This window comes from Phalacrocorax aristotelis, chromosome 3 (assembly GCF_949628215.1).
Source record: "Phalacrocorax aristotelis chromosome 3, bGulAri2.1, whole genome shotgun sequence".
NCBI lineage: Eukaryota > Metazoa > Chordata > Aves > Suliformes > Phalacrocoracidae > Phalacrocorax > Phalacrocorax aristotelis.
In genome coordinates this window covers 45,737,464-45,859,809 of record NC_134278.1, presented here as the reverse complement: position 1 = coordinate 45,859,809, position 122,346 = coordinate 45,737,464, and the positions used below count along the sequence as shown (strand labels likewise).

Below are 122,346 nucleotides of genomic sequence, written 5' to 3'. Positions count from 1 at the left end.
ATATTATTGGACAAATGTATAAATAAAACATCCAACCATTTGGAAAACTATATTGTTTAAATATAAGCTGTATGTTGTACAGTGGAGTTCACAAAGCTTCCGCTTTTTTCCCAGCTAAAGAGAGAATATTTTTTCCTTTCATCTTGTGTCACAACTTCGCTGCACTTGCAAGAGCTACCCAGAGATGGGTCCGTATCCTTGAACACTTGAACTGCACCACTTACTTCCTCCCACCTTACCATCTGCAGCAGCGGTCATTGATTAAGAGACAGCTTGTTCCCATTTTAAGAACCAAGTTCTGCAATTCTGTGATAAGATTACGACCAAGAACGGGTCCCCCTCACGTCCCCAGTTTTCACTAGTAGCTTAAAGCTTGCCCATCGAGAAGGGCCACTCCAGGGTTCCAGCTGTGTGTCAGCCGATGCTGGACAGGATGAAAACTTCCAGAACACTTCTGCCCATGGAAAGCATTCTCGGTCCAGCTTTCCTTGTGACCAAAGAGGGAAAAGACTAGAACACTTCAATTAACAGTAATATGTAGAGTAAGTGGCACCAACAAATCTTACAATGGAATCATTACATGAAGCACAGCACAGGTTTCTTGGAGCTTTTGATTTCCTATAATTCATCCAAGTTAATTGATTCTGTTACTCCACATGGGTATTAACGTTACTTTATCCAGTGATCAAAGAGACTGTGGATGCTTTAGGCATTTACATCAGATGACACTGAAGGAAGGGGAGGCAGTGATCACAGCGGTGAGTAATGTGCTAATGAAAACCTCCGTTCCACAGAGAGCAGGGCAACCCCTAAGCCCTTGCCTACAGAATCAGCCCCAATGCCGATACAAGAAGAGCTATTTACCAAGGATCATTCTGGTTTATCTTCATGCATTAAAATGCAATGATTATTTCACAGTAAATCTCATGGTAAGGTAAAAGTTAATTCGGATATTCTGAATAAACTAAAAGAATCGTCCTGCTCCACAAATGCGCCAGATATGCACAGACTGACCTGACTTGCTCGGAACGCTGACGCCCTGCAGCTGTGCATCGTGGAAGTTACTTACATTCTTCAACGCAGTATCAGCGCCCAGTTACATCCACTTAATGAAGCAACTCTACGTCCTCCTTCATCCTCCTTCACGCAGACCCCACCCTCGCCCGCGAAGCGCGGATCACACGCTCCAACCGGACCGGCAGTTACCCGTGGGGGCCACGGAGCTGACGGGCTTCCCAGGGGTCTCCTCACACTAAGGCGGGAAGGTGAATCCCGGTTCCTTCCCACCGCTCCCAGCCGCGGGAGGCGCCAGGGCGGCCTGGCTGAGGCGGTGATGGGGAACGAGGGAGGGCCCCCCCACGGCGGCCGGCGGAGTGGGGCGGTGCCTCCAGCGAGGTCTCTTGTTTCTCTGCCCGCACAGGCGGAGGCTGGCGGGAGCGCGGCTCCGCCTCCCTCCCCCCCCGGCTGCCGCCATGGAGAGCGGCGGGCGACAGGAACTTGTGTGGCTGCCCACAGTAAAGATGGCGGCGACGGGGCGTTACCCGCGGCAGACCGCTTTACGGCGAGGGAGGGAGGCACGTCCCGCCTGCCCGCCCTTAGCAAAGATGGCGGCGAGAGGCGTTCGCGTGTGGCAGGCAAGGGTCAACACCGTGACGCGTTTTACTTCCGGGTGAGCGCCAGTAGGCGCCATATTGTCTTGTTCGTGAAGACGAGGAGCGAAAGAGGGGAGAAAGCGGCCGCCGAGCGGTAGCAGTGGCAGCTCCTGCGGCGGGAGGCGGGGGAGAGTGTAAGTAGCGGGGCAGGATGCGCTCGCCAGTGCTCCCGGGGGCTGGCGGCTGTCGGCTGTCAAGCTGACCCGATCTTCCCCCTGCTCCTCCTCCTCCTCCTCCCTCAGCTGAACCGAGCCCAGCCGAGCCGGGAGGCGTTGGGGGTGCACCTCGCCGGGCGTGAGGAGCCGGCGGCGCTGCCCCACCCTGAACGGAGCCCGGCAGCCTGGACGAGAAGGGAAGACTCGAGCTGTGCACCCTCCCCCGCCGCCCGGGTGTCCCGCCGCGCATGCGCGGGAGGGGGGGCGCGCACACGAGAGGGGCGGCCGGCGGCGGGGAGCCCTCGGGACCCCGTCCCGCCCAGCGCGCATGCGCCGCCGCCCGGCCGGGGGTCGCCGGTGGCTGGCGGGGGACGCGCCCCAGTAGCCGGCAGTGCGCATGCCCCAGGGCCCGGGACCGAGCCGGGGGCGCGGGGCCGAAGCTGAAGCCGCCGTGGGGGCTGCCGGCCCTGCGGGGCGAGCGGGAGCGGCCGGTGCTGGGCGCATGTAAGCGGGCCGGCGGGGGAGGATGGGGAGGGCGCGCAGCCGGCCCGGCTCGGCTCGGCCGAAGGAAAGCTACTCGTAAATAACGCCCCTCGACGCGCAGGGGAAAGTGTGGGCTTGTTTAGCTGGTAACGTAGTTAGGAAGGTGCAACACGTGCAGCAGGGTTTGGTAGTTGACCGTGTCAACAGCCTGGCTCCTCCAGATAAAACGTCTTTGGAGTATTTGTGCTGTTTCATGGGTTTCGTGGCTATTCTCCTGAGTTCGTTCCACTGGAGGGCTCCAGAGAACTAAAATTAACAATATCATCACACGCAGTAATGTTTGTAAGATACCTGAACCCGGTGCAGTAGTTTGGCAAATGCTGTATGTTTCTAAATCGATCCTTAAACAGACCACAAGGTTGCAAGCGTTTTTGCATTAAGCGCTTATCCACACAGACTCTCAGTACTTTATTGGACAATCCCACAAAGTTCAGTGTTGAACTAAACTTGGACAAGATGTGCTAGGCTTTACGGTTAAGGATGGGGCCACAAAAATGGTCAGAGGGCTGGAACACCGCTCTTCTGAAGAAAGGCTGGGAGACTTGGGGTGGTTCAGCCTGGAGAAGAAAAGGCTGTGGGGAGACCTTATTGTGGCCTTTCAGTATATAAAGGGGGTTTATTAGAAAGATGGAGAAAGACCTGTTACCGGGGTCTGTAGTAACAGGACAAGGGGCAACAGTTTTAAACTGAAAGATGGTAGCCTTAGGCTGGACATAAGGAAGAAATGTTTTACAATGAGGGTGGTGAGACACTGGGACAGGTTTCCCAGAGAAGTTGTGGATGCCCCACTGTTGGAAGCATTCAGGAGGAGGTTGGATGGGGCTTTGAGCAACCTGATTTAAAGAAAGATGTCCCTGCCCATGGCAGGGTTGGACTAGATGGTCTTTGAAGGTTGTTTCCAGCACAAACCATTGGATGATTCTGTGATGTGCTTCCCCAGCTGAAATTTACTAAGCTTCTGAAGCAAATGATTATACAGAGTATTCACCCACCTTGGCGGTCCTTTGTTCCTTCTCTTGCAGTCATACCTGTCAATGTTTGTATGCTGACAATCTTCATTGAAAGGTGTGAGATACAAGAAGCAAGGATTTGTTTTAAGGCACAAGGTCAGCCACCTTTTAAAGATGAAGAATGGTAGTCTTCAAAGCATAAGGCATCTCTACCATCAGATGATACTCAAACATAATTTTACAAAGACAGGGTTACAAATAACGCTGTGGTCCAGCTGAATAGCTGTATTGTGTGTAGGAGTAAGAAATCCCTTTTGAATTCTGAAGTTGGACTGTGTTGAGAGACGGTGCCTCTCACAGAGGTGAGGGATACAGCGGCTCCCCCAGTTGTAGAACATGGGAGGAACTGGGAGCCTTGGCTTTGTTGAGGGACACATCGATAGCATGACTGACAATTCATTGACAAATCAGAGGACAAGCTACTGAATTTTAATTTGCCTGAGGCAGCAGCAAACCTTGTGCCATCTATGCTATTACGCCATTACAAGATTTCCTGTATTGTCTTTGTCACATGTGACGTGCAAACTCCTGCTCTGAAAGAGTGGTTTCTCCACTTTTGGACTCAGAGGTATTGCAGGGCTTAAGAGATGACAAATTTAGTCCAATTCCTCAAGTTTTTAGTGGACAACTCACCATATAACCTGTAGTGGTAGAGAGGAGTCTTAACCATGTTTGATTTTTTCAGTTGGGTACAGGATTATGTAAAGATACTATGGAGACAGGAGCGTCCAGTCTCCCTTCTTTTCATGACTAAGATACATGATAATCATAAGTCTGCCTTTGGCAATAAATAATACTGTGGGTAGGTTTTAGTAAACATTCTTACTTTCATCACTAGGTGATCTCTCTTCCTTAAGTGATAACTGTGTTTATCATTGAGGTTAATATCTGCTCACAAGCAGTAAGCAATAGTTGTTTTTTTAGCTATTGGTACTGTTTATTTTTTGTACAGAGCATGTTCATCAGGGAGGAAGTTGCAGATGGACAGTTAGAAAAAAAATAAGTTACACGGCTAATTAAAAATCCAGCATCAGGTCTTCTAATGGAACAATATATGCAAAAAATAATCAGATCATACTCTTTTTTTTCCCCCAAACGCAACAGAGTTTTGACTCAAACTACTTAAGTTACTATAATGTTTCTGTGACAGTGAATGTTTTAGCAGTGGTTTTGATGTTTTACGATAATCAAAGCATGTGTTTGTCATTATGTCTCCAAAATACAAAAAATAAGTAAATGATACCCGAGTTGCCAATATCTGGTCCTTTTCATTTAAAAGGATTGGCTTCAGCTCAGTAGATAGGTGGATTTAAGTTTAAAATAACAGACCTTGGAAGCTACACTGCTTGAATGACTCACGGAAGAAGTTTTCATAGTACTTTTTTTTTTTTTTTTTTTTTTTTTTAATTTGGCCTTTGTTCAGCCTACTTCATCTTGGTAGCACTGTAAATATTAGCCAGACATGCTGACGTGTGAACCAGGTTCTGGAAAATTTTGTACATACTGAACAAGCTGTTCTTTTTCTGGTTCTGAATTTTGGATCTTGGTTATGCAGTTGGAAAACCTCTATTCTTCAATCTGAGAAAGAATAGTTCTGATGTTAAAACAAATGCAGTGGAGTATCTGAAGTTGACTTCCAGCATTCTAGTGATACACAGCTGTAAATAGGCTGGAGGAATTTTACACATTTTTTGGCTGGACATCTTGCTAACAGATCTCAGCAGGCACCTTGCTGTAGCTTCTGGTCCTCAGGAAGAGGAAAAGGTGCACAGTATCTGGGCATTAAATACCTACAACAACTTAGGGTGATGCCCTAGGTGATGTAGAGAAGTCTTTGGCCAACTAAAAGTGGGATGGGTGAAACAGAGTAGCAGTCAAGATAGTTATTTTAACTTTTTTTTCTGATTTATTACAAACTTAACTCATCCCATAAATGTTTCATTCTCTAATCAGCAGCTGAGCATAATATAGTAATAAATATTTGTTTTCCCAAATAAAATGGAAGCTGTTATGTTTTTGTCTGAGTGATGGTATGCATTAGTTCTGACGCTGAGTGAATGTGTGTCTGCAGCAACTCCTGGAGTTCATTCCTACATGGGTGCGTAGGGTGCAGTGCTTTTCCATACTCCCAGATCTTTTCAGCTGCAGAGGGGTTCTGACTTACCTGGGTCTCCCACATCAAGACCATCAGATGGTGATTCTTGTGGTGCCCTTTCTGCATTAAGGTTTTTCTTCTTGGTAGAGGGGCTCCTCCAGATGTGCAAGGCCATTTTACTTTTGTATCTCTCTTTTCAGTCACACCTGTTGTGTACAGATTCTTACAGTAAAACATTCTTTATTCCAGTGTCACAGCCATGGAAGAAGTGCTCAGTTTATGTTTCCTTCTAATGTGTTTGGAGCACAATGACATAGATATTCTTGGAGTTTATAGAGTCTGTGTCCGTTACTGAGTTTGGACTCTGGCTTGGATGGATGTTGATAATACCATGGATGCACTGCTCTTTGTAATTCATTGGGAGAAACACGTGAACTGTTGGGGTTGTATCCCTAGAGTATTTATCCACTAGTCCTTCCAGCCTCATTGGTGATGTCTGTGCTATCATGACCCTGATGAAGCAATAGCGTAGCTGGAAGAAGGCGCGGGGAGGGTGGGAAACTGGCTGTCAAGCAACACTGTTCAGCTTGAACTCTTGGTGGCATTGTTCTGATTACTGTCTTTCTACTAACTGCTTTGTTCCAGGGGTTGTGAATGTATGGTTAGATTTATCCTGTTTGCAATTGAACAGTTCCACAAAATTAATCATGGAAATTCACCGTAAACTTTCAGTCACTGTGCTAAAACTTCACAGCGTCAATATCAACTACCTTGAATGAAAGGAAAATACCTTACATTAGAACAAGGCACTCTTCAAAAGATGAAGAGATCAGACTGTTGATTTCAAAGACCTCTGCTTCTGAGACCTCTCCATTTTCCTTTAGGTCCATCTCCAGAGCCTAGGCCTATACGGAGCAGAGAAGCTCTGCTCACAGAGTATGTGGTATTTTTGAGATCCTTCTCAAGGTGTGACGTAGATGACTCCCTGCAGCCCAGGGATTCCACAAAGAGCATCAGAGACTGATGTACCTTTGCTGCTTGTGTAGTCTTGCCCTCGTGCCAAAAGATTGCCTAGCTAATGACAGTGATTATTTAATATTAATTTGTTTCAAAAACAGTACTTGCAGTTTATTGCAAACAGGACTCCTACCTCTTGCGGTCCTTCCCTTCAGCTACTCTGGTAACCAATGATGGGACCCAAGGGAATGGCAGGGAGATGTGCTAGGGGAGGTTTAGGTTGGGTATTAGGAAAAGGTTCTTCATGCAAGGGGTGGTGGAGCACTGGGACAGGCTCCCCAGGGAGGCAGCCATGGCACCAAGCCTGACTGTATTCAAGAAGCAGTTGGACATCACTGTCAGAGATATGGTGTAAATTTGGGGTTGTCCAGTGCAGGGACAGGAGTTGGACTCGATGATCCTCCCAGGTCCCTTCCAGCTCAGGATATTCTATGATTCTGTGATACTCGACCTAAAGATAGGCAAAAACTCATGGCTACTATGGCAGGTTATGTTAGAGGAGATGGAACATCTGGTTTTTTACCTGGATTATCTGACCTGTGAATGGAATATCAAGAAGAGCGTGTTGTCTTTAAACCCTGGGGTCCAAATACTAGGGATTCTCAAAGTAGACGTGACGGCCTGCTGTTTCAGCTTCTTTGTTTATTTAGTTAATGGGTACTTCTTTTCTGAAATGCAATGTCTGTTTGGAAGGCCTGCAAGACAAGATCTTTAGTCACCAGAAAAACTTCTGCAGCTATGTATAAGAGCTCAGATTGCAAGTAAAACTTGTCAGGCCATCTCACGCCACATGTGGACCTGTTGTCCAGGGATGATGAGTAACATTATCGGAAAGGTGATGCAACAGAGCTTCTCTTCTGTATTGGGAAGCGCTTTATTATTGGCTGTGGTTCTGTAGGCTCCAGAATCATCTGTCATTTGTCTACCTGTCTACAGGGTTGAATAAAGCAGACTGCCAGATTGCGTCCTGGAGATCTGGTCAAATGATGTTGATGTCTGATGTAGGAGTTCCTAACCTTGATCTCTTCGGCTCATGACACAGCAGAAGGTGCCTGCTACTTTCCTCCTAGGGACAGCCTGAGTCCTAGGCTATCTCCTGATTTCTTGGAGTTGAGGTAATCTTGCTTCTAACAAATATCCTATTTAATTTCATCTTCCAAAGAATAGTTGTTTTTCATTGCCAAGCTATTTTACTTCCATGAATTTCCTGGGACAAGCCGTTCAGAATCTCCAGGTCCCTTCTTCTGCAGAAGCTGTTGATGTGTAAGGTGTTCTGCATAGTGTTGTTGGGGAGAAGCATGTTGTCACAATGATGGGAGGTTCTTAGAAGGGGCAAAAAGGAGTCTGCTAGATGTACTCATCTGGCCGGTGAGGTATGGTTAGTTACCTTCCTCATGCTCTTCTGGAGCTGAGCTAACTTTGTAAGTCCCTGTGCTTCTTGTCTTGGACTACCTGCATGAACTGGAGCAATTCAGATTATCCATTAGCTCTACTGAATTTTATTTAGGGGCAGGTCTTGCTTATCTTTCCAGGGGAAATTTCTTGATAATTTTCAGTTCTGCTGCAGCCAACGTCATAAGGCATGTAAGGAAGGTGGCGTCTCCAGGATGACAAAATGTCTTTTGACATTCATGAGACTGAGCCTCACTCCCAAAGACTGCTCCTCTCCATTGTTGAGAGGTCCCAGCGTAGGTACCCCTGCACAAGCGCTGTTGAACAGGACAACAGATTTTATGAGTTTACGCTGTGAAACTGTCAAGATAGAGTTGTTTGAGGAATCTGAGCGAGTCTGTTAGAGCGCAAGTTCTGTTGGTGGCATTGTCTAAAAAATGGGCCTATCTTTGACATCAGTGGGCAGCCAACTATGGGGGCCTTCACCAAGCACTGTGCTGTTGGGAAACCATCAGGAAACCATTCTCTACTTGACAGGGTGGTGTTCCCATCAGTGTAAGAGTCTAATTTGCTTCAAGGTAACTGTTTTGTGGGGGGAGCCTCCCAGAGTTAAAGGTGCGCGTATGAATTATCACTCAAAACTCTGGTTAATGGTAAGTAGCTTCTAACTGTATGCTTTTCAGTGTGTGTGGTGTGTCTAGACACATCATACAACTGTATCAGAAAATATTGTATTTTGCGGACAAATAGGCAGGTTGAAGGAGATGCCTTTTTTACTAAAAGAACAGGTTAACACTGAGGTGTAATTTATAGCTGAGATGCGCATCACAGTCGAGGAGAGGGCTGGAAAGGTACCTTTTAAAATATCTTGTATTTTTCTATCTTAACCTAGCTTTTTGTTGGGTAAAATACTGAAGTATAATAGAGTTTGACATAAACTTTATAAATTTTGCCGGTTGCTGTTGGCTCTCGGGGGTTGCGGTTTCCTGGGGATGAAGGTAGGTCCTGTCTTTGCCACTATGTCAGCTTTTATTGCCAGCCGGGGAGTGTTCACCAGAGGTAGCATGTTTTAGTACCAGGAATTTGCTATAATAAAACTTCAGCAGATCCTGCCTTTGAATAAAGTTCCAGTAGGTCCAGCCTTTGAATAGGAAACTTCTTTTAAATGTACAACAGAACATATTTCAGAATGTGTTTGCTCTTAAAAACTCTATGAAAAGTTAATGTGATATCTCAAAATTTTGCTAATCTGTTAAGTACATGTAACAAATTAAATGTGAATTGATGGTGTGTTCTTGTCATGTGATTGTGTTCTGTATAAAACAAAAAGAATCCTGAATTGGCTTCTGTTTCTTCATTGGTAAACAGATTTTTAATAGATTCAGGTTCCTGTTCTGTGATCCGGCATCAGGGAATAGCTCTTGAAGCACCAATAAATGTTCTTTTGTTTATTGGTGTTCGCCAGGGAGTGAGAAAGCAGAAGGGCTGTATCCAGTTGAATTGGAGAGTAGAGCAGCTAAGTTAAAAGAACCTTATCCCATCATCATGAGGGAGGGTAGTATCTGCATTTTCTTTTGCAAGTAGGTACCTGTAAAATCAATCTATTCTTTAAACCTGTTTGCTTTTCAAAACCTGTTGTATGCACTGGTGACATCAGAACCAGAGTGTCTTAATGACTTGTCAGTTGAGGTACCCCTCTGTTAGTGAGTGTCTTGCTAATGTTTGAATTCAGTAGATTTTAGACAGTATTGATATCCCCCCCCTGCCCCCGCCCCCCCCCCCCCCCCTTTCAGTGGAAGATGGAGCTTGTTTCACTGCGATTTGGATGCCCTGTTGGGTGTTTGGCCTTGTGTCACTAGTGGGAAGTAGGCTTAGACCTTCTGTTTTGTGAGGTGAAACCTTTCTTTCAGGTGATGCTGATTTGGGAATTTTGTAAGAAATTAAAACACATAATTTGTGTGGCAGCATCCTAAGCTAGTTTTGGCAATGGAGATTTTAATTAGGTGGGAGAGGACTTTGATTCTCTTTTCTCCATTCTTACTACTTGATGTGTCTCAGGAAAATAATGTTTGCTTATTGTCACATACATTAGTACAAGAGGTTTGAGCTGTTTCAAGCCTTTATATTACTGATTTGGTGGGGGAGAGGCATTGTTTGTTGGGTTTGGGCTTGGGGTAGGGTTTTTTTTCCGCCCTCAGTATTGGGGGGGAATCCCTTGCAGTAAATTCAAAATTACTGAGAACAGGCTACATTTTCTTCGCTGTGTTTTGTGAGTTCTTTTAGAAGTAGTTTGTGCCCTCTCCAGTTTATGGCACTGAGGTTCGAAAGTGTTATTTTGCTAACTCACATCTGGCTTGTTCAACATAGTAAGACTTGCCTCAGTTTGTTTTTATTTTTGATGTCTTTAAAATAGTATTGCTAGAAAGGAAAATGTCAGTGATGTCTGATGGGACAATATTGAGATTCTGTTGAAAAGTTATACTCCTCTTGGTAAAGTTTCACAAGCAGTATATCAAGTTACGTTACTTTTATATAAAAGAATAACAACAAATAGCCTACATGCATGTAATTTAATAGATGTGTGCATGTGAGATTTATTTAGCTATCTTTTAGAATATAATGTAAAAGGAAGAGCTAAAGCCAGTTTGCCTCTGAAACTTAAAAGCAGATGTTACCATTAGACACTGCAGTGCTCAGCAAAACAGTTTGTGAAGACAACAAGCCACCTTTAAATGCTTGCAGCCTCCCTGTAGTAAGTCAGAAGACTTTTCATCAAGTACGTTTTTCTTGTTTACCAGGTACTGGTTCGTGAAAACTTGGAAAAAGTACACAAAACCAAGCAGGGAGCAAAAAAGCAGGGAAATCTTGTTTCTCAGGAAGTGATGGTGTCCTGCTGTTTCAGGTCACCATAGAGAAGGAGGCCTTAGAACAAACCTCTTCTGTTCACTAACTTTGAATACTGCATATTAAAATACATAATTTACTTTTCAATACTAAAAGAATTTGAGTACATGTGGTCTTCTCTTTTAGCCAGTATATCTTAAGGTTAGTTTTATAAACATTCTAAAATGCTAGTTTTGTTCCTTCCTTATCCAATTCCTGTTTCTGTCCAAAAAATAGCACGACAACGAGGTGAGTTGAAATAAATAGAAAACTTGAAATAGTTTTGGCCAGTTTTCACATTATATTTGAAAAAGGGCTTTTGTGTGTACATATACAGATGCATAAAGTGATGTAATTGCTTAGGTATTTGTGTAGTACATATTTCTGATTGGTAAAGAAAGATTTTACACTAAATTTGGTAACAAATCAATGTACTTGAAAGCCAGCATGTTTTATAGTTGCCAACCTGTGAAAAACAGCATTTCCTCAGGAAAACGTTGAAAGTACAAATGCAATACAGAATTAAAAGCTTTCAAATACAGTTCACAAACTAAAATTAGCAGTTTCAAATGACAATGATTTTAAATCAGTCTGCTCTGCTCTGTATGGCATAAATTGATTTAACCAAATGTTGAAGTTCTTCAAAGTTTTACAGTTGTTGCTGTCTTGTCATACTGTCATGCATCGAAATAGAAATCAACTCTGTCTTGACCTCTTGCTTTGCACTTCCCCACCTGATTTCTCTTCCCAAAATAGCATAATAAGGTGAAATAATCTGTCTGGGGAAAGTTGAAGACTCTAGGCCATATTATATTGCAGGGTGGTAGAGAAGCAGCTAGGTATGCTAACAACTAAAACCCGGCTGTTTTCTTCTCTGGCCCTGGAGCCAGCTGGCACTGAAGAAAAGTCTCTGACCTTCCAAACCAGAACGGACACGTCCCAGCTGCCTGCTGGGTCCCAGGTCTGTGCTGACACCTCAGACATGCTTGGAGGAGTGCTAGGTAGCCTGGGTCAGTGCTGCTCTCTAATGGGGAGATGGTGGAGTCCTTCGGTGCCGCTTCCCTTGGGAGCGTGGACTTGGCCTCAGCAGCCCAGGGCATGGTAACCTGCTGAAGGGAAGCCAGAAGGGGATTGAGTGCTACTGCTGCCTGAAGTCCCTGTCTGTCTTCTGTATCTCTTGGTCACCTTTTCAGATGCCAGTTGATATAGCTGCAGAATAGTTTACCTCCCCCCCCCCCCCCCCCCCCAAAAAAAAAAAAAAAAAAAAGATTGAATTAATTGCTTTGAACACCTTGTAAAATAATAAGATAGTTGCTATCTTGGGGGCAGGTTATACAGAGATTTGGAGGAATATGTTACCTTTGACCTTCTTAATGCTCCAAACTAGTGCTTCAGTTTGTCCATTGTGCAAGAATAAAGATAAAAAAGACTAGAATACTAAACATCCTGTTCAGTGCAGAACCCTTGAGAAAGAGATAACTGATAAGTGTTTTAACAGGTACAAAAGTTTATTACAAGCTAATTGTGTTAGCTGGAGCATGTAAAAAAGACTCCTGAATGTTCAAGATTTTTAGGACAGAGGTATAGATGATCCAATAAAACTAAATTTCATCTGATCCAATCAAGTAAAAAATGTGCATAGGAGGTTCCAATTCAGTTGAATTTGTAGAGGTACTCTTAATATTGCTTCACTTCCATAAGAAAAATAGACAATTTCTTTAACTGTTTGAAAAATGATTATTTTTTTGGCATTCAATTATATGCAAACTTGCCTTTTACATTATTGGTGGAAAATTTTAATCTTCTAAATCTTTTGCTAAGTTTATTTTAGTGACATTTCCAAAACTTTTTCCAAAGTGTTATGTATTTAGGTAAAAAAGTTGTACCAGAATTACTGAAATACATTTTTATCATTGCTAGTGTGATTTAACAGCTGGAAAAAAAGGGAGTAGCACTGTGAGGCTGTGCGGTGTTTTGAAGGGTAGTGGTTATCTTGAACCACAATTATTACAACTTTGTTTTAAGGGTCAAAACAAGTTTATTTTGACAGTTGAAAGAATTTGGATTCTGGATGGAAAGATGAATTGAGGAGATGAAGAAAGTTACTTTTTTCTTACTTTAGGGTGAAAATAGTATGAGAAATTACTTTTTCATACTTTGTCTATGAAATATGTATATATGAGTACTCAGAGAGCTAGGAGTGGCAGGGCCAGCTTAAGTGTCTGGTTAATTGTGTTAGCTACTTTTTTTACACGCAACTGGTGTAAGAAAGTTGACTTCCAAGGTACAGATCAAAATGTTTAAAAAAACCGAAACAAAACACAAAAAAAAGGACACTGTCTTCACCTACTAAAAGTTTGAATATCATAAAGATATAATGGAAAAGGAAAAAAAACGAAATAATTTGGCAAGAAAAGATTGTGAAAGTAGAAAAGCAAGTTTTGCCCAATACTCCCCCTTGTTCCCAAAGTTGATCTGGTCTTCTTTAAAGCTCTCAAAAATGCATTTGCAACTGAATTTTTCTGAGCCATACAAGTGTAGTTTTTGTACTTGCTTGAATGTAAGCGCTCTCAAAGGTGATCTTATGGTTTTTCAGATTAAAAAAAAAATTTGACAGAAATACGTAAAATATGAGTTTGCATTCACCTTTGCATGACCAAACACCCCCCAATGTTATGTACAGCTTCTTGTTGTGCATTTTTGTAGTGCGATGCTGTCTTCCTTGCAGTCACGCAATTATTTATTATTATTATGTCTAAGCACTAGGCACGAGATTTCCTTTGCAAGCAGGATCCACTCTAATTGCTCTTCTTGCGTCTGCCAAAAGCCGTCTCTGTCTGTGGGGCTGTGTGCGTCCTGCTCAGTAAGAATGGTTGGGGTTATGTTCCTGGCTGCCCACCCGAGTGGCACCAGCTGCTCTGAGCTAGCTTCCTCTGAAGCGGACAGGCTGTGTTCGTCTATGCTGTAGTGTACTTGGCTGCGAGCATTGGCTAGGTCTCGTGTGCTACTCCTGTGACCTCAGGGTATGAATTTTTCTCTGTTTCTTTTTAACTTTGGAGTCTCTGAAACAGCCTACATGGGTGATGCTTTTATAGCATGAAATCAGGGATTGTGTGTTGAATGGCATGAGGACATATTCACTGAGGGTGGAAAGCCTGTTGAAGTTGTTAACAGACTGGAAAGGGCAGAGGGAGTTGCACTTGGTGCAGTCTTACCCATACTGGCATTGGGAATGGTTCCTGGAGTGAAGCGGTCCCCAAACTGTGCCCAGGCTTTGTTTTTGGAAAAGCTGTTTGGAGCAGCGTGGGTGGCCGCTCTCTAGTCCTGTGTGTGTAGCAGGTTACATGTACGCAGGAGGTACAAGTGACTGGAAGGAATGTATGCCATTGTAGACGTACCTACCTGGTAGGCTGCTGTGCCTCACTGAATTCTTGCAAAGCTGACCCTGGAGCTTCGCTTAAAGCAGGCTGTGGAGCTCCCACACCATCAGGTCCTAGAGCTGCTGCTGCCTGCACAGTGAGGATATCCAGCATGGCACCAAAAAATGTTTGTCATCATTTTAAGGGACCATGTGGTAAATGTGCAGTTATGCAGTGACACTTTTTTGTTTCTCAGATTTAAAGGCATATACTATTTAGAGATTATAATGAGCCTGTACAATGCCTAAAATGCATGTGGACACTATCTTGTACTTGTGCAGTTCTCCAGTGCAATCGTTAACGATGTGTCTTACCATTCAGTGACTTTCCTTTGTCTTGCTTAACAGACTTGCATGACACTTGTATAGGAAAAATACACATCTTTTCCCTAAGAAACAGGCAAGGATATAATTTAAGTAATGCCTTTTATATTTTAACTTAATTTAAATTGCATTTATTGTCAGATGAGTTCTTGTCTTACAGAGTTGTCATATTTCTCCTTGAATGTCATTTTGTAGTTAATTTTTTTTTTGTGAAAATACAGAGAAAGCATACTAGGCTTCTGAAATCTTATGGTAATATTTTCAGATATTACTCTAAAGGATGAACCATTTCCTCCAGCTTAAAATATTAAGCCAGCATTGCTTCAGCTTGCTTTGCAAGGCTTAACTATATCTGCAGTTATGTAAGTTTCAGTTATGTGATATTTCATGGGCGTCTATTTAAACATACAACTATTATTTTTAGTTGAAATATAGACTATATAAAGACTTAAAAGATGTGGGATCAAGGTGGACAACCTTGGCAGCAATGGCCTTTGAACCAACAGCAGTGGATGCAGTCATTTCAGCACCAGCAAGATCCAAGTAAGTATATAGAAAGCTTTGTGGATTAATTTATTTTTAATCTATTGTCATTTGAGTTTTTGAATCTTTGTTACACAGCGTGACTGATAGTTATTTTTTTGTAGCTGTTCTCCAGTTGATACATTTATGATGCTTTTCTGAACAACTAGAAAAAATAGAAAACATACATAGATTCAAAATGTTTTGACATAGTTAATATTTAGCATGCAGAATACAGGCAAGCAACCTGAGTTATCCGGGACAAACTATCAACATTTTATCAGTCATACAGATCAACATTTAGACCCTCGTGTACTTTTGCAGAATCTCTATCCCTGTCAGTTCTTCAGCCAAACTATATCACTTATTTGAGAAAATCTGCTTTTTATTCAGTGCCTGTGTGGCAGAAGTACTAATGCAGATATATATACAGAAAAACTCTCACTGGAAGATTAGTGTGATATTTGTTTTAGGTTACAGCAGTGATGATCATGATCTCTGGTATAGATTTCTTTCCCCACCAAAAAAAAACCCAAAACATTTTAAACAATAGAACATAATATACCTTAAATTGAGAGTGAGGTGACAACAATTCAAAGTATTAAGAGAAACACAGAAATGGATAAAGAGTGGAGATGTGTAATACTCTGTCAGAGTGATCAGGCACACTGGTTTTACATTGCTTTCTGTCGCTTCAATTTCTTTAACTTCCCTAGCGAGATTTCCTGACCTGATAATGAGCAGAAGACATACTAGTGTCCTCATCTGAGAGTGCAATTTATTTACTTACCTGTAGGAATGGTAGTAAAGGAGAAAAAGGGGAGAGAGAGAACTGTAACATAAAATAGCATTCCAGAAATCAGGGGCTATACAAACAGTATACATTGCAAAATGCATTTTTTAACCATGTATCCTTCTTACACTTGAATATTCATGAATTTAGAATTGAAGGCTATACAGATTTTCTGATATCAAAATTAGTTCACTTATGAAAAAGTGTATTACTACCACCCATTCAGTGCTAATGTGAACCTAAAATAATCTGCCTCGTGGCATTTTGTACATATGCAGAGAAACTCTACTTCAGCAAGTGTGTACACTTTGACAATTGCTTTGTTTGTTTTACGGTACACTGTGAATAAAGTTTTGATGGTGCTCATGGTACTTGCTGAAGGTAAATGTTGCCTGCTTCTCTTGAGCAATGAGACACATAACTGAGAAACAGTGTTAAACTTCGGACATGTGAATACTAACCTTTTAAATTTCCTCTGTTTATTTTAGGCCAGATTGACTGGGCTGCATTAGCTCAAGCATGGATTGCTCAGCGAGAAGCCTCAGGGCAACAGAGTGTAGTGGAACAGCAAGGAATGATGCCAAATGGACAGGATATTTCAGGAATAGAGTCTGGTCCAAACAACCATAATAATTTTCAGGGGGATCCCAACTTCAACAGAATGTGGCAGCCAGGTGTGTTTCCCTTCCCATTCATTCTTTTTCTTCCCCTCCCCCCTGTGTAATGAAACTTTACTTTTGCCAGACATTTTTGAGTGTGAATATGCCCTGTCCCTCAGGTTTCAAGATGCATAACTACCAGTAGCATCAACTAAATAACTGAGTATCACAGCTGCTACTTTCCAGTCAGGTGTTCTACAAAATGGGTAACAGTACAGATGCAAAGGTCTGATAACACAGCTCAGTAATCTAGATAAAATAAATTGGTGTTATAATATATACATATGGAAGAGATTTGTTCTGTCCCTGAATGTTGTAGAGAGGTGGTAAAGTGTGAACTGCAGTTATATATTTATTTCCATGGATCTTATATGTGTTTTGTTGCTTATCCCACTGCACTAGGAACAGCAGCACTGAAAGCATCAGGATGCTTCAGGATTAAAGAGCATCCTTCGCCCTCTACTGTAGTGTCATACCTGCTTCTGGCATGATCTTGACATGTAGAATAAGTTCACAATATAGCTGGCAGGTGCTGGCTTTAGGTGTCTTAAAATCTTGATGAGCGAAATTCTATATGTAAAACATTTTTATTACGTTTCTTGTACTTAGTATTTGCCCTTTTTGACTTATGCAGGTGACAATCAGATACCTAAGTTGCTGTAAGTTTAAAGTTGGTCAAATGGTTCTGTTAGTATTGATTATTTTCAGTTCTTTATAACTTCCTCAAAACTTCTTTTTGGCCAAAAATTAATTTTCTTTTTAAAACTTCATAAAATAGCACTGGCAGTAAACATGGGGTAGAGGTTGGGTATTTTCTGCTAAGATTTTTTTCTGTAGTTGTTTTCTGAAAGGTTTGTTTTGTCACCACACTATAATGCGATTTGAAATGTGGGAGCAAGGTAGTTAGTAAGCCTGCGTGCATGCCTTCTGTTGTCTTGGTGAAAACTGCACTTCATGCTTGATTCTGTTAATGACTGAAAAAATAACGCCTCCAATTTTCACTGTGACTATTCAAATTTAAGTGCAGTGTTTAATAAAAGTAAGCTTAAAGGGTCATTGGCAGTTCTACGTGTGCATAACAAATGGGGAGGTAGCCATCAGGTTTCACTTAAATTTCCCCTAGCTGCCCTGGACTATAAGTTATTGTACCCGCATGTAAGAATTTTAACTTTACTATGTCCCAGTACATAGAGTGTGCTATAGGTGTTTTTCTGTACCGTAAGTAGAGGTTTTCGCAGAGATACTATGTCATTATTGGACAACTTTGTTTTTCGTATGATCCTGTCGTTGCGAGTTCTTCCTCCTATGCTTTTTTTGTCTGCGAGGTGAAAGAGCATAATACCTTAAGTGGTAGTTTTTGCGAATAGAATGGTAAAAGTGAGGAAGACATTTCACTGATAATTATAATTGTTAGGTGCCCAAGCTCACCCAGAAAAAGGAGAACAAGAAAACGTCTTAGATCTAGGAGTGAGAATAACATAACACCCCTTTCCTGTAACACAGGAAACAACGCGCCAATGCATTTTGTTATCACTGGGTATATCATTGAAAGAATATGTTGTTTTCCTGGGTTTTGGGGACACCGATGAAGACCATCCTGATGCAGATATGGCCCAGCTTCCCTTAATTTAGGCAATGTTATTCTTAATATGTAGAAATAGTCACAGCAGACAAACTGAATTGTAGCATGCCTGGCTAGCCAAAGTTCCCTTCACATACTTATTATCTTTCTACAAAGCTTCATCTTTTTCCATATCTTTCTAAGTTTCTGTTTGGATCCAAAAGTCCTTTACGCGCTACTAATAAAGAAGCAAAATGGCAATCTGAAAACCAACTGCATAGCTAGCAGACAATTCATTTTGAAGGGATTCATGTTCCACAAGTTAAGACAGCATCTGTTGTATGCATCTTGCAAGCTTTCAAGTCAGTTGACTTGAAGTAAACTGGGCATTTAAGTAGTGTCAAACGTTAACGCATACATTTATGAACAGTAACTCTTGTAAGCTGTACTTAAAGGATAAAAGGATTCTGTCCCTTAGAATACTTTAGGAGTATTGACTCTGGAAAAAGATTTCATTAATCAGCTGAATGTGACCTGCCGGGATGACAGAGTGAAAGGGGTGATACAATCTTTGAACATATTAAAAAAAAGGAACAACCGAGTAGAAAACCTGTGTTAACCCTTTCTGGTTGCTACAGTAATGGATCCAGTTATGATGCAGTTGGGTAGGACAGTAAAAATTATAAAAATTGAAAGAATTACTAAAGGACGGGATGGAAGGTAGGAGTTAACCTAAGAGGCTAGGTATTAATTCTGTTACTGGTGAAAGGTACAAGGTAGTTCTGTCACAGTCTATAAATATCTGTAGAGTGGACATAATTTTTAGACTGATTTCCTAAGAAGACAAAGCTTATGGTCTCACAAACTATTAATTCGTTCCTTTAACCCTTTTCACTCTGTTAGCCAGTTGTAACTTATATTTGAGGACTTACGACTGTACCTTATGCTGGGACCTCTGCTAGATATTGGAGAATTCAGGGAATCATCCATTGTCAAGACAAAAGACTTTGGAAATCAGTTTTCAGTGGTTCTGCTGCTCACAAAACCATTTGCTTCCCATAATAGGTCTTTTAAGTCTGTTATGCAAAGCAATAAAATAGCTTATTACTTTGAAAGGGAAAACAACATAGAAATAGAAAAGTAGGAGCAGGTCTTCAACAGTTTATACGATTTGTAAGTGCTATGGTGGACTCAATATCACTGGAAATTTATAAAAACAAATATACAGTGTCTGTGTCCTTCCAGTTCTGCCTCTCCCCCATGCTTTAGTTCAGCTACAGCTATTTGTATTTCCTTCATTCAGTTGATGAAATTATTGAGACAGTCTAATACAGTCTGTAGATTAATGAGTCATCATAACTTCATCATCCGTGTTGCTTTGAGGAACCTTGTGATAAATACAAGAACATTGAGTGGTGATTCATATAAATTGTGCTAACTTGGTATTGAACTGTATTCTAAATCCTAAACAGAATGGGGAATGCCTCACCAACCCCCTCACCCACCTCCAGATCAGCAGTGGATGGCTCCAACCCCAGGTCAAATGGAAATTGTTCCTCCATCTGAAGACAGCAACAGTCAGGACAGTGGGGAATTTGCTCCTGACAACAGGCATATATTTAACCAGAACAATCACAACTTTGGGGGACCTCCCGATAACTTTGCAATGGGGCCAGTGAACCAGTTTGACTATCAGGTGAAACATATTTGTTGCTTTAATATTGTAGACGCGCAGAGTCCCTTCCGTGGATGTGTTCCTCTATTATCATCTAGCGGCGACTTTCATTCTTCAGTTCTACAAACATCTACAGAATCTGTTATCTGCTAAGATACATTTTTACTAAATACTTTACAGAAGAGACTTTAGAGTTTCAGTTCTGTTCTGAGGCCAAAGGTTTTTTTTTTTCTTTACTAGTAATGAGAAATGGCTGTTTTCTGCAATATTAAAATGAATCACTGTGTTCCAGTATATAAACTAACATTATGTAGTTTTGTGTTTAAAAAAACCCCCAAACAACAACAAAAACAAAAACCAAAATGAAGAAGAGGAAGGGGGGGAAAAAGTTCAGAAGTATATACTTAAATAATGTACTGTAGGGAACGGTCCTGTATTTGCAGGGAGATAGACTGGATGATCCATTGATCTTTTCCATATCTATCTACTGTGATTCTTTGAATAAACAATGGTATTTCTAAAAAATCCACATCCAATTTTTTCTTCATTCTGACATAAGTTGCAGAGCATAATAAATCTGTAGGTGGTTTTAGCGCTAATAATAGCAGAGGCCATTGCACAAATCTTTGAACACAAGTTTTGAATCTTGCCCCTATTTTTCAGTGTTTTTCTCATGATATAAATGACAAACTGAACCTGTTAAAACCCCTACCTCCTGTTTATAAACAAACCCGAGGGAAGATGGGCAAAAATGTGTTTCTGTCTTCTGGCCTACTTTTCTCTATTACTAAATTCTCTTGTTCAGCAATATTGTTAGGAAGTGAACCAATATTTTCAAGTACGCTAGTTTACTGTAATTTCCTTCCTTTATTATTGTGGGACCAACTCTTAAAATTAATTTCTCAAAGTACTACAGAAGACTTGTTTTGCAGTGAATAACAGAGGAATGCTTGCCCTGAAATTGTGGTGTAAGAGTGCTTCTACCACTAGTGACTTAAATAGATAGTCAATAGGATATAATAAAAAAAAAATTGATGCTACAGCTTTCTTCCTAAACACTTTCTTCTTAAATAGTTTAATTAGACATTTCTGGGCAGCAAATACTAAAACAAAAAAACCCTGATATGTGCCTCAAGTCTTGTGACTTTTGGATTGTATACAGCTTGCTCAGAACCCAGGGTCTGTATTAAACTTGCATATTTATGCATTTAATATTTTCATCAGCCATACTAGTAACATCCGCAAATGACTACTGGGAAGTGCACAGTGCAAAATTCTTTTGTAACAAAATGAACTTTTCATTTTTGTCCTCATGTTGTAGTAACAAGGAAAGACTGCTATAACATAGCTAGACTTGTAAACCTTAATTTTGTATACTCTTAGTTTAACTGCATGCTGTGATGATAAGCTGGCAAGGAACTGCTGGAGATAGACGGTGATTATAGGGCTTACTGTTTAGCACAATATGAAAGGAGATTGGTTGAAGCCCTCCTTTCAGCTTCGTTAGTATCTCTGCTTAAATCGAAGTTTACTCATTAAATATTTAAGGAAAACTTGTTTCTTGGGGACCACAGAAAAAGAGATTGAGAGATCTCAGTAGCCTAGAAATCATGGATTCCTACTTGCATGGATTTCTGTAAACCGACTTGCGCACATGCTGTATTTAGTGTTGCATGTGAAGAAAAATAAACTGCATTACTCTTTCAGCATGGGGCTGCTTTTGGTCCACCTCAAGGTGGATTTCATCCACCTTATTGGCAGCCAGGACCACCAGGGCCGCCAGGTCCACCAGCACCTCCTGCACCTCCTCAAAATCGAAGGGAAAGACCCTCATTCAGAGACCGACAGCGTTCACCTATTGCGATGCCTGTGAAGCAGGAGCCTCCGCAGATTGGTACATGTTAACCACTCCTTAATGAAAAAACATAAAAGCTGTGTTTTGAAAAGAATTGCAGAATTTGAAGACTTTTTAAAATGAAGTAAATAAGAAGGGAAAGAAAAAGCTATTGTAAATGTTTTTTTCTCCCCATAACCAGATGTGTGGCTTGTTTGGATTGGGGTGGAGGGTTTGTTTCTTTTGTTCTTGGTTTTGGTTTGTTGTTTTTGTTGATTTTTTTTTTTTTCTTTTGCGGGGGAAGGTTTTTTCATCTTACAGAACTGTAAACCTTGCTTATATAGATGCTGTGAAGCGGAGAACTCTGCCTGCCTGGATTCGTGAGGGCCTGGAAAAGATGGAACGAGAAAAACAGAAAAAAATAGAAAAAGAGAGGATGGAGCAGCAACGTTCACAGATGTCTAAAAAAGAAAAAAAGGAAAGCGAGGAGGCTGAAGAAGGGGATGGCCCACGGTTACCTCAGAAAAGTAAATTTGTAAGTAGAAAGGTTTGCTTTTTGGTCAGGTTTGTATTTTCTGAAAGGTATCAACTTGTTGGTCTCTTTAAAAGAGAGACTGTATTCCTGGTTAACTCTTTATTTCTGTTGCTTAACGTAAAGTTAAACTGCTGCTTTGTTGATATTTACTTGGTGTTTTGAAGTTGTTAATGTCTGAGAGGTAAAAGTATATTGTTTGATCTGGAGTAGCAAAGAAACGTTGAAATTGGGCTTTTTTTAATCTTCTGTATTTTGGGAGCATACATAGTCTTTGCAGGTTTGAATTCTAAATCAGTAGCTGAACAAATTCAGATACCTGTGTTTGTTAAACTGAGCCCATTTAGGAAGCCTTGTGTTGCCTTCACTTTAGCAGTTCTCATTTGTTTGCATTTCGGAGTCCCTGTCTGCATTAAACTGACAACTATGTGTTTACTTAATCTCCTGTGGATAGAGAGGTACCTGCATGTTTATTAGGAGGGGAGAAAAGAAATAAGAGTTTTATGATAACTGTAATACGGATTTCAGTACAGAGTAAATCAAGTTGACTATCATAAATAGAAACTAATGAGATTTATATCTAAGTTCTTTCTGAAATGTATGATGCTGTTCTTGTAGGACAGTGATGAGGAAGATGAAGATGCTGAAAACACAGAAGCTGTAAGCGTTGGGAAAATCAGCAGGAGTCCATCCCCGGCACCTCAAGAGGAGCAAAGTGAACCAGAAATGACAGAAGAAGAAAAGGAGTATCAAATGGTATTAATAATATAGTTCTCACTAAGTATTTCTGTCTGTTTGCTCATAGTTTTCCAGCATAGCAAAGTAGAATGATTTTTCTCTGCCTGGTACTGTCACTAGAGGCATAGTACATACCATACAGTAAAGCAGGGTTATATTTGCATTTATCTTTATAGTGCTATCTTTCTCCCATAGACAAGGATATAAGTTATGTAACTCACATTTAGCACGATAGCGAAGGAATGTAATGACTGTAATCTTTACATTGATCATTATTAATTCTATGGTGTGGCTTATCTTGCCAAATTACTGAAAACTTCTAATGATTAAATGCATCCATCTGAAATCTATACTTCAACGTCAGTTCCTGTGAAAGGGAACTGAAGAAATGTATTCTTGCAAGGAAGTGCTACAAACCTAAGTCCTAGATCAGCAACAGTTTCACTGTGTCTGCAGAAACCTTGTACTTTTAAACCATAGTTGTATGCTAATTGTACAACTGAAACCTTGTTAATGAAGGCCCTGAATTCTAGACAGTTTCATGAATGTATTTTTGTAAAGCACACGGCCAGACTGAGCAGCTTGGAGAACTAGCTACCAACGTTGCAATTTTTGTAGTAAATATGTAATAATAAAATCCCTATTTAAGTAACCTCTGATGATTTTTGCAGTATTGGGGTCAGTGAGGCAGCATACCAGACAGAAACGTGGTCTTTATTTTTTAAAAGAATAAATGGGATCAGTCTAAGTACATTTCTGATACACATATTAATTTGTTGTATCATCTTTGACATTAGGAATCAGTGCCCTGGATATCTGCGTGTAATACATGTGGAAACAGTTCACAGTCAAAATACAACCGTTCTGAAAGTTTTGAAATCAGGTCAAATTTAAACAACTTCAGACTTAATGTTTTCAAGTCATGTCTGTTGAAAGAAATCATTAAATAAAATGTGCAGGAGAGTACTTTCATAGCCATCAAAAGAAGTGAAGCTCTATGCATATAATTTGAATGTAGCATTTGTTCAAGAGGTTTTGGCCTTTAATTGTATATACAATGTTCTTCAGATGATGCTGACAAAAATGCTGCTGACAGAGATTCTCTTAGATGTCACAAATGAAGAAATTTATTACGTGGCCAAAGATGTTCACCGTAAAGCAACTAAAGGTACGCCAGTTCTTTTTTTTTGTTTATTTTTTTTAAGTTTCTTCTGTGAATATTTTATATTTGCATGTCTCTAGAACATTTAACCTCCATAGTTATCCCCCAAGAACAATTCCAGTATAATGCATCCAACTCGGTAGAGTTCAAATCCAGTAATCATGTACTGTTGTCCTGTGCAGTGTATTGTGAATTACTTCAGTTACTCCATTTCTTTCATACAGTTCATTTATTTAGTTAAAATGGTACCTGTGTGTCAGTGGTTCTTGAGTTGTAGCTGTTTCTTAATGCTATCATCTTTATCTCAAGTTCTTAGCTGTTCAGAAGTGAAAAGAGACGAACTTTGAGACCTCAGTTAGTAATTCATTTGCTTTCACTATTAACATGTATTGTACTTACGTAACAGATTTTTTTAGACATAACTGAGTTAATCTAAATATATAACTACTGAAACTTGACAATTATGTGCAAATGCTGTAACTTGGAAAGTGGTTTATGAGTATATATTTGTTTTTTTCTGTTCACTGTTAATTTGCAGTTAAATTCTAAATCTTCGTGGTCAGAAAATCTAGAATTGGTTTTAAATGGATGATGCGTTTTTAATGTTTCTTCTCTCCCTCCAAAGAACAGCAATAGTAGTAGATTTAACAATACCATAGACTCATGACTATGAAATCGTGGCTATTTGTGTTAACATGTTGTTCCTGTTGTTGATGTGATACAAAGCTCCTGCAAAACAGCTGGCACAGTCCAGTGCACTGGCTTCCCTCACTGGACTCGGTAAGTATGTTCCTTATTTTTGAGAGGGCTTAAAGGGGAGTTTCACTCTTGCCTTGCATTTCTAGAAATTGCATTTTGAAACTAGATTTTAATTGCCCAGGAGTATGGGTCACTTTCTGATAACTTTATCATTATCAGCACCTTTGTTTGTTCCACAGGTGATCCTACTGATATAAGTGGGATGGTTTTTGGAGTAAAGGACTAGTCAGTGTGAGTTAGTGTATGAGAATCTTGCCCTAATTTTGAAAATACATAAAAACTGTAGATAAAGATACTTTTCAAAGTATGATTGTTCCAGAAGCACACTGCAGTCTTCAGAGAATACTGTTTTACGTTTTTCTCCTATTTTGATGCATCCAAACAAGAAAGGAAAATTGGTAGAAGACTAATGTGGAAGTCTGTAAATAAAAATATGATAATCTTTGGAATTATATTTTATTGAAAAGCTACATAAGCACAGAGGCTCCCATATCATGTATTACCAGAAACTACACAGGAGAAAGAGATTGAAATTCCAGCTTGAGACACAACAGCAAAAGATCTTTCCCAATGTGCTTTTTATCATCTAAAACATACTACAGCAGTGTCAGTGATCAGTTATGTGTTCGTTACATGGAATTCCGATGAATTAGATTGAACGTTATCATCACAAGTATTAACACGTTTTAAAGCTAACTCAATAAAGGTCGTAAGAACCTCAGACTGAAAGAAAGTAAAATATCTCCATGTCAGATGTTCAAATTGACTTTATCTTTATCAGTCCAGTAGTTATAATATCTCTAGGGGAGAAGAAGGTCCATTTCTGTTCCAACTCCGTACCTGTTCAAGTGCAGTGTTTTCTAAATCAATATAGAAAAATTGATATGGCATTCAGAATTTCTGTAGCCTTGGACTATGGAGGCGGCTGAAGTCATTTCAGAGATGTCTTCTGGGAAAGGTCCCAGGTGTTTTCTGTCCAGTTGCTGATACAGAGGCAGGCACTGTTACGATCTCCACAGGGAGCTTTTTTGCCCTTCCATACAATGGAAAAAGTACCATGATCACAGTGGTTGCTTGCCGAAAATAGACGAGCTGTTCCAGAAGGAGTAGAACCAGACAGTGAGCATCAATGCAGATATGGGGGCCTTGATCACACCAGTCAAACAACATTGGCCAAACTTACCAGAATAAAAGTGACTTCTTCAGAGAAGAGGAAGTGAAGGAGGGGCAATGTTACTCTCCTCTTTGCCCCACAGAAATATTAAGAACAAAGCTTAATCTTTCCTCGTGATAGACTGGACTTTATGCACGCAGGTGGACTGGGTGGTTATGGATCAGGAGACAGTGAAGATGAGAGGAGTGACAGAGGCTCTGAATCATCTGATACTGATGATGAGGAATTACGACACAGAATCAGGCAAAAACAGGAAGCATTTTGGAGAAAAGAGAGAGAACAGCAACTACTACTAGAAAAACAGCTAGAAGGTAAATCATATGATGTCTTCTTACTGTGCTCCTGTATATGGAGTTTACTACTTAGTGTATGTAAATTGGTGGGAGAGAAAACCCATTTTAAGCCAAAAAATATGAAGCCAAATTTAGAAATAATGTTCTTCAGTTAAAACGTTTTAACAAAAGGTGTTTGAACTACTTGATCAAAATGGGGCTTGCTTCTTTTCTTTCTAGTAAGAAAATATCCATGTAGTGTTTTCTATAAACTATTCTACTTCAGTGTTAAAAGAGCAGACAAGATGCATATATAGCTATATGCTATAGATATTGTACTATATAAGTGATAGTATTGCTTCATAAAAATGCATGTGTGTGAATAATGTATTTTTAAAAAACTATTAGTATCTCAGTTGTGACTAGGGGATAAATTTCACCTTTCTGCACCAGACTGCAGTTTATATAAACTTGATTCCCTAAAGTTCTATACTGTATCAAGCACATTTCATGTCATCTGAAAAACTTGCTTTTCTGTTACATAATCTTGAGCAGTGCGCTGTTCAGAACATACAGTGGGAGACTGCAGCTTCTTTGAACCTGCTGTTCTCAGTTGTAGCTGAGGTTTGTTTCTGTATGCTGCATCATCATAACTGGATTTTTATACCTAATACTGGGGAAAGATTATTGAACCCGGTCAGTTCACACTTAGCCTCTGATAAGGTGGCAGTCTTGATTTAAAAACAAACAAACAAAACAAACCACACAACCAAAGAAACCAACCAACCAAAAAAAAACCCCTCCAAACCCCCTGTGACTTACTTCTGCTTCTCCATACAAGGTAAGGTTTGTCCTTTTGTACCCACAATGTAGGACAAAAGGGTATCACAGTCACCTTGCCCTGCTGAAGAGCAGTCTAGATCAACAGATGAATACACTGGTGTAAGAAGTCGTGATCCAAGTTCATAAGCTGGAGGAGAAAGAAAGTGCTATTACAATAGCATACTTCTTTCTTATTTTAAGATGGATGATTTCCTCCTTTTGATTTTAAAGGCCTACAGATAAGACATGTGGATCCCTTAATAAAAGGCTGAACTAGCTAAACTCTTGGTTTCCTTAATATTCCTGCCTCTCTCTGAGTGTTTTAAGATTTATGTATAAAAGGATAGCCGTATGGAGAGCGACTGAGTGGTGGCCTATGACCTCTGTCTTCCTAGTGCAGGAAGCCAGATGTCAGCCTGGGGACATCTCCGTGGGGAGCTATTTACAGAAATATAGAGTAAAGAAGCTAATTCTATACATCCAAAATACCAAAGAATACGAAATACAGAGTCTCATTTGTAGTGGCGTTTAGGAAGGGCAGAGGATTTCTAATATGCAGTACAGCATCTTTTAGCATACACTGGCTTCTGCCTAGATTACCTAATAACTCGGGCACCAGATGGAATTGTTTTCTGGGTTAGATTTGACCATCAGTTGCCATTTGGATCACTCGGGGTTTCCAGATGCAGCTTTATTCCCTAAGTTAATTCAGGAATTGATGGCCCACATCAAAAGGAAATTTTTTGGCTAAAAATGTATGTCAGTTACTTATTCTGGGTTCAGTTTAAAATGGGAAGGGGAGATAAATTTGGGCAGTGATGCAGAGGATCCTAGGTTGAACAGAAATAAGTAATACCTTTTTAAAGTTGGAAACCTCTGGAAAATGCTCTGAGGGTCTGAATTTCTTTATTTTGCTGTATGAAAATGTTGTCCTGGTACTCATTATGTTACCTTCAGAAATGTATTTTTAATTTTTAAGTTGTCTTCTTACCATGTTTATAGTATTTGACTACCAAGCTTACGTATAATCTCAACTGACTAACCTTTTGTTTTGTAAGAGCTTCACCATCTGTCTGTACTGAATGCTGTGGTCTTAACTTTTGAGCTGAGTCTTAAGAAAGAATTGTCTACAAGTCTCCTTTTTATGCTATTCCTCCCTTCATTGGAATTCATTGGCTCTAAAACCTGTTAAAAACAAGGAAAAATGTAAATTGCTTGTACTAGTTAGCATTCAGGACTAATGTAAGTTATCCTTGGAAAACACCGTAAACCCGGTATTTTCTTGCAAAAAAACCCAAACACGTGTCACCTTAGCAGAAGCTACTCCTCCAAGACTTCTTTGGGTAATGAGGCTTACAAAACATACCGGTAGAGGCAACGTTGTTCTGAGGCTGAGAGGCCACCCATGCGCTGTGTGGGAAATACAACTTCTTCAGAGCAGCCAGTGGTTACTCAAACCCTGATGAACAGGGCTGGAAGGAAGGCAGGAGGTATAGGTACCGCTAGAGGAGTGTTGTAGGAAGGAGAAGGGGAGAATCAGGTGTGTCAAAGGGTTGGAGGTGGAAAAAGTGAGTGTGTCTGTGTGTGTCTGTGTGTGTCTGTGTGTGTCTGTGTGTGTCTGTGTGTGTGTGTGCACGCGCCAGGTTTTTCGTTTGACAACTTCGCCTTATACCACTGAAACATGAAAAAACATCAGGGACTTCTAAAAGTGTCTGGGTTGTACACTTTTCCTAAACCAGGAGGACACCTTTTCTAGAATTATAAAAAAAGAAAATAACAAACTGTTTGGTGGGTAGTTGGTATGATGGCAGACAGTGTATTAATTACAAGTATTAAGAAAGGCACTTGGAAACTTGGTTTTGCCAAAAGTAACAGTATGGAAATTATTGACATGTTACTCCAAATTAATTACGTTTTTCTTTTGTATACTTTTCCCCCCCCCCCAGAAGAAAAGCTACAAAATGAAAAAGTTTCGAAAGATGTGAATGAATTTATCAACAAAGAACAAAACAGTAACTCGGCATCACAGGAGGCAAAAGAACTTGAAGCCGATATGGTTCATGAAAAGAAAAGATCTCCAAATGCAATCGCACCCGATACAGAACTCAAAAAAGAGGGTAAAGAGAGGACAGAAAGGAGTGGGTCAGGAAGCTCTAGCAGTGGTAGCACTAGCAGCAATAGCAGAAGCAGCAGCAGTAGCAGCACTGTATCTAGTTCATCCTATAGCACTAGCTCAGGTAGTAGTCGCAGCTCTTCGCGTTCTTCCTCTCCTAAAAGGAAGAAGAGACACAGCCGCAGTAGGACCCCTTCACATAAAGTTAGGCGCAGCAGAAGCAGGAGTTACTCCCACAGAAATAGGAGAGAGAGGAGCAGGAGCCGGGAGAAAATAAGGGAACGGAGAAGATCTAGTAGAAATCGCAGTGCTGAAAGAGGGGAGAGGCGAAGAAATCAGAGTCCTTCGAGAGAGAGAAGCTGGGATAGACGTAGAAGTAGTAGCCGTTCAAGAGACAGGCGAGCTAACCGTGCGAGCCGCAGCAGAAGCAGGGATAGACGTAAAACTGAAGACCAGCGTAGAAGCCCTACTGGAAATAGGCACAAACATAAAAGTGAGGGTAAAGATCAAGAAAGGAAGAAGGAGCAGGGCGGAGGTGTAGATAAAGACAGAAAAAAGAACAGAGAAAGGGAGAGAGATCAGGAAAAAAGAAAAGATAAGCCCAAAAAAGAGGAAAAAGAAAGTAAGGCTGGCAATCACGACGACAGTAGATTAAAGAGAAAAAGAGACAGTGAAAGAACTTTCTCTCGCAGTGATTCAATATGTGTGAAAATAATAAGACAGGATTCCAGACAAGAAAGCAAAAAAATTTCTACCAAAGATAGCAAAAAACGGTCAGGCTCCGAATCTAGTGCGAGGAGTAGTTCTGAGTCACCAGGAAGCAGTAAAGAAAAGAAGGCTAAGAAATCGAAGCATATTCGGTCATGCTCCATGGAGAAATCTCAAAGGTCTGGTAAGAAGGCAAGCCGCAAACACAAGTCTAAGTCACGATCAAGGTAGTACACTTTTTAAGTATTTTGTCTGACTTTTTATTTTTTGATATTCGTCTTCATGTGTACGGCATATGAACTTTTTTTTAATAAAGTATGGTATTTATTAAATTTTTTGTCTTAGGCAAAAGTAACTTTGGAAGATCTTGTAAAACTATTAATTACTAAGCCTGAAGTGTGTGTGGGTTTGGGGGTCTTTTATTTTTTCCAACTAACTTTTTCCTCATTTTTCCTTTATTTTTCAGATCAGCAACTCCTCTTCGTCGTAAACGCTGAGGAATTCATGGCACCAGTGCTATGATGTTTAAAAATTCCATGAGTTATAAAAGGCTTGTCTCATTATAGAGGCACATTGTGGCTATGTAGGTGAAACCAGAATCCTTTTTTTATCTGTAAATAGGTGTATTTTTTCCAAATGCTGCTCAGAATTAAATACCTAATAGGATTTCTTTGTATTACATTTTTTCAAGAACGGTAGTGCTTATTAAGAATATAAAACAGGCCATTCTCTTTCAGCTGTAATGTTCTTAAAATTACTATTGAATGTACTGTGATGTCAATAAAGCTCTTTAGTTCATTTTTTGTTTAAAATTCTTGCACCTGAATTTTGTGTTAAATTGTAGAAAGTACTTTTTAAAAAAAGAAAAAGGCAGCTTTTTTCGGTATAACAAATTTTTGAAGTACTTGAAAAAGATTTTAACGTAAGACACTTGTCAAAATATGTAGTCCACGGACATGATGAGATTAATCTATTGGGGGGGTGTGGAAGAACAAAGACAAGACATCTTATTTTTTCTTTAGATATGTGTAACGGATTTTTAATAACCTTTTTATTTGGACAAGCAAGTAATATATGCTGTGTGTGTAAAATATGGGTCTTTGTAATACAAGCTATACGTAAACAGACTGAAGCCCACTAGGAATGTGTGCGACTAACGGATCTTGTGTGACAGTGTTAAGCTCTGGAACTATATTCCTCACCCAGTTTTCAGAGAGAACTTTCTGGATGTTCAGGGATATTACAGGAACAAGACTCAGTATTTTAGGTGTTTTATGGAATATATTTATAAATGGCACTCAGTGCACATTAGAAAACTGACAATAGCTTAACTTTACGTTTTGGCACATGCATTAGATGTGTAGTAAACATTAAAGCTGGTTATTTTTGTTAGTGTTACGAGAATTGTGATTCCTGTAAAGCTAATGCATTGATTAGAGAGCAATGTAACTAAATTTTTGGTTTTAATATTACCATAAAGTGAAAGAGGTCACTGACTACCTCCTCCTTCAGGAGCTGAACGATTGCTGTTAGTAGCAAGAGTGTGAAATAATACTAGTTAAAAACCAAAACCACCAACAATACGCAACCTTAGGCCGGCGACTGTTACAGAACAACATTAATTCAGGAAAAGACAGGAGGTCTGTCCCCAGAAGGTCTGGTACGATATGGATTGTGAAAAAGATAAAAGGCTTAACATCAAAGCAAGATCTCTTTGATGGCTGTATCTTCTCAGAAAAAAAAAAACCCACACTAGTACAGGCAACTTGCAAAGCATGTCTTCGTGAACAGATTAATCCATGTAACTAAAATTAGAATTCAGCTATGCAGCACTTTCGCCAGTGTAATTTTTTTCATAAATTAGATGCAGAAGTGAACTGCTTGAGCGCAAAGAAACACATTTTAACTGTACATTTATTAAGCAAGCTAATGGCTGAGGAATACATGCATGTTTATCAAACCACTGTTACAGATAAGTAATGAGTTAAACAGTTACAAATAACATACCCCCCCTCCTTTTACATAGAGTAAGCAGTCATACCTGTTAGCAAAATAAGGCATAATTTGCAACGCGCTGATTTTACTTGCATTGGTACGGATATAAATAACGATGTATTGATCCAATCTCAGTACGCTACTGGCTCTTGGAAAAAGCGAGGGTTTTTTGAAAAGTAGGTAGCATTAACAGTTCAGATGTCTTAGAAGGATGACTTTTGAGAGAAGGAAACTAGAATTAAGTTTAAGAAAAGCTCTTGAGGAATACAGTTTCCATGATGCATTGAATTTGATTTTTCAGTTCAGATTTTATATTCTCTGTCTAATAATAAAAAAGATTGTGTATGAAAAGCTTTATATACTCTGCCAACAACTGGAATTCTGTCACTTCCTGTAAATATGAAAATTATTTTTTTGACACAAATGCACTTATATGGGTAGTGACTGTATGCCAATAAAAAGAGCATACGATCTCTGTATTTAACTGTTTCAGGAATCTTACTGAACAGCATACTCAGCACACCAGTAATGAAAAATACATCGGTACTATGTCAGCTTCACATACGTTAGACTTTGTGTTTTAGTAACTCCCTTATGAGTATTTTTCAATGGTAAAGGCTAACCTAACACCCAGTCTTTAATTCCATACATCTGACGTCATCTTAGAAGGTGCAAATACATAAAAAAAGTGGGAATGTATAATTTTTGAAAAGTCTAAATTGGGTTGTTGCTCTATTCTTTTACATTTGAAAACCAACACTGCAGAAATATTTCAGTGCACTGCTGGAGAGCAAGACGTAGAGTTTTGAATGTCACGCAGCAACATGATGTTCGGAGGCAGTTCCTGTGAACAATTTTTTTAATTAATAAGGGGTGGTGTGGAATCAAGTGAAAAATTATTTCCATGCAAATTGTTTTGAAGATGGATACAGCACAACCAGTGTGAATACGTACCCCAAGGTACCTGTTAGGCCATCTAAGAACAGGAACCGGCTGTGGCCAGGGATCGGCCAAAAAAGCGTAGCTGGGTGAAATACTCCATAAAGGCTGAGCAACTAAACACTTTTTCAAGTACGGTGTAACAACTGGTTTGGGGGAAAAAAAAAATCTGTTGTTATTTGTGTCTTTGAGGCCCTGTCTTGTGGGGGAGGTCAAGAGGCCAGGCTGCTCCTGAAGTCTCTCTTTAATAATAGAAAAATGGAATAGCTACGTCTAGTTTAAACCAGCTTATCCTGTTAAGTACTTGCCAGTGTGCATGCATTTAATGGCTTGTTACTCAGTTTTTAAAAATCACAAATATAAAAGCAATGGCAACATAAGGATTGGCTCGCTCTCTCCAGATCTTGTTTTTGCTTTGCAAAAGAAATGAAAAGTAATGCATTAATTTGCATAATAAGCAGAAGCACACTTCGAAGGAAGACTTAGTTATGTGTCTTAGCATAAAGGATTTCTTTGAGCTCTATTGTTTCAGTAGCTCTGAGGTGTTATTGATGACCCGTAAGCCATGAGCTATGCGGAATGGAAGGTAGGTGAACAGAGAAGTGGTGCACGTACACACCAAGCAGGTTTGCCATATATTTAATTGCTGCTGAGATAAGCTTCGAGACATTTCAGTAGTCCTTATTTAGCTTTATTTTTTTAAAATAATCTAAGTTTTAACTACTAGATGAGTTATACTGTATTTACAGGAGATGTGTAAATGGGCAGATTTCAAGCAGCGAGGGTTGTAGCACCCAGCAAGGTCAGTTAATAAAACAGACTGGCAATAGACAGGAGGGAAGAGTGAGTCCAACCATGGCTGGTTATACTACTTCTGACCTCCTGCTGCCTGGAGGGTGCTCCTGCCCTGGCTTTGTGCAGGCCGTGCCTCCCGCCTGTGGGTGCCAGCGTCTGCACGGGCGGACAGGGAACCCAGCCGCTGCCATCATCTTCCCGGAAAGTAAGGAAGCGCTGCCAGCTTCTGCCTCCATGGCTTATGCCTGCCATGCTCTGCACCGCTCCCTTCCAGCCAGCTTTGGTTTTCGTGGGACTTTCTCATGAGACGTGTGATTCAAAAAAGTGTCAGGAAACAATTCCTTTTAAAAACTGGCTTAGTTTGTTACCATTTAAGCGTGTTAAACTAGCACCCTGTGAGGATCTGAAAATGCCAAAGCCTGCCAAGGGGGAAGGGAGGGGAAGAAGAGCTTCCTGTGTCTGTCAGCTCTGAACCACCAGAGCTGCTCCTCACACTGGCGTGTGGATTCAGACCCCCAGCTGCACCTCAGTTCAGGTCCCGGAGCAGCAGTGCCCGGCCAAGGGAGGGGGGAAGGCAGCCTTGTGTCTCCTGGGCCGCAGCACGGACTTTTCCTGCAAGCTGTGGTGTGGCAATCTGCAGGAGGCAGCAAACCAGCCTGGATGGCTCCCGAGAGCCAGTGCTCAGGAGTTTGCCTCGATCCCGGCCATCCTGGGGGCCCAAGAGCTCTGCTCCATGCCATGGATGTGCAGTGCAGGCTGTTGGGTATTGCTCCTCCCCCAGAGGTCTTGTAATTTGGGCTCTCCCCCGCACATCCATTGTGTAATTTGGTAATAAAAGATGCGTAAAGCTTACAGCTAATCCCTGTGCCATCCGACTAAGCCTCTGCTAAAGGAGTGTCCCCTTGTTCCAAGACACACAAGGATCAGGCCCACACACAAGAGTAAGGGGGCATAAACTTGAATAAAATCACTGTGTTGGGTTTCAGCAGAGCTTCCAGGTGCAGCCACGGTGACAGGCGCCACGATGTGCCCACGGGACAGTCAGGCTGGCACCTTGCGGGAGGGAAAGGCACCAGGCCTGCAGTGTCTGCAGTGCCGTGAAGGGAAAGGTAAATAAAGTGGGGTTTCTTGCTTCTTGTACCACCCAAGCTGCAATTTAAAAAAAAAAAAAAGCTTGAGAAGAGCTTGCAGTGGTCTGCCCAGCGTTTTGTTTTGCTTCCCCTGCATTTTAGAAAACAAATATTCATAAAATTTTAATAATAAATATCGATAAATAGATTTTATAAAATATCCGAAGCGGGTGGGCGGCCAGGGGAGGGAGGGTTGCTGCCGGCTGCCGCCGCGGTGAAGCCCCGCAGCCGCCCGGGAGGACTGCGGGAGACCCGGGCCGGTACCGCGGCCGCCAGCGAGCACGGCCGGGCTGCGAGGCCGCCGCCGGCGGGCCCTGAGGGCCGGGCCGGGCCCCGGCGCCGGGCGGAACCAACCTTCCCCGGCGCCCGCCCCGAGAGGCGGCCGGCACCGTGTGGCCGCCGCACGCCCGGCGCCGGGAGCGGGGCGGAGCGGGGCCAGCGCGGCGGCGGCCGGGACGATGTGGGGCGGCGGTGGCGGGGCGGCGGCCCGGGCTCTCACCCGCGCCCTGGGGCGCCGGCGGGCGGCGGCCGCGCTGCTGGGGGCGGCGGGCGGTGAGCTCCGACCCGGCGGTTCTTTCTGGCGGCGTGTGTGTGTGCGTGTGTGTGCGCGTGTGTCCCCGCCCCGGCCGGCCTGAGCACGGCGTCCCGGCTGCGGCCTGCCCTCCGCCGCCCCCGGACCGGCGGGCGCCCGGCGGGAGCGACGGAGCCGCTCTTCTGCCGCAGCGGAGCGGGGCCCTTCCCACCCGGCTGCACCGCGGTCCTGCTGCTAAAACTGCTCCGTGAGCCGGCCTAACGCTGAGCCAGCCTAAGGGCGAGCCCGCCTCACCCCAGCCCGTCAGGCCCCGTGCGACAGGCCGTGGCGGGCTCCGCACGCCCGACAGAGCTCTGCCCCGGGAGCCGTCTTTCCCCCAGGCACCCTCTTCGGCGCCCGCGCAGCCCTGCAGGGTGCTGGTATCCCCAGAGGTGCCTGCAGATCCCTCCGTGTCTCACCGCGGCCTAAAATCACCTTCAGGGGCCGCTACTCCGGGGGCAATCGCTGTGCTTCGGGGGCTCTTGGCGACCCGGCAGCGGCTGGGCCGGGAGCGAGGGTGCTGGGCCTGCGCTGGCCCAGCAGGCGGGGGCACGGGCGTGAAGGTGGTGCCCTTGGCCTGCCGCCGCACCCTCTGCGAGGCTGTGCTTGTGTCTGCTTACCGACTCCTCTGATACGGAACGAGTGTGCAGACGGCTGTTTCTGATCCCAGTATGTAATGAAACGGGAATGGGAGCCCTGCGTTGGTAACTGTAATGATGTCAGTGTGTATGCACAGCTTGTGGTCAGAGCAAACGTTTTGGTGAAATTCCCGCTAACTGAAACATTTCAGCCGCATCAAAAGTTCATTCAGGCTCTGAACAGTGTCATTGTACATCTTTTGAGGAGCACTGGGATGGTGAGCTAGTGTACGCTCTTTTGTTTAATCCCCATGCGCTCCCTAAGTACAATAGTGAGCAAATGGGTAAAGATTCGCCCAGTTAGTATTGTCGTTCTAGAGCTGTATTGCTAAACTAGGGCTTTTTTTGCCTGTGAGCTCTCATAAAGCGGATGTTTTCCATTCGGTTGCCTTTCTTTTATTTATGCAGATGACCATGCTGATCTGTCGTTTCAGTCAGGCCTGAGAGGTGCCCTTCAGAGCTACAGCTGGGAAATACAGCTGAAATCCAGTAGTGCTCTGCCTGTCTCTCTGAGGGAAATAAAAAGCAGCATGTAAGTACTGTATCTAAAATAATCCTGTGTGACAAGGACTATCATTTTCTATAACAACTTAATTTTACTTAGTGACAGCGTCACACGCTCACAAATGTTTAAATGTTTGATGTGTCCTATTTTTGTTTTACTAATTAATAACTTAAAAATTACGGATGTGCAGTCATCTGTTTTGGAAGGTACGTTATGCAGTGCATACAAACAGCTGTTTGTTTTTAATCAAGTGTAACTAGAATCTCTAACAGAACATGAGTTGTGTTTGGTTTTTTTTTTTCATTTTCTGATGCAGAATTTGTTCTTCCCATATTTCAGCTGGCGTGAAATATTGGTATTAGTTTCGTGACATTCAGCTTTCATTATTTAGGCTCACCATGAAGAGACTTTCAAGCACTTCACACTCATCAGTGGATTCAAACGAAATGAAAAAATTCCAGCTCCTCGCGCATAAGTGGTGGGATGAAGAAGGAGAATATTCAGCCCTTCATTCTATGAATGATATTAGAGTGCCATTTATTAGGTATGATTTTTGAAGAGATTTTTAAAAACATATGTACTATTTCTGCACAAAACAATAATCAGTACCGCAGATAACTGCATATTGCATCTATTAAACCACCTTGCATGTTTGCCCTTAATCACGTCCCTTTTCTTTCAGAGATACTCTCTTGAACATGAGTAGTAATTATCATCTGGGAAACCCACTTTCTGGAGTAAAGATTCTCGATGTTGGCTGTGGCGGTGGACTGCTAAGTGAGGTAAGAAACATGGTGCTCCGGTTTCTCTTGTTAGAAAGCGTGCAAAGTTCTTGAAATGTTTTACTGTTACACGGTTTGATTTATCATTCTCTGAGGAGGAGCTTTTCTCTTGTATGATATATTAGTTTACAGAAAGGGAGGGAATTGGTAATGAGAAATTCTAAAATTTTGGGGTTCATCAGAAAAATAAGATTTCAAACACTGTAAAGAAAAGGAGAGGGGAAGAATGATGTAAAAGTCTTCTAGCTTTCTTCTGGGCCCTCCTGGTGTGACAACTTTTTTTCTCTTCCCCTCCCTGACCCTGCTCTGCCTTTTTTTTTTTTTTAATTTGGATCCTAGGCAAGAATACTTTAATCGTGAAAATCCTTGTTACCAAAGAAGTATTTTCATTTACTAAACCTGTTAATTAAACATTCATTTCTCTGAGCTGCTTATCTTCAGTTTTTTATATAGGGGTGGGGATTCTCGCCTTTGCTTTGATCTCATGGGAGAACGATGGAATAATGTCAAACACCAGAGACATGCCTCCTCTCTGTCAGGAGACATTCTCCTGGTGTGGGGCCTGATGTTACAGCTGCTTCCCGAGGAGTCTACACAAACCTGGGACTGAGAAGTAGCTATTTGTGGTGGAACCATGTGGCCGCACTGGCTCTGAACAATGCTGTATCCCATCAGTAGACAAGGGGTGGCTTGCAAATTTAGGATTACAGGTCTGCCTGAGTTGCTCTGGGAACTTCATCTTTTCTTCTTTTATTCTGAGCCAAATTCTGTAGTTTTGCAAGAGCCTGCTCTCCAGCAAGGCTGGCAAAACTGGTGTGCTGCCTCACCTTCTCAGGCTGAACAACCGGTGAATTTCAGGTTGGAATAACATACCTGTGGTCATGTTCTGTAGTCTGTTTCAGTTTCAAAAGAGGTGATGGCTGAGGTGCTAACCCATGAGTAAGGAGACACTGGAGAAACTTGAGTGACAGCGAAGCCTGATGCTATCCTAGTAAACATTAGTGTTTAGTTCTCAGCAGCGAGAAACTCCCAGAGATAATTGTATATTAAGTAACCATTAAAAAGATATGAGGATTTACCATTACAGGTGGACGTTGAAGAAAGTAATGACAGTAATTAAATATGCGTTGTCTCCCCCCTTTAAGTACTGTGTTGATTTTCCCCCTATGTTTTTCTTCTGTTGGAGGGTAGTAGTGGAGGAAATCTTTATTTGGTGTAACAAAATGGATTCAGAACAATTTATGCTAAAAGACAATTTAAATGTCTATATTCCAGTATAGAATTTTCTTTGCTTTAATAAACATTTCAAATAAAACTGCTGGACTAAAGCTCATAATTTACTGTTGTTTGTCGTCTTCTCTGATAGAGGTTTTCTGCATTGTGTAGGTACGCTGCAAAGTTGCAGGCACCTTTAAGTAAATTGTTTTCATGCAGAGAATAAATTATACTCTGTATTATTAGCCTCTAGGTAGACTGGGAGCTTCGGTTACTGGAATTGATCCTCTGGAGGACAACATTAGAACAGCAGATCAGCATAAGTCATTTGATCCGGTCCTGGCCAAGAGAATACAGTACAGGTCCAGTTCACTGGAGGAGATTGTGGAAGAGTGTATGGAAACCTTTGATGTAATCGTAGCTTCTGAAGTAGTGGAGCACGTGGCTGACCTTGAAACGTTTATCAAGTGTTGCTCTCAGGTGTTAAAGGTAAAAGAGTTTTTGCATTCATTTCTCCACCTTGAAGCCTGAACCATGCTCCATAGATGCCTTCCGTTCCCCTCTGTGATACAAGTACTTCTTCCCAGTTTCAGTAACTAAAGTTAGAGGAAGTTTATTTCCCCGGCGCTGCCTTAAAGAAGTGTTAATGGCATTACCTAGCATTGCAGTGTTGCTTTGCATCAAGACCTTAAGAAATCTGGTTGCATCTGATTTCACCTAGGTGAGAGAAAACGTGGCAGTGCTGCTGTTGACGGATGGCGATGGCTCACCCAGCACTGACACTGACTGTAATGATGTTTCTGACTCACAAGGTTCTATTCCAGCTCTAGCATCACATCAGATGTGCTCCTGGATTGCTTTTAAAGGGTCATAGTGACGCCTGGAGATAATCAGGTGTTGTTTTATTCCTCTCAATATTTTTTCATTCGGAAAGAAGGATGGTAGGCCCAGTACACAAGCAGCAGCTTTCCTTTAATCTTTTGATTTATCTTTCTGGTCATCAGAAGGAATATAGGCTATTTGAATGGAACACTTAACTAATTTTCAGCCTGCTGGGGACATAGAAATTATCCTTTATTTCTACCAAACAGTCTCTTAAGTACTTAAAATTCATTTCTGGCTTTTTTTTTTGACCCTGTAATCATCAGAAGCAGCATGGCATTCAGCAGTCTCAAAAATTAGGCAGTATTGCACAGTTCACTTTGGTTTGAATTTTAAAAAGTGTTTCTTTTTACAAGAGGTATTGTATATACCTTTTTACTTATCCATTTCCTGGGCAATGTTACATGATAAGTGACTTTGTTAGATGTTTTTTGGGCAAGGAAATGGTTATCAGACCATCCAAGACTTTGATTATGTTGACTGTTACGAATACGTTACGAGGAGCACGTAGACCTGTAGATAGCAAATTATGTACTTTAATGTGATTAAATTTACAATTTTTAAAAAATTAAATATTATTCTAATTGAACGTTGTAATCTTTTAATCAGCCTGAAGGTTCTTTATTCATTACTACAATCAATAAAACGCAGTTGTCCTATGTCCTGGGAATTGTGGTTGCGGAAAAAATCCTAGGCATTGTACCGGAAGGAACCCATGAGTGGGAGAAGTTTGTTCCCCCTGAAGAGCTGCAGCGCCTCCTGGAATCAAGTAAGTTCCAGGCCAGATGATGGGAATGCAGAGAGAGATTCAGATGCTCCCTGTAGAAATGGCAAGGGGATAAGACCGGTAGGGTGAGTGTTAACGACAACACACAGCCTTTCCTATTTGAGTTACCAGTCATATATTATGAGTATCATTTCTGGTTTAAAGACACTACTGCTTACTGGATTTTGTATAAAGTAAATAAACTAAGTGGAGTCCTAAGAATGCAGAAATTACGCAAACAAAATCCCCATTTCAGGCACCCCACTGTTCAATAGCCTAAGTGAAAATGCCAAGGTTTTCCATCCCTTTCTGGTGGCAGAATGTATGCCCTGAGTTGGTTCACATCCTCGAGGTCAGGTTTGAGAGAATAACTGCATTGGCACTCCAGAGCTTAGCTGCTGCCACTGCGTTGTTTGTGATCATCTCCTCGGGAGAAGGCGTTTTTATTTTTGGTTGCTGCTCCGTGTTCTTTATGTTCTTTATGTTCTTTATGTTCTTCATGTTATGTTACTAAAATATTTCTTCAAAACGGTGAAGATGAAACCTACTACAAATGCATTTGTCAGTATGGTACTGATTTGAAGAAATAATTAAATTGCCCTGGTTTGATTGCTTTTAAAATAGTCAAAGTGCTGAGCTGGGAAGAGTCCTGCCCATTGCCCTCCTTCCCTGCAGATGTTTTAAAACCCTTTCACGGAATATTTCACTTTGCTTTCATTCACGGTAAAGAAGCCGAAGTACGAGCGGAGCTATTCTCTTGGTGAGGTCTTCTCCTGGCACTTCGCAGTGATGCAGTAAGGCACATGACTAATACCCATTCACGTGCTGGTGGTTCTTCCCACTCCCTTCCAAAGCAGAAGCAAGTGCAGTGGAGTGATATGTTTTGATGAGGTGTTTGTTTTCTGCCTTCCCTCCTGTATCCTGCTGGGACACGGCAGAGCCATGCAGTGAACTGAGAGCTGCTCAGTAGGGAGTGCTAAATCACTCTTCGCTTGCGCTGAGTCCTTGATGGCGTTCTTCTGCCTCTTTCTTGTATTTCCCATTCCTAAGGGGAATCTGCAGAATCCTTCCAAAGACGTGCTTAGATTTTCATTTTGAAGTGTGCGATGTCAGTCTGAAGCATGTCTCCACCTACAGAAAACGTTACCAGTCACCCAGACGTGGTGCTGTGAAGTTTGAGGTTTCTAGCATACCGCTCGCAGTGGCTCACTGTACAGTGTGCTAATGGTACGTGGCCTGGCGCAGAGCTATCACTGCTGGTGCCAGTTGCGGGACCTGCTGCCGCCAGTGGCGTCTGTTGCCACTGCTTGTGGTGGTGTCTGACAAAGGCCAGCTTATGAATCACTGCTCCCGAGCTCGGAGGAAGAAGCGCGTTTCATCCTTGCTGTTCTAAAGGGTTTGATGTTGCAGTGACTTACAATATGTAAGAACATCTGTTGGTTTATGCCTTCTTTCTTTTCTAGACGGCTTTTCAGTCAAGACTGTGAATGGGATGTTGTATAATCCCCTCTCGGGGTCGTGGAGCTGGATGGAAAGCACAAGCGTTAACTATGCAATGCACGCTGTGAAATCCGTGGCTCAGGGACAGTCAAGCCCAACAGGCGCCCTGTCAGAGATGGAAAGGGAGCAGTCCTTGGCCACAGCTGGTGCTGCCATGTGACTGTTGGAGACGTGTGGTGATGGACTGCCACCAGGAACAGAAAAGAAGGTTTTACCCAGATGGACATAATAAAACCTTTTGTAACAACAAGCTTGCTGTTTGCATTAATAATGCTTATGCTATTTTTGGCCAAATATTTTAGGGCAGTCTCAGAAAATAAACAAGTGCCATTATCTCGGGAACCATTTCAGACTGAAATGAGCAAAGCTTTTAAAGAGTAAGTATTTTTATAAGAAAGTAGTTCCAAACTGTTGGACAGGAAAATGCAAATTATTCTGTCAGGAGCTTGGAGGAAGCTCTTTTATGTGATGGCTTTTTCAGTCCTACCAGGAAAACTCAGATCTCCACAGAATAATAGCTTAAATATAGAATTAGTTTATAAACACAGCAACGTATGATAAATAAAATGCCTTAGATATTTAAGTTACTCAACTGTGTCAGTTAAATACACAAAACACTTAAAACCCACAAACACTTGTTTTTATATTATGCCTCTCCCTGAGAGGAGAAAAAAAAACCAAAGTAGCAAACCTTTCCGTCGGGTCATGCTATTTCTACAGTTGATGTGAGCTAACTGCAGTGGAAGCAGAGTCTCCTAGACCAGAGTGCCTCAGCTGTCAGAAGTCTCTTCACCACAAAGGTACCTGTAGCTGTACCTGTTGCCTCAACTTTCTCCCTCTACCCAAATAAAGGGAAGTCAAATTACAGGTAAAATTTTACTAAGCAACCAGAGCTTTATGCTAGAAAAATGACACATTAGCTGTCAGTCCTAAAATTGAAGTGCCGTACCTGCTCGGTCTTAAAGTCCTAGTGCCAGGTTAAGGAAAAGTGTTGATCCACAATGAAACAGGAGTTTCTAAATAAAATGCCTTGTGTGTGTCCATGGCTGCCTCTTTTTCCTCCTCTCGTCTCATCCTCTAAGCTTATATAGAGGTAGAGAGGTGGGCTGGGTCTGATTTTCTAAGTTTGAAAATGAAACTTCTGGGTTTTATTGGTTTTTTTAATTGTGCATTTCTGCTGTAGAGGTTTGGTGGGCTTATATTACTGTATTGCACATTTGCATTCTTGCTGCTTTGCTACATCTGCACGTTGCTTTGGGATCCAGGTTTCAGGCTGAATCTGATGATGCACAGAAGAATATTGTTCATTTGTAATGGAAATAATAGTAATTCATAGGCATTAAGACTGAAAAGGGTTATCTAGCGTGATCACTTCCATGACAGTAAATTCTGCTTTATAATATCTCTTTGGGCTGTAGCTTGGCTTTGGGAAGAAGAGTCATCCTCATGTAAAGCGTTGTAAGTAAATTGTTCAAAAGTTCATCAGCTGAAGTGGCCTAACCTCAGATCCCAGCCAGTGATGCCTTAACATCTTCATTTTTTAGGTTGACCTCCCTGTTATCAGCGGCCTGTCTTGTAAATGTGTAGTTTTGAATCAAGTCACCCCTTCATTTTCTTTTAGATAAGTGCACTGAGATTATCGCTACAGCTGTTACCACTACAGCGCAAGTTTCTGAGTTCATACAAAATTTTGTGGTAAACATCATGTTTGAAGCATGACAGTGGAAATGGATGCAGTGTTTCAGTAACGGCATCACTGACGCTGTCTGCAGGAAGAACGCTGTCATTCTGCTTCTGCCTGCTGTTCTTTTGCACAGGAGTCTCTGCTCCGTTGGTCAGGCATGCAAAGTGGCGCGTAGCGTTCAGGAGAGGAGTGACGCTGGGGAAAAATGTGGAGCCAGAGCAGATTACCAGCGGTCTTTGTTCCTAACACGTGGGTGAGCTCCCCATGCCAACTGTATGACTGTTTGGTTTCAAATTTTACCAACAGTTAATTGAAAGAAACAGTATACGAAAAGCACCGAGGCCCGGACAGATTCCTGGAGTAGCCCACTAGAAACATCTACCAAGGGGGACAGTTCCCCCTTCACCTATTTGTTTGGAGACCTGTCAGGTGAAAACACAGGTTGATAAAACTGGGATAGAACAGCTGATTTTTATTTGCTTTAAAAGTCCTAAATCCAGATGTTTGTGTAACTAGCTGTTCTCTTGGCTTTCTCAACTTTTCCTTTCTTCCCACTTGCTTGTATTTTTTCATTAAACTGTGAGCCACCTGGGGAGGGAACTGGTTCTTTCACTCCTATTTCTATTGCACATAGCACAGACAGCCTTTGATGATGCTTGGGTTCTCCACCCAGGCTCACTAAAAGGCTCACATACCTCACCAGCAATGGCTGGCACTTAGGCAACAAGCACATGGACCTGGTTGTCCGTGGATACCCCTGTTTTTGACAAAAACTTTCTCTCAAGCACCTGACCTTTTGCTCCTGAGTGTGTACAGGAGACCTGTCAACCTAGGAGAGTTCAGTGAGCGGGGTGGGCAGAGGCGTGGGGACTGCTTGAACACGTCCCTGTACTCATGGCATGTCTCCAGATGTCCCAACGTGTTCCATCCTCAGTTTTCCTCTCCTGGTGGAGCATCCTAGCTATTCTGGCTGTATTTCATCCCTCTGGTTAAAACAAAAGCTAAAAAATAAATGATTGAATTAGAGATCATTTTAGTGAGTTATCAAATATTGCAATAATATCCTACACTTTGCTTTTTAGCTGATTTTTTAAAAAATCCTTGCCTTATTCATAAATGTGCATCTGACAAAGTCTAATCAAATTCAGTATTGTGCATTGAATGCGTACTACGTATTCATGCTGCAGAAACTTTTTTCTTAAAATGTGTGCATAGGAAACCAATAGAGACATCACGCTTCTCTTAGCTCGGTTAGCTGTGGAAATTTAATAGGTGCTATTGAAATGGACAGAATTTAAGTCAAATAAATTTGCAAATCTTTGGCTTTCCTGTTGCAAGTTGTTTGTGAGTATGGAGCCATAGCTTTGATGCTTACAGGAACAGTGGTGGTAGGAGTGAAAAAAAGTAATGTTATAGCACCAGGCACGCACCTGGGACTAGGGTTGAGGCAGGAGCTGATTCTTGCCTTAAGATCGGGAAAAAGTCATAACTGGGACTTATCTTCAGCCTCTGTGTTTATTTGTGGTTGTAGACTCTTGAATCAGCTGTTCCCAGACATTTGTTTCTGCAACACAACAAACTGGAGCAAGGAGCTGATCTGGCCAAAAAATCCAACAGGGCAAACGACATCGTTCTGGGTGGTCTCAGCTGTTCAGCTCTGATGTGGCTCATCATGTTGTCTTATCTCCCCCATCGGTCCACACGGCCCCAGTCCCACCCCCTTTGCTGAGACTGCTGCTTGTCTGAGTTGTAAATCTTTTTTTTTCCGCTTCCTCCCTTCTTTTTTCTTTCTTTCCCACTTTTTTTTTTTTTTCCCCTTGGGGTGCTGGTGGTGGTTGTGCTGTTCAGGGAGCTGAATTTTCCCCACTGTCAAGGACTAGTGCCAGCCAGGAGGTGAGCAGTGGGAGCACATGGCCAGGGAGAGGGTAGGGGCCAAACAGGTTGGCTCACCCTGTCTTGTGGAATGGCACTTTCAGATAATAATTGAAACACTAATTGCACTCAAGCCCAATTTGAGTAGTAGGAGTGTCTCAGAGCAGATTTGCATTTAATTTCCTTTTTAAATAAAAACAGAACTTGAAGTTCCCATGATGTCTCTTTACAGCATCTCACCGCCCATTCTTCCCTGGTGGTCTAGTCACATTGCATGGCCATTTTTACAGAACTTTACAATTTCTTTACATACGTTTACATGGTCACCCTGTGTCGGGTTTCTAGGGAATGGAAAAGAGGAGGGAGGAAGTAGTAGGAACAGAAATGTGTAGTGGCTGTGAGTGGAGATAAGAATAAAGGCTATCATGTGGAAAGTTTTTCTGAAAACGGCTTCTCAACTTCTTTCACTGTGTTGAAATCTCAGCTTTAAAAAAACCCAAACTTATTTGCCACACGCTTCTAAAAATGTTTGAAGGGAATAATTGCATGCAGTCTAGAGGTTCAGAAGGCAAAAGGCTCAGTTTCTGTAATTAGCCAGCCTGATGAAGCAGGTTGGAGCAGTAGTGAGACAGAACATGAGTCATCACATCAGTGTTGTTACTGTAGTTGCAGGGATTTGAGAGGCACCCAGGAGTACCTGGAATGGGGGACAGCATTGAAAAGCCAGAAGTTGTAGAAGGAAGAAGACCAATGCCTGGAAGATAAATGTGCTTCCAATGGAGATGAGAAATGTGAAATAACGGTATACAGAGCAGTCAGGTTCAAGCGTGCCTTCAGAGAGGAACTACTGATGGTTGGAAGAGCGGCTCTGTGTCACATGGAAGCAAAAGTTCAGGTATTTGCAGCCTCCCACTTGTTTTTGCATGTTCACCTCCAGTGCCTCATTCCAAATGCCTACACCCTCGCCGACGTCCTGCAAAGGAAAGGTGGGCTCCCCTCATGTCAGACTGAACATTGATGACTTAGTACTCATGGGTAGCTGCCAGCTCCCTCATTCGTGGTGCTCCTCACATTTGTGTAGAGGATCTCTCACCCTACTGCTTGCAGATGTATTCCCATTGTACTTCTTTGCATTTAACAACCTTTTATCAATCAGGAGCATAAGCTATAGCAAACTTCTTCACTATCTGTCCCAAGACGCCCACAGGTAGGAACAACTTGTATCCTAAAACTGCAACCCTGTTGACTGGACTCAGCATTGATTTAATAAAATTACTAACATTAATTTGTTAAAGAGGAAAAATGCGGAAGCCCAACTGCATAATTTCTCTTCCCCACCCTTTGAAGTTCTCAAAATGCTCCACAGCACCGCTTCTCCCTTACTGCCTCTGCTGGGCTTTGCTGAGCCTATGAGGGAGCAGTAACACTTGGTGTACAATCATCCTTCAGGACCTCTAATGCAGACTTTGTGGTTTATTCGGTTCTGTGCTGTTTCAGAATAATCCTGTTTTTCTGATCAGGGTGAATTTTGTTGCTTTGTCTCCTCCTTCATGGTAAGTGACTGAAGAATAGTTCTTTTTAGGTAATGCACTGTCTTGCCATCATAACTGCATATTTTTTTGCAGCCCCTTCTCAAATGGAAAGTAGAACACTGCTTTTATAGCCCTTTTAAAATCAATTGATTCTGCTTAGATTGAACAGTACTATAAATTTGAATAAAAAGAACATTATTTTCAGACGATGCTTTTGTGATAAAAATCAGCCTGTATTTCCCCTGGTTATGTGGGGAAACACAGCTTCCAGGTTATAAGATAAAGTTCTAGTCATTTAACGTTTGTGCTAACAGTAGACTTTATTTGTATTGGCAATGTGTCCCATTCTCCTGAAGCAATATAAAATGGTGTCATGTTTTATTGTAGCCAAAAGGACTGTGATTTCACCTAGGATGTAAAAATTACCTGACCTGTCTTGACTTACACATGCATTAATTGCACAGCCACCTCTCAGTCCATTACGAATTCAGGATGTATACTTTGTTCTGCATTTTACTGTGCTTTTATTCTTACATGGAGTCACTCCAGAGGTACAATCAATATTAATTTTTTTTCTAGAAAATAGAATTGTTTTCTGCTTAAAAGGATTGTGAAGACCATTAGTGTTCCATTAATAACCCTGAAACCATTGTTGTGTTCTCATGAGATGTGTTAACTTAAAAAAAACCAAAACAGCAAACAAACAAAAAACCCACCCTGAAACAACTTGGAGATTAAACTGCTAATAATGCCTTGTACAGTAGTTGTATTGTAAAGACTTGCAATAATAGAAGCTACAGAAAAAGATCTGGTGTTTATTTTCCTGAATTAGAATAAACACGCACAACCTGGAGACATATAAAAACTGAGGTAAACAAAACATACAGTAAAAAGGAGGCCTCAGAAGAATGTATCCAGCTCACATAAATAACCTTAAGTTAGCAGATTCACCCTGAATGCCCTCTGATGAAGCTTAGCCCCAGCACTGACACTCGGGCTTCAATTCCCAGCTTTGCCTTCCCGCTGTTGGAGAAGCAGCAGCTCGGCGCCTCACCTCCCTTGATCCACCTTGAAATTAATGCTTTACAAAGCTAATGGGACCTGGCTACCCCAGAGCCCTTGGGGAACTGCCCTTAAGGGTGCTCCCTGCCCCGTGTCCCGGCCGTAACTGAGGAGGTCCTGACTCCACAGCCACTGAGTGCCTGCCACTGCCACAGGAACGCTGAGTGTTGTGCCTCTGCCCGCACCCAGGGATGTTAAAAACCAGTAAAACCCAATGTTGCTCTTTCTAAACAAAGCGCTACCAGTTTTCCTTTCAGTGTCAAAGATGGGTGCCCCTGTGTTCATTACCCTGCTCCTCACCGCTCCCAATCCTGATAGCAAGACCATCTAACTCCTTGAGAGTGCAAAGCTTTTGAACATGGGCCGGTTCCCTGAACACGGGTTTGCCCAGAGGCCTCTGCTCTGCAGCCAGGAAAAACGACTCTCTGAATTTTGAATCACCAGAACAGCATTTCTCAGTACACCATAGTAAGAGAAGTCCTGCCAAAGCTACCAACAAAAGGTCTCTGATGAGATCTGGCTCACGCTGCTATGGCTGCTGACAAAGTACTCTGGAGACACCTAGTTTTTTCCTTCTCCAGAGGAAGCATGAGACTCCCCAGATGACCCTAGATGCCAAAGTTTCTGAAGCTGTAGTCAGGTGAGAAGATGTCCCAGGGAAGGATGAGAAAGGGAGGAAGCTACATGGGCTGCAGGACTTCATGGCGTGTAATGGAAGAAACTTCAAATGGCCTGTCTAGGCAGGACAGCATTCCCATGAGGGTTGTGCAGCATCTCCCCCTTACCGAATCCTACCTGTAGATAAGAAAAAAGCTTCTGCCTGCAGCACCACTTCACTAGCACCTTCTTCCAGAACCAAATTCACAATAAACCAAAATCCTGCTATCTACTATGGTGCTCATCAGTTCGCCTTCTCAGAGGCTGCATATAGCAGGCCATCGGCTCTGCCACTGTCTCTCCCATCCCTCTTCATTTCCAGAGATCTCACACGATGAAAGCATGGCCTTGGCCTCAGGGGCACGTCCTTTGGAAGGGGCTCTCCTCCTCCCTGCATTCCTTCTCCTTCTCCTCCCACTGCCTTCAGCTGGGAGGGGATTTGCAGACAAATGTGTTGCACTGGAATGATCTCCTCTTCACATTTTGTGGTCCTATTGCCCTGGATCGACAGGGTGCGTGCTTGCTAATGGTACATCACCCCGTTTTACAGGGTCTGCAGCAGCTAGTGCTTTTATCTCTTTCTACCACCTTAGGCTAGCTGCGAGCTAATCTAAGGCAGATGCATTAAACAACTTGTTTTCCCAGAAAAGACACCTCTTACTTAACAGTGCTATATCTGAAGACTGCATGCATCTTTTGAAAAGAGTAAATACGGTAAGGAAAGGAAATCTGTTTAAGGAAATCTGCAAAAGCTTCATGTATCTCTATTATAAATCAAATATGAACACCAACCAAGTCACTGCAAATCTTAATTCTTCTGATCAGAGGATGCTGTAAATGGGAGAGGGAGAGCATTTACAAACAGGCAAAGACTGGGATCCACTGCATTGGGCTATGGCAAGCAATCTGTGGCTGGTTCCCAACACTGTTCTATCAAGCAAATTTTACATGAAAGATCTCACTATAAAAGCATGTAACTGTCCCCATGACATTATGAGGGTTGTCAGTCATCCAAAAAGCTTGTAATAAAATAAAAAGAATTAAAGCATCGTGAGGCTGTAGGTCTGTCAGCTGAGTATCTTTTTCCATTTATCTGGTCACATTTATGGATGTGACCAACTTAGCAGCAAGCTGCCAGCCTGAGTATTTCCACCTGCAGAAAGCAGGAGGCTTCAAGCAAAGCCATTTTTTCCGGTAAAAACAAGGAACGCTGAGTTATTTACATCATTTGAGGCAGTCTCGGGGTATGTGTCACCTTAGAAAGTGGCTTTGTTTACCAGAAAGTGCAAGGTAAACTCTGGGGAGCTGCTGGAATTGCACTTAGTGTGGATTTAGATATAGGTACTTCTGTATAGCACAAAAGGAGTAGTTTGGATGTTTTGCATTTCCTATGTATTTGTACCCTTGTATGTCATTAAAGTTATCACTAACCCCTTTTCTAAATCCAAACTGAAATGCAGCATGACCATTTTGCAGCTTTACATTGGCTATTTTTATCTGAATAATTAAGAAGACATGTATACAAAACTCAAGCTGCCCAGAGTGATCATTAATATTACAACAAAACCAGTCCTGGCAGCAGTCAGTGATTATTGCAGAAGGATCTTGGAGAGCCTTCTGGCGATGAGAATGCCTTTTTCCACCCTCTCATAAACTCAGCCCTCACCACAAAACCCTATTAAATTACGTCTTCCGCAGGCAAGGGCTCAGTAAGTTTGGGCTATTTCAGAGGAGGAAAGTTTTTCTGTACCTCCAGAGGATGCCCTGCCAGCACACGAAGCGAGTGCCCTACCTGAGCAGGGTAGGGCTGGGGACTTTGGCTGGGGCCAGCCAGTAACCGTGCATGGGCGTGGTGAGGCGCTTTTGTTACAGGCAGAGCAACACATAAAAACAACCTGTACCATTTAACAGAGCTGTTAAAAGCTTTGTGCTGCCCAGAGTCTGGCCACATGGAAGAAGGAGGGCAGCGAGTAGGAGCCACAGGTGATACCGGCACGGGAGATGAGCAGGAAATGGGTAGCCCTATTTCTTGAAGTCCCAGGGGAGATTTCAAACTGATCAAACCCAGTTAGCAGCAGTACAGGAAAGCAGAACTTGGGGTGACACATTTGGCAAGAGCCCTGATTTTTAAAATGTTTAATTAGTTCTCAGCCAAAATACAGACGGGACAGCTTCTGCAGTGAGACTCCGCAAAGACCCATTGCAACCGCCGGGCTCGGACAGCAGTTTCGACACCCACCACCAGCTCTGTGGGCAGCACGGCATGCAAACTGCAGGCTTTTTTAAAGAGATGCAAAGACTTCACAGGAAAAAAAAAAAAGATTAATGTAATGAGGAACAAGAGTTTTTATGCCAACATACAGAATCTAGTAACACTAATGAGTTTATTAGTACCTCCCTGCCCCCAAATCAAACTGCAGACTTCGGAAGAAAAATTTAGATTTGTTAACTGGACAAATCTACTTATTTTATTCTGTTATTCTCTCTTCCTTTCGGCAGCTGCACTAGAACAGTTTACAGATAAAAGTGTACTTTAACATATTAGATCTTGTTTTGCTCTGCGCAATGTATCTGAAGGATGACTGTTCCAGACTGTGCCGTGCTCGGTGTGTGTTTGCAGCCAGACAGGCGTGTAGGTGTATCACTGTTAGCTCTTATTATTTTCCCCACTCCAAAAAATGAAAAGTGGTAATTTAGCAAAGATGCAGAGCTGGATTCCCACCCTCCCTGAGCGAGGGAGTGAGGTGGCTGTCAGTCGGGCGGGCACCACCTGTGAGCCTCTTTGAGGCGAAGGTGGGAAAAGCGAGGAACCAGTCCAAGACTGCAGCACCTGTGATGCACAGAAGCAGAAAGCAATACTCACCGCCGGACAAAGTGCGTGGCTTGGGTTCCTGGGCACTTCTGCTGTCTAATAAGCCTGTCTAATAGAAGTCACTGGTTACAGGCAACAGTGCTGCCTTGTGAGGCTGTGCACCTTCCCTGGAGGCATGGACACTGCCTTCTTCCACACCCATGGAAAAGGCAGGCTGAGGACACGCCCTGCTGTTTTGCCCACAGGTAAGCTTGGCTACCAAACTGCCAAGCCAAATGGATTCAGTACCCACTGCCAGGAGATTTTGGAAACGAGAGGAAAAGAGGCTGGCAGCGCACCGCTAGCTAGTCAAGTGTCTGGGACAGGCACGAGCATACAGAACTTGTGTTTTATCCATGTTCTTTGTTTGCTGGTGTTAAACTCTGGCTACCATTCTGACCTGCACCTTTTAAACGCTCGAGTCTAGTCAGTGCCATGCAGGTCATAACCAACCTCTTAAAATCTGTTTTATGAGCAGGATGGCAAGGCTGCTGGGGTGTCTGCAGAGATCTGTATCCGACACACCACGAGGCACAAGGGCTTTTCTGCTGAGGCTTCCCATGCTGTGTCCTGGGAGGCATCGCTGTGAGCTGGACCCTTGCAGCCTCTGGGCAACACCACACCCAGAACGGGAGTAACACAGCATAAGGTCCTTCTCCAAAAGGAGGGTGGCAGAATTCTTGTCAAACAAACGCTAAACATCTGACCAGAGTACTGCTCTAATAATCCTGGGGCAATCAGTTTGCCTTATAGTCTCCCTTGCTTCTGTACAGCATCTTAATGCCAGCAAAGGCACAAGCTGGGACTACCAAAACACAGGATTGACTTTCGGAGCATAAAATGCAGTAATGCTTCCTTCAAAACACCAGGTTTGCCCACCTGGTCTGGGGCAGCACTGGAAGGTGAATGATTTACTCCCTCCTTCCATCTGTCCCCCCTCTCACAGGTCTTCCCCACTTACGCTGGCCACTGATTCAAAATGCAGGTTTTAGGATAGCTCGTTTGCCTCTGAAAGTCAACCTGTGACAGCACCTGGGATGTGGATACCCAGGACCTTCCTTTCTCTGCCCTTGCAGAAGTTTAGATCGCATCTGTAACTGGATCCCTCTTATCTGTAGCACAGCAAGCAAATCCCGTGGAGTAGCAAAAGCAGAGACCAGCTACCAGGCTGTGACTGTCCAGATTTATTAGGCTGCCTGCCACTTGAAACAAATCTTCAGCCTGAGATTTGCAGGTGCTGTAGCAGAGAAAAAGGGCTTTTCTTTGTCTTCACTGCCCTGTCACAAGAATTTAACAAAACCTCATGCTGCAAATAATCAGCTGTGGCATGAAGTGGCTGCTGCTCTCGCTCTCCACTTTTACTTCATTACCTGTGCATTATCTGTAGCATGGAGTGGCCCAAATCTGTGAAGAAGGTGCTCAGCCATCACCTTGCTAAGGATGAGGGCAAAGGAGCGCAGCAGGCTTTGGAGAGAGCAACCTGTTTGTGGAACAAGATTTACTGGGTCCCTGGGATCTCTCTGATCCCATTAATTCCTGCAAGCAGGGTATCAGCACAGCATCAAACACATGCTATGTATCAAACACAGGGCTCTTGTGCTGTAGCCTGTGCTTACTGAATACCCATAAACAAGTTAAAAGTGGGGAATAAAACAAGATGCTGCAAGGAGCTACTGTGGGGAAGTGTCAGAGCACAGCAGCCTGCCTGGTAAGTGCTGGCAGGAGGCAGAGACCATTGCTGTCACTGATGCTGCACGCCCGTGCAGCTGGCCACTGCTGGCACTTGGAGAAGTCAACTTCACTCAGGGCTCTCCGATTCCTCATCTTCCTCCTTTGTCTAATCTGTGCCAATCCATGAGGTAAAACATCTACAAAGCCCTGGTCATAGACCCAATTTATCTCCTACTGGACAAAGAAGGTTGCTCCATTTGCAGGAACAACTGTGTCACTTCTATTGCCCCTGATGGCATAATAAAACATTTAACCTGCGGGAGCTTTTTGGCGCAGCTGTGTACACACCACAGCATTTAATGAAGGACTGAGTGCTTGGGCAGTGGTATTCATCAGAAAACAAAGGGCGCTGTTAGCGTTTTAGGGTCGGTGTGACGTGCAGAGCTGTGGATATTTGGCAGAATATAACGTGCAGTCCCGCTCACACCGTCGTGGGGCACCGAGGGCTCCTGCTGCGGGAGGGAGGCCGCAGGCAAGGGAGTATGGGGACCCTCAGCACCAGGTACATCTTGAGAGATTTGCTTTAGGGTCACACTGCTCCCCTTCCTCTGCACCTTTCCGCCTGTAAAGGTGCTCTCCTCAGTCACCTCATCGAGCATCACAGAAAATACAGAGAAAATCGCCACCGACGGGCGGTCGGCTGTTCAGGGATGCGTGTGGTAACGCTGCGCTGCGGCCAGGCACTGGGCCGTGATGGCGGCTTGGCATCTTTTGTCCCAAATACGGGGTAAAACACGAGGCCTCAGTCGCCCCGTCAAAAACGGCGCAGCGATGCTCGCAGCAGCAGAGCACGGGCATTTTGACAGGACTGGCTTACACGCAAACCCCGAGGCGTGGAGCGCGGTGGGCAGCATGCCTATCCAGCCCCAATTTTGGAGGACGCTTGCCGAGCCGCGCCGCGGGGCCCCTCCGCGCACCCCTCCCGCCCCGGGCCCGGCGGGGGGGACGCGGGGGCCCCTCCGCAAGGGCAGGCCCGGCCCCTCCGATCCCCTCCCCGCCGCCTTGCGCAGCCGCGCGGCGCCGGCTGAGGGAGCCGCCGGAGCCGCCCGGCGCGGCGCGGCGCGGCCCTCCCTGCCGCCGCGGCTGGGCAGGGCCGGGCAGGGCGGGCCGGGGCGGAGGGGACGGGCGGCGGGCTCGGTGGCGCTGCGGGGGATGCGGGGCCCGGGCGCAGCATGCTGTGGGGGGTGGGCCTGGCGGCGCCCCGCTCCTGCGTGGCGGACCTGAGCCGCAACCGCAGCCTCTCGCTGGGGTGGTGCGCGGGGCCCGAGGAGCCGCCGCCCGCCCTCTATGGGGGCGAGATCGTCGCCTTCCCGCTGGCGGGCGGGGGCGCGGGCGGCACCATGGCGGCGCTGGGCTCCGACTCATGGTGGAAGAAGACGCTGTACCTGACGGGCGGCGCCCTGCTGGCCGCCGCCGCCTACCTGCTCCACGAGCTGCTGGCCATACGGTGAGGCTGCGGCGGTGAGGGGAGCGGCGGCCGGGCCGGGCGCTGGCCGCTGAGGGGCCCCGCTGGTAGCGCACGGCGCTCTCGCCGCGGGGCTGAGGCGGCGCTTGGAGGCGCTTTACCTGGGGAGAGGGCGCTGAGGCCTGGGGGTTCGTTTCCCTGCTTCAGCGCGTTTCTGCCGTTTCCCCTTCTTTTTCTACCCTTTCCCCCCACCCCATTTCCCCGTTGCAGCGTTGCGGGAGGTGGCCCCGGAGGGGTGCCCTGCGCTGGCCTCCACAGGTGGCCCAGGGCGGCCGCGGGGGTGGCAGCCCCGGCGCTGGCTGTGGCCGTGCCAGCAGCCCTCGGCTGTCCCTGGTGCAGGGGGAGGCCAGCCTGCAGCCTGTCGCCCGCCACGGCCGCCCGAGTGCCTCCCGCTGGCTCCGGATCCGATGAATCAAAAACCTGCAGTGGTCCATTAAGGGAGGATGCGTGCGTTGCCTCGGCCCGGATTTCTCCTTTGTCCGTTTAATGTACTGATGTATCACGTGCCTGTTCGGCTTTTTGGTTTTTTTTTTTTTTTAATTCTGTTTTGTTTTTGACAGGAAAGAGCAAGAGCTTGACTCAAAGGATGCTATCATACTGCATCAGTTTTCAAGGCCTAGTAATGGTGTTCCAAGTTTATCTCCGTTCTGTCTGAAAATGGAAACTTACTTGAGGATGGCTGATTTACCCTACCAGGTACATTGTGTGGCTTTCCTTTATGTTGCCACTTGCTGTAATTTCATGAAATGCCAAACAGGCACACTCTCTCCCCGCCCCCTCAGTCTGTCTCGTCCAGGGAGATGTAAACATACGCCTACAACTAGGTGGGTACACCGGCACTTATGCCTCCAGTTAAATTTGGTGTATAACCTTTAAAGATAACACTTAAATAACATTGGTCTAGAACAGCTCTAGATTTAACTGGCAAAGCTAAATGAATCTTAGAAGCTAACTTGGCTGGAAATGGTGAAGTGGGAGAGTAGTCTGGAGTTTATATAATGCTAAATAACACCCCAAAACTAAAGCGTAACATTATCTGGTCTTTGAATTTCCCCATGCTAAAGAAATCAAGATTAGGCAGCTGCAGCTCCTTATTTTCTTGGAGGGTTTCTCTCTGGAGCCCTCCTGGGAAGAGGTGCTTGCCTTCTGCTTCACCTCCCATATCCAGTGTTTCCCCTCTAGTAAAGGGAGACAAGATTGCTTTTAGAAGTCATGAATACTGCTTCTTAATTGTGGCTGGGTGCATCCTGTGCCCTCTTCCCGCACGGGATGGAGCTCAAGCTACTCCGGTGAATGAAAGCTGGGAGAGCAGAAATCTGAATCTAGCAGTCTTGCCTGTTAGCATCAAGGCTTAGTCGTGACGTCGCGAGTCTGGCATGTGCCTTGTTGCAGCGTTGCAGGCTGTACGGCACGTGAGCTCCTTGAAACATGGGACAAGATTCTCTTCTGTTTGTGTAAAGCATTGAGTGCATTTAAGATGATACAACAATGGCGATAAATACAATAAGCATCTTCGGTAGAAAAATGTCTCTCCTTGTTTTCCTCTTCTTTTTTTTTTTTTTATCCCAAGTGATATAAATTTGGCATCTTACCCACAGCTCAGCCTCTTTGAAACAAAGTAAGTTGCGTGCTCACCCCGTGTGGGTTCAGGTCACTTAATGCTGCCTACCAAGGTGTCAGGAAGAATGTTTTGTTTATGTCCGGTGTTTTACAGAGGAAAACCAACCATATTATGTCTCTTGTTTTTTTTTTACGCGTTTGTGGTTGATATTCATTCATCTTCATATGTGATTAAACTCCTTTACATTGGAAGTGAAAGAAAACCTAATTAGTACATTTTGCCTAAGTTTTTAAAAGCCTGAGTTTAGTGTTCATTGTCTTGAGGTTTAATGGTCTTTGAATCAGGTACTTTAGAACATTAGAAGGAGATTTCCATCCTGTGGGATGTATTTTCCTCACTTAGGTTTACAGAACGTGCAGGATACTGAAGCTTGAACGTGCCATTGGAGCAGGAGGACTTAGCGCACATTGCTTCTCCACCCAGACTAATTTGGGTAGAAGTTGCATGTTCGAAGGGAAAACTATTTTGGTGAGATCTGTTTTCTTTTTAATGGCAGTTGATGCCGTTCAGAGGTTTGCACTGATCAAACTTGCTCTGGTAGAGAGTAGTTCAAGAAAGCTGCAGTAGAGAAGATCGTTGTGACAGGATATGGTCACTTCTGAAAGATAACGCCGCGCATTTGTGATTCAGGATGAAGTTGTTTGGACAGCTAATGCTGGGTAGAAGTGAGTCACCCAGCTTTTTGGAGAGAGAGGGATTTCCAGGGGGATTATTCTCTCCTCTCTATTTTCTGTACTGTCAGCGTTGCTTTTTGGTGTTGCATCTCCCTCTATCGCTGCTTGCTAGCTGTGAGCACACAAACTGGCGTGGGTCAACAAGACCCCCAAAAGCAACAATCCTACCTTCAGCAGCTCCCTGTGTCCCTTCCTACATGTGCTTTTCTGTGGCAGATCAAGCTGGGCCAGAGCTGGCCTAGTTGGAGCCGTGAAGGTTAAGTTTGTTTGGTTTTAACCCTGCTCGGTTCCCCACATGGTCCATGTGCCATGCTGCAGGAGCAGGAATGGGTCTTGTGGGTACTGGGAATGCCAGGTTGCTGCTTTTTGCTGTGCCAGCTTACACAGGTTTAAGGTGTTTCTGGGGTTACTGACTCTATGTAGAGTTTTAAAGGTAAGTTTGGTGGAGCTAAGCTTATGAGCTGAGGATGCAGCTACTTTTCCCCAGAAGAGGCAGATGCAGTTTCTGTCCTTGTGTTAGGAGTATGGTGCTGTGTTCAGCTCCGATGGATGGAGGAAGGTATGGATGCCGCCCTGGGATTAAGCAGTAGGGGAGCAGGAGGTAGCGAGAGGAGAGTCAGCGGGCAGCACTGTTCTCAGCTGGAGTTATGAAGTTTCCTGTAGTTGGACTACCGAGAGAGTTTTATGTTGTTCCATTGTGGCTGTGTTACCTGTGGGACGCTGTAGGTGACGGAGATATTGGATGGCCCCCCGGCGGGCAGCAGGGTGGGTGTGTAGGCGACGCAGGAGGAAACACCTTGCTTCCCCACACCATGGTGGGGGCTGTGATGGAGAAGCAATGGCACACCAGGTGGCAGCTAGTGCCGGCGCTCGCATCTGGAGACTTGCTGTGGTCATCCTCTTCCTGGGGAGGGGATGCTTTGAAGGGAGCGTGGTGAAACGGGGTGAAGAAGAGGCAGCGGGGTGGTCAGACTGCTTTTACTCTTTTGATTCCTTGTGTTTATTACAGCGCATCAGACTATTGAATAACGGGCTGTGTGTTATACAACGTGCTTTAATGACATGCGAGAAGCTGAACTGGGTGATGCATTCTGACTACTCTCACGTGAATTTCTCCCAACAGATGTGCTCTTGTAATGTGCTTAGGTTTTCTTAAAGCTGCCTTTCTAGGTGCAAGTTCTCCATCAAAAATAATTTGGGCAGCTCCATCCCAGCTAAGCTGCCATAGTAATTAGCTGGTTTTTTTCAAAATGTTTGATGCTTTTCTTGGTAAAGCTTGCTTTGAAAGAACCCATTCTGGGTGTTTATGGAGATCTTTTGGGTATTTCTTGATTCCCTCATGAATATGAAGACCTGCGTGTTTATTTAATCTGATAAGTAATTAGCACAGCAGAAACGTGCTGTTTTCATGACAGGTATGTGAAGATGGTAGCCTCCTTGGGAAGAGACATGAGTAAAAGTAAAAGCATAAGCAGCAGTAATTGAAGATGGGGAATGTAATTTCTTCTGGATGGTACTGTAAAATTACCCCAGAAGTGCCCTATACCATTCTGTTTATAAATTCCTCTATAAATGAGGTTCTGGCGAGCTCTTGTTACTGTTGCTTTGCAGGCTGCAGTTCAGTTAAATGTACTATGAGGTATGAAGGGATATTTTGTTTGCTTGGTTTTGTTTGGGTTTTTTTTTAAACAATAATACCATAGCTTTTCCCTGCTTTGCAGCTGGAACAATTTTTAAGTGGAAAATCAATAAATATTTGATGGCAATTAGTAGCAGCCATAAGGATACCGAGGTTTCAAGCCTAAAAATACCTATCTGAGAACAGTGGATACAAAAACAGTATAATGGATTTGTCAAGGGACTGAGGTTTTCTCAGGTCATTGAAAGATGTTTTATATTTTGTTTGATAAACTATATGGAATGCAACATGAAAATCCTGAGAAGGCTTTTCAAAGTTTAGGTAAACAAACTTTTCTGTAAGAACTTTAGCTCTCATTTGTGTTTTTGAGAGTGTAATATTCATGCAGTACTAACAAGTTTTTACACAATGTATTTATATATATTTTATATATATGCTTGAAGAAAAGTGCAGTTGAATAATAAGAAATTTGTTTTTTTCCTGGGTTTTAGATGATATGGAATTGCAATATGTAATAAACACATCTAGTATCTTCCACAAAAACACGAGTATTTGTGCACAAGAAGGGAAGTTTCATACTGAAAGTGCTTAACAAAGATAAACCAGCTGTGCTCAGTGCCCTATAGACACGTTATGGAGCTCCAGAAAAAGCGTATGATTCTGTAGTAAATTCATAATGAAAAATTATAGGAACCTATCAGCCAGTCCGAGTGCTCCAAGAGCCTTTTTGGTGAAGGAATGCTCTGGAAAGTGGAAGGATGGGGCAGTGCTCTCCTTTCAGTTTCAGGTGTTGAGCAGTTCTAGAGTTTCTCCCGTGGGCCAGAGTAATAACCCCCATGTCACCCACATGTGCAAGTGGGGTGGATTCAGTTGTTTTATTCACCCACACAGGGATGTAGTAGATGAGACGTTATAGAATCTGGTGTCCCTACCATGCTCTTTGTCTGGGCAGAAATCCCAGAAAAGGCTACAGCCAGAAGGCATTGTTTTCTCAGCAGCGTTACCCGTTCCGTCTGTTTCCATCCACAAGGGAAGAGCCTCCGGGAATGGCCACGCGTTCATAGTGCATTGCACATTTTGAGCAGTGGCCAGGACACTGTGCTCTCAGACTGGGCTGGAGGCATGTTGTGGTGTACACCTCTTGCTGCAAGAGGACCTGAATCCATCTTCAGTGGATTCAAGAAGGGTAAATACTTGAGACCCAAACAGGTCAGTCCAGAATGCTAACCCTAACCCTCCAGCAATTAGGAGCTGGATCCCAAAATGCCTAGAGTGACTGACAGAGACTGAGTGCAGAGCCTTTATTGTGAGCCTTTATGGTTCGGCTTTCTGAGCTAGGATTTTTAATTAATTAAATAACAGGATATGAGGATGGGAATCACAAGAAAGGAAGAAAGTTCTGCCTTGTGCCTGTGCCTTCAGAAGTAAGAGAGAATTGAACTCAAATGTTTGACCATGTTTTGAAAGCCAGCCATTCCTCTTGTGTTTGTCAGATGTGACATACGTTCTCTAATCTCTGTGTTTCACCTTCTCCAGCTGTTAAATAGGGAAGATATATTGCTACTTGTGCATGAGTGCTACGCTGAGCAGATAATACCAGTGTTCAGTCATGCACTGGTGCTGGGCTCTTGGAGACCCAATTGTAACAAGTGTGTCTGTAAATGTATGAGATTCCTAAGTTATGAAGTTGCAGAAGCATATGTAAAGACAGATTTGCCTTCTGCTGAGTGAAGGGATGATCTGCCTTTTGTTATATGCTTGTGATTGTGTGTGTTTTATCCTTGGAGGTAATGCAGCTATCTGGGATAGGTAGTGGATTAATCTTAAAAAAGTACTTTTAACTTTACAAGCGCTGCTCTGTTCAAGAGCCAAATTTAGGTGTTGGTCCTGTGATTAAAAACTTGTTTAGAATAACAAAACTAGTCTTCTGGAAGATTTGAGCATCTCCAACCCCTTAAATAACCTGGGTACTTAACTAATATTGCATCATGTGACATCCAATATAAAAGGGTATAACTCCTTGCAGGACCTAGAAATAGTTTTATCTGAATTGTCATATAGAGTAAAGCTGTTGCTCTCATTCATCAGCTACCCCTAGTCTAGAGTCTCAATTTAAAAAAGAAAAAGTTTGTTGGATAATGTTGCCTTGAAACACAGAAGAATACTTTAAAAGCTTTATTCTCATTGAAACAGAACCTAAAGGGCCTTTTTTGTCTGTGTGTTTGTTTTGTTTACTTGCTTTTTTTTCTTAGAACTATTTTGATGGAAAACTTTCCCCTCAAGGGAAAATGCCTTGGATTGAATACAATCACAAGAAGGTATCTGGCACTGAGTTCATTATTGACTTTTTGGAAGAGAAACTGGGAGTGAATTTAAATAAACACCTTGGTCCGCATGAAAGAGCTGTTTCCAGAGCCGTGACAAAAATGGTGGAGGAACACTTCTACTGGTAAGCTTGCATGGCAAAGCTGTCTGTGTTCTTGTGCTGTCAGATCTGCCCCTGTGCTCGTGCCTGGATGTGAATGCTTATTTTCTCTTGCAGAAAGCTTGTGTACCCAGTTAGTAATTTCACAACTCTTCACCCTAGAAAACTGCTGCTTCTTTGTGGGTACGCTAGTATAAGCTGGGGGTAATTCCCCTGAAAAGTTGTCATGCTGTGTAAACAAGGAGCCAGGCCCTTTGCCTGCAGCTTTGCAGAAGGGAGCAGCGGTGGGCCCTTCCTCCGTCCTGTTTCATATGACCTCTGCGTAGAAACAGCCTTATTAATAAAGAACAAAAAAAAGAGACTGCTGATTCACATTTGTGGTTTGGGGGGTGCAGGGAAATCCAGTGTTCATAGTGAATCCGGAATATTGTGTTCTTACAGTTGTAGATTTTAATTATCTGTGTGTGCGATTACAATATGGATTATTGCCTTTCCTGTAACACAAGGTACTCCTGCTAGTATATACTGGTGACAACACTGCCAGTTGATAGGATACAGTATTAGTCACGGTATCCTGAGAAGCTGAAGTATGTAAAAGAATGGAAAAGATAAATATAACCTTGATGGCACTCTATGCATTTTATTCACATCTTTGAAAATAATACCTGTGATTTCCCCCCACTTTACATTTCAGTCCTTTTTAAGTGCCCTTTCCAGTCTGGATTCATAGATGCCAGGTGGATGTGGCATCTTGGATGCTGCTGCATTGGCTGCCTCTGCAGGCACAAGGCTTTTCCACAATAGTTTGCTTTCTGGCATGTGTTTAAGTCCTTGCTGTGCCAAGTCTTGCATTCAAGTTGAGTTTTTTTTCTTCAAAACAATGTGTGATTTAAATAGAATGCATTTACCTGCTTTTTCTTTCACCTTGAGATTGAAGATGAGCAGCAACATGTGTACATACGGTTCTTCAAATGATTTTTTAGTGTTTCCTGGGAACGATTTTAGCTTTCAGTGGGCAGATTTAAATGATGTAGTTTAGAAATGTAATCCCCACCTTCCAAGAAGTGTGACCTTCACTAATTATACCCATCTGCAGTGTCAGAGCCTCAAAAATCTCACTTAAGTAGCCTGCAAATATAACTTTGTTGTTGTTGTTCATTTTACCCCCCTTGATTATTATAGCTGCCAAAGGGAAGATGCGGCCTTTTAATCCCCTAAATGCTCCATCTCCTTGCCTTAGTGTTGGTTGTTTTGTGGTCTGTAGACTTAACTGCTTTAAATGTAACATTGCTGATGAAAAAGTTATACCACTGTTGTGTCTCAATTACAAACCGGACTTTCCTCTGTGAAGCTGTTGTCTGTCCATCCACGCTTCCTCTGAGCTGAGTTGGCACTGCTGAGCATGACAAGGGGGCAAAATCAGGCACTGAAATGGGTGCACGAAGCTAAGACCGAGTAAGAATAGAGATGTGCATGCCTAGCTGTATATCCCTGTTGCTTTTCCTCTTCAGTCACACAGTTGAGTTTCCGTAAGGCATGTATTTTTGCTGTACTGTAGTAAAACACACAACTGTAAGTCTTACTGTATGTCCCTGCTGCTGTGTGGCTGTACTGGAGGCTGGCTGTGTTGGTGAGGTTACACCATGCTAGTTCTCTGTACTAGGCAAAGCCTGAGCTATGAGGGGTCACAGCTGTACTGTTGTAATTCCTGGATAACAACTTTGACCATCCTGTAGTTACACTAAAATAAAATCGGGCTTTAGCTATGCAGGGCTGCCTTTCTCTCTGACAGCATTGCATCTGTGGTTGTTGAATCCCTTCACACCTGTCAGGTCCTTGAACGTGTCCACTTCCCAGCAGAACCTTAGGGTTTGTTCATGGTGTTCTCAAGTCCCACAGTGAGGGATTTGTAACAGTGCTTGCCTTTCTGCAAAATAAGGTTTATAAAATCAAACCTCCAAAGCAGTGACGTAAGATGTGATTCATACTGTTTCACTGCCAGCAGCATGCAAAGTAGCTTCATCATAAATAAGTAATACTGTAGTACATTTATTGAACAAAGAGGCAAAGTGCATCCTGTGGTGTGCTGTCTCTGGATGGAGCTAATCCTGGTGGGTACACAGCATCTGCTGCTGAACCGTTTTACTTTTGTCGAGGTAATTGCTCGTCTTCACCAATTAGTGCCTCTTACAGGTGGAAATTGCTGCTCTGACTGGAGTTGAGGGTAATGCAGGGCAGTTGTGAACCTCGGCCTCTAGACACCCTGCCTCTGCCCCAGGCTGCGATGCCTGGCAGGGATCAGGCAGAAAGACAGCAAGTGTGTGAGCCTACCTATTTTAGTGCTGGGATTAGAGTGTATCTCTGAGGTGCACAAGACCGATTTGGAGCTGGCACTGGAGCTCCTGTTCCCGGAGAATCATAGAATCATAGAACGTCATGAGCTGGAAGGGACCCACGAGGATCATCAAGTCCAGCTCCTGTCCTTGTACAGAACAACCCCAAAATTCACACCATGTATCTGAGGGCATTGTCCAAGTGCTTCTTGAATATCGTGAGGCTTGGTGCTGTGACTGCCTCCTTGGGATGCCTGTTCCAGTGCTCCACCACCCTCTAGATGAAGGACCTTTTCCTAATATCCAACCTAATAGCATAGAATAGAACCTAATAGAATGCCATAACTATTAGACTTTTGCTATGTTTAAAAGAGCAAAAGAAAAAAAGCTTGCTAATCTGAATGGGTGTTGGGCTGAATCAGCAGGGAAGAGGTGGGAGTGGACTGATTTTTGTGGCTCTCGCCCCAGGTCCTCGATCTGGTGCAGATCTCTGCCCTCTGCCATCTGCCAAAGGCTTGCCCTGGGTCACCTCCACTGCCTGCAGCGACCTGTGGGCCCTCAGAAACCAACAGGGACCCACAGCCATCTTCAGGATGTGTTGAGTTTTTGGTGTATCTGTAGCATGTTCATGGGATTGAACCTCTGTCTAAGACAGGCTGGAGGATGTCAGATTCTCGCGTCCTTCTAGGGCTGGCACACTGGGCTTGGCAGCACTGCCGGCGTTCAAACCAGGCAGCTCCTGGTGTCTGGGCGGCTAGCAGCCACTGTGAGGTACCTTTTGGCACTTTAATCTCAGGAGAGGGATCTCAGGTTGGTGACACTAATGTGCTTAGTGAGAACCTAAAGCCTTGAATATGCAGCTTAACCAAATCAACCCGTTAGATTGGTTTAGCTGTATTGTCAAATGCGACCTTAGTGGTTCATAAGTGTGTGCGCATGTATATATACACACACACATTTAACTAATTTCTTGCTTTGCCTTTCAAGAATACCATGTAAACATCATGTATGCGATGAGTGTTTGGAGTACAGGAAAAGCATGGTACGAGAATACAAATGAATCTGACTTTGGTTGGTATTCAGACTTGCCATTTATTAAACACGAGATATTTGTAATACAAATATGTTCAAATACATCAAGCCAATTATAAGAGTGACGTCTCTCCTGCTGTTAAAAATGATGAGGCTTGAATGCCACTGGCAGCTTAAAAGCCAATTGCTCTGGGGCGGCCCAGAGCAGGTGGGGTTTCTACAGCTGATTGTGGAATGTATTCTTATAATCCTTCGGTATATCAAGAAATTCCACTCTGCACAGGTTCAGATAGGAAAAATAAGTCCCAGTTCATGTCCTCGTGAATACCTCCCCCTTGCCTTGATGTTCAGACAGTTTGGGGATAATCAGGCAAGCCGCTGTTGATGAGTCACTTTCTCCATCTCCTCTGCTGATTTATGTATTGAGGCCAAAGCTGCTGTTACATTTAGACTTCAGATTTGCTTCACCCTCTCTGCATTGCTCTTTATTGCATTATTGTTTTATTTATATGCTAAGATTTGTACAGATGTGCTGGCACAAATGAGAACGTTAATGTTTCCCAAAATGCTCAGTTTATGCCAATATTTAAAATAATTATGTCACCCTATAAATACTAACTGTAGATTAAAATGTATAGTTATGCTGAAGTAGGTTATGTAGGTTATGTAGACTACCCAATATCTGCCATTTTCTAACCTTTTGTAATGTTGATCATACTCTAGTAATGATGGGTGGGATTAAATGCAGAGGAGCATGTTTTGATAGGAAGCACAGAATAATGAACCTTTGAATAGAATTATTTTAATAAAGTGCTTGTAAAACCTGTTTTAAAAGTGCTTTTAACTGTGTCTGGATCTGATCCTGCTTTTTTCTTTGCTTTTGTGTGCTCAGAACCATAACATTTTAGGAGTAAACTGTGGTTTGTTATGTGGTATCTAACTGCCTTCATTGCCCATGTAAATTTGAGATTTGGGACCTGTGACAACTTTAGTCATTCAAAGTGACAAGCAGATGTCTAAGATAGTGCTTGACAGTTTAGCCTAAGCAGGATTACCTAAATCCTGTGCAGTTCTGCTCTTCCTGCGTTGCTGTCCTGATCGTTGAACACTTCATCTGATCCCTGCCTCTTCCAGACCCAAAGACCTGCCCAGAGCAAGCGAGTGCTAGGGAAATGTATTTTTGCTTTGAAGTACAGGCTAATTAGCTTTGTGGGAAACCTTGTTCATTGTGTGTCATGAGATTAAAGCCATCCTGGACGTGGTTGACCAGTCTTCATGCGGTGCCAGCTTGCTGGTGTGGTTGGAGTGAACAATAGTGATGGCAAGTCAATAGGGCCGAGTTAGTCTTTTGTGACTTGGGTGACTTTTAAAAAAATGCAGGGTCTCCTCTCTTCTTTTTCTGGTTTGTTTTGGCTTCTTTTTCTTGTCCCTGTTTGTGGCCAGGCCTTTTCTCCTAAAGCAATTAAGTTGTGTTGCAGAGTTGCTGGGTGAAGCTGGTCAGGTCCATGCTGGGGAAGGTGGGTCTTAGCAGTGAGACACACAACAGTGCTCTGAGAGCAGGTTTTTCTTAGCTTAGCCAAGTAATAAATAATAACTTACAGATATAGATAGTATTTGTAATTATTTCTAGTGTTGGCATCAAGACCAGAGTTTTTCTTCCCATTCAGAGCTGTCAGAAGGGTCCTTTCCCAGGCCTGTGAAACACAACTACCGAAATGTTCTGCTCTATGGAGAGCCCTGATGCTTTCAACCCAGTCTTCTTTCCATCCTTCTTAAATCCTGTTTTAGCTTTGTTCCTGGAGCAAGGCAGTCTTCCATCACCTCTTCTAGCCAAAGTTAATGCTCTGGAGTTTCAGTAGCTGTTTACTCCTGTACTTGCTGGCTTCACGTTCCCCCTTTTGTGCTGGTGCCTCTCGCTTAATCTGGCTTTGTTTCACACTCTGCTGTGCTGAAACCAGCCCAATGACTTGAGCTGATCCATCCATTTTGAAAAACAAGGATTGTGCGGAACACCCCCGATCGAAGAGTGGTGCTGAAGTATGTGAAACATCAGCGGGATGCTTTTGTATTAATACAGTGCAAGAGGTTGTGCAGAAACCTGTTGAGGATAAAAGCCATCAGAAATATAGCAGGTGCATTTTTGTTCTTCACTCTTCATGCATTTGCAGCAAAACCTGCACATGCCTCACTATTATTGATTTTAATTAAGTCAATTTGAGCAGAAGGCAACCTGCAGTAGACAATTTTTGATAGAATTAAAATGCCTTTTACCTGCTTTGCTGGGAGCATTCTAAATTTGAGCTGTAAGTGGATTTTATTTTCAGCTGTTATGCCAAACATTCCCCTTTTACCACATGTGATTAGTAATTCAAGTAAAGAATCTGCAGAAGCTTAAGGATTAGAATATTTTCATGGTGTAACCCTGTTGTTTTCTGATGGTACTGCTGAATTAAACTTCTGTTCATGACGTGCAAGAGTTTGATAGAATGTACATTTAAAGAAAAAATGCACAGGAGTTCTCCAGGAGGTACTGCTTTGTTGGTTTTATTTTTTCTTTCTTGAATTAGGCAATCCATATCAGCACTGAAGAAATAGTGTGCAGTTAAAAATATGTACAATGTTAAAATTGAAGTCATATACCAAACTAAAAAAAAATTGAGCTCTGATCATACTGGAGATGGAAACATTTTATTAAGTTAATATTAAATATAATAAGTTAATATTAAATATAATGGCATACATGAATGTGCAAATTTTCATATTTCCGCTTTTCAGTCTAGGTTCACTAGTTCATCATGTCTCCATGAGCACATTTTCATATGATCTCAAATATGTAAATCCACTTTTAGGTTTTTCAGTTTGGAAATTGGTACAAACACAATGGAATATGGGTATCAACTCCCAGTGCTTCTGAGACCCTGTTGCTTCATATGTTTGTCATGTCTATTTTGAAGTGTCTTTAGACCTTTTTCCAACATCCCTTGTTGGTGACAAAAGTCATATAGTCTTTTTGGTTTCTTTGTAATGTTGGAAGATGCTAGATATTAAAAAAGTTAATGTTTCATTTTTCGTAAGTTTCCTGAGTGGCAACATCAACAAATCAATTTTTTATTTGCCTAAAATATTAGTAAAGAACAAAAATTTATGTAGGAAACAAAAATTTCATCTGGTAAGACAAATTTTTATAAAAAGACCTTTCAAAATAATGTATTTGCCATTCAATAAAGCTGAAGTACAGCCCGAAATACAACAGAGTCCTTTAGAAATGTGTCTCTCATAAAATCAACATTTTGAAGAGAGGAAAAAATATGGGAGAAAAGTAGCCATAACCACCACGCCTCCGTTTTTTAATTTTGTTTTTAAAAGATTGTGTCATTTTAGCTTCTGAGGAGAGCAGAGATCTTCTGAAAAATGACTGCTACAGTAATTATGTTGGGGCAAAGTTACTGCATGGCTAAGTTTCAGCAGTACAGAAAGCAAGGAGAACAGGTAGGTGGGAAAGATTGGGCTGTTCTGTTGTTGTTTACCCCAGGTCTGTGCAGTCAGTCATCTTTAGCTAATAAATCCTTTTGGCACTGTGTTTTGTTAGGCGAGTTTAGCAGAATTCTGCAGCTTATGTTTTCTATTTCAAGGTGAATCTCATTTTCATTTGAAGTGAGCCATGATTTACTGAGAGAATAAGCTCTGGGCAGTAAGTGTAAGTATTGCAAAGTCAGTTTTCTCCGCAGTCACTCTGAGTTGCATCAGGGTCTAGTCCTTACTGGAAACTACCTCTGCATCAGGGCAGTGAACACTCAGCATTAAGAAAGCTTACTGCCTAACGTTTGTGCGTTTGCAGGGTGGCGATGGGCTGTCTGGGTATTGCACTGCTATAACTTATTTTTGCATCCTTCTAGGACTTTAGCTTATTGCCAATGGGTGGAAAATCTTCATGAGACGCAAAAGATGGTTTCACTTTTTGGCCCCTTCAGCGATTTGCTGAAGTGGATCCTCTGCCATCTGACTAAAGGGATTGTGAAGCGGGAAATGTACGGCCATGGCATTGGCCGCTTCTCAGAAGAGGAGATGTACACGCTGATGGAGAAGGACATGCGGACTCTAGCAGGCCTTCTGGGTAATGTACACTGAGTTACGCACTTTCTGTTTGTTCACAGCCCGCTGTCTGCCGGATGAAATCGACTGCGAGTACTTCTTGGCAGGTTGATCGTGTACACAAATAATCTCATTTTGTCAGTAGGTAGAGTCCGCACTGCTGCTGTCGTTCAGTGCCATCCTTGCTCTGGCAGGGGTGGTTGTTTCTTTCCCCGCTGTTTGCTACCAAATTGTGTCCCTAGATGGGTAAGCGGCTTTCTTTTTTGAGCGCTGGGTGTGGGTATCCAGAGGAGCAGAATGTGGCCTGCAATTTTGGAAGAGTATTTTGCTGTGTGAATTTAGGAAAATGTATTGTTTAGTTCTGCAAATGAAACCTTTTAGTTATATTTGGGGTTGTGTGTGTCTCATTTTTTCTTCATGGGACTCATGGCTGTTTAATAGATTGTTATGAGGCTGCCATTCGAAAACCCTTTGCAGATGTTATTTTGATGAGAAGGACTTTGTTGTATTTGGCTGGTGTTAGCAGCTTTATTCAAAGCCACCAGTAGGAGATGGGTCTGTGTTGTCAAAGTAGGTGGTTTTAGGCTTCTTGGTTGTTATGGGTGGATCCCATAGGGTTAGCCTTAAGGTTGACCTCACTTAGCTAGAACCACATCAGCCTCATTTCTGTTGTGTAGCTCAGGCTGGAATCTGCACTGAAGCCATCTACACTGTGCTTCTCATCTTGAGAGCTAGCCGTATTGTGCTTCTGTGTCAAAATTTGTATTTTGAGGAGTTGGTTTGGGGCAGATTGTCACTTCTCTTAAGCTTGTGTCTCTTGCACAGAAAACCGAGAAAGGTGGTACCTGTGTGGCTGCTTTGTTCCCTGCTATGGTCCCTTTGAAGATGTGGCTGAGGGGAGGGCAGGAGGGATGCTTCCCTGCCCTGTGCTCTGGGGGAGGACATGTTGCACATGCTCTAAATAGATAAGTGTGGAGTGGATAGAGGGAGCAAAGTGAGGAGAGCCCACAGAAGGCAGAAACTGAATCTTGCTGAGAAAGAAGGGAGACGCTTCTGGACTTTCAAGGTGTTTTGGAAAGGAAGATATTTGCAGGGGACCTAGGTGGGGCTGTGTAGAGTTTTCTGTAACTTTGTTTTCTGAAATAAACCTGCTGAGTTACTGGATTAGGAGCAAGGTGGAAAAAAAGACAAGTGATGCATGGGAACAATGGGCAGGGGGGAGGTTTGTTGACGGCTCCTCTTCCGTCAACGCTTTCTCATGCTGCTTTTTGTTTATTAACAGAAAAGCTCAAGGTGCTCCCAACTGGGGGGCTACTGTTGCTGTAGCTTTGAGGTTGGCACTGCGTGGCTCTGTGCACGTCGCAGAGAGGAATGGGGTTGGGACTGGAGCTGGAGCAAGTTCAGCCTGTGACTTGCGAGCTCAGCAGAGCCTCCTGGTTCTGGCTAGACAATGCTGGCAGGCTGAATGGAGCAGCAGTGGATATGTCTATGCTAAAGTCATCCCTGTCTGCCAAGAGTAGAGGTAGCCTTCAAGAGGAAATTGAAACATGTTCCTGAGTACCTGTAAAAGTCTCTCGGTTTGTTTATTTGAAGTCAGCATCCCTCTGTTTCTGGAGCCTATAATGACACTCAGATTTGTGAAGTTTTGGGTTCAAAGGATCATTAAATTATCTAGGCAGATATCTGTGAATCGGACTGCTTGGTTGCTGTCTTGAGGCCTGTGTCTTTTTTTCTGGCGTGTCTTTCTATAAGGTATCCAGTTGTAATTACGAGATTTCAGCAGGTGGAGGCGCCACCACTTTCATTAGTAATTGGTGGTGGATGCCAATCACCGTCAAAATCTGTTCAAAATCTGGTTTGTTTCAAATCGGAGTTTGTCCGATTCCAGCCTGCAGGCAGATGTTCCTAGTTCTTCCTCCCTCCCCGGGTGGCCTGGGTTGTCATCTTGTGAAGGTAAACGCTGTAATCAGTCTCTTACTTTTGTTTCTGGTGGGAAAAAACACAGGAAAACCTCAAGGATAAGGTATTTTCTTTACTATATATATATATTTTTTAATTGTGTGATACATATGTTACCAGCAGGGGCTTTATTTTTACTTCCAGATTAATTATAACAATGTTGTGCCTTGTACTCTTCAAAAATTCTCGATGGGCATCTGCTGTATTCCTGCTATTTTACTACATTACCAGCTGAATATTATATGTTTTTTCATTTTCCCCTCTGATACAGATGTCAGATTAGTCAGTGCAGCTACCTGAATCATTATATTTGCCCTTTTGATTATTGTTTTGTTTGTCTGCTTCTCTACAATTGCCTTGATTTATCATTAGCGCCAACATGCTCAGGTTTTCTCCAGCCAGCTGTTTATGGTTGGGTCTAGTAACTGTGGCCTCTGGGTAGTAACCTGGGATGGGGACAGGAGGCGGGATGAGGACTTCCAGCCTGACTTGGAGACTCTCCTCTTTCGCAGGGGGAAGGAGAAGGCAGTCAGCCTATTGCCTGCACAAAAATCTTTGTGAGATTCCCCTCCACAAATATGTACCCATGTATTTTCCCAGAAGAGGAAGCAGTTAAGATTTTGGCTGTTAATTAGAGGGCAATTTTAGGAGCTTAAAAAGGATGCCTATCATGCAGAATAGCTGCACATACCAAACTATAGCTGTCAGTCATCAGGCGTATCAGGTTAATTTAATGCTCCCCATTTTTTCATGGAGACCATTCACATGGGAACAAGAATAACTTTTAAATTCCAAGAGCTGCTTCCAGAGAATTATAACTTGGCAGCTGCCAGGTCTTGTGACACTCATTTTGACATTCTCAGTCATACCTTAGGTGCTTTTTTTCCTTCCTTTTTCATTTCTGAGAATAATTTTTCCTTCTCCCATGTACCTGGTTTCCCTGACAGACTCCTCCAGATCTTTTATAAATGTGGAAACTGGAACTAATCCTCCAGTGATGGATCAGGCTGCCCCATTGGTATCATCTTGCTCTCTGTCCTGCAGTCTTTAAACCACAAATGTTATTCCCTTGTGTTGTAGTAGTTTCCTACTGCCTGGTAGTAGTGTAAGGAAGTGGGGAGAACTGGGCACACGAACTAGCGATATATTAAAAAAATATGTTTTGGTAATTATTTAAAAGATGCAAGTGAGTGAGCAGTGCCCATAAATCTGTTGGTGCCCTCTCAGCTGTCTGCCTGCCTCAGGCTTTTGGGTAAATGGGGATTTTGAGCAGGGAGTTGCAGGGCAGCAGCTGCCTGAACTGGCTTTTGAAAAGGATTTGATGTTTTGTGGAGGGCAGGGGTGCTCAGAGCTGAAACACAGAGGTGGGACTAACCTGAACGTGAGCCTCTAATGCTGGTTGAAAAGCCCTGCAGCAGCCTGCGTGGGCTGTACGTGCTGCTGTGGAAGGGTGCAGGTCTCCTGCCGGCCCTGTGTCTCATAGATCTGTCTCTCTCCAGGGTTTCTTGAGCCAGTGCTGAAGTAGCTGCTTTTTAACCCTCTGGAGCATGCATTAATAAATGGTGGAGCTGTGTAATGTCAAATCCCTGGGCACTACAAATTTGATACAAGTCGTGTGACCAGGTGATTATGTTTCTGTTGGATTAGCCAGGGGATGCAGCGAGGTGTTTGAGATGATTAGCACTATGGCAGCAGGCACTGTGTGATCTGGCATTAAACTGGACACTGAGAGATAATCTGGTCTGTCAGAAAGTCTTCTAGAAAAATGTTACACCGGAATTTTTGGGAACAGACTGGAACTGATAGAAGGAAATGTGCATGGAGCCTGTATTATGCAGTGCAGGGTGACCTAAAAACAGATTTACAGTTTTGTGGAGCCACACCTGTATTTCCTCCTCTTCCCCTTTGTTTTCCTCGCACCTGAAGGTGCAGGTGGTGTGCCAGGTGTCCTCTGTTGGCAAAGGAGTGGGGTGGTTCAGCACTTGCTGCTTTAGTTGTAGTAAGATGGAAATGGCAGTATTAATTCCCAGCACAACATTGTTACGGATCGAGTCTCAGACCTGGTTATGTGGTGCTAAATTCCTAGTGTTGGCATATAACTGTGATTTGGGGACCAATTTTTGAGCTATGTTTGAGATGGAGGAATGCCAGGCATCGCATAAATACTGAAAAGACATAACATTTACCCTGTACGTAGTTTTCAAACAGTAGATTGATGTGGCCATGAAAGAGCTGGAGACAGTTAGCTCCATGTTAAAATTATGTCTGACAGGCTAGAGGAGGTTATTGTTACTGGTTATACTTGAGCACTGCTTTGCTACTCTATAGTACAGGGGGATGGCAGCATTCATTGTACCGTACTCTGGAATTTGATGCATTTTACTGCTGGACAGTCCTTCTATACTCACTCAATAACCCTAACATTTAATAACCTGCTGAATTATAGGCAGTTTATATTGGGCAGGTGAAGAATGTCCTGGGGAGATGGGATAACTGGATTTGGAGAATTCAATTATGTACCACATTTCACAGAGTTTATAGCGCTTTGGGCTGAGGCAGGGACAGTGCAACCATCTAACCTGACCTCTGCAATACTGCGTGTTTCACCTGCGTGCCCTACGTGCTGTCTTTGCTCCAGGTCTTGTGCCTGTGAGGAGTAAACAAGTTCATATTGGATGTTTCTTTGCAAACAGTGGTTTTGAAACGTGATTTTCTTCCCTATCTTAGGTAGTTATCCATCTGTTTGTGCTGTGGTGGCCGCTTAGGACCATCATGGCATTGGGGTGCCCAGAGAGGTAAGCAGAATAGTGATGTGGAGCAGACATGTCCCTCCTCTGACCCAGCTTATGGCTGTGTCGTCTTCCTGGAGATGCAGACCGTTTCTGAGCAGTTGCTGCCAGTCTGACTGGTGTGTCAGTTTCAGCCTGAACAAGTGGTGGGAGACAAAGCTTTGGGTACGACTTTCTTCTTTTGTGTGATCAGATGAGTAACCTGAGACTGGATCTGCACGCACGAGAGATACAGGGTGACCAGCTTCTTTCAGCAGGTGCATAATTCATGATTTTGAACCATGGTTGAATGATTTTGGCTTTGCACCAAGGGAAAAAAATCATGCTTCCAGGCACCTGCTGGCTGCAGAGAAGATTTTAAATGCAGCAGAACTAGTGCAGTGTGTATGTGCTGCCAGCTGTGGTGAGCGGAGGAGGTTACTTGGCCAGTGGTGGCTCTGTAATTGGCTCAGTTATGGAAGTGGTGAGCACAGGTTAAGCTGCGGTAATGGATTTCACCTGCTGAACCCTAGCAACAACTTTTGAACCATTTTCAACATTGAATCCCTGTCTTTGAACGAGTGAACCTCTTCAGCTAAACGATTTCAGTAAAAAAAAAATACACTAAAGATATAAGTAGGGAATTTTTTTTTTTAATTGCGGAGAAGTGACATCCAGTTGAGAAGTATTTACCGTTGTATTTACAGGTGACAAGAAGTACATTATGGGACCAAATGTTTCCACTGTTGATGCCACCGTCTTCGGGCATCTGGCACAGGCAATGTGGACACTACCAGGGACCCGACCAGAGAGACTAATCAAAGGTAAGAAAGCTTAAGTGATCTCTGATGCAAAACTCCTGGTGGCATTTGCTGTGTTTAACTTGGAGCACCTTGTTAGGACATTTGAAGACTGCAGCAGCACTTCAACTGCATCACAGACTGTTCTTGCCTTTGATGTAACATTTGTATCCTGTAATGTTGTTTTCCCTTAAAATTCTTGTTTGTTTTCTCTTTAATGTTCTACATGGTAATTGTTTCTATTCCTGTACTTGATCTTTTCCCTGTTTAACATAGCAAAGATTGAATGCCTCTAAGTGATGAACGCTGGGTAAAGTATGAGAAGGCAGAAGTGTGGCCATGAGCCAAATTCTGCTGAACTGAGTAGTTTCGTTGATGGTAGAACTACAAGTGCTATTGTCCCACTGAAATTACAGTCTTTGCTGTTATTGAAGATGCTGGGCAAGCAGAAAGTCCAGCCTGACTTTGGAGTCACTGTTTTTACATGAATTGGAAACCAACGTACCCCTCCTCTCCACACTTTTTTTCTTTTCTTTTTTTTCTTGTGGGGTGGTATAGCCATGTGAAAGTATCTTTGCATCCCTTTTTAGAATAAAACCACATAGTATGAAAAATGAGAAGAGCTAAGGAGGAAAAGGATGTGAAATAGGTGTAAAACCAATGAGTCTGACCTACTGATCTACGCTGCAAGAGAGAGCTATTAAAGCAACAGTTTGGAGGCACAGACTTACTCATTAAAACTGAGGAAAAAGCTCTTGAGATGAGGACATAAGTATTGTCTGTACTGTTCTTCCCTTTGATGTCTGGGGAATCATGGATAAAATTCTGCAGAGTCCATGGCTTTCAAGAAGGAATACTATGTTTGTTGAACTAGTTTGTCTCTAACAAAATTAAATAGATGGTAATACATGCAAATACCCAAGCAGTATGGATGATTCTCTGTACCCACCCATCTGCTCATGCTGTTGTGACTGCAAGTTTCACATGCACATTCCCTTTAATATGCTATTGTTTCTTTGTTCTTCAGAGTTTTTTTTGTAATTTCTTCTCTAAGCATACATGTATGTGTAAACATAAGGCATAAGGTACTCAGGCTAGGAATATGAGGGGTGAGCCAGTGGCCATGTAAAAACTTTAAAATGTGAATTTATCTATTTATCTTGCAGACAATGCTGCCATCTGGTGGTTGGAAACCCAAATTCACTGTATTTTAATACGTGTATAGAGTAGTTGTAGGATCAAATTCTGTCTTAGAAACAAGGTTTCTGCAAAATAAGCAAGAATTCTACTAGGAAAAAAAATAATATCTTGTCTTGATTTATTTCTGTAGAAGCTGAATTTGGATAGTTATTTTGCTACATGTGTTTATGTTCATCCCAGTGTAACCCTTCATGTTCTATGTAGGTTAATAATACATGTTTTAAGTTACGTGAAAGTTACAAACCGAGCTGCTAAGAGGGTTGATGGGATCTTGGAATTTTGAGACCTCTTCGGAAAGAACCTGCACAATTTGTTTCCAAACAGTGCTAACGTGTTTCTGCATCAGCAGGTGAATTAGAGCATTATTGACTGGATGTATTTACCGGAGTCTATTGTGCTGTGTTGCAGGTGAACTGATTAACCTTGCTATGTATTGTGAAAGAATAAGGAGGAAATTTTGGCCAGAATGGCACCATGATGATGATAACACCCTCTATGAATCTGAGGAAAGCAGCGAAGCAAGCAAGACTTACTCCCCTTTGCAGGACTTCAGTTTTTATTCAAGGACAGAAACATTTGATGAGGAAGGGAACAGTATTTCTCAGACCCCTGACACAGATTACACTGGACACTCCCTCTTTGATTCGGATGTGGACATGGATGACTACAGAGATCATGAACAATGCAAGTGATGCATACAAGCATCTCCCATTTTGCAGACAGGCTGTTTCTTGGGATCAGTCCGATTTATTTTCTCCTCCAGGTCAGGAAGAGGTTTATACTACTTTGGAAGAGACCATTGTGCTTGACTCAGTTACCTGGACTATTTGAACCTTATTTCATTTTGTGTAACTGTTTAGGTGGGACCAAAGTAAACAGTTATTTAAACCACATATGGGCAAACTGGAGGTCCAGAGGGCAACAGGACCTTTCAATCTACATTTCTGTTTGCATTCAAAACCAAGTCCTGCAACGAGGTGGGACAGACCTCCGGGAAGTGGAGCATTTGCCAGAGCTGGTTTGTGTTGATATCTTATATTTACAGGAATGGGCTGAGGACAAAAATGGAAGAGGCATGACTGGCACACCTTCTCCCACGAAAGAAAATTATTGATGCTGTAATGATTTGGCAGAGTTTCGGGGGGATTTTAGTTGATAGCTACCTGTACTCTGGGTGCATATGTTATTGCAGTGTCTGCAGGAAAGAACTGCTACTAGTTCTTTCTGAGACAGTCAAGGAAGGCAGGAAGAAAACACATTCCTACAGAAAGGAGCTTTTTAGTGTTTCTTGTTCTTCGCAGAAGATTGAAATTGCTACTCTAGAGTACTTTTATTCAGAAGGGAAATGTCAGTTTTAATGTATAATCTCGCAGACACTCATCTGGAATATGTGTTGGTCAAAGCCTGCCTCAGGCATCTAAATTTATTCTATGTTTTTGAATTATTATGTTTTTACTTCCTGCCACTGGTAGCTATGGCTAGGCCAGGCTAAAGAATTGGTATTTGTTACTAAAAGTCTGGTACATCTCAGCAGTGGATGCTTTGTGCTTTTTACCAACCGGCACATCAAACCGGTGAAGCTTGCAAAGCAATTTGGGGTATTTCTAGGCATGGGATGCATTGTAAATGCAAGATGTTGGCCCAGGCAATCAAATGCTTTAGAGCTGCCTAAGGAAGGTGCTTCAGTGGGTGCTGGGCACTTAAACAATCCCTAAAGCCAGTGCACAGGAGGCAGCTGAGATAGGACAGCTGTGTCAGCACTGCTGTCCGTGGGGATTTCCAGGTGCTGAAAGAGTGACCAGAATTGATTATAAGGCACCTTTACTAGCCCATCCGTGAATCTGGAACCCCAAATCCAGAATGATTGCACAGGTGCTGACATGCTTTGTGTTCATATCTGCCTAAATGAAGGCTAGAGGTAAGAATGAATCTATTTGATTTACTCACCGGTTTGAAGGTAAGCATGTACATCAGTGTTGCTTGGCCATGACTAGTTGGTTTTAAGTAGATACTAAAGCATATAGAACATACAGTCAGCTGTGGTAAACATGCACATAAAATCAGGTATTTGCCTGCAGACTTTGGTGGTGACCTGTTTAAAAATATTTTAATTATGACTTTCTCAGTGAGTTACAGTTAGGTGAATCAGGATCCCTCAGCAAAATTTTTATAATGTATTTGGTTGTGCCATACGTTCCGGGAGCAAACAGGGCAGACAGCTGCTTTAGGATGTTAATTGTTGGTAGTCCTAACAGTCTGGAGCTTGAAATAACTCCAGCTTTCAAAGAATACCTCTCTTTCTTGGATCACAGAGTGTCTCCTGCAGAGGAGAGCACTTGCTCTGGGGAAACGCTGAGCTAGGTGTGGCTCTGAAGGCAGAGGGACATGTCTGCAGTGGGTTCCCAGGTCTCTCCATGCATGGGAGCCGCTGCAGTGAGAGCTGACAAGTTTGGTGTGGTCCGAGATGGGTGTGAATTTGCACCTGTTTCCTCAGTTCACTAGGCAGGTCCTTGGAGCCACGTCGATGGTCTCTGTTGTTGTGGCCAAGTATCATCTGCAAAGTGAACCAAAACGGAGAAGGAAGAAGGTATCATCCAGTTACTTCTGACCCATCTCAGGAAACTAAGCACAGGAATAGGGCAGAGGAAGATAAGTCTTGGGCTTGAAAGCACAGAGATGATGCCCTGAAATGCCTGTGAAACTTAATTGCCAAGTCAGGGCAGATGCTGTCTGCAAAGATGTAGGTACTGTTATTCTGGATAAGAGGCATCCTCTTTAAAAATGTTTGTGTGTTAAGTTCTGATGGAGATGTTCTCATTCATTTACCCATGCATGTTTGAAGACTGTGCTTCCTCCATCTTTTCAGTGTTGGGGGTGTGTGCTTGCAGGTATGGAGGCTTCTGCTGACAGCAGATGAGTCCCAGCCACGAGTCACAGTTATTAGAAGACCAACCTGAGTTCAGCAGACACTGTCACCTTTATAATTTCGGTGGGCTGACAGGTCAGTCCATGACAGCAGCTCTTGCGACATGCCGAAATGTGGGTTAACTGGAAGTCAAAGATGTCATTTTAGCCTCCCACGTGTGCGCAGCCAGATTTGGATTTTCTGTGGCTGGGTGTGGAGACGGGAGATGCTGATGCAGTGCACAGCCAGTGTCGTGCCACGGCCCTATTCTCCCGCCAGCACCTGGAGCTGCCGGCACGGCGGGTGGAGCCAGTGCTGCCGCACCGCAGCATGGGTACCTGCGCCGAGGATGTAAGTGCCACACAAGGCCACGGTTACATTTGCACCCAGCGATTTTTGCTTTTGGGGTGAATCATCAGGGCCGAACCTCGCCCTGACTGGCCAGATAATGGGCTTTGCCCCTGGAGAGGGTGAAGAAGAAAGGATCGGAAGGGGCTGCAGAATGGAAAGCGGCTTTTTGCTGTCGGCTGAGGTTTTCCAGGGTGTTAGTCAGTGAGGTGGATGTATTATGCAGCTTGTCGCATGCCTTCCCTTTCTGAGGGACTACTCAGGTTACTTCAGAGGAGAAGTTAGTTGGGAGAAGTTAGTTGGCTTTCTCGTCTTGACGGCTACTCTGCATTTCTGTGTTTGGCTGTGTTTCAAACTAGAGGTGAAATTAGGAAACAGCATCTCTTTAGGGATTTATAGGTGTAGTATTTTGTCCAGGTTTGGTAGGAAGTCCTTGGGTTTATTTATTCCTTCCAGAAACAGATACTGCCTGTTAGACCTGTTTAAAAGGATTTAATCCAAGCTTTTTTCTTTTGGGAGGTGGTCTTGGTACAGTGTTCGGGGTGGGGTGGGGATGTTTGAAAATAAAATAGCTTTTTAACATCTGTGAAAAAGTTTTAATTAATTTTGGTTTGCATGGGGAAGGAGAAGACAAGTTTTATTTAAAAAAAAAAAAAAACAACCAACACAAAACCAAACCAAAACCCAAAAACCAGAACATATTTTTTTGACTTTCCAAAATTCTTCCTACAGAGCAGTATTTTCTTAGTCCTAGAGTATTTTGTCATCTCCTCTTCCACCCCACTGACCTCTATTTTTTGTTCGTGCTGAGGGACTATACAGAACTGAAAATAGTTGGAGAGCATCTTTATTTCCTCTTGTGTTTGTTTTTTCTTTTGGGTTTTTTTTGTTTATTTTTGTTTTGTTTTTGTTTTTCTCCCTCACTGATCAAACTTGCAAGCAAGTCTGTTGTAGGGATGCTGGAGGTCCTGGCTGTGCTGCTGATGGGGGTCAGGGACATCAGGTGTCTCTGCAGTGGTGAAACCTGGGACAGCTGTGGGGTGCTGATTGCTCGGCTGGGATGGCCGCTTCATGCCGGAGCTGGAGGGCAATGGATGCCATCATGTCATGTCTGAGGTGACACAGACCACATAAGGTGTTTCCCTGACTGGGGGTCCTGCTGCTGCAACTGGATGCTCATGGTGGGGTGATGTTAGGGAAGGGTTCAGGGATCCTGGTCGCAGGAGTCAGATGTCCATGAGGTCTCTGAGGGCATCACAGTGGCCAGTGCCAAACCTGGTTGTGGTCCCAGCCACAGCCCTGGGCTGGTTTCGAGTAGACAGTGGTACATGGCCCTGGCAGGAGGGAAGCTAGCTTGGGGCTCCTCCATGCTGCCGTCCCCTCCCAAAATAGGGCAGGGGGCCTTGGACGGTCTGGGGAGGAGGCAGCAGGTGGGGTGCGGGGAGGTGCTGAGCGGCAGGTCACTTCAGGAGGACACGGGCTGAACCTGGGGCCCGGCCAGTGCCATTTCAGCAGCCGGGCAGGAGCCCTGCCCTGCTCATGAGCTGGAGCGCGACCCCTCGCCCAGGTGAGGAGGCAGCGCTGGGTTCCTCCCGGTTACTTTTCCTTCAGTACTGCCAAAGGCCGAGCGCTGCCTTTGTTTCCGTAGTGCTGCTTTGAGAGAACAGATAATTGGTCTGCTCCTCGTTTGGCAAATGGGAGTTTAAAGCAAGCCCTGCATTTCCAGCAGAGTTAGATTTGAAGCAGTCTGTTGTTTTCTCATGTGAATTGCAGTGTTTGACTGTGTAACACTCTGTCACGTCAGAAGGGATTTGTTTACCCCTGTCGGACTCATTGGCTCTGTCAGCAGAGCTCACTGTTACCGAGTGGGGGAAACAGACGCCAGGATGTATAGGTCCTGCAGAAATCCTACAAATATGGTGCTTGATTTAAAAACCAAACCAAAGCCGATGTTTCAGATCTGGAGGACTGTTCCCATCCAATTATAACACTGCAAGTCACACATTTTGATCTTTAAAACCTTGGCAATGTCCCTCCAGATCTATATTCTCTTTGAAAAAATATTGCCTGAAATAATTCTGCAGCAACAGTTCAGGCACAAATTTCCTTTTGTCAGTGATGTCTGCTCAAGTAATCATGACAGTTTCATACTGTTTTCATTGAAGGGGCTGTATCTGTCAGATACTAAGCCTTACAAAATATTGCCTGCTGGAAAAGTATGTTATGTGCAGATTTATGCAGGGCAGCTCACCAAGTGAAATTTCTGTGGCAGAGGATGAATTCAAGTGGGTCTTGTCCTTAGATGTTTGAATAAGAATTTGAATCTGTTTTCTGACAAGCAGCTATTTAGCCTAGCCCTCTCCCCCCTCTCCAGGTACTGCAAAATTATGAATTAGGCGTGTGATCGAAATAAAGCAAATTATGCTCTCGAAATGCAGAATTGCATTGGATGGCCCAGTAGCTGGAGCATGGAAATGGATATAGATTGTGTAGGTGTGAGTTGTGCCATACGTGTCAGTGGCCGTGATCTGGAGGAGCACCCAAGCAGCAGTGTCTAATCCCATGGGCCAGGAGGATTAGAGGTACCTTTGAATGATGGCGGTGGTTTTCAGCGGTTGATTAGCTACAAGTGTCCATGTGTGTTGTGCTGTGCTTCGGGAATGCGCTAGTGCTAGGTTGACGGCGGAGGGAGTCCTTTCGGCAGCTGTGGCTCGGTGAGGCTGCCAGTGTGTTGTCATCCATGCCTGTACTGCAGAGTTGTCTGCATCCTGGTGAAGAAGGGCAAGGACAAGGATGTGTTTGGATTTGACCCCTTTGCAGAGCATTGCAGCAAGCACAGCTTTGAGCTTACTGGTGAGCGTGGGCCATCGCGTCCAGCTGGTGCCCTGTTGAGGGAAGGTGTTCTCCATCTTCCTGTATTGCATGGGTCTCTGGTAGGAGCAGGGATTTAATTTTTAGACCAGCGATCCTAGTCTTTACGGCTTTGCCTTGGTAGAGAGGCATTGAAACACAAATCAGCTCTGTCTTTGGGCAGTCCTCCCTTTGGTGGCCATCTGGGAGGGCTTCTCTTGTGTTCCTTCCCTATGGAAGTACCCTAATGCAAAGTGCTTCGCAGCAGAGGTTTCAGCAGCTCCCTGGGGAGTTTGGAAAAGAAATGGGATGCCTGTGTGAGGCACAGGAAGCCCAGTTGGTGAAACCGTTCCATGTGTCACTGCATGCGAAACTGTTAGTACCATGTCCTGGTTGCCCCACTTGCAGGTTTTTAAGGCCAGGGGAGATAGTTATGGGCGTTTAGTCTGCCTCGTGCATAAAAAGGATTGTAGGATTTCATCTAATGATTTCCACATTCAGCTCAACAAACTGAAGCTGAAATGGAGCATATGCTTCCAAAAGGCATTCAACTTTTGCAGTTGAATGCAAAATGAAACAAAATCCTGCCCCCTCTGAAGTCGCTGACAAAAGTGCCATTTGCTCAGCAGGGCCAGAGTTTCTGACCAAGCTTCCAAGTGACCCAGAATTCACCACTCTTATTCTAATTATCCTCACCTAAAAATTTACCTTATTTGGGGCAGTAAGGCAAAGATAATGTGACCCTTTGTTTTTCTAAGCTCTCTAAACCAGTGCTTTTTTAAGCCTCACTGGTTGTGTTGATACTCTCACTGGGCACTATATTAGCATGTGCTCTCCCCTCCTTAGTTTTTTCTTACAACTAATCTTTCCTCGAATGTACAGATTTTATTTTTCAGGATACTTGAAGAATGCAAGCCCCAAAGTTTTAACCATTGGGGTGTGCAATCCAGCAAGAATAAAGTGTATGTGGATGGGTGCGGGGGGAGGGATATATCCAGCCAGCTGCAGTGTACGAGGTTTAACTAACAAAATGAAGCAACACATTGCTAAATGAGGACTTCAATGCTGTAGCTATATTATGTTGTTTGTCTATGAACTTACATGAGACATACGTTATTTTAGCACTGTTATTACTACTAGTTTATAAAGCCATATTTAAAATTGTACACTTAATTGTAACATAACTTTAAATTGTGCACTGTGTTGATCCATGTATATATATATGAGAAAATCTGTATATTTTGTCTTTATGCCGTTATGTCATTCGTGTGTAAATTATAACTAATGGATCTAAAATACTTTTCTGGTTGATGTCCTTATTCTGAACGTCTTTGCTTTCTGTAGAGCTGAGAACTAATGGTGTTCTCTTCAGTGTGAGAGCGGGGAGTGCATGAAACTTTAATGGACACTGAGTTAACCCACATCTCCCCAGGCAGATACTTCAGCCACCAGCATTATTTGGATGGCGTCCCTCTGTCGCTGCCCATCTCTCCCCTTGGTACTGCAGGAAGGATTTCAGGGGCCAGCACAGGAAGGGCTGCACTTAAACTTGGGCATGAGGAAGGGTCCCTGCTCCTCTCTCTTTATGTTGTGGTTAATGCTACCAGCGTGAAAATAAATAATCCTGAGAAGGGGACTCTCTCAGAGGAGTGCGTAAACTTTAAGATCTTTGCCCAAAGCACTGTTCTGTCTAGTTTCATTGTATAATACTTTGGAAATTTTTCTGCAAAAGTAAGTCCTTAGCCGGACTTAGCGTGCTGCCCCAAACACAGCACAGGGACTGCGTGACAGGATACGTGATCTTGCTGGGAGAAATACAGGGCAGCAGCGGGCAGGTGGTAAAGGTGCGAGACTATACATAGTTCCCTTCAGACCTTGCAGAGGCTTGGCGTCAAATCCCACTTCATAAGTGGTGATGTCAGTGGTGCAGGGACAAACATCTATGTTTAATAAAAACCTGCTGGGTGGGTGCGTAACCACACCCTGCACTTACATTCAGAGCTGACATTTCCCCTTTCTCTTCAGGACGTGTCAGGCGCCCGCAGCGGGGAGCACAGAGCGCAGGTGGGCGTTCAGATGGCCGATGCCTGCCGTTGGTGCCGTGGGAAACCCTGCAAGTGCCGGGCCTGCCCGTTGCTCTTACTTTTGCAGGTCCTGCTCTCCTGTCCCTCCTGCCAGAGACGCAGCCCACGGCAGGGGACGCTTTCCCTCCAGTGAGGATCGGGGCAGGGCCCCGGAGTGCTGGCTGAGGGATGGGGGAATGTAAGGGCAAAATTTATGGGCTATTTACCCAGCTTCATGTCTCAAAGGGGACAGGTAGGTGCATTTCACCTGCTTGAGCATTAAAAATGACAAGTCACGCCCAACCTTGTACCATTCTTGAATAGATTTTTAGCTCATTTCATTGCCTTACAGTTTTATGGCTGGTGAGGTTGATGTTTATAGACTTTCTCCACAAAGGCTAGAAATGTCAATGTGTTTAATAAACATGGAGGTCAGAAACATGTACCTAGGTTGAAATACAGGACTTGAATCATTAAATATTGCAAGCTCAGAAGAGCTGGCAGCCAAAACTGAGAGCCCTGTCAAGGTCAGGTCTCTCTTTGTTCCAGTGAATTTCTGTCTTGGTGAAATACTCACAAACTCTGTTTATCCCCTGTCCCAAAAACTTTAAATTATGGCATGTGAGAAATATTCTGGACATTGCATGGTACTTCTGGGCCACGCGGGTGCATGCAGCTGCTTACTGCAGCCCTGCCAGTGGGAATTTGGTCAATGATAGTAACTGGTGGTAAGCACTGCTGAAAAGGGGGGAGGGGGGCGGGGGGCTGTGTTTTCCATGTGAGGAGATGGAGGTGAGTGGTTGGAGAATGCCCCAGGATAAGGGACCGATAAGGGAACTGCACAATTACATTTCCTGAAAGGCTGTTCAGCCATCAGCCAGATCCTGGGTGCGAATATTGTCCCTGCTCATTTCAGGGGGTTGGGCTAGATGACCTTTAGAGGTCCCTTCAAACCCAAACCATTCTATAAGTCTAATATTCCTCGTTTTCCAGTGAAATTGTTAATAGCAGCTGATTAGAAGCCTCTGTCCCGACGCTGATGTCTGTTGTGAGACTGGGGTTCAGTTGCCCACAGTATGTGCCCAGTATCTCCTGAGATGCCCTGGGGCATATAGTGCAGAGCTGCCTGGCAGGATCCGGGGGAGACCTGAGACCAGGAGCTGCAGCCGGAGGCCGGGTAGGCTATCTTAAGGCATCTGAACTGATGGCTAAACACCTGTGTTTTGACAACTGAATCCACCCTGCATAACCACTTTAAAGGGAAAATGGAAGAAAGTGATGGTAGTGTTGCAAATAATATTATTCAATGTTTACATTGTGGTTGAGACCAGCATGAATCCTTGCATGCAATGTTCTTCAGAGGCTCAGACTGCCTACCGTAAGGTTTACAATCCTGGAAAAATAATGGTGCATCAGCAGTGAGAAGAGAAAGACAGGCAAGTGGCTGTTGTTTCAGTATTTGGCTCTGGATTTGGCCATGTGCATTTGATTTTATATTAAGAACTTGCTAGGCATCTCTAGGTGTCTGCATGGTTGTTATCTGTGGAGATCTGCTCAGAGTGGTCCGCGCAGCCTCCGGGCTCCTCTGTGGAGCAGAAGCGTCTGCTCTTGGGTGAGCTGAACTGCTTCTGCTTTGCTGACTGTATGGCCCAGCTCTCTGAGGGTGATAGCGGAAGCCAAACATTTAGCTCACAAGTGTACCCTACAGTCAGACATCAAAATTAACACCTATTAATCCTAAAATGAATCTCACCCTAAAATGTTTATGTCTTAACCTGAAAGCCCAGCCATCACCTCTATTTTGATACTTTTTGTGGGAAGCACTGCAGACACAAGAAGTCATTCAAGGCGACTTCGGCTGTAACGTTGAGCACTCCAGGGTTGGAGTTCAATTGCCTGTATAGTTTTAATGCCACCTCTTTTTGTGTAAGTATTGAGCTGCAGATTTCAGTTCTTTCAGTCTCGTACTATTTTTTGTTTTCCTCAAGACCTCTGCCTCATCTGGTGCAGGGGGTAGAGACTAGTGAATTAATGATGAGCTGGTGGTGATTTCATTTGAAGTGTGACCCCCAAGCCTTATTTACTGCGCAGGATTCAAGCCCTACAATGGCAACAGAATGATTAATTTCCTCATGAGCTTCTCTGTGGCAGTCATTACCATGGTTTCTGGATGCTTCAAAAATACTAACAAGTTTATTTTCACAACATCCCTGTTGAGAAGCAGTAATAGACAAGATAGAAAGATAGAGTTGTCAAGAGCCTTGGAACTAAGTGTGAGAAACTGGAATTTGATATAGGAAGAGCCAGTGGATGGACTCAAAGAACGGAAAGATATAAACAAGCCATAGGCATCAAAGATGTTCTTAGCAGGTGCACTTTATGTGGGTTGGAGGGTCTTAGGGAAGTGCTGATTACTCTAGGATGGAAGAAGGGGGTCTAAAATAGAGCCTTGTTTGTCAAAACAGGAAGGAAATGATTTAAAGGAGAAATGTGACACAGAAGTAATAAAATTTGGAGAGAGGAGGCATGGGCTGTCACCAGGCAGCGGCCCTTTTTCTGTCCTTCACAGCATAATCTGCTGGAGCTGAGGATGTGCTGCCCTTAGACAATAATGAAAGGAGCTTAGTTTTCTCCGCCCAGGCTTTAACACTGGGCCATGCTTTGGCATAGTTTCAAAGGCAGCATTCGTTTGGGAACCACCTGAAGCACATTTATTATCTAATAAGAAGCTTTGATTTGTCAACTACATCTATGCACAGAGAAGTTGCTGTGATTTCACATGCAGTGACTCAACGTGCAAACTTCACCGTATGCTAACGCGGCTCGTCATCATAGCTTCTTGGCATCCTTTTTAACCTGTGAATACAGCGTCGCAGAAATAGCCAGCGGAGCGGGGAAAGGTGATTGCTCCCAGCAGGATCCGAAGTGCTTGGAGGTGGGGTGACATGCTCGCTGTCACTGGGGAGACCCGGGGCTGAGCATAGGAAAGGTTCCCCCTACCTTTCTCTGCACCCAGCCCTATTTTTGGTCCCATCGCTGAAGATCATCGGTGATTCATTGTCACACAATGATTCAGAAGGGGAAAATGCGAAGGTTTGCTGATGAAGAAAGCATCACCATGAAGGCAGTTGGCTCCCAAATGTGTGCATCTTTTACTCCTGAAAAAGCAGGGGGTGAAGTTTGTGCCTCCTTTCTCCTGAGTTGTTGTGCAGGCTGTGAACAGCCCAAGATTTCCCTCTTACAGCTTCGGACAACTTTCCTATAATATTTCAGCTGTAAAGTACAGTTACACATTGTAAAGGTGGGACTGTATCTATTCTGCGTTCTCAGGCTTAGTACGATCTGAATAGTAAATATTGTCCCAGCTATCTTCTGAAAGCCAATGCCAGCCCTGCTATTCCCATTAAAATAATCCAGAGGATTTAATTTACTTTAATGTACATGTTCTAACAAACCTGAGTTGGGAAGTGCCTGGATTTCATTGTAGCTCATAACCAGCTACCAAACCCCTGCAGAATACCAAGGGGTTGTAGAAGTTTGAGGATGATATGAAGAATTTCTAGCTGCTATAACTATTAGTTAATTTATTTGCTTTCTGCTGTGAGGCCAAAAGCAAACCTTAACTGAAGAGGGGAAAAAAGTAGCTAAACCTTATATACCAATTCTATAGCTGTGGATAAATCTGGAACCCACTTGGGGAGTCAGAGTGAATGACAATCTTTTTAAAGCCTGCTTAATGAAATGATTCACAATATCAAATCCCTTAGATAAGCTGTGAAAGAAGTCTTCAATCTTTTAGTGAAAGCCATGAAAATATTAGTACTTCTACAATGAGCCTAAAAATATGACAAACAAGAACGAATGGTATGATTGCTAACTAATCTCTCCATGTTTTTGGAGCTGGCTAACAAGAAGAATAAAATTCAAGTACTTAGTAATGATTTGCCTTGTCTATTATACTTTTTTTTAATCAGTAGATAGATTCCAAAGAGCTTTGGAAACACCCATTTCCTGAGCCAGGCAGCATCAGGGAAATGTTAGAAAGGACCATATATGTGATGCATGCTGGCAAATAGCCGTGACTTGTGGGCAAAAAAGAGCAAACATTTAAACAAATGGGGTAAACCAGAAGATATTGAGAGGAGGAGGATGCAGAAGACGAGCAATCATTTTACAAATGCAAACCTAATTCTTGATATGTAATGATTTACAAGTCTACCTAGTAGAATTTTAAAACTTTACGGGGAGGAAGAGGGACAAGGTCCACGGGAGGGTGTCTCCATCATATTTAACACGATGATACCTGACAGTAGAGATCTAGGGGCTGCAGTGGGCAGGTTCCCGTTCACAAAGTCTACATGAAACATCATGTTTTATTTCAGTGATGGTTCAGTCCATTTCTTAAAATAGTTAATGCTGGCAAAGAAACCAGGTAGATTTTGTGATAAACTTTTACCAGTATAAAAGCAGGGTCCTAGACTCGGTGGCATCTTGAAGGCTTCAGAACAGCTTCTAAGAGATCATCTTAAAATCCAGCATTTTCCATGCTAAGAAGGTGAGAAACTTCTGGATTTGCTGCTGCTGTTTGAGTTTTTTTTTTTTTTAGCACCAGGAATAAACATTAGTAGATTCTGTGACAACATTTACTTGCACAAATATAAGTGCATACTTGTCACATTGAATTGAAAGAGGTTCATTCATCATCTAAATTAAACAGTTTCTCAGCTCTAAGGACAATCTTGTATTCTACTGTCTTTTGGTGGCTGAGGAGATGGGAAGAGGGAGAAGAAACGGGTGAGAAAGGAAATTACAAATGAAATCTTAACGTTTAGGTAAACGTGTTTATAAAATCATCATTTGTACAGCCCCGATTACAAACTTTGATGATTAAATTTCACAGATGCCAAAACATGGCTGGAATGACTTGGAGAAGACACAAGTCATTTATTTTGGCTTGAGTACTTCCCTGCAGCCTGCTGGATGGTGCCCTGCGGGGCAGCCTTTCCTTACGCACCGAGCCACTCAGTGAGGCAAAAAATATTGAAGCAGAACGAGTCGTCCTGCAGCATTTCTGCTTACAGATCTTATTAAACTTTCCTGTTTCCATCCAGATTCAATACAGAAGGATGCTTTAAAATAAAAATCTTTTTAGAGAAACAAGTCTGAGGCAGCTGTGGCCCAAGCAGCAGCCTCACACCATGCCCCTTATCTGATTCCCTGCTGCTGGGAGGCACTGGGGCCAGTTGTTAATTGCGCATCCCCAAACTTCTGTGCTGGGGTTAAAATGACAACTTAGGCGTCAATCACCCTGATTTTGATCTGATATAACAATGCCCTGAATAAGGAAAGGCCCAACACAGTCCCTGTTTAGCGGGTTTTTCATTCTCGCTCTGTGTGTAATCTCTGTCAAACAGAAGTGCTGTTTTTAACTGTAATCTAAGCCCTATTTGCCTCCGTACCGGAGTTGAGGGTAGCTCATGTCATCAGGCCACTGCAAACATAAGCAAATGAAGCTTTGTTAGTAAGTAAGTATTTTTTCTCTTTGACATCTGAATGAAATGAAATAGATATGAGTGATTGACTGACACCAGAGATGTCAGACCCCTCAGATGCCCCCCTTCTGGCCTAGTTTAGTCAGCATTTTGTTCTTTACATATTTAAAATACCATTAGGTTTTGTTTATCCAGAACTCTAAATGAGAGAACAATGTTTGTAATTTAAAGTGCTGATCCTTCCCCTCCTTTAACCTCCCTATCCTAAACAAGGTATAGTCAGTCAGTTTAACATTCAAGCCGAGTAAGTCATGCCACGAACTTTCAGCGACACAATTACATCATCTAATTCAGACATGCCATGCTTCTAAAACATTTAGTGCTTCCTACTTGGTAACTTCACCATTAGCAGCCATATATGAGGAAGTAGCAACAAATCCTCCACTTTGCATTCAGCAAAACATCTTTATGGAGGACTGAAGTTGGGTTTCTATCTTATTCGCTTTCACTTCGCTTCTGCAGTTCAACCTCCTCCAGGTTGTTCTGACGAGCCTCCAGCAGAGCCGGCTGCTCCCGTGTGCGATGATGTGCCCCCTCCTGTTTGTGCAGTCTGCCATCTCACTAGGGGACAATCCAGCAATGAATGTTTCAACCGTAAATATTCCTGTTTCTTTCCTGGGGAAAACTGGAAGAGACTTTGAAGAGATCTTCTGCAAGAAACTGCAAAAAAGACCCTGACATCTTTCTTCAAGGGGTTGCCCGTGTGGCACTGTTGTTGATTTTAGTTATGTATTGTTACTAAGAGAGAGACACAGGACATCCCATCTAATCTTGCTGCATTTATACATCAGGGAAATGTACATAATTCTGTTGTTTGTGCCCCTTTCTTCTCCTTTCGTAGAGTCCTCATTGATGATTGGTTGCTGTCAGCTGCAGGGAAGGTCCCTGTTGCATCCTGAATCATTCCTCTGCAGACACCTCTTCTGTGCTTGCCTTGGTGGGTATGTGGTGGTAATGCAGTGTTGCTGGCGTGCTCAGATGACTCCTGGATCCCCCTGTGATGACAAATCTGCCTCTCTAATTTCTCTTTTTCTGAGTTCCTGACCACCTACTCTTCCTTTTGTGGTGTGTGGACATAGCTGTCCAAGCATACTTGCTTTCTGGAGATGCTACGTTGTGCTGAAACAAATGCCTCCAGGCTTTGCTATGCCTCACCTACTCAGACATCTCTTCTGTGTTCTGGAAGAGAGGAAACCAGGGCCCTTCCTTCTTCCTCCGTGTTGGCTACTTACTGTGGGGCCATATTTAAATAGAAAGGCTTGTACATTCTTCAAAATTCCCTCTCCGTCCCCTTGCTTAGGGGTTTCCTCACAACAGCTCACAGGGTGGCCACAGTGGGTTTAGGCAGCGTGGGACAGCCCTCCACCAGATTCCCCTCCCGCTGCTTGGGGCAGCTGCCAGCCACCCTGCCACAGCGGGGACATCCGCAGCAGAGAAGCTGGCCCTTAATTATCACATCTTAGAATCATAGAATGGTTTAGGTTGGAAGGGACCTTTAAAGGTCATCTAGTCCAACCCCCCCTGCAGTGAGCAGGGACATCTTCAACTAAACCAGGTTGTTCACTGACACCGCCTCTGTTGGCAACCTGTCCTCCATCTGACCTTCAGCACTCACCTCTGTGCTGACAGCACATCTTCCCGTTATTTTCATAGGAACATGACACACCTGCACTGTGTTGGCGGTGTGGCAGTAATTTAGCAATTTGTAGATTACTGATTGGCAAAAGTGGGAAATAGCTCAGGCAAACAGCAGAAATTCAGAAAAATGTAGTCAATTTTTGATTTAGGATTGTTGAACATCTCTTAAACCGCAATCATACATGTGTTGACACCAAATACACCACATGCCAGAAATGCTGCTGGATCAAAAGCCGTAAAATAACACTTCCAACGCACGCGACAATCCCAATCCTGCCCCTTTGGCAACAGCACGGGAAAATGAGTAAGGCTGTGTAATCTTATTTGTGCCTGATCCAGGAATTTTTCCATGACTCTTGCATTTTATTAAGGAAAAATATAGCGTTAATCTCGGAGGGTAATATTATTATAGCAAGAGTTTTTATTGAATTTGTCACAAGAACACAGTATTATATTTTTCTAAAAATTGTAGAGAAGCATTAATACATTATACTTTCCCATGGTTTTTAAATTATACACATAACATACCTTCTTTTTTTTTTTAATTAATATTCTACCACTATTTAAGTTAAAAACAATCTCTCAGCCAACAGCCAAGCACTAACTGTTGGGGAAAGACAACATAAAGACAATCTACTAATTTGGCAAATGTATTTGAATGGGCTTGAAGATGAGGCCCTCCTCCACTGCCAAGTGCTTTGGAGGTGCTTTACACACAGCCACGGGAGGGCAGTGGATGACTTGGATATGCAGTTTCCTTCTAGTTTTTATCTGTTTTTTAATCGTTTCGTTTCCCTTTCACCGAGCCCCTATCTTGTCAAGAAATAAAAATCTGATGCTGATGCGAGAAAGGGGATTTGATTATCTTTTTCCTCTGTGGGTTTGGCACATTTTCCTCATATTCTTGTTAGTTCAGCTTATCATCAGTGTGTGGAGAGCGTGTGATACCATCCTTGGTACTGCACGCAGGGCAAGAGGGGAGCAGCGGAAACATGTTTGTACAACTCCCGTGTTTACACAACTTTCAAGGTCAGGTCTTCCTTCCAAGAAAAAAAAATAACAGAGAGCCCACAAACAGTTTAGTGACTATCTGTGGTGTTCACAAGTTGTCCTAGATGCACGTCAAATTCTTCCTTCTTCATTGAAAGACCTGACCCACGTTCAGCACAGTTTTCAGCCAACAAGCAGTTGAATAACAAAATTATAGCTCTAGACCCTCCTGTGGTTTGCTAACGGACTGGTCTATCTTTTTGCTGTAGCTTTTTGCTAAGCTAGCAAGGGGTAGCAGTTGCGACTATAATCAGAACTAAATATTTTTTGTAAAAACAAATGAAAACAGGTCTCCTCGTGATCAGTGTTAGTGGCCAGAGGGTCTCTGGGAAGGACAAAACCAAATAAAAACATCAGGACAAGCTCTCCAGACTGACCCCGTACCCCGATCAAAGGTATAGAAGTTGGCAAATACTCAGGATCAAAGGAAGTCCAGCCTAGCAGCAAGCAGAAACAGCGACATACTGGCTGGACAAGCACTCCATAGAGACTGAGTATGAGTTTTATAGTTCACAGCAGAAGTGATGTTTGAAATATTTGGAAGCAAGTTAGGGAGAACAAAGGCTGTTTCTGTGGTACACTGAGTGCGGGGAGGAGAGGAGAGCATCCGCAGCCTGCCAAGGCGGTATGAAATATATGCCTGTGTCTCAATATGCCAGAAGCTTCTGGGCTTTATTCCCAGAACTCCCACTGATGTGTATGACCTTGTGCTAGTCACCCACGCTTGCCGTGCCTTGGTTTCCCTATCGAAAAGTGGGGACAAAAGTCCCTACGAATCGCTGTCAAGGGCCTGATTCTGTAACGTTTTGATGCTGGGGAGAGGGTCTCTGTGTTTGAGTGGTATCACCTCTCAAGCATTTTGGAGCTTTTGGATTTTTGCAGTAGAGTAGCCAGCCTTTGTGTTGAGGCATTGCAGAAAAAGGTCACAGCAGAGGCAAAACTCACATTTCCCCAAGTACAAGCTCCATAAGCTAATTAGAGAAGAACATCCCCTAGTAGCTGACCAGGTAGGAGCTCTGTGAAGTGTACTGAAGTAATTTTGACTCCATGTAATAGATAGTGTATAAATATACTGGCCAGATGCATACCAGTAGGTTATTGACCCATCATTTCATCTGCCAGGTTGGCTGGGCACCAATTCCCGATGCAAGTTTCAGCGTGCCCATGCAGATAGGAGGGGATGCTCAGATGGCACTGGAAAAGCAATAGGAGCCTGACCCTTAACCATGATGAGCAGATGAGAAACAACGGGGTGACTGATGAAAATCTCTATTTGGCCAGCCTGATGCTTGCTGGGTCAGACTCCACATGCCCACTGTGAATGGATTGGACTTGCTGTGTAGGTACATATGTGATTTCTCTCCCAGTGGTTTTCCACGGATTTACAAATCTGGCTTATTTTGCACGGGACTACGGGCTCCCAGATCTGCCACCAGCCTTGGGTTTCAACACATTTCTTTCAGATGAAGGCTTGTATTACGGTACATCCAAAATTGCATGTAAACTTCAAGAAGCAGGATTCCTCCATACTTGCATTGCTTTCACTATTCACCTACATCAAACTAAGCCTCCAGGCTCATTCTCGACAGCAGCGTGTGTGTGCAAGCACACACACAGCCCACCAGTAACTCATTTTTGGGGGAAGCAGGGAGAGCATTTCTGTTACTAGATTCGTGTTCCATTTTCTGTTGGTTTCCTCAATATTTGGGACAATAAGTTTGTTGACAAAAGCATCTTCCCATAAAGTAGGTTCTAAACGACTTTTGTAACAACAGGAAGGAACTGAGAAACCGCATCTGCTGAGATGCTTGTTGGTGTTACTCCTCCGAGCAGCAGATGCAGCGTGGAGGTGGTGACCATTTCAGCTGTTTCAAATATTGAATATTGCATACTGTCAGTTGGTTCCTTGTGACCTACCTGCCTACCAATAAGTAAACATTTATTTTAAAATAATTTTTTGATACTTTTAATATCTGGAGCTTTCACCAGCATATCAACAACCAGTTCCAAAAACTGAGCTCCTTGCTGTGAGATCTTGGCAGCCCACTTGGCCTCCACATTCCCCGTTTATAAAGCAGGAACGATACTCTCTCATTATTTTCTCTTGTAAGGAAAATTCCACTGGAAACTGTGAATTTCCCATGTCCTGAGATAGAGACATATGAATGCCTACAGTAGATATTTTTGAAGCATTCACATTGAGTGCTGTTATGTTGGGGGAACATATGTAAGGACGTAGAGAGATAATACTGTGTAGAATGACGGAAACTTGCTGCAGTGCATAAAGGTCCCACCTGAAACATACCTAGACAGTTTCCATCGAAAGAGTACTGAATTTTCTCCCATAAGAACCAGTTTTTTTGCCACATGGAAGGGGAATTATTGCCTATGGCTGGTAGGCCTGTGCCAAGTGAAGGTGGAAAGAAGTAGTAAATAGAAATGACAAGTTATTTCCAGGGCAGGACATTAATTTTGACTTGCAGTCCCAATCCATAATGACTTTTAACCCTTTTCTATTTGAGTATTACCTATAAATTGTTCAGTTACACACCAAATCTTCTCAACTGAGTTGGGACAGTCAGGACTGTGGGAGATGATACTTCAAATTCCTCCTCTAATTCAAACCGGATCCAAACTCAAGTGTTTTCCACTGGACTGCTGTGTGGTCTGGAGTGATGCTTCTTTTGCAGAAGCTGTTCTGCTTTGCATAAGTGCTCTGTGGGCCCACAAAGACGTATGAGGCAGGGATATACTCTTCACAGTCCCCAGCACAACACTTGTAGGTTCAGGAGAAGGACAAAGAAAATGGATTGCAGGTCCAGACTCATTTTCCCTCCCAAAACAGCGTCCCCCACTGAGAGGCAATGAAGGCCAAGAGGGACCACTGGGGATTTAGGGCACTGCTGTAAACAGTAGAGGTTTCAGTTCAGCTCTCTGATCTCACAGAAGGGCAGCTGTCCCTACACCATCACACCCCAACCTCCACCAATGCCTTCAGCACCAGGACACAAAGTCTCCCCATCATGACTTCCCCTCACAGGAGATATTTTTTGACAATGACTTCCCCCCAGTGATCTAGTCTTTACCAAAAATGTACCCAACTGCAGCCTAAATTCACCAGAAATGCTGAAAAAATATTGATCTGGGTCAACCCAAAGGAACATTTTGGTTCTGAGAGCTGTTTCTGTTGCCTGTAGAGCTGAAACCCAAATGCTTCTCCCAGGCTACTCAGTGGAAGTAGGTGGTGGAAGGAGAGAGAGGGGCATGGGGTGACCAAGATCAGATAGTCTGCACCAAAGAAGTTTTGAGACAAGTCTGTTTTTGTTGCTGTTGTTATTTTTAAGCCTCTAAATAAACAAGAAATATTAATGACATCAGTAATCCCTCCTGGACATATGGCTGGTCATTAACTTCTCTTATTTTCCTAAGCAAAGGCAACAGCATCACATTGTGTTGATGCTTTTTTCAAGAAAATATCACTAGCAAACAATCCTCTTAAGGAAGTGCAAGTGGCTGGAGGCAATGCTTGGGGCTAAAAACCACAAAGTGGACTCAGACCAGAACAACTGCTCCCCTCCACTCTACTCTGCTGCTGGACCACCGTCAGAATACTAATACAAAGAGGCCTGGTTAGTCAGGCACTCACTCACAAAGCAAAAGGTTTTGACCCTTTTTGATAGAAAAAAGCTATGTTTGATCAGTGAACACTGTCATGTCTTATAAAGGGTAGAGGATAAATCAGATAGCAGGTAATTATAGTGTCAAAACAGTAGATCAAGACCATCCCCGCTGCATGCCAGTGGAATTCTGATACATTTGACAGAATTTATTCTGTATTTTTACCGGCTATGTCAACCCTTGTTCAGCTTCTGGCAAAGGTGGTGTTACCTGGCTTCCAGTGGGCCTTCAAAAAGTTTTTCGAAGTGTTCCCAAACCTGATTGCTCTACATAAGCCCAATTTTAATGGAGCAAATTTATAAGGCTGATGAAAGCTTTGTGCTTTGCAGACTCTTTGTCTTCACGTCTGAAGAGGGTTCTGAGGACTGTCCTTGTGCAGAAATAGGCCCTGCTGACTATTATGAGTTCTTGAACAGTCACAGATGCATCTCAAGACCCTGATGATAAACTTTACAGGTGAAAGCTGCAGAGGAACAGTAGAATGCATAAGGTTTTCTGTTATCTTGAATATATCCAATCCCATTTCAAGTGAAGATTGCATTTAACCTTTTTTTTAAAACAGTTTTTTGTTTATGCTCCCCAGTATTTAAGTGCTGCTGTTTGTTTGCTGGAGACAGGTCAGAGCTCCAGGCACAGTTCTTTGTTTCTGGTGCTGGGGGCTGTTTTAAATTTTCATTTAGATACGTGGACAGTCTCAGATTTAACTGGGCTGTTTGTACTGATGTGATATCTAAAAGCTACCCTCATTACTAGTTTTTCTTCCTCCCCTCTGTAACATCCCCTTTGATTCTAAATCGAAAAACATCCTCATCCTGTAGACCCTCTGATCCTCCTCTGTCAGATTAGTTTCTTACTGTGTAGTCAGTCCTGGAGCTTCTTCACTGCATCCCTTAATTTTGGTTCTTTTAAACCTTTGTGAGCTCCATGTTTGTACTGCCCAGCCTGAAAAAGCTGGCTCATCTTTATCTTTTTTTCCTTTGCTTATCAAAGTGCACCCTGCCTAAAATGTTGCCTACTCCTCAGAAAGATAGGCATGTGACACATGTAATTCTAGGAAAGGCGACAAAGACCTCTGTAAATATAGTTTAAGAGCACTTAAAACTTTTGTCTAGTGATCTTTGTGAGCCTGTTTGCCATTGTTTTTACTCTAATGGAATTCAGTGAACCTGTTTTCCACTTTTTCCAGTGAAGGGAAATTAAGTTCTCTAGGAAGTCTGTAAACTTATTTGTTCAGTTAGCCCTTCCTTAAATCATGGGGTTATCAGGGCCCAGAGAGCTGCCCCAGAGCCTGGAGCGCAGCTGGGAGGGTTGCAGGAGATGCGGCAGGACTGGGTGGTGGGAGATACTATTGCCTGCAGGGCCTCTACAGTGTGTCCCTTGAAGAAGTTGGTGAGTGAGTAGTGAACAAAACAGAAAACTGAAGTAGAGAAAAAAGACACCACTGTGGTTTAGCTGGCTAATAGCATCCTAGAGAACTGGATCTTGCCCCAGGCAGAGTTTTCTGATGATACTGAACAAGTAATTTAAATGACCATGTATTCACAAGTAGCCACGCCTGTGTGGTCCCTTCCAAAGGCTGTCTGCCCTGAGTCACTCAGCCCCTGGTTCTCAGAGTAGCAAAACACACAGCAATAAATGGAATACATGGAGATTGACCCAAACACAGTGGCTTCTGCAAAAATGCTGGCTATCCAACAAAACAGGCATCATGGGTGCTTATTTGCCTTGCTTAACTGTAAACAGCTAATGCTTAAGTTAGCCATGTGGTTGCTCCTATACAATCAGAGAGGGAAAGGTGCCTCGAGATGGCAATACCCCACTGAAGACTTGGTGCTGTGCACGCAGTCACTCCCAGAAGTCTCAGATTTATGGAGTGTTCTCAGAGGAAGTATTATGTGGCCTATTTGGTTGTGTGCAGGTGCATTAAATCCAGCTGTCAAACCTGCTGATGGGGTACCTTGCATATCTACAGTTAACCTCACGCTCTGGGAAGCGGCAGATCTAGTATATGAGTGTGGGACAGTCATTGGAGGCTGTGTAGCTACACTGATGTAAGGGGTTGACAGGAAAGATTGAGTGCTACAGTAGTAAATTATAGGGAGAAAACAGCAATTCCAGTACCCAATATCTTGGGTACTGAAAGAAAGGGAAGAAACAGCAGTAAGGTAATTAAGGACTGTACTGTAACATTTACACACAAGACAGCTTCAGGACCGCATTAATTTGTAATTTCCTAACTTTTGAACACTTATATTACTTTCTCATTTATTAATATAATTATAGAAAAGGCATGGTCTTAGATGCTGGTGGATATCTCCTGCTGGCTTTTTATGCTGCAGAGGCAATGGCTTTTGGCCCCTGCTAGTGCTCACAATAACATTTTAGACAGTGTTTTCTGGGCTAGGCAGTGTGGTGACACTGGAGCAGATGTTCTGTAGGACCTTCTGGTCTAAATACCTTTTGCCCATCCAGCTGTGACTATGGGCCTGCTGGCCCTGTGTGGCAAGAAGGCAGGTGCTGATGCACAGCCTTGGTCTGGATGGTTGATGAAGTCTGACTGCAAAAGAATCCCAGCGACAAAAAAACTGACAGGGTTGTGTTGTTGTGTTTTTAAGGTAGGAGTGGATTTCTTTATTTTGTTTTCTGTTTTTTCTCATTTCCTGTCGTTATCACAAAAGTTCACATCCCACCCAGCTCTTTTGCCTGTGCTAGGTCTATGTGGAGTCTCTATCAGAGCAGAATTTGAGCTGGATTTTTCAGCAGGTATATGGCCAATAGTAAAGCTGGTGGCACTGGCTATGAGAATTATGAGCTTATTTCCCTAGTCCAATCACAGAGAGGTAAACCAGTCCTTATATATTATGAGGCAATTATATGAACTAATGATAAAGTTTTCCTACTCAACTTGTAACAGCTATGCTTTTTATTTCCAGCCAGAACAAATCTGACACAGACTCTGGCCAAGCCAATAATGATTGCCAGTTCCCGTTACCCCTTTAATGGTTGAATAATATATGTAGCATTTGCAGTGTTTTAGTGGCACTTAATGTAGTTGAAGAGCTGAACAAGCAGTACTGCAATTCACACTCATTTCTGTCGAGCAGGTGTTCACAACTGCCATCCCCACCACGGTTCCTGCATTGAAACTAAGGTCTGAGCAGGGATAGGGGTAAGTTTTTAGCACAAGGACATCCACGCAGTAATGCAGCTCTCTGTTTTTCATCCTGGAGTGAGATTACATCCATCTGCACCCAGTCATGTAAGTGTACCTCTCGTGGCTGCTCATGTTTCCCTTTCTTGTCCTCAGTGTGGGTTTAATGGGGTAATGGGGAAAATCCCGGGGTTTGGTTTGTTTGGTTTTTTCTTTTCTGTCCGCATGCGATTTTGATTCTTTGCTGTGAATACAGGGGGGTGAGCTGTTAGCTGGAGTCTTCTTGTGGTTTACAGCAGAAGGCAGAACTATGTATAAGCTGGAAAGCTAAAAAGGCAGGTGGCCAAGCTCATCTCTGGCGAAGCTACTGCTGAAGTTTAGGCCACTGCAATGCCAGATTCTGTGGTCTCCTGCTGTGCTCAGCATGTCTTTGGGTCCATTGCACAGTGTCTGTCCAGGGTCACTATGTGCTGGGGTCACAAGCTTTTCCTTCTCTGTCTTCTGGAAAGGGAAGGTAGCATTAAAAAAAAGGAAACCTAATTCAGCTGTCTTAAAGTTAGATGTCTAAATCAAAGCTAGTTCCCTTATGGCTCTTGGATATCCACACTGGAATTATATCATGAAGGCTCCCTTTGGAGTCTAATGTATAGAACAGGTATCCCCAGAGAGCATTTCATAACATCCTCAGACAGACACCTACAACAGGTGGCAATGAATCCCCCCTGGAGAGTTCTGCTTCCTCAGATGGATCCTGTTGTCAGCATACCAGGTTCCCGCATTTCATTCCCTCTTTCAAAATCTTGGTCTTTCCTTGTTACATAATTATATCCTGTCTTCTGACACTGCCCATGCTGCACTATTGTTGTCATGAAGATGGGTCAGTGGAATTATTTTATTGTTAAGATCTTTGGGTCCAAGCATAATTACACATTTTTCTCTTGTATGTGTGTAGTTATAACTAATTTACAATCTGGAAGAGCCAGGCTTAAGACGTGCCATTACAAATAGCTTAAGACATTGCCTGTGGTGTCTATGGTTATAAAACCAAAAAGAGAAATTCTTCCCCCTACTGCAGAGGATTTGCTATACTCAGTCCTACTTATATCAGCAGGTCATGCTTCTCTCTCCCTTTCCTATTCCTTGGTGGCAATGTTAGAATTTGTTCTATATCACTTTACTCCAGGCTTAAAGCAAAGGAAACCAGATTCAATATGTATTTTTGGACCTTGTGTTTACAGAAAACAAAATGAATGACATAACGAACTACTAGTTTTAAGTATGTCTTCCTGGGAGAAGGATGGCAAAAATAGCTCCTAGTTAAAAGTCCTAAAAAAGATCCAGGAAGTATATGCACAGTCAAGTGTTACTGACCCAGGTTGTAAACTTTTCCCTGTTTGAATGTAAAGTTTCATGATATACAGGGAGAGAAATCAGCTGCTCTGTTTTATGCCAAGAACCATCTTAGGAGGGTGGACGTGTCAGCTTGGGCAGAGAGTAAAGCTCAGGTAAGAAGTACAGGGGACCCGCTGAAAACTAAAACGTTCAATGACCTGAGAGAAGACTTTATGCCAAAAACTGTGTTGTTGAGAGTCGGGCTTTGAAATGAGGATTAAAAAAATTAAAATAAACTACTTCTTAATAGATTGTGATGTGGAAAGTGAAGTTTTCTCTTCTTAGTGAATAGAAGGTAGCTTAAATTATTCCTTCTAATACAGTTCATTGGAAGGAATAATTTAAACTACTCGTAAATATTTTTGGGATCTCAGTTCGGCATAACTAAGAAAATAATTGGGGTAGCCCAAGAGCTCAGTGAAAGTGGCTGATCAATATGCAGCCATAGGTGAAAGGATTGAAGGTTTGGCCATACAAAGAATGGGGCTGAATACCGAACATGTTACAGTCATATCTGACATGTTATGAAGACACAAATCACAAAGTATGACATCATCCAGAATTCTGGTCTGCGTTCTGCTTCCTTTGTCTCAAAAAGAAGTGTGAAGCAGAAGCTGCCATCTCGGTAGCAGAGGTGGTTGTAAAAATAGAAGGTGCTTCCATCTGTGTTTCGGTTGAAATGACTAAGACTGCTTAGTTTGGAAAGAAGGTAAGGAAGTGGGAACATATTGGCAGAATATAAAATACTGAAAATGGAGAAAGTAAATAGATCACATATTCTTTCTGGTAATGCCAGATGAAATGACTATGTAAACTAAAAAGCGCTATTACTACTTAAAATCCAAAGAAATGCTTTTCTAACACAATGCAAAATAAACTTGTGAAACTCATGTTGGCTAGATATCATAGAACTCCAAGTGGTTAACAGGATTAAGAACAGATTAGGCATTTGCTATTAGGGCAATTACAGTTAACTAAGAAGTCTACAGTCACATTAGTTGTGATGAAAAATGTAAAGGGATATAAACCTTTTTGCCTCAGTGAATACAGAAGCCATTCAAGAGATGGGGTTAAGCAGACAGTTCCTCCAAAGGGCATGTTTCTCCTTAATTATATGTATGAAGACTTCTTGCATCTTTCTTCAAGGCATCTGTCACTGGACATTACCAAACATTGGTTATTTGGCTACTGCATTTTTATGATGGAGATTAGGGGAAACCTGATCAAAGCTGGTGAATGTAGCACCTGTACATCATTCAGGACCAAAATAGATACAGCAGTTGCATAAAATGTAGATTGCTTGTAAGCCTCATCAGAAACTAACTTATTTAGGGGAGGGAGAGGAAGAGTTTAACCAACTACACAGCCAAGAAAACCCAAGGGACAGAAAGAAAAGGACAGGAAACATGATGTTGCAAAACAGAGGAAGAGAATTCGCTTCCTGGGAAGGCTGTGGGCTAGAAGAGGTGTAGAGCTGGGACTCAGGAAATTTTCCTCATGATTCCTGCCCTGCTCAGGAAACAGGGCTTTGTATACATGCCTGTAAATAAAAAGATTCGAAGAGGTAGCTGTCTGCATTATCAATTTTAACTATTCCTAATTGCCAGAATATAAGCTAATTGATCTGGACAAAAAAGTAACTTCTGCTCTGTTCTGCTCTGTCCTATTCTGCTCTATTCAATTCAATAACACTAACTTCAGTATGTCTATACTAAGCTTCTCCTATGCTACGTTAGCAGTGCCTATTTTACTTTTATTTTTTAAAAATTTTGTATTCTTCCCAGGGCAGAGAACTGTGAAGGCATCTGTTGTAGGGTCTTTCAGAATTTTTTAAAAGCTACCCTGCTGATATTGTTAAAGATGATGAGGATGGTGAAATATGCTTGGCATACAGAGCAGCAGAGAATTAGCAATGGTTCATCTCTCCTGTGAGAGTTCATTCATTTGCCACAGACTGGCCCATGAGCATATTTCTGGAGAAATGAACTTTATCTAATAATAAAAAGTCCACTGACCTGCTCTCATGTTGCAATTCCTATAGCATGAATAATTGCACCCTCTTGTATAATTGGCAACATTAAGAGTGCTAAGTGAAATAATTAGGGAAGAATCAGATTTCACAAGCACACCATGCTCTTACTTTGAGGAATTTATTTGTACCTCTTCCCCTCTCCTGGATAGTCACTGCTCGGCTGCGCTTCTGCTGGGAGATGTGGGCAAGCATCTGCCTCGGCAGCTCCTGCCAGCCTGACTCTGGCAGGGTGTCAGCAGAGCCCCCAGGATAATGCACGGCATCTTCAGCATATCTGGCCTTCGGTGTTCCAGCAAATGTGTGGCAAGATGTGAGCCCGTGGCACAGAGTTTTGCACCAGGTGCCTCTGGTGCCTGGAACCAGGGTTTTCCAGGGCTGGAGGTAGCACCGTGCTCCCAGGTGCCAGGGAAACTAATCATTTGATAACAGCAAGGTCCCTGTTCCACAAATTAATGAAGATTGATCCCCCTCCCAGACCTCTCAAAAAAGCGACAGTAACACATTTATGGGAGAGCAGCCATACGAAGCTGCCGGAGCATAAGGACATAGTTTTGTGGTGGGTCACGTAGAGTTGGTGGGAGCGTGCCATCTTTGCTGGGTCAGTTTGAAACCAAAAAAGAAAAATCCCTGACCATCTGGCAGGATGCAGCTGGCACCTGGGGTAGTTTAAGATCTTTCTGCTAGTTGCAGGGCAAGGGAGAGCTTGCCACAGAGCAGTGCGCACAGTTCCCAGGCAACCCCAGGGAAAAACTCCAGTGATGTGCTCCAGCATTGACTGGGACTGATCTGCACAGATAACATGTTTGACAACTATCTGCTGCCTTAAAAAAAAAAAAGAAGAAAAAAAGCAAATTAGGAGAAGAAAACCCACAGAAAGACAGGAAATATGAGCTGCTGAGATGTAGTTACATCTCAGTAATTAGGCGAGTGTGGAATGTAGTATGACACTTCTTAGGTCACTTGTTGTGGTGGAAATCTGGCGTATTGAAACACGTGATGGATGCAGTCACATGCATAGTATCATACAAGAGCTGTATCCCTAAATATGCCAGGTCACAGGCCAGGGGAGCAGGACCCTGCAGGAGACACACTCCTCATGCCCCACGCTGGTGCTGATTCTCCCAGCACCTGTGTGTGACCAGTGGTGAGGAGCATCATGCAGACTGGGAACCAGGAGAGGTGGTGGTGCACACCTGCACTGCTGCCTGGAAGGTGGCACCAGCCGAATAGGTCTCATGGGAAGTATCTGGCACTCTCTCTGCTAGGAAAAATATTGTGAGTAAATCTTGGAATTAGTACAATCCAATCATAATCTGGTGAGACACACTGGGGGCAAAAGGAAGATTTGGGGAGTTTCTGGAGAAATACCAGAACCGGTAGTCAAACCAACCCCTTGTAAACACAGAAGATAAGGAGATGGGAAGGTGGCTGAAGAGCAGGTGACCTCCTCAGGATCCTGCCTTGCCATGGGTTTGTGATCTTTGCTGCTTTACAGCTGACCTCTGACTATCTGACACCATCTGGGAGAGGCCAGGGGAATGAATGACAGCAGACAGTTGTCCTTAGGTCCAGTTCTGGCATATCTTCTATAGAATATTGTCTCTGTGACTTTTCTTTTGTGTGGGTCTCCAAAACACATGTACACCTCTCTCACATAGTATCTATTTCTTCTGCACCCCCTCCCTGATTCACTAGATAATGTCACAGCCCCATTTCTCAGCACAGCCCCATATTATACTGGAGTTTACCTCCCCAGCTCATTCAACCTCAAATGTTGACGTGCACCAGTTGTTCTGCTGGTGCCCCATCATGTGCCAGCATTGGCCTGGGATTTGCTTTCACAGGCTTTGGGAAAGAAGTGTGAAGACAGGGTAAACAGTAGGAACAGACAAGCGAATGTGGCAGAACAGGTCTGAAATGAGGACTGACATCACAGGTCTCTGCAGACTGTTAAACTGCAGCTATCACAAGTCTACACCCCTCTTCAGAGCATCTACTGGGAAAATACTGCAAACTGGGTCCCAACCACTCTTTGCTATACCAACTATTCCTGCAACCCAGTCTAAATACAAGTGTATTTTTCCCTTACAATCAATAATACATCAACAGAAACAATAATAAATATCAAGGAGGGGGAAAAAGTTTCTAGTCAGCTATAATACAAGGGGAGGGGGAAGTAATATAAAGAGGAGGCTCCAAGCCATGAAGGCATCAGGCTGCCTGCTGAGAATGGAGGAAATACACACGGCTACCCATGAAGATTTACAGGGAGATTTCTAAATGTGTTCCGCTGAAGCTGTTTCAGAAGGAGGATGGATCCAGTCTCTTAAGCCAGGCTTTAAGCTGGATTCTCCCTGCCTTAACACTCTTTTATTTTGGCAATTATAACATTTGTGTTTATCCGCACTTCTCAAACTTCATGTAATCTGAAGAGTTTGCAGTATCATGTAGTGTGGCTGACTCAGACGTTAGAAACAGCTTATGTAGTGAGATTATGCAGAGAAATATTTAGCATTTTTGTCACATTCTTTTCAAAATGTCACATAAACAAATAATTTCCGTATTATTATTGTTTCTACCAGCAGTAGTTGATGCAATATCATTGTGCTCTACATCTTTTTTGATTTTGCCATTCTTATATGGGATAGAGAGACCAGAATGGCAGGAGCTGCGTAATACCAAATGATGATTTAGCACATATTTAAACCAGTCTTCTGCTTTTCACACAGTAATAACATAGACTAATTCCTATTGCTAGTACTAGCAGACAATGCTGATTAATGCACAGTGAACTCATAATCAACTGACTTTGATTCTGTTTAACTGATGATAAACTCATGTGTAACTCATCAGGTGTGGTGGACATTCAAAACATCATAGCTTTGCCAATATTTGGAGCATATGGCTTGGGCTACCTTGCTTATGATCTAATGGAGGTGCATACCATTTCTGCACAGCCTGCTCCAACTGTACAGGGAAGCTCACTGTGCCTGGTGCTGTTAGGTAGGCTGGAAGAACTGAGCTCAATGGTGCACAAGGGACACATAAAGTATGATTGCAGAATGAAGAAAGTGATGCTTGGTGGAAAGGACTAGTCAAAAACTTTCTTCCAACCTCTTTTCTTCAAATGGGAAACTGGCAATTTAATGGAAAAAAAACCCCACCTTTTTCCTTGAAATTGTTGCTTGTCAATTAAAACCTATAAATTGCTTTTGTTTTGGCAGACAATTGAAAAAATGGTTTCTAGATTCTCAGCAAAATTTCAAACCTCTGGAACAAAAGCTCCTGCTGTCTAATCAGCTCCCCATGTGTCTGTCCCTCCTGACTCCTGGAACAGCTCAATGGTAGGTCAAGCAGGACAGCTTAGGAAAGGTCATGTTTTGCAGATGCCCTCTTTCATCTGGATGTAAGATGCAAAGTCTGACAAGTTGTGCTGTCTAAACTTCCATATCACTGTTTTGCCATGTCACACTTACGCCTCGGTCAAACGTCGCCTGCTTAAGTTATTAGCATTGTAAACTCTTATTATGTTCAGCATGCACTTCATATGTCATTGGCCTCCAGCTGTTGGTGCTAGCATAGGAGAAGATGACTTGACCCTAGGTGGAGAGGAGGAGTGTTATGGGAGACCCTCGGAGTGAGACAGCCTGGGAAGCTGTCCAAGGGCATGCATGTGTAAAGAGCAGCTGTGAAAGGTAGGAGCTGCACAGAGAGCCATGCCCTATCACTCAGATTAGCAATTTCCTTATCGTTTCACACTTTTCTACAATATCAGACGAGGCCACAGCTGACGTGGTAGTATAAGCTAGCCATTAATGCATTAGCTGCTGTGTGATACCGTCACTTTCTGAGCAAAACCAGACAGTGTGGTGGGCGAGTAGCTAACAGAAAGCCCAACCAGTGTGCCTCATATTCATAATTTAAGGCAGGGACATGTTTCACTTTAGAAAAATAGTACTGAGGACAGGCCATTTCTCGAAAGGAGAAGGAAAAGTGTTTGGCTGCCTCAATGGCAGCAGAATGGCCAAAACTTTTTAATGTGGAAGAGATGTCCCTTTGAGTCAGCTGGAAATCATTACAGGCTACAGGAAAGGAAATTTTGATGGAGGGAATTTACATTAAAAGACCAGGAAAACACGGCCTCAAAGGGAACCTTGACAGACAGAAAAGAAATGCATCCCAGGAGGCAAGAGGCAATGAGAGAAGATGTTGGGAGCAGCAGAAGAACCAGGAGATAAATGGCTTTGGTCAAGGTATGGTGACACATCTCTCTAACAGAGGAAAAAAAGGGCAGGGGAGGGAAAGCAGATGAGAAAAGAGTAGGTAAGACAATAATAAGGCAATACAAGGCCCCTTCCCTCCAAGTTTCCCCTGAACACTCTGCTGGAGAAGTTGTTCTTTTCCATTGCCATTAGCACTGTTGCACAGCTTCTCAGGAGCGATATGACTGCTGGAGATCTCCCTGGAGCTGGCCTCTTTGCACTAGAGAATGGCTGCTTGTATACAGTTCAGCTGCTTGCTAAGGTACTTTAGGGGATTTTCAGGAGCACAGCCCAGAGCCTATAGGGAACGGAGAGGGGAGCATTTCTGCCACTAGTAAGACACCATGACTTTGCAGCTATGGGACCTATGGCAGCTGGGGAAAGAGACAGGACTCCTGTTCTTCCTAACACTAAATCAGACCCATAGGTGACATGTGAAGGATGCTTTAGCACTAGCTTCTTTTCCGTCTCTTTCAGTTTGGCATACTGCATGTTTCAAGAGTATTTTTATAGCTTTTGTAGTACCAGTATAGCTGTGATGTAGTAACCAGGAGGCAGAAAGAGGCTATTACGACAAAACTTTAAGATAATTTCTTTTCAAAGAGAACGGAAAGTCAGTGAATGAATGCTGTGTGTCACATGAATTTGGGTAAAAGGCTTGCACCTGAAAGACTCAGATAGCATTTCTTGTATTGTGCACGTACACATACATATGCCCAAGTATTTATATTCATAAGCATTTATGTAACATACATGTGTACATGCTTAAGCACATGGCATTTCTTTTTAGGATTATTATTATTTCTAGGGAAAAAAACCTAACCATGCTGACAGCATCCTCTAAATGAAATCTGTTAAAACCAGAAATGGATGAATATCTGAAATGCCCAAATGCCAAAATGACTTGTGAATGCTGCCGCTGCCTGCAATCTGCACTGGACTTTGCTTTCCAGGGGAGAGGCTGTTCCCAGTCTCCAGAAGAGGCTGAAGGAGGACTGTACTGCTCCCAGGCCCTGGGGAGGGGGAACAGGGCAGTATCTGGGTTTGGCCCCCCCCTTTCATTGCTAATTCTGATAACTGCAGAGTTTTGAACCCAACTGAGCGCCGCTGTGTTTCAGGTTACACAATGCAGCAGAATGGGATGCGATTGAAAAGGCTACAGATAAAATCAAATGCGAGGGAAGGATGAGAACACATCCTTTCTTCTAGCCATGACTATTTTGTTGTGTCTGTTATCTAACCCTGTAATTAGGACGGCATTCAGAAAATGCGAGCAAAGTTGGTATTCTTTTCATAACCCCCAAATCTTTGCATTGCTGCATGAAACTTTTGGCTTCAGCTTTTCCCTGTTCATTAACCATGCCAAAATTTTTAATCTAACACCACTGTTAAAGAGTGGCAGGCTTCCAGGGAAATATATCAGCCAGGCTTATTAATTTCATGCCAAGTGCTGGAGGCGTGAATGTAGAGAACGCTGTTTGACTTTGGATAATAGGAATCAGGCAGCTTAAAGGCAGGGGATAAAGATCAGGAGCCCCGTGTCTCAAGAGGAGGAGGAGCAGGTGCAGGCTGCAAGCAAGGCCTTCAGGCCCAAAGGGGCAGCCAATGCTTAAAACAATCTGCAGCGCCTTTTTTTTTTTCCTTTTTTTTTTTTTTTAATTTGGCATGTGCCTCTCACAGCTTAACAGACCGCTGCTCCACAAAGAGTGGTAAACAGAGAAAGGGAAATTAAAAAGGGAAGTCCCATGACAGACAAAAACAAATTAGGGCAAACAAATTACACAGAGTCAACAAATAAACAAGGGAACATCTGTGAATATATTTCTTGGATTTTCTGATTCTGAAAGCAACCTGAGAAACAGTGGAGGGATGTATAAAATTTAATAGGGGAACCAAGCCTCTCCTCCTCTCCCCCGGCCCCTCTTTGCCTGGGAAGTTTGAGTTGCAGCAGGGGATACCTGCAGCATCGCTGGGGACCCCACTGCCAGGGCACCAGCCATAGCCTCCCCCATCCCCATCCCAGTCCTGGTCCTGCTCCTGTCCCGCTGCTCCCACCAGCACCAGCCCCGCTGGCTCCCCCAGGAGCCCCAGCAGCGGCCAAGGCACCCTCCACCAGTGGTGGGATGGGAGGAGGCTGCAGCCACATCAGCGCACGAGGGGTTTCCCTTTCCTTGCTGCTTCCCCAGACACTAAGGCTTGGTCTGCATTGCACAGGGGACTCAATATTTTGTTCTCTGGCTCTTTGGTGTGTCACTTGTTATATCCAGATATATGTGTGTGTGTATATGTATCTACGAATACATCCAAATATAATTGTATGTCCATATATATAGTACATATATATACATATGTTTTTATAGAGAGAGAGATAGAGAGATCCATGGATATAGAGATAGAGACGTGGATCCTAAACATGTTGGGCTTCCTCTCCTGGGAGGTTTTGCTGGGATGCCTCAGGATCTGAGATCACATAATTATAAACCTGAACTCGGGTAGAAATTCTGAGACAAGTTCTTCAGAAATTAATCTGGTGAATGAAAAAAGTGTCCCCAAACAGCTGCATTTACCTTTTACACATACACTATCAGAAAAAAGACATTTACTTACCTTTGGCTGTGGGGACGTATAAAAAAGAAAATGGAGGAAACTTGAATTTAGCAAACCAATTGTTTCTTTTGGCTTCTAGAAATTTATGGATTTTTTTTTTTTAAGGAAAGTTCACAGAAAGGGTCTGAAATCAGAGAAATCCATGCAAAGGGAACTTATCTGAGAGTCCACCTAAAAGCACAAGCATTTAATTTCTCTCCGGACCTTCACATGGCTATGAATAATTTTGTTTCCCTCCCTTGTATCTATTACACTAAAAGATGTTTTGAATGAAATTATTATGTGGACAAGCACTCAGAGGAGATATATCAATAGTGTTCAAGTTTTCTATTTAGCCCTTAATTTACCCCCTGCATAACAAGCTTTAGTCATAGCCTTGCATAATATTTTTCCCACGGGGCTGGCCTTATGCTGTACATGGAAGGGGCAATACTTACTTAGCAGGCAATTTTTCAGCCCTTTGTTTTTGACTTATTCTGTGTGTGGTCCCTATGTACTATTCAAACTCAGCTCTGCAGGCAGAAGTTGTTAATTTTCTTGATGTTTTGATGTATTGTCCACCACTGTGGTTTCACGGTGCTTCAGAAACCTTGTTTCGTTTTCATGGCTGTCCAGTGAGGGTGGTGATGGTGACAGTGCTGTTGCTGTCTTACAGATGAGGAGTGGAGGCAAGGAGGAGCTGCAAATAGACTTCTTTCAGGTGGCCAGTTTGAAATGCGTGGGTCCTGGGCTTTATTTTCCCAAACCACTTGTATTTATATTTAAGCCTATATCTACAATGTAATGCACAGTTACTGTTGACACATCTTTTCTTGCAAATCTCTGCCCACCACTCTGCTAGTTTCTGATCCCCAGCTCCTTGCTCTGTTTGTCCCAGCTTTCGTTTCAGCTTGTTTTCCTGTCTTGGTCTTGGCACACTGCAGTGTAGCTATTGCTCTAGCCTTATTTTCCTCCCTAGCTCTTGGTCCCTTTTTGATTCCCTGACACCATTTATTCTCTTCATGGTTTATGATAGATGCAGCTATTTCTCCTTTGCCCTTGAAGTGTTACACAGGGACATCACAGAAAGCACAGGAAAAACAAATCTTGTCTTGCTATAGACTGCACTTACAATATTGAAGGAAGCCCCCATGTAGTCCCATGCAGCATCATGTCCTACATAGAGGAAATTAATCCAAAAGCAGCAGTCATTTCAGGTTAGTAAGCCATAGCAGCACCTTTGGGCACTGACAGCTGGACAGGCATCTCCCAGTCATCAGTTTAACTTTTGATGTAACTAACATCAATTAACGAGGTCCAGCTTAGTAACCACAAGTATCTTCAGTGAAAACAAAGAACTTCTCTTTTTCTGGTAATTTTAGGGATGGATCTACAGTTATATGAACTGACCAGCAGTCCTCTGGGCATTTGGGGGCATCCAAAACTGTCCTGACTATAACAGTAAAAAATAAATAAATTCAAGACTAGCCAAAACCTGAAGCAGAAAGTACAGGGCATGGATAGAGGATAGTTCCTGCCTTACAGACTGACGCTGAAACTTTCCCCATAGATTTGGACGCTTAGCTGCTCAACTTTCAAGAGCAATTTTTAAATGCAAAATCTGGGAGAGGTTAGAATTCAGCTTGCTCTGAGTAAAATGCATTTATCTGAAAGGAAAATCACATTTTTGAAATGCACTTTCTGCCTCACAGCTTTCATGTGGCTCAGTATGCAGATCAAACTGAGTAGGTGCTGGATAAACATGATCAGTAAAGGTTCATATCAGACCGATGCACACCAGACTGGTGGCTTCCAGTGTTATCCAGGCTGGTTATACCATGCGGAGAGACGAAAGGAGATGAGGCAGTGAACACTGTCACTTTCTTTCTCTGTGATCAGGCTGGCTCGGCCAGGTGCTGTAACAGAAATGCTGAAAAAGTTGAAGAAACTTTTCTTGTCTAAGACTTGCTACGGAAGGGAGCTGTAGGAGGAGAAGTTACAAGGGAGCTTGTGCATACCAACATACCCCAGGCACTTATGTTTCTGCATGGTCCTGGACACAAGAATGAGAAGTTTCATTAGGAAAAATAGAAGTGTCATCCAGAAGCTTAATGTAGGCTTTTAACTGAAAGTTTTAAATGGCAGGGTTTTGTACTAACAGTGTTAGTTATTAAAAAGCTTGGCTAGGCTCCCGTTATTTTTCTTGTCATCCTTCCACGTGACTGCAGATAACACAGCCTAGAAGCTTAATGAGTTTTACTGGGTCGCCTACCTTGGTCTAAGTGGAGGGCAGGAATCCAGGGTGAATTTGTCTTTGAGGAGCAAATGGTGTCTGTCTCCTTGGGATCATCGCAAAATCCTGCTCCGCCTCAGGGGGGCACGGTGAGCCACTTAATGCTGTCATGCCGTTGCAAGGCCCTTTCTGTCCCACCCAGACAGCCATGTTCCCAGTCCCCGGTGCATACTGGGACATTGATTAATGCAAGCTGACTGAGGGTTCATCCTCGTGGGTGGGCTTTGGGAAACGTGTCTGCTGGGCAACCTTTTGGTATGGAGACCACATATCCGGCCTCTGGCAGGAGGGCTCTTCATCAAACAATGAAGACACATTTTGCAATTTCCATTTGCTCCTGGTTACTGGAGGCAACTATAATGCCCATCTGTGTCTCCTTACGTAGTTATGACAATTTCCTCTTCAAAATAGGTCTTGTCTCATTCATCCATATATTCGTGGTCTACTGGTTATGGTTTCCTTTACCTAGACTTCATCAATGCAGAACATAAATTCTGTTGTCTCTCCTGTCTGCTGTAGGAAACATATTTCCTTTGCAAAGGCTGCTACAATTCTGATTTAGACTAACTGCCACTGTACCACTTGATAAGAGAGAATTCTCTGTTTAACACCTGTTTTGTATTAACTTTGTTTGCAGCACCAGATTGTGTATGTACCTTTAAAAGTCAGATCTGGGTCCTGTTAATTTTCTTCTGAGGACCACGGGGTCCACCTGAGGCATCTTTGCAAAGTTATTTAAGACATGAGTGATTAAGCAGGAGTTACTGTGACTCTTACAACTCCAAGACCCTACTAGAATCTGTAAGTACTAAAAACATGCATTCACCTGATTTCAGGAGGTGTCTAACAACTATGTGTTTTTGGCTTCCAAAGAAAAGGGTTAATTGCACTAAGTCCACATTTAAAGCATATTACCTAGCTTCTAAGACTGAAAAATTTTGCCATAACAAGCTAACCTGAAGCTTCAAATGTTGAAATTTAAATGTTTTAGCATTATCAGCATGACACTGATTTCAGTATCTTTCCCTTCCCTCCACCCCCAGAAGTATTGGAACACATTTTCTTAAAATTTCTTCTCTTTTCCTTAACTTCTGGGCAATTTCAGGAACTTTAAAAGCTAAATAACACCTGTTACAAGCAAGTCCCATATTCCCTAGGGATTATATTAACTTGAGTCACCTATGGTTTTAGAATTCTATCAAGCACTGTAGTGCCAGTTGCAGTGGAAGAAGGTGGAGTTATTACCTGCAAAAAAGGGAGAGTAAAGCCTCCAGTGGTATTAAGGAAGATGGCAAAAAGTCATGAGTCTTTCTCTTCAGATACCTATGAAAACTCTCCTGCTAGCATATAGCGATGTGCTGGGAAAGAGAAAAGTAACTTCACACATCAGACAGCTCCAAAATCTGCCTTTCCAATGCACAGCGGTGAAATGAATGCCACCTGCACTGGCCCGTGTCTTCTCATGGTCATACCTCAGCTGCCTACATGGTACTAAGTTCTCCAGCTTCTCTCGTCTTCTCTGGCATCAGTGGCAGAAGGCTGGGGGAGGGAATGGAGGGATGGCAACAGAGATCCTGGGTGTGAGGCCTTTGGGAAGGAGGTAAATCCCATTGCAGGAGAGGGACTCAGCCTTGGGATGGAGCCGGATGGCTGTCAGGATCCAGTGAAGAGTTTCGTGTTGTAGTTTGTGGCTTGTGGAGGACTTAAGGTTGGCTGTAGAGACAGCTGTAGCTCTACATAGAGTTGTCATGATGCATTTAAAGAGGAATTTGGACTAGAGATGTTTTATAGCAGATCATGACTTGTTCGGACCCTTTTCTTAATCTTACTGCTGGTGCAGGATATTTTTTAATGGCCATTTGTAAAAATTCTTGCTTGATTTTTATCATCCCACCCTATCAGTAGGATTTGATAAGAGTGTAAATTCCACATATACGTATATATACCATATATGTAGGTAGACAGGCATATATATCAGCTCATGTACGTATACAATCATTGCAATGGACTTGCCACCTTGCTTAGTTATTTGAACCGTGGAGAGTCACAAGCTCCTTAGGTTGCTATACAGCCAAAAATTCCCCACACTTTGTTGCCTCTCCATCAGCAAGGCTAGTCGGGGAGTGAGGAGTTACTCTCAGTGAGGAAAGGGATTGGATGTGGCTCTTAGCCACTCATGCTGACAGCAAACACCACTTCAAAGATTGATTCCCAGAGTGGGTCACAAAGGGAGGCAAGGATTCGGTGTTCTCTGTACATCTTGGTGTAACCCTACTCCCTGATTCCTCTGCCTTCACCTTTATTTTCAGCAACACATGCTCACAAGGAATAGTACTTAGAAGTTCAGTGGACTCTCTGTAAATGAGTGTTCCTCTGATGTATGTGATGGAAGTAAACTCTGAGGACTTGCATGTGCTGTAAATAACTTTTCTGAGAAGAGATCTTTGTTTAACAACAGTAGCGCTTGTTTACAGGACTGCAGCACCGACCTGAAATGCAGGAGGGCTGGTGATGACTCCTGTCTCTCTGCATTGCTACAGATAACCTAGCTTCTTGCCTGTTCTCAACATGACACAATTGAAACAGAACCCTTGGTATTTTAGATACCTTGAAAGTGTCAGAGAGCAGATGAGCCTTTCCTGACATTCAAAAATCATGCTACTGGTAAATGTTGGCCAACTCAACACCATGTTTGGGAACTTCAGAGGCAGAAGGCCAATGAGAGGAGACTGCCACTTCTGGGACCAATAGTCAACCCACAGGTTGGAATTTCTTCATCTAACATGTCTGCTGTTCCATTAAACAGGAGGCTAAACCCTCTGCAAGATCCACAAAGAGCAGAAACCTACCCCTTTAAAAAAGAAAAGCGCCTTTTATGAGCTGCTTTCAGAAAGACTAGAAAGCATCTTGACAATTCATTCAAGAAGAAAAAATTATATTGAGAAGTGGCCTCGATGGCAGCCCACCCGATTCTTAAGTCTTAAAAAAAATAACCATGACAAAAGATTATTATTAAATTAAATGGGTGGGGAAAATGATTGTGTGAGATGAAATGACACATAACTGGGGCTAATAAGGCCTGAATCATTCTGGTTTGATTCATTAAGCCCTTGAACTGAATGTCAGTATGCTTTTTTCTATACTCAGTGTTAAATTCCAGTATGAAATATGGTCTTTTTAAGAAAGGTGTCTTACCTGGAAATTAATGTACAAATCTGGACTGGCGGGAGGATGCTTTTGTAAATCAGACCCTGAGCTAAATATCAGACTTTGGTAAAACTTAAGCCATACAGACGCAGACATTTTCTTTGATTCATAGTTTGATTAGTTTAAGAAGAAAGATTAAAGCAGGGATGAATGGCTGTGTTAATGAAAGCTGATAGGTCTTGGAACGGGCTCAGTTACAATGTTGATCTAAGTGTCTCAAAAATGTAATATAATTTTCCAGGCTTAGAGATTATAACTCAGAAAAAGTTTCTCTGTGTACACAAATTTGTTCCCAAACTCTCTTGATTATTAGATTACACTAAAGACTTCAACACCACTATGTATAATGTAGTATGAGAAAGGCAGGTGAAGAAAATAAATAAGCAAACCTCTGGATTAATTGCAAATTTTTTCCTCCTTCAGCCCATTCTCACCCCATAAAGTGTGGGCTAATTTAAATTATTTTATTAGAAGTGATTCTTGGCTGCAAGTAAGGATTTGTAGGCTCCAGGTAATTTCTCTCTGCCTGCAAGCTTCATAACTAGAAACTATTTTCTTGGTGTCTCTGACTGTTTCCATGGGACCGCAGGGCCAGAGGAACCTCAGTGACCACCTCGTGTGACCTCCCTCAGGACACAAGCCAGTGTCCCCTCGGGTGTCTATACCCAGGCAGGTCCTACATCTTTAGAAACCTATCCAGTCCTGAAATGAAAGCTTTGAGGGATCCACAAAACTTCACCCCATGATTATTTTAGGTGTTAATAATGCTCCTTTAAAAAAAACCCAACTGTTCGTAGTTTTTTCTCTACCTTTGGCTTCTAACTCCTCGATGTCTTTTTCTGCTGAATCAAAAAGCCATGCAGCAGCAGAGATCACTTCCTCATAAAGGTGCCTGCTTACAACAGTCAATCACTTCTCAAGTAATTTTTTTCTTTGTTTAAATAGTATAAATAAGATTCTGGAGTCTTTTACTACAAGACAAATTTTCTGAATTTTTACTATGACTTGAGTCTTTTCCCAGTGTTTCCAACCTCCACTTTTTCAGAGCCTCACCATTCACGACCACCATCTTCCTGACTTTGCAGATTCGTGAGATAGTGCTTCCAGGGCACTGGAAAGCTCAAGGCAGGTGAATGGCTGAAAACCACTGATCTAACTATAACTGATTTTCTTCCTAGAGCAGCTAGGCAACACACTAACAAAAGAGAGGGACAAAAATCTGGATGCACTATGTACCTCATTCATTGCATGCGTGTTCTAGCTGTTGAGGTAGAAATGGACAGTCTGCCAAAATGGCCAGACCTGGTTGGCAACAGGCATCATTTGAAAGCTCAAGCTTATATAAAACATGGGTTAAATAAAAAATGGGGATGAACATCTGGAGATATTTCAGGTCTTTCATTAAGGTAGCCCTATGACGGTTTCTTTAGATGCATCACTACTCAAGAGTTTAATACCTGAAGTGGAATCCTGCCACATTTGAGGAACATTTTATTCTGTATTATATTGCCTGTTCCTGCAAAGGTTATGCAATGTGAGTGACATTAAAACATCACAGACAGAGACGTCTTCCTTTTGAGAATTTTCCCGTTCTGTTTCTTCTGTTCTTGTTGCTTCAAGGATCACTACAGTTAAAAAACTAAAGCCTGGATCTCTTTGCATTACAGGAGAGTTTGTAAATTCCAGCTAGGCATTTCTCAATTTGCATTTGTCACCCTTTAAGCTAATTTTGAGTGCCGCAAAACAACTTTAAATATTGTTTGAAGTCCTCTATTGAACACTTCTTAACATAACTAACATAACTTTCCTGTAGTCTTTTACTTCAGTCTGACCAGTGTTTGTTGTCATCACAGAAGACCAAGAAAGGGGGAAAACCGTAACTTTGTTTCTACGCACAAAAATATCATGAAGCTCCTTAAATGTTATGACTTGGAAATGTTTTCAACCTTCCAAAATTTTAGGTTATTTAAAAATAAAGGTGAGCTAAACAAACAAAATCTTCAAGGAGCGAGATGAAAGAGGGTAAATTCACAAATTTCCCTGTCTTCCATACCTCCGCAGCGATTAAACAGAAACCCCTTTAGCAACCAAGTAACATTTTCACTTTAAAAAATCTTCAGCAAAATATAACCTTGCAGCTGTAAACATATGTCTGAATAATTATTCTGGCTTTATATCAAAAAACCCACCTCTGCCAGAGCAGACAGATTTTAATTTAGCATTCCCCCCAGAGCTCTGGAGGGCAAGGTGGATGATTGAGAGGGCAAGGTGACTTGGCTTCAAGGGCTATCTTTATTTGCATGAATGAGTAACCGTAAAGCACAGAAAATATCTTTAAGTAAATTCCGCCTGTCACTGACAGTGATCTAAATGGAATTATAGTTGCATGAAACTCTTTTGCTAATATATATATATTTTTTTCTCTGAGAAATATCTTCCCCCCACCCATTTTAAAATAATGCAAAAACAGATGTGAGAACAAAACAAGCATTATCAAAGAGCAACCAAGGAACATGATTAAGCACAGCAACAAACCTTTCAAACAAATGGAATTTTACCACTTCTAAACCATGCTGGATGGAAAAGGTTGCACCTACAAGCCTCCCATTTAAACCCCCAACAGCTACTGCAGAGCCCATGGCAGCTGAGTTCTCTCTGTAGTGGTCTGCTGGTGTAGCCCAAAGGCATCCTGGAGAGGCCCCTTCCCAGGTGAGTGCCTAGTTAAGCCTATTTTTAAGACTGTGATTTAAAGCTGATGAGCTTTCTATACACAGTAATTAGAGATGGGACTGTTCAGCCTGAATAAGAGGGGGAGTGTGAAGAAGGGAGAGTGTAGAGGAGGGATGGTGTAAAGAAGCCAGTCTCTTTTTGGTGGTACCCAGTGACAGGACCAGAGGCAATGGACACAAACTGCAACACAGGAGGTTCCCTCTGAACATCAGCAAACACTTTTTTACCAGAGCGTGACCGAGCACTGACACAGGCTGCCCAGAGAAGTTGTGGAGTCTCCATCCTTGGAGGTATTCAAAACCCAACTGGACACGGCCTGCTTATTACTATTTGCTTATCACCTACCTTCATAAATTTCCAGTTTTTGGGGGAGAAGCCCTTGCACTGGGAAGTTTTGCCAGTGAGCAGATCCTCAAGATGTGATGTCCTTTGATGCAGAATTAATTTATGACCAAGATCTTCCTCTCTCTATGTATGCATCATTTGCTGAGAACTTATTGAACAGGGTGTGACAGTTTGGCCAATTTGTTGCAAGAGGGAGGTTTTACTGTAATCCTGAATATGACCGACACATGGGAGCTAACGCAATCTGCCTCAGCGCAGCTGAGGGAGAACTCCTGTAGGACACCTGACAGAAAGACACACTTGTCTTGACTTGCTGCCTCCTCAGCGAAGTTTATTTGCCTTCTGCAGTTGCTGTTGGAGGGGAAAGGCCTGATGATTGCCGATGTTCTCAGACCCCTTCCCAGCTTCCCTGGTGAAGCTGCCAAGCACAGTTTGACATCCACAGTGCCACTGCTTGCCACAGGAAACACAGAAGTCGGCTAGAAGGGTGACAGGCTGGCAAGACTGGAGAAACTACCCTGTTTTTAGAGCCAGATACGATTATGATGATTATTAAAGGCCAATTCCCAGAAAAAATATGCATAGTTAGCATTTATCACCACATGGAAGAGTAAGACTAGGGTCTATATGTACAAATAGCTGTAACCTTGTAGGTATTTTGTGGTGAGATTTGTTAGCCTGGTGATCTCGCCTTGACTGGAATAATTTTTTTGCATGACAGTTCCTGGCTCCTTTTTGTTTGGTCTGCTGTATTTAATAGCTCCCTAATTCCGCTAGATTAATAAGATAAAGATGTATTTAAAATCTAAAATAATTGGTATTCAAAGCCTCTGCATTTTTACAATTTTGCCACACTCTATCACAGTTTAGGGTCATTTCAGTGTTATTCTCTCAGCTCTATGAAATGTCACTCACAATGGGAGAACATTGGGGAATACTACTCAGGACTTGTCTACATGGGGAAATTTACTGGCAGAATGATGCTGGTGTAATATGAAAGTGGTTTTGCATCGGCATTCACCATGTCACTACTGATCCAGGATATTTAAATGACATGGTAACTTTGAAAAACCTCTATTTGATTCTGTTACAGAAAGCAATTACATTTTTCTTTTGTGTGTGCCTCTTAAAATAAAAATGATTTTTTACAAGGTGTTTACTGAGTTAAGTGGAAGTGCAGCAAGCAAAGTTAATTACGAAAGATACAAGATTCTGAAAACATACTACTGGTAAGAGGAAGACCAGAAAAAGTGTCAGTCCAGTCTTCAAAGGTGAGGAAAAAATCTAACAAAGAGGAAGCTAAGAAGGGCAAAGTTTTTGGTACTTCCTTGTATTTCATGAAGGATTAAATGAAACAGCTAAAACAATTAATTCTAGTAACTAATGCCTGAGGACTCTGGGTAGAATAAGAAAGAAATTTATATGAAAGTTGAGACATTTTGAATCAGCTGGACATGTTAGGTTTGACTTTGGGTAGCTTGGGATCTGCCTGAAGGAGCTGGAAAATTAGCGTAGCTTTGGGAAGGGGCTATGCAGCTTCAGAAGAGTGGGTGATGACAGCCTAGGGGTCTGCCTTCTCTTAAAAAGAGAATAAGGCAGGATCCCAGGAATTAGACTAATTTTAACTTAATTCTTGGACATACATGCCAATGGATCAGCAATTTGTAACCATCTAGATAAAAATGAAAAGGAAAAAAAAAATGCTCAACAGCCACGAAACGTGGCCTCGTCACGAATAAAATACATCAAGCCAAGGTAACTGGTTTATGGGTGACGGACCTTATAGATGAAGGAAGAATGATATGTGGGATAGAAATTGACTCCTAGATGTCATGTCTCATGTGTCAATCTCGTGAGCACATTTGGAACACATGACCTATGGTCAGACGGGTGGATAGCTAGCTGGAAAACTGGCCAAAGAATAGCAGGCAACTCTTCACTGCCAAACTGCAAGGCTGCACTGAGTGCCCTTCCTCTGTGATTTGGACAGTCTAAGACAGATTTAAATACCAAACTGCGAAACACTTTAAGTGCTTTGGTGGGTGGTGCTAGAATTCAGAATGATATTGAAAATTTGAGGAATTTGTCTGCAAAATTGGGGTAGATTTTGATAAATGCAAGCTCCTACACTTCAGTAGCATAATTCACTGCAGAAATCCAAGGAAGGGAATAACTGTCGAGGGAGCAGTTTGGCAGCAACAGAGTTGGAGGTTGTAATGATGAATGTACATCCACAGCGTTATATAAGAATAGTTAAAGCTATATATTGGATGTTAGTATGCAGATGTTCAAATAGCATGGTGCTCAGCACTGGAGACCAATGTTAGGTACCATATATTCAAGAGCAAGAAGGGCCACTTGGAGGGGCCAGGGAAGGGCAGCAGGAATGGTCACCAGCAAACACCACCTCTGAAGGAAAAATTTCAGGATTAACTTTGTTTCATCTGAAGAAGATAAAAAGTAAGGACATAGGCCAGTTTTAATGCACAGTAAGCATAAATGGAAGGTATTAAAGTGATCTGGGTATCCTTCTGAGGTCAGATGAGAAGTCATGGAGATGTAGGCTGGACACCGCAAAGAAGAGTTTTCTTCCAGCAAGAGCGGCTGAGCACCGGGGCAGGAATCAGGGGTGGACTCTGAGTGATTTTCTTCCATTCACAATATGATACGTCAATATGCTGTGGGTAATAAGCCATCACTGCCTTGCCTTCCTTGTAATCGTGTCAAACATCTTTAATTTCTCCATGAAACAGGAATTACCTCAAGTGTCTTTTGCAAATTTTGTGCCCTTCCACTCTGAAAAATAAATTCCTGAATTTTACTTGTATTTTGCAAATTTTTATACTCTTTACTGAGTAGCATATCAACACATGAATTGAGTGAAGTTGTAAAGTTTTAACAGAAATCATTAGTTTTTGCTACTTAACTGGGATTGAAATTCCTTTTGCTGGGTCAGACTCTCTTCTGTGCGTGTATTTTAATAACCTGTTTCAAAACTGTTTTATTAATCCCCAAAACAGCTTAATTAAGTATTTCTAGGCTAACAGAAGAAAATTCTCAGTCACATATCTTGTTTATTGTATTAAGCTAGCCTCTTTGATTTGTGCTTTTATGTGACATTTTAAAATGTAAATTTGCCATTAAAAGAATATAATAATTAAAATATACGTTCATGCTCTGACCATGTAAATACATAATACAGTAAGTAAATATTTGCATTTAAATGCAATTCAAACACAAAGCAAAATATTAATATTCAAAAATACATTCTTACATCAAAATGCTGATTTTTAAAAAATTTTTTAAAGAAATTTCACTTAACCGGGTATGATTTCACCTGCAGTTATTTGCAGTCAAAACAGGCTTTACCTAAGCCATAAATTTTCTGACCACTTCTGCTTCTAGTGGAGGTGACTCATATGTATTGGAAGCTAGACTTTTGTACCTTTTAATAACAAAAACTGCATTTTATTCATATGCTTTGTATTTTTGAATTGATTAACTGGATATATACTGTACTTAGCAAGCATTAAAAGACTCTTTCCATTTATTTCATAGCTTCCTGGAATTGCTGAAGAACCCATGTGTAGATACTGACCTTTTAACTTTTTTTATTTTAATGTGCACACTGATTAATAAGCTTATTTTTAAAATACAGACTGGGCACAGTTTCATAAAGGAAGAGTACATATGCTATATTAAATTAGGCTGTTTGTATATTTTTTCCATCTCTATGTGTATATATGTATGTATGACTTTGCAAACACTTAGGAAAAGATAGCTCTCTTTAGCAGTCCTATCTGAAATAGCAAAAACTAAAGAAAAAAGGTTCTGTTGGGAGCAGAAGATGGACCCTGAAGCCTGCAGTTAAATCTCCCTCACAGAGTAGCATTCCAGTACCTTGTCTGTGGTGGAAAGGGCTTCCTGAAAAAAAATAGAGGTGTTCGGTATTCAGGAAGAACGTATTTTCTCACAGTACCAGCTCTCACTGCTTGGGTATGCCAAGGAAATTAAGAACTGAGATGATGATGGGATCTGATAGAGGGAGAGAAGAAGGCCTCCCTGGATGCCTGGGAAAGCGTTAGGAAAAGATCTTTCTTTTCTGCTAGCATGATCTATGTGTCCCCACATCACCCCTCCTGAATCAGAAAGAGTAAAGCAGAGCCAGGAGCACCAAGACATTGCAGCTGTTTCTGAATTGATTTACAAGGAAACATGCAAAATGCTTGCAAGAAATGTTAGTGCATTTAATACTGATTAATTCCACTAAGGACCTTTGTCTGGAGTCTTTACACAAGCCACCACACTACTGACTTGATCTTCAGGATCAAGTCCAGGGTATGGTCTGAGTAATACTAGTTTGCTCTGGTCTCCCAGTGAAATGTCAGTGAAGTTTAATAAAATTATTGCAGTAAGAAGTTAAATCTGCGGTTATGGCATCCAGAATAAATGGTTTCAAAATCAGAGCTGAAGAACTTCAAGAGGATTGTGCTTCTTAAACAGAAAAAAAAATTCCAATACTCTGCTGCTTTTGCAGGTTAGGGCTCTGCTCAAAGGCATGGCAAACAATCCTCACCAGGAGACCTCTCAGGACCTCTGGCTTTCTATTCCATTTAAGTCCTTCAGTGGAAACCCTCAGGACACACATTTTGCGCTCTCTCAATCACCGGCTCCCAGTAACAACATTATGTAGACGATGCCCTGAACTATGTTAGCAGCAGTATGCAAAACTGATGTGATTCAGCTTGTTTGGGCGAGGAGAGATACTGCAAAGTTACTGAGCAGGGGTGTTATAGGGTGATAACTCGGTGAAATTGAAGCATTTAATCCATGAAGGATAATTAATAGCACCACTGGGTACCGATTCTTGTTTTTCTCATAGTTCCAGATGGATTATACTTCGAAGGGCAGCAGGCATTTAAACAATGTGGATTAGCATTACACATCACTAAAATCTAAGCCTTAGATATGATGGACTGGCAAAAACCTCTTAAGTAAACTTAATCATTATTGTTGCTATTATCAATGCTGGGAGCTACATCTGTATTTAACTATCCCAAACTTTAATATGAATTTTGACTTAAGCTACCACTTATATTCTCACCTTATAGACTCTCTTATATTTGGCCAATTCAAGGAAGTGATAAAATCCTTACCATATATGAATCTTATGGTTGAACTTTTTAAATGAAGAACAACATACATAAATATTTGCAAAGCTTTTTCTGAAGGTTTAAATAATGAATGAATGAAGAACAACAATTATTTCCCAGAGGTACTTTTTTTTTTTTCTTCTGAAAGGGTTTATAAAATAACCCCAGCTGACCAAACTCATG

The 122,346-nt window shown here is 42.9% G+C and overlaps 3 protein-coding genes and 1 long non-coding RNA gene across 7 annotated transcripts; 3 read left to right on the top strand and 1 right to left on the bottom strand.

The window, feature by feature from the left end:
• Positions 1–1,661: 1,661 nt before the first annotated feature.
• Positions 1,662–32,287, top strand: PNISR (PNN interacting serine and arginine rich protein). Of its 3 annotated transcripts, none has more exons than XM_075087329.1 (13): positions 1,662–1,786; positions 7,409–7,587; positions 14,914–15,032; positions 16,293–16,478; positions 19,497–19,720; positions 21,407–21,593; positions 21,878–22,068; positions 22,684–22,821; positions 23,872–23,971; positions 24,692–24,745; positions 26,039–26,209; positions 28,939–30,040; positions 30,280–32,287. In XM_075087329.1, exons 3-13 carry the CDS (start codon positions 14,945–14,947, stop codon positions 30,308–30,310), a joined length of 2,472 nt encoding a protein of 823 aa, XP_074943430.1. In that variant the 5' UTR covers positions 1,662–1,786; positions 7,409–7,587; positions 14,914–14,944; the 3' UTR covers positions 30,311–32,287. The 3 variants fall into 3 exon arrangements, with proteins under 3 accessions (XP_074943430.1, XP_074943432.1, XP_074943431.1); XM_075087330.1 differs by lacking the exon at positions 1,662–1,786 and adding an exon at positions 2,293–2,311; XM_075087331.1 differs by lacking the exon at positions 7,409–7,587 and having other exon boundaries at positions 1,671–1,786.
• Positions 30,071–35,952, bottom strand: LOC142054587 (uncharacterized). The gene is made up of 2 exons (XR_012659598.1): positions 35,663–35,952; positions 30,071–34,691 (listed from the first exon to the last, which is right to left on the bottom strand). It is a non-coding gene; the product is annotated as an uncharacterized LOC142054587 (long non-coding RNA).
• Positions 35,072–42,574, top strand: COQ3 (coenzyme Q3, methyltransferase). Of its 2 annotated transcripts, none has more exons than XM_075087340.1 (7): positions 35,072–35,224; positions 36,320–36,413; positions 36,778–36,930; positions 37,069–37,168; positions 38,630–38,872; positions 39,875–40,034; positions 41,495–42,574. In XM_075087340.1, the coding sequence occupies exons 1-7, from the start codon at positions 35,131–35,133 to the stop codon at positions 41,689–41,691; spliced, it is 1,041 nt and encodes a 346-aa protein (XP_074943441.1). In that variant the 5' UTR covers positions 35,072–35,130; the 3' UTR covers positions 41,692–42,574. The 2 variants fall into 2 exon arrangements, with proteins under 2 accessions (XP_074943441.1, XP_074943440.1); XM_075087339.1 differs by having other exon boundaries at positions 36,290–36,413.
• An 11,468-nt stretch (positions 42,575–54,042) lies between these two features.
• Positions 54,043–78,843, top strand: FAXC (failed axon connections homolog, metaxin like GST domain containing). The gene is made up of 6 exons (XM_075087328.1): positions 54,043–54,367; positions 54,946–55,081; positions 60,572–60,768; positions 68,006–68,223; positions 73,636–73,752; positions 75,337–78,843. The coding sequence occupies exons 1-6, from the start codon at positions 54,093–54,095 to the stop codon at positions 75,618–75,620; spliced, it is 1,227 nt and encodes a 408-aa protein (XP_074943429.1). The 5' UTR covers positions 54,043–54,092; the 3' UTR covers positions 75,621–78,843.
• The last annotated feature ends 43,503 nt before the right edge of the window (positions 78,844–122,346 follow it).

Excerpts from the sequence above, each read along its gene's own strand:
- COQ3 (XM_075087339.1), top strand. The coding sequence starts at position 35,131 with ATGTGGGGCGGCGGTGGCGGGGCGGCGGCCCGGGCTCTCACCCGCGCC. Across the intron at positions 35,225-36,289 it reads GCTGCTGGGGGCGGCGGGCG|ATGACCATGCTGATCTGTCG; the intron begins GTGAGCTCCGAC and ends TTATTTATGCAG. Across the intron at positions 38,873-39,874 it reads GTTGCTCTCAGGTGTTAAAG|CCTGAAGGTTCTTTATTCAT; the intron begins GTAAAAGAGTTT and ends TCTTTTAATCAG.
- PNISR (XM_075087329.1), top strand. The coding sequence starts at position 14,945 with ATGTGGGATCAAGGTGGACAACCTTGGCAGCAATGGCCTTTGAACCAA. Across the intron at positions 21,594-21,877 it reads GCAGGAGCCTCCGCAGATTG|ATGCTGTGAAGCGGAGAACT; the intron begins GTACATGTTAAC and ends TTGCTTATATAG. Across the intron at positions 22,069-22,683 it reads TACCTCAGAAAAGTAAATTT|GACAGTGATGAGGAAGATGA; the intron begins GTAAGTAGAAAG and ends CTGTTCTTGTAG.
- FAXC (XM_075087328.1), top strand. The coding sequence starts at position 54,093 with ATGCTGTGGGGGGTGGGCCTGGCGGCGCCCCGCTCCTGCGTGGCGGAC. Across the intron at positions 60,769-68,005 it reads GTGGAGGAACACTTCTACTG|GACTTTAGCTTATTGCCAAT; the intron begins GTAAGCTTGCAT and ends GCATCCTTCTAG. Across the intron at positions 68,224-73,635 it reads GACTCTAGCAGGCCTTCTGG|GTGACAAGAAGTACATTATG; the intron begins GTAATGTACACT and ends TTGTATTTACAG.